The sequence below is a fragment of the Pristis pectinata genome, chromosome 23 (genome assembly GCF_009764475.1).
Source record: "Pristis pectinata isolate sPriPec2 chromosome 23, sPriPec2.1.pri, whole genome shotgun sequence".
NCBI classification, from domain to species: domain Eukaryota; kingdom Metazoa; phylum Chordata; class Chondrichthyes; order Rhinopristiformes; family Pristidae; genus Pristis; species Pristis pectinata.
Window position 1 is genome coordinate 14,406,154 of NC_067427.1, and position 114,445 is coordinate 14,520,598.

The 114,445-nt window shown below is 38.7% G+C and overlaps 2 protein-coding genes across 5 annotated transcripts; both read right to left on the bottom strand.

The window, feature by feature from the left end:
* Window positions 1-575: 575 nt before the first annotated feature.
* Window positions 576-10,730, bottom strand: LOC127581955 (uncharacterized). Its single transcript, XM_052036746.1, has 5 exons — window positions 10,641-10,730; window positions 9,932-10,042; window positions 5,909-6,442; window positions 4,737-4,919; window positions 576-2,559 (listed from the first exon to the last, which is right to left on the bottom strand). Exons 4-5 carry the CDS (start codon window positions 4,810-4,812, stop codon window positions 1,397-1,399), a joined length of 1,239 nt encoding a protein of 412 aa, XP_051892706.1. The 5' UTR covers window positions 4,813-4,919; window positions 5,909-6,442; window positions 9,932-10,042; window positions 10,641-10,730; the 3' UTR covers window positions 576-1,396.
* A 13,742-nt stretch (window positions 10,731-24,472) lies between these two features.
* Window positions 24,473-114,213, bottom strand: camsap1b (calmodulin regulated spectrin-associated protein 1b). Of its 4 annotated transcripts, none has more exons than XM_052036739.1 (18): window positions 113,569-114,128; window positions 85,792-86,054; window positions 76,025-76,186; window positions 68,828-68,908; window positions 58,942-58,974; window positions 54,034-54,175; window positions 52,965-53,104; window positions 51,364-51,460; window positions 50,915-51,059; window positions 50,506-50,597; window positions 48,106-48,190; window positions 42,148-44,734; window positions 33,892-34,028; window positions 31,828-32,036; window positions 31,059-31,176; window positions 30,685-30,800; window positions 30,464-30,582; window positions 24,473-28,519 (listed from the first exon to the last, which is right to left on the bottom strand). In XM_052036739.1, the coding sequence occupies exons 1-18, from the start codon at window positions 113,744-113,746 to the stop codon at window positions 28,217-28,219; spliced, it is 5,007 nt and encodes a 1,668-aa protein (XP_051892699.1). In that variant the 5' UTR covers window positions 113,747-114,128; the 3' UTR covers window positions 24,473-28,216. The 4 variants fall into 4 exon arrangements, with proteins under 4 accessions (XP_051892699.1, XP_051892698.1, XP_051892700.1 ...); XM_052036738.1 differs by having other exon boundaries at window positions 50,888-51,059; XM_052036740.1 differs by lacking the exon at window positions 58,942-58,974 and having other exon boundaries at window positions 50,888-51,059; window positions 113,569-114,213.
* Between the last annotated feature and the right edge of the window lie 232 nt (window positions 114,214-114,445).

A 114,445-nucleotide genomic window follows, 5' to 3' on the forward strand; every position in this document is an offset into this window, starting at 1 on the left:
GATTTATTGTAAAAACCCGCAGAAAAGTGAATCTTCTATCCTTAACCCGACTGGAAAATATTCAACTTCAGCTTCACAACAGTGTACGCCTCAACAACAGCTCTCTAAAATGGCCAGGTAAAAAAGTTCAATGACACCAGATCCCATAAGTGAATAAAAAAAAGTAATCATGAATCACTTACCATATGTTGAAAGGTGAGGAGCTAAAGACTGTATGTTCCAAACACTTTCAGACATTTTGAAAAATCAGCAGGACACATGCTGCATATTAAATCTCTGTTGATGAATGTTAACATACGGATGCAGTGTTGGCATATGTCTATTTTGCTTGTGACGCTAAGGAGTAGATAAACTGCCAAAGTTGCTGGGATTCTTCTTCTAAAAAGCCAAACATTTATCTAAGAATTGATAGGAGCCATTTAAATTCAAAGCATGTTGAAGATTTCAGATTAGTTTTTGACATTTTGAAGTAATAAGTTTATGCTGCCAGAATAAAGCAGCAAATTTGAGGGAATCATCCCAATGTTTTGAAGTTACTTTGTTATAACACCCGAGGTGGCCATTTAGGCAATCTTATGGTGGTTCTAACAGAGCAATCCTACTGACCCAATCCCTCCATTATTTCCCTATAACCCTGCAGCTTATTCTCTCTCATGCAACCATCAACTCCGTTTGATCCTTTTGCCACTTACCTGCACTAGAGGTAATTTACAGAAATCTAATTAACCTATCAGCACATTGTTGGGAATGTGGGAGAAAACCCAAGTATCCAGTGGAAATCCAATGTGCTCTGGTCAAGCGTCACATGTTTGACTGAAACAAACAAGATCCTGAAGATCTTGACAGGGTGGATGTGGGGAGAATTTCCACCTGTGGGAGAACCTAGGTCTGGGGGGTCATTGTTTGAGTATTATGGGTAACCCATTTAAGGCAAACAGGAGGCAATTCTTTTCCTCTTAGAAGGTCAAGAGTCTTTGCAACTCTCTTCCTCAGAGGACAGTGGAAACAGAGTCTTTAAATATTTTGAAGGCATTGGGTGATGCTCGATGAGCAGGAGGTGAATAGTTACCATGGGTATGCAAGAATGCAGAAATGAGGTTAAATCAGATCAGCCATGCTTTTATTAACTGGCAGAGCAGGCTTAAGAGGCTGAATGGTCTAATCCTGCTCCTAATGTGTACACTTACATATTCATATGTACATCCTCCATAAATTTTAGAACATTCAAAATACTGCAGCCCTATCCTAACTCATACCATCCCGAGGGACTATCAGGATAATTCAAGATTAGTCATTGTATGATTGGACACAAATATGGACAACGTCTCATCTCAAGAACTACGAGGCTCAAGTCAGAGTTTGCAACCTCAGGCTACTAGCCAGGGTCTGAAAAGTATCAAACTTGATGTGTTATTTTGAATCGGTGACTTTGTTTCCAACGCTCTCTGGTACGGCGTCCTTGATTTTCCACAATTTCATGCAAAAGGTTAACATATCCATAGTCACTGCCCCAAGGAAGGTCACCTTTGGTTGGTGAGCTTGTATTAACAGCTGTTTCATTGTTTGGTGTGACTGGACCACGTCTCGAGCCTGAAAGGATTACAGCCTCGGAGCTGATCTGGCCTCTTTTCACTCTTTTAGTTGTTGATAAATCCCCCCTTATCAATGACGTAGGGTTGCCTACTCCAGAAGAGCACTTCATACTATTCTCATCGTTCTTTAGTCTTGATTCCCTTCTTCTGTCATCCACAACTCTTGTTTCAACTTGTGCAATATTTCCTTGACTTCCATTTTGCTCAGGCATTTCACTTTCCTTGCCACGTTGTCTTTCAGTCACACTATTCATTAAACTGATGCTTGAATCATACAACTCGCCAGAAACTTCTTTGTTTAATTTTTCTCTTGCCAGTGAATTTCTCACTACATCATGCCTACTACTCACCACTGTAGTAGTTATAGCCAGGTTATCATCTGGATTCACATTATTGTCAGTAGCCATTTTGGGCAATGGTATGATCGTTCCAACAGGTTTGCCATTTCCGTTCCTATTCCATTTTGTTACATCAGACCCTGCCTGGTTCTGGAAGGATGACATAGCCAATGCTTTTGAATTGCTCACTGTTCCATAATCAAGAACTCCTGTTGACTGATTTTCAAAGACCACTGAGGATGGACCGTCGTCACATGTTGCCTTTTCCTGTTTACTTGTGACGCCCTTGTTTTTTACACTCTCCCAGTCCTCAGTAAACAACTGAGATGTTGATGCATATATATTTGATATCTCTTGACTACAGTAAGTTAATTCAGGCAGATCCTTGGGAGGAATTTCATTTACCTGTTGAACCCCTGCTATTACTGATGCTGTGTGTTTATTGTTCACATCCACTCCTGACACTGAATTGACTGCCTGCACTTCTGTATTAGATTTTTCTTTAGGAGCCTCCTTTTGGGGGTCATTCTCATGTTTATTGCTTGTTTGCCTTCCTGGTATTATCTGCTTCTTTTCATGTTTCCTTTTCAACAGCAGAAGAACTAATAGAAGGAGAACGAAGAGCAGCCCTGTGAAGAAGCATATAATAGGGGCAAAGTGAGAATGCATGAGACTTAAAGGTCCTTCCGTCACTTTCCAGGGTAAAAGGAGTCCCAGTACCCGAAAGGAAAATTTGCAAAGAATAAACAAAGTTTTTCAGGCTTATCTTTCTCCTCTAGCACATGGGTGTAAAACAGATGGAACAAGGGAAACATCTTTCCTTTTTCTGTTATCATTGATGTCATTTGGGTAAGGTGAATGCAGCAAAGAGGCTGGGATACGTGTATGCTGCACACCTCTGCCCATCCCTCACACTCACTGTCCTGAACAATCCAATAGCCCCAATAGGAGAGTCTGGAACATTTGATTTTCACTCTCACTTTCAACTAAAAATCTTATGAGTGCTTGAAATTGGAGATGGAAACATTGCAGGCTTCGTTGTCAGTAACACTTATACCACAGATGAGTTTCTCATGTAGAAAGTGAGAGGAATCAAAAGTTGTCATTCAGGGTAAGAACAAGTACTGCCAGGTGGATGAGCGTGTTGGTGGAGGGGAGCTGGTTGGATCTTTGTTCCAGAAAGAAGTGGAGGGCCCCAAGACCTTTGTGATGGGGAAGGCTCGGGAGTCCCTATCTGTTTTGTATTGTATTAGGTCTGAAAATACTCAGGACCAATCCTAGGTGATGAAAATTTCTCTGATTTTTTTTTTAGCCTTCCTGAAGCTGCTGATGTATGTCCAGCTTTATCATGCCCTACCAAAGTGAGCATTCTACATTGTGGGCCAGTGAAGGTCACCAACCTGAGCTTGTCCACATCCTTCATCTGCTCAGTGCCAACTTTCAAGAGGGTTCAACAAACGATGGTCAGGAGTTTTTTTATTCTAGGATCTAGGCATCACTGGCAAGGCCAGCATTGGTTGCCCATCCCTAAATGCTCTCGAGAAGATGATGGTGTGCCTCTTTCTTGAACCATGACAGTCTTTCTAGTGAAGATGCTCGCACTGTGGTGTTGGGTATGGAGTTCTGGGATATAGACCCAGCAAAAATGAAGGCACAGCTAATGTACAACTTGGAGGGTAACATGCAGGTGGTGGTAAGCTCATGTGCCTTCAGCCCTTGTCCTTCGTGGTCGTAAAGGTCACAGGTTTCAAAGGTGCAGTCAGAGTAGACGGGGCAAGTAACTGTCGTGCATTTTGTAGATGGTACACACTATAGCCACTATGCATAATGGGTGGACAAAATGAGTGTTTAGTGTGATTGGTGCCCTTGAGGTATGCTGCTGTGTCCTGGAAGATGTCAATTTTCTTGCCAGTTGTTGGTGTGATACTCATCGATGCCAGTGGAAAGTATTCCATCACACTCATGACTTGTGCCTTGTGAATGGTGGAAAGAGCTTAAGGCATCAGGTGGTAAGTCACTCACCAGAGGGTACTCAGCTTCGGCCCTGCTCTTGTATCCAAGGTATTTATGTGGCCGAGCTAGATGAGCTTCTGGTCCATTGTGACTCACAGGATAAGAATGGGAAATCTGGCGTGGTAATGCCATTTAGGTTAGACTCCCTCTTGTCGGACATTGTCATTGGTGGCACGTCTGTGGTACAGATGTTACTTACAACTTATTAGCCCATGCCTAAATGTTATCCAGGTCTGCTGCATGCAGCCAAGGGCTGCTTCATTTGCTGTAGAGTTGCACATGAAATTGAGCATTGTGCAATTATCAGTGAACATCCCCAATTCTGACCTTCTGATGGAAGGTCATTGATGAAGCAGCTGAAGATGGTTGGGCCCAGGATACTGCCCTAAAGGACGCATGTAATGATGTCCTGGGCAGGGATGACTGACCTCCAACAACCGTAAACTTCTTCCTTTGTATATGGTACAAATCCAACCACTAGAGTTTTCCCTTCATGCCATTGATTTCAGTAAAAATACAGTGAATTATTCCTCATTTCCTCCTGCAGGAACATTGACACCAATTGTAACCATATCACTGTTGCACTGGTTCAAATCAGATACCAATGCACCAACTGGATAGTGAGCTGGTACCTCCATTCCTGTCAGGTTGTGTAATATCACAAGGACATTGATAATACCGATGGAAAATTCATTCTGCTGTGATCAAGTTTACCCTTCGCTGATAACCAAATAAGTTTAAAGGAAATGTTACTAAAAGCCTATGCGTATGATAAAAATTTGTCAAAACATACCTAGCAGCCCAAGTAATTTTGGGAGCAGTCTCTCAGAAGCTACATGTTGATTGGGCCAGGTTGTACTTGAACTCATCTCGCAGCCAAAATCAGATATATTCCAGACAGGAGTTCCTTGCAAATTGGGAGGATCACGGCAAGTAACAGAATACTCATCATCAAGAACAGATTTATTCACAAGACCTGGAAATATTAATTGTAGAATTATTCAGCTAGCTGTACCAAAACACTATAAAGTACATTAAAAGCAAAAATGGAAAACCCACCAGGCATTGACACAGACCTAGAATTAGGACAATGATACATACATCTTCCACAGATACTGCCCGACCTGCTGACTATTTTCAGTACCTACAATATTTTGCATTTGAATTTCCAACCCTTTCTGCTCAATATTTGGAAACAATTATATTTATACCTACATTCCTGTCAAGGATAATTTCTGCATTTATACAAACATTACTGAAGAAAGAGGAACAAGAAATAGCTAAATAGCCCCTCGACCTTTCTCCACAACTCAATGAGATCCTTTACCTCAAATCCATTTTCCTCACCAATCTCCATACTACTTGTTTCCCTCAGCATCCAACTACTTTATTAAACTGAACCCTGAATATGCTCAATACTTGGCAAAAAACGATATATTAAAACACATTGTTAATTTGGTGCAATAGTAGTATAATAATTACACCACTCATCTAATTATTTAGAGAAAGGAATTACTGATCTACAAATCACAAGTTCAAATCCCACGCTGGCACCAGGGAGAATTTCAAAATCGTTAAGAAACCTGAAATAAAAATCAATCATTGTGATCATCAAAAAACGTGATCAAAATTACAAAACGATCCAACCAACATCCCTTAATGAAGGAAATCATTAATTCTTAACTGATCTGTATCTCAGATGCCAGACAGGGTAATATGACAGATTTTCTTCAATAAGCTAAACCGGAAATCGCCCAGTAAGACATTCAATTGTTCCAAGTTCTCTGTCGAGGTACAATAAGAATAAAGATAAAGAATAAAGATACATGGATAAAGTCACATTCAACTTCTACAGCTTTGCTAAATATTTCCAACACCTACAATATTTTGCACTTAAATTTCCAATACTGTCCAGTTAGCAGGCATCAGCAAGAATCAGAAAACCAGTCAATTTAAACAAATTACCTCCTAGGAAGATTGCAAAATCTGCAAGTTCACAGGAGCAGATCCAAGGATTGTCCTGGAGGCCAAGCTTCTGGGGATGAAGGTCTGCAAAAGTCTCTGTCCTCAGGAAAGTCAGTTTATTGTTGGAAAGATCAAGGATGGACAGCTTCAAGTTATTCCTGAAACTTTGGTCTGCTATAGTATTTATCGCATTTTGAGAAAGATTGAGTTCAGCCAGATTGGAAAAGTTGGATAGAGTGGCCACATCAATTGCACGAATTCTGTTCCTGACCAAAGAAAGTTTAACCAGGCTTGCAGGATTGGTGAACCAGGAGGCACTGATGGTAGATAATTTATTGCTGTTCAGAATCAGGACAACCAGTCCGAGGAAAGAATTGAAAGCTCCTTGTGCAATACTTGTAACACCACTGTTGGTGATTGTTAAGTTGGATACAGAAGCAAGTCTTGAACTGTTGAATACGGTGACATTGATGGACCCAATCCCACTCTCCACTTTGAACAAAAGGAGTTTTACATTTGGGGGATACCATGAAACTGAAAAACAAAAGGTTTTGAAAGTGACAAGTTTTTAACTGGTGTAAAACAGAAGCTAATATTCATGATATAGGCTTCAAAAAAGCCCCAAAGATTCTAAAACTACAATTAGCACACTGAACATTCATAAATCAATGGATTTTGTAGACAGAATATTCATTGGCAACATTGTGTCAAACAATGAGTGAGGCCAAATTGATGCTCAGAGCAATAGTCTACTGTTATGGATAAGTAATAACTGAGCAATTAACAATGGCTTTGCCAGTGATGCCCACATCTCATGAACAGAAACAAAAACATGCAAGGACCAGATGCAGAAGAGGGCCATTTGGCCTGCTCTGCCATTCAGTAAGATCGTGGCTGATCTCTTATCTCAATATCATTTTCCTGCCCTATCCCGATGTCCTTTGGTACCTTGAATTTCCAGAAACCCATTAATGTCTGAAATTTCACATTCCCTGGCATAGAAAATCCCAAATATTTACTAATCTCTGAGTGAAGAACTTCCTCCTCATTTCATTCCAAAATGGTCTACTCCTACTTTGAGACAACTACTCCCATGCAGCTCTCAGCCAGAGGAAGCATCCTCCCTGCATTTATCTTGCTCGGCCCTGTATAAATGCAAGTTCCAATGAGGTCACTAATCATTGTTCTAAACAAAAAAAGAGGGATTGTCTATTTATTCCCTTCATATATGACAGACCTGCCATTCCAGGAACTGGAACTGTATTTGTCTCCATAACAGAGTAAATTTACTTAGAAAGATCCTGTGGTATAAAGAACAAAATGAAATTTTGGACAGAGACTGCAGAGTCATCTCCGAATAAAAGTGGAGAAAATTCTCCAGAAAAATTCAGTGAATGGAATACAATTATATTTGAATTAGAGTCATACAGCACGGAAACAGGCCCTTCAGCCCATCAAGGCCAGGCCAACCTTATTTCAAAAATAAACATTATTCATAATAAAAAAATATATACAAAGGAAGAACACAGTGCAAAAGACAAAAGCTTAACATTCCTGATTGTTACATTCAGTAGTGTAAAGCTTTAGAGAAAAAAAAACACAATATAGCACCATTGCCACTAATGTGCTTCCCTGAGGTGATACCCCTTTTTGTTCGAGGGGCTTGTCCGCTCAACTCTGCCCCTCCATGTGCAGGGATGGAAGAACCCTAGGCTGTGGTCCTTCCCCACAGAGCCTTTGCATTGGCTGCACTGAGTTTCAGCACATCCTTCAGCACGTACTCCTGCAGTCTGGACTGTGCTGTTACAGACACCTCACTGTGCTGGAAGACCAACAAGTTCCAGGCAGCCCAAAGGACATCCTTCACCAAGTTGATGACCTTCCAGCAGCACTTGATATCTGTCTCGCTGTGTGTCCCCGGAAACAGCCCATAGATTAGAGAGCCCTCTGTCACGCAGCTGCTGGGGATGAACCAGGACACAGACCCTTGCATCCGTCTCCACATCCTCTTTGCAAATCCAGTCTGCAAAGAGGTGCGTGAACATTTCCCCCCCCACCCCACCCTGTAGTCTTCCCGAGGGCAGCATGCATTGGGGATGATGTGTCGTCTGTAGAGGAAAGCTCTGACTGTGAAGGCACATCTCACCACCAGCCAAGCAGGTGCTTGTTGGACAGATCTGGCGATGAGGCATTCTGCCATATGGTTTGGACTGTTTGCTCAGGGAACAAACCCACAGAATCCACAGTGTCCCTGTCCCAAAGTGTCTGCAGTATATTCCGCACTGACCACTGTTGGATGGACCTGTGGTTAAAGGTGTATGCTTGGAAGAACTCTTCCATAAAGGACAGGTAGTGTGACAACACCCAGCTGACTGGGACATTGCACGGTAGAGGGGCCAGGCCCATCTTTCGCAACACCGGGGACAAGTAGAACCTCACACACACTAACTGATACAGCCACACACGAAGGTGGTCATCAGGATGAGGGCAACAGTGGGTACACTTTTGCCCCCATTCTCAGGGGACTTGTGCAGCGTGACCTGTCGGATTCACTCTGTCTTGGAACCCAAGATAAACTGGAAGACATCCCGGGTGATTACCAAGGTAGAGGAGTGAGGAACAGGCCACACCCGTGCCAAGTACAGCAGCCCTAAGAGCACATCGCACTTGATGACCAAGTTTATCCCAGTTATCGACAGAGAATGCCATTTCCACAAACCCAATTTTTGTTCTACCTTCCCAATCCGCTCCAGCCCATTCTTGTTATATGCCTCAGCACCTCCAAACCTGATCCCCAGCACCTTCACGTAATCGGACCTGACGGTGAAGGGGATGTTGGATTGGTCGGGCCAGTTACCGAAGAGCATGGCCTCACTCTTCCCACGATGCCAACTCGAACTGGTCGCAGATGCTAATCAATCTGTGAACTGACCATGGGTCTGAGCAGAAGATGGTAGAGTACAGGGAGAGTTTGACTTGTGTGCTTCCACTGCCCGGCAATGTCACCCCTCTGATGCTCTCGTCCTTCCTGATGGATTCAGCAAAGATTTCTATGCAGCACATAAACAAGACAGGAGAGAGTGGACAACCCTGCCTGACTCCAGACTTGATGGGGAAACTATCCATCTCCCACCCATTGACTTGAACTGCACTACAGAGATCTGTGTAGAGCAGTTGGATCCTATTTCTGACTCCCTCCCCAAAACCCATTTTGGAGAGCACATCTAGCATGTATGTGTGTGATATCCTGTCGAAGGCCTTCTCCTGATCCAAGCTGACCAGGCAGGCATCCACCCCTCTGTCCTGCTCGTCAATGGTATCTCTGAGCAGAGCAAGGCTGTGAGAGATGTTCCTGCCAGGTACAGCACAGGTTTGGTTTGGGTGCATCACCTGTCCCAGAACAGACTTGACCCGGTTGGCAATGGCCTTGCACAGGATCTCATAGTCCCTATTCAATAGTGAAATGGTCTCCAATTCCTGATGTCCTCCTTCTCTCCCTTTTGCTTGGTGATGAGGGTAATGATGCCCTTCCTCATGGAGTCTGACATTCTGCCAGCACACCTACACTAATCCGATTTTATATTCCCACCAACTCCATCCCAAATCCTCCTATACAGCAAAAGCACAGTGACAAGTTAACCTACCAACCCACATTTTTTTTTAGGAATGTGGAAGGAAACCAGAGCACCAAAAGAAACCCACACAGTCAGAGGAAGAACCTCTGCAGAGACAGTACTGCATGGCAGGACTGAACGCAGGCCGTTGGAGCTATAAGACACAAGCTCCAATCGCTGTGTTTCTGTGCCACCCATTTTACGCATATAAAGTTAGTCTTGGTCACTTTTAGCAAGGTGGTCATCAGGATTGATTGACAGGGTCTCATCCATCAGTCTCCACACTGCCTAGGATTAGCATTGCTGTTTTATGAAGCCTTGTGCAAAATGTGATTGGACAGATTGAGAACTTACATTTATTTACTTACAGTAGTCTGCAAAAAAATAATTCGGTCATAAATATACTTACCAGGCGGTATTACGGTGCAGAAGTACTTATGGTTTTCTGCTTTTACGCATGGATCACTAACCTCACACGTTGAATACAACAGACTCCAAACATAAAGCACTGACAGCAACACTGGGGGGGAAAAGGCACAAAATCAACCAACAGCGGGCACGGAACACAATGGGGCAATGCGAGTTTGATGGGACGTGGGGAAGCGCTATTTTCTAGGTTTGCCCTCATTTCGCCTGGCGTTTCCCGTCACAAAACATTACAGTTATACAACTCACTCCACGAGTGTACATACTGGTGCCATCTACCTGAATGAATCTCTTGCAATTGACGGACGCGACCAACTCAGGGAATGGCCAAGTACCCCAGCACCATTGTACAGAATGGAGAAGGGCTGGGGGGAGGAAGAGACTTATGCCCCGGAATTTTTGTTCGGCTCTTTCTCATGACATAAGCACTCTCCCCTTTAACCCACATGCAGACTCGGTGACACGGAGCAGGTCCCTCACCGCCCGGCTCCGGGCTCGGTTAGCCGCATTGAGCTCCAACTCGGAGTCCAAACTTCTCAGACAAGTAGTTAGGTGTGGGTGCAGGCATTATAGAAGACGGATGTGATCAGATCCCACCTCCAACTTGGAACCCATCAGACCACTGTTAATTAATCCTGGTATAATTTTAAACAAATATATACTAAAATTTAATGTATAAACCAAACACTTACAGCTTATGTTTCGCTTTGAATCGCTGTCCGCGGGATCCGAACATCTGGAGAAAGTTGGGTTATGCTGTATTCACAGCTGGCGACTGAAACTCTCTGCAGACTGTGAAGAACGGGTAGTCTACCTCGTGGTTTCTGATGTTGGAAGACTTGTTACAAACACGTGCGTGTTACTTGGCCTCTATATGCGTGACCGTTACATGAGCGCCGGAGTGTGTCCATGAGCTGCAGGGGACCTGCAGGCCTGTATCACCTACCGCTAAAAACCCACACGCTGAGATGGGGGAAGATTGCCATGCCCTGTTACACTTTAAAAGGCGCTGGTGTTTATGCATGGCTTTGGTTGAGAAATCGGTTGCGATTGCCGCCCAAGGATGGTCTAATCTTGCAACTCATCAACATGAATTTATCACTCAAACTGAGAAAAATGTAACAGTTCTACAAAACATCTCTCTGCAATCAGAACACAAAAGGCAAATCTCAATCGAGTTGAGCAGTATTTATTGCCGCAATGGGGCTTCTTGGATATAGGTAACGGAATTGATGCGAAATAACTTAGAGGGACAGATTGACTTCAAACTCTACCAAACATCCAACAAGGGAATTGTTGCTATATAAGATATCTTTATTAGTCACACGTACATCGAAACACACAGTGAAATGCATCTTTTGCGTAGTGTTCTGGGGGCAGCCCACAAGTGTCGCCACGCTTCTGGCGCCACCATAGCATGCCCACAGCGTCCTAACCTGTACCTCTTTGGAATGTGGGAGGAAACCAGAGCACCCGGAGGAAACCCACGCAGACGTGGGGAGAACATACAAACCCCTGACAGACAGCAGCTGGAATTGAACCCAGGTCGCTGGCACTGTAATAGCGTTATGCTAACCGCTATACAATATCTTAATGAGATTACTGTTAGATCATAATGGTTCCCAAAATAAACAAAAAGTTTAAATAAAGCAAGGGGAAATAGACTAATAACCTGTTTGTTCTGATAAAAGTAGATATTTCATTAATTAATGACTGTAAAAAAAAATTCCAGCTATTGCTCCTAGTAGCACAATCTTTGTATCATCCATGAAACTGTGGTCAGTTCCATCAATGCTGATAGAGTGGTGACTAGAACTTTGATCCCTACTCCCGAACATTGATCCCTACTCACGAACATTTATCCCTACTCCCGAACATTACTATTAATAACAACTATTTGCCTATGAGAATGCAACCAATTACTAAGTCAATCCAAAATCTGCCTACCATGCCTACAAAGACTCTTATTAAATAGTCTATTGTTTGGCATTTAGTCAAAACTTTTAAAAGCATTGACAAGCCAACTAACTTCTTCAAAATGTTCACTCAGCACTCAATTGGCAGCACACTTGAATTTAAGTCAAAAAGATTGAAACCTCACTCCAGAAACCTGAGCACAAGATTCCACATTGGCCCTCCAGTTCAGTGTTGAGAGAATGGCCTCATCTCCCTTCAGTAGTGGACTTCATGGCACTTTCTTTAGGAGCAGGAGTGTTTTTCAGGCCAATATTTGTTCTTCAATCAATATCACTAAAGCCAGATTACCTGGCCATTATCACATTGACATCTGCAGAAATTTGCTGTAAGCAGAGTAGTTTCTGGGTATTCCATAATAGTGACTAGACTGAAACATTGCTGTAAAAATGCTTTAGAGCATCCCACGGTCAAGGTGCACACAATGTAAATGTAAGTCCTTTTATAATTCATCTACTCTTAACTTGTTTACAAATGTACCTCTATTGATTCCTTTGTGCGTGATTGAAGTTCACTGACAGGCCAATGTAATTGCCTGTTCTGATTTACTAAGAGCAGAAATCTTGGCATCGCAAATGCTCCTATCCAATGTTTGGGGCACGTTCCAAGATTGGAGCTCAAAATCTCATTCCTTGAGCGTTTTTGAGCAGTTTAGAAATTCCTTATTCTATCCAGGATCACGTCAGCATTCACGTCAACACTTTCAATATTATTATTAGCCCTTTGTTGTTTTACTGGTAGCTGTGCATCATTATCTCGAGTGAAAGTATAAATGAATTCTCAGCAACCTTCTGAATCCTAGTGCAGTTAATAAAGACAGGTTCATTACACCACAGCCCACCATTATCATACTTCTTGGTGAAAGCAGCTTTAGTCATAAATTCATACAGCACAGAAACACCAATTCTACTTTAATCCCATATATAACCTCCAGAGATCTGTTGTTTTCCTCCTGATTAAATATTTTTGGTTTGATATTAGTTTTACCATATCTTTTCAACTCTGGGGATATACACGGCTTCCTGTTGCATGGGTTAGTTTTGAAAGTTCTTCACCTCTCTCCCTTCTGTGATGGGATAATATTTTTGCAAGATTTGTTAATTATTGCCACTAGCTCTTTGTCACTGCTTCGTATCAGTCCAGTGAAATGTTGGTTTGGTTCAGTGGAAACACCTCACCTCTCAGGCAAAAGATCAATCCTGTATAACATAAAACTCATGAGAATTAATAGCATTCTCTGTGTGTTAACTGCACAGGGACCACTTGAGTGAAAGCACAAATCATTAATCTTATGTTGACCCCCTCTGCACTCCCATGGGTCATTTAGTTGACATACCATGCTGCTCTTTCTCTCAAGGTTGCTATGGTGACTTGTGATTGCAATTTCAACAAAACCCATGCAGCCATTTTAATGAACTTTTTCAGTCCCCCTGCTGAGCTGAGAGCCCCAATGTTAGGGAGTTTGGGACCATTTCTATGCAGTCATTTCTAAAAAAAAGAGAAAATTATCTAGTATATTTATACAGTCTTTAAAAATAGACAGTCCTGTGTTGAAATAACGGAAAATTCCGGTTAAATACACCGTTAACATTTGGGAGAGGATGTAATGTCTTTGACCTGAAATGTTAACACTGTTTTCACAGGTGCTGCCTGACCTACTGAGTGTTTCCATCATATTCTGCTTTAATTTCAGGTTTCTAGCATCTCTAGTTTTTGATTTACCTTCACAGAAGTCCTGATAGCTCTGTGGGCTGGGCCTTTTTATCAGTACATATCCCCAGTGATTCACCCTATCCCAATCATTTACCCTTTTTTTTAGAAACACCAGCAAATTCTCAGAATTTCCTTCTATTATTTCAGAATTTTTCTATTCATTTGTTCCTTTTAACTACTACCATCGGCACAATAGCGTAGCAGTTAGCATGATGCTATTACAGCGCCGGTGATCGGGGTTCAATTCCCATCAGTCTGTAAGGAGTTTGTACATTCTCCCGTGTCTGCGTGGGTTTCCTCTGGGTGCTCTGGTTTCCTCCCACATTCTAAAGATGTACGGGTAGGTTAATATGGGTTTAAAATGGGCGGCGCGGACTCATCGGGCCGGAAGGGCCTGTTACCACTCTGTAAATAAAATTTAGAAAAAAATTTAAATTTTTTTAAAAAAATCATTGTCAGTAAACACTATCTGGGGGGGGGGGGGCATGGAATGTCTGTGTTAATTTCTGAGACACAAGTGAAATACTCTACCCCTCCACCATCACTTACCTCAAGCCCAGTTACAAAATTAGATCCACTTAGTCCTCAACAACGGGAATTTCTGTGCTGTGGATCAAACGTCATTCAACCATCACAGCTGCCTCATCAGTGACCTTCCTTCCATCATGAGGTCAGAAGTGGGAACGATTCTGCGATGTTCAATTCCATTTGCAACTCCTCAGCTAATGAAGCACACCATGCCTGCATGCAACAAGACCTAGTCAAAATTGAGGCTTGGGCTTATGAGTGGTAACATTTGTGCCATAAAACTAGTGGGAATGACGTCTTAACAAGAGAGAATCTAACCACTTAACCCGACATTAAATGGCATTACCATCATCGAATCCCTCATCATCAAGTAGGTCACCATTTATCAGAAACTCAACTGGACCAGTCAAACAAATACCATGGCAACGACAGCAGAGCAGAGGTCGGATAAAAGCAATCTGCTGGAGGAACTCCAGTTCTTCTTCGTCACTTCATCTGATTGCTAAACCCTTTGGCTGGCGGTACTGAGGGAGTACCTTCACTATAGGGATTGCAGTGTTTCAAGGCAGCAGTTTACCAACACCTTCTCAAGGACAATTAGGAATGGGCAATAGATGTTGGCTTTTCCAGTGACACCCAAATCCCAAAAAATGAATATAAATGATAAATCACCAGAGACTGAAATGAATTCCCACCATTGCTATATTGTGGGTTCCCATCAACAGCAAGTTTAACTGGACCAGCCATGTAAATATTGTTGAAAAAAATACACATTAGAGGCTGCAATGAGTGACTGAACTTCCGACTTCCTTTAGATTACCTACAATGCAAAAAGTGCGTGATGAAATGCTCACTACTTTCCTTGTTTACAGAAGGCTAACCAGGACAAAGCAGGTATTTGATTGATCCTTATCTACCATTCCTAAGTATGCACTTCCTCTCCCATTGTCACACTATAGATGCAATATATGCCATCTTCAAAATGCAACATAGAAATTTCCTACCTTCTCCCGAACTAGGGGTCATTGTCTAAAATAAGGTTGCTCATTAAGACTAAGATGAGGTGAAATTTTCTCTTTCAAAGTGTATGGGGGTCTTTGGAACTCTCTTCCTCACAGGGCAGTAGAAGCAAAGTCTTTTGAATATTTTTAAAGCAAAGGTAGACAGGCAGCAATACATACTTGAGGTTACAAACAGCTCCTCCATGATTTAATTGAAGAATGGAACAGGCTGAAGTGGCCTAATCCTGCTCCTGATTGGAATGCTCGTCTGTGCTAAGGGAAAGGCCTGTGTGTGGAGAAAGCACCAAGAATCAGAAATGGATTGAAGGATAGCTACAAGAGAGGAAACAGGTGAAAGGAGTTATGAGCTTTCTGAGACAGGCAAAAAGTGGGCATTGAATACAGGCACTGCTGTTCACCATCTCCATATATTGATGATTTGGACTGCTGAATTGGAGATGCAGTTTTGAAGTGTGTATAATATTAAACTCTGGAGTATAGCACCAATTATAGGAAAACAGAACTAGGCATTAAAAGTGGATAGATGAATAGTAAATTAAATTCAACATACTGAAGTGTGAGGCCTCATAACTGTATCAGAATGAATTCATTTTATTCATAAGATATAAGAGCAGCAAAATGAAATGTCAGAAAAATGAAAAATACCTTGGAATCTTTTCTAAAACAAAAGAATAAAAAGAATAGTGATTATAATCTTAAACTTAAAAGCCTTGGTGGATCACTCTTGCTGCTCACTTTGCTTTCCGTTGGTCACAGACCTTCAGCAGATTCTCGATGGATATTTTTTTAATCCTTCAGCATCAACATTTGAATTCAATGCCCTCTACAGGGCATCTGTGGCATTTTCAAGCAGCTTAAATAAAGGATTGAAAAATCTCACATGGCAGGAAACATAAAACAAGAAATAAAAATTACATTTAAATCATTTTATTGGAAGCAAAATGGAGAGAGAGGTATGGATCAGATGAACCCAATACGTATAAGAATATGCCACTTAACCCCACCTCTCAGCTGTGCCTGCTCTCCCATTCAATAAGATTATGGCTGACCTTTAACCTCAGCTCAACTTTCCTGCACTAACTTTACATCCATTGATTCCCCTAATATCCAAAAATCTATCAATCTCTGTCAATAATAGAGCACCCATAGCCATCTGTGATAAAAAAACTTTGAAGATTTCCTCTCAACTCTATCCTGAATGATTTCCTGGTTCTAGACATTCTAGCCAGGGGCAACAAATTTCACAATAAAACATGTTTAGCCCCTTAAGAATGCTATATGTTTCAATGAGCTCATTGCTCATTCTTCAGTCCAGAGAGCACAGGCCCAGCCTGCTTGACCTGGAAAATTCACCATTCCTGGAATCAATTTGGTGAGACTTCTGCTGCACCCCCACCACAAGTATACCCTTCTTCAGATAGGGAAAATAGACTAAATCACAATATTCCAAATGCAATCACACCAGGGCCCTATGATGGGAGCAACAGTTTGCAGCTAATGGCTATGTTATTACACTTGATCCCTCATCTAAATTATTGATACATATTGTGCACAACTGAGGTCCCAGTACTGATCCCTGTAGCACTCACTAACCATAGCCTCCAACCAACCTGTTTATTTCTATTGTTCTCTATTCCTCAACCTACCACAGTACACTAGCATCAACACCATGCACTCTAATTTTGTGTGGCACTTTCTGAAGGGGTTCAGAAGGTACAGATACACATCATCTGGTTCACCCCTATTTATTCTGCTAGTTAGAACCTCAAACAATTTCAACAAATTCATCAAACATGATTTCCCTTTCAGCAATCCTTGCTGACTTTGCTCAAATCTATTATTTTCCAGCAACAATCTGCTGGAGAAACTCAGCAGGTCACGCAGCATCTTTGGGAGGAAAGGGATCTTCAGGTCGAAACCCTGCATCAGAATGAAATATTGACAATTTCTTCCCTCCAACATATGCTGCTTGATTCGCTGAGTTCCTCCAGCAGATTGTTTGTTGCTCCAGATTCCAGCATCTGCAGTCTCTTGTGTCTATTATTTCCCAGGTGCTCTGTTACTTCACCCTTAACAACAAATTCTAGCATTTTCCCCACACTACATATCACTGACCTGGAGTGGCTATAGTGGGTGTCCATCTCAGACAGTAGAAATGCCCAGAGAAACAAAGGACTGCAGATGCTGGAATCTAGATGAAAAAAAACAAGATGCTGGAGGCACCTGGCCTGCTGAGATGAAATGCCCAAGCTGGTCTTAAATGAAACTCTCAATTAAAATGCATTACTCAGTTGTTGCTGGATTCAGACAGCTGACATAGTTACCAAAATCACAGCGGTTGAATTTATCCTGGGGCAAGGTCTATTTTGACTTCCATTTGACATGGTTTCCTCAGTGGATGGAACTAAAATGCCCCAAACTTCTTGGATAGTTGACTACAGTCACTGAGCATTCTACATTCTTGAGGGGGGAAAAAAAAATTGGCAGAAAACAATCCACTGATTGATAAAACTGGCCTGCAGGGTTAAGTGCATCTGAGTGGTGATTGACTAAACTATAATGAACATTTTGGGAGGCAGGCAGGGAGAGAAGGAACTAAAGAAGAGGGAGAGAAAAGCTGGGTCAGTATCAGAGACATACTTAACAGACTAACACTAAAACCATGGAAAATAAGGGGGCAAAAGGGAACAATTTTGACACTAGAGTCAGAAATGGCTTCGGAGGACAGGAAAATTGCAAGTGTCACTCCAAAGGGAGGTAGGCAAAAGACAGGAAATTGTAGGCCAGTTAGCCTGACTTCAGTGGTTGGTAAGACGTTAGGGTCCATTATTAAGGATGAGGTTTCAGGATACTTGGAAGCTCATGAAAAAATAGGCCAAAGTCAGCATGGTTTCCTCAAGGGGAGATCTTGCCTGACAAATCTGTCGGAAGTCTTTGAGGAAGTAACAGGCAGGATAGACAAAGGAGAGTCAGTGGATGTTGTTTACTTGGATTTTCAGAAGGCCTTTGACAAGGTGCTGCACATGAGGCTGCTAAACAAGATAGGAGCCCATGGTATTACAGGAAAGGTACAAGCATGGATAGAAAATTGGCTGACTGGCAAAAGGCAAAGAGTGGGAGTACATGGGGCCTTTTCTGGTTGGCTGCTAGCGACTTAGTGGTGTTCCCCAGGGTTTGGTGTTGGGTCCGCTACTTGTCATGTTATATGTTAATGATCTGGATGACGGAATTGGTGGCTTTGTGGCCAAGTTTGCAGATGATACAAAAATAGGTGGAGGGGCAGGTAGTGTTGAGGAAGCAGGGAGTCTTTAGAAGGACTTGGGCAGGTTGGGAGAATGGGCAAAGAAATGGCAGATGGAATACAGCGTAGGTCATGCACATAGGTAGAAGGAATAAAAGAATAGACTATTTTCTAAACAGGGAGCAAATTCAGAAATCGGAGGTGCAAAGGGACTTGGGAGTCCTAGTGCAAGATTCCCTAAAGGTTAACTTGCAGGTTGAGTCGGTAGTAAATGTATAATATCTAAGGAAGGACATGCTGGCATTGGAGAGGATCCAGAGGAGGTTTACAAGAATGATCCCAGGAACGAAAGGGTTAATGTATGAGGACCGTTTGATGGCTCTGGGCCTGTACTTGCTGGAGTTTAGAAGGATGATCTTAGAGTAAGGTCCAGAAGCAGAGCACGATAGTCAATCAAGTCAAAAGCAATGCTAACTACAGAGAGAGACCGAAGCAAGAATATGTACAACCTGTACACTGTGATGGTCAGGGATGGTGCTCAAGATAATGAATTCAGTGTTAGAGAACAATGGGAGAATTAAAAATTGCGGCAAGGACATTTGTAGCAAAGTCTTGAATTTGATTATGTGGAAGGCCCAAATCTGGGGCAGCTAAATTTGAGAAGGAAATAGCAGGGTTAATAATGCATAACACTATGTTCTGTAGTTTCTAAGATTCTAAGGTAAGATCTTTTAGGAGATTGTAAGGTCAAAGGAAAAATCAAGTACAAAGGGAGATCAAGAGGAAGTACACGCAACCTAGAAGAGAATTTGCAGTCGACAGGCACAGCAGTCCCTGCACATACAGTGATGAAGAGGTCCTCCAAGGTTCTGAGGAACAAACTGTGACTATCATATGTTTTTTTTTGACTATTACTTCTTTGTACTGGGTGCAACTTAATAAATCTGCTATGCTCATAACCAATTTTCAACACCTAGTAGTTTATCATAGTTGCAAACAAGTCCCTTCAGCAAAAATTAGAAATTACATTTTGAAATGTAAATTATTTTTCTATACCTGTGAAAGTTGGTCCTTCAGTACTCTTAGATTATTGATTACAATTAGCAGAATCCTGCAAGTAGCTCATGTCCGATGAATCTGAACATTTTTTTTGAATTGGTGACTAAAGTAAAAATTGGAAATGTTTATTAATGTTCTTTTACAGACTTCCAGAAAATATTTGACACAATCGTAACAGACTACTAGCTAAAGTTAAAACTGATGGTAAATTATTGACCTTGCAATGAAATTGGTTGAAGGTAGGAAACCAAACCTAAATAATGTCAAATGGATTTAAATCTAGGAAATACAATGTCATTTGCAAACTGAAATCCATTTTGGACCAAAAAGAATAAAACAGGGAACTTTCTAGATGGTGATAACACAGAGCAGCGGAGGACCACAGAAAGACAGGCTCAACCTGCACGGAAGTAGGAAAATAATCTGATGGAATGCTGTCTTTTATATCAGAAGGACCTAGAGTAATAAGTAGAAAAACTTGTGCCAAAGCTACACACATTAGGGAGGATATACTTGCCTTTGAGGGTGTGCAGCAAATTGTAGGGAGAGGTTAACAAGTGCTGAATTTCTGGAATTGAAATATCATGGTGAAATTTCACTGAACATTTCAAATTGAAACCTATAGGACAGAGAGGAAAAACTATTTCGACTGGTTGGGGAAATCTAGGACTTAGGTATACAGTCTGAAGTTCAGAGCCAAATACTGGGATTATTCAAGCGGTCAAAGAGCATCAGGCTGAGGACCTTGCGCCAGAACTCTCTGTGGAGAGAGAAATTGAGTTAACCTTTCACGTTGAAGACCTTTCGTCAGAACTTCTCTTTCTCAGTTCTGACGAAAGGTCTTACACCTGATAGGTTTACTGTTTCTCTTTCCACAGATGCTGTCTGACCCACTTAGTGTTTCCAGCAATTTTTGTTTCAGATTTCCAGGCAGGTGTAAGGAGCTAGACCACAAATCATCTTCATGGTGGAAGTCTGGAGTATTGGAGGCTAAGGGACAACCTGAGAGATGTCGTTGAAATTATGAGGGGCAGATTGGGTAGATAGTCAGTCTTTTTCCCAGCGTGGAAATGTCAAAGGAGAGAGGGGAAGTTTAAAGATGTGCAAGGCATGTGTTTTGTTTTTACACAAAGGTGCCTACAATGCACTGCTAGCGTAGGTGGCAGAAGCAAATACTGCGGCAATGTTTAAGAAGCATTTAGAGAGACACATGAACAGGCAGGGAATAGAGGGATACAGACCATGTGCAGGCAGATGGTATTGGTTAGACTGGCATCATGGTCAGTAGAGACATGGTGAGCTGAAGGGCCTGTTTCTGTGCTGCCCTATGCTCTAACAGACATAAAGGGCTAAATAGTTTACTCCTGTTCTTTTGCACTCATGGAGAATTCAGCCAACTTAGTGTCATTTCAGGGATGAACTTTATTTACTGTATATCTGGCACCAAGTCACTAAAGCAATGTGAATACTGCTAAATTAATGTCAATTCAATCTAAACCAAGGTTTTACTATAAACTGGCATGAACTGCTTGGCTATCAGAAGTTGTTTCTGGAACCCAACACTGTGGAATAATTAGTAAAAAGCCCCATTCTTCATCTTATTATGGAAAGATTATTGGTAAAGATTTCCTGCAAAATGCCAGTAGTGAATGAAGTATTTATGAGCAGTAATCATAGTAGTAAAGTAGGAACTGTGGCAGTCATTTTGCATCCAGTACGTTCCCACTGACAGCAACATGACAGAAAAAAGGACAATAGAAATGTTGACTCAGAGATTAAAAAGTGGCCATGTAACTGGGTGTAACTCCTTTTCTTCAAGAGAATGGCTTGGAATCTTCTATCAAAGAAAGAAGAGCTTTGGTTTAACATCTCGTCCAAGACACCTCTAACAGTGCCTCATTCCCTAAGTGAACTTGAGTATCTCCTTAGATTTTTATACTCGAGTCATTGAAGTGGGACTTGAACCCAGAAGTTTCTGACTTGGGTGAGGGTTACCAAATAAACCACAACTGGCAATATAAATCCACATTATCCAAAGTGTGCCACAGAGTTAAGGGATAATCAAGTCTACATCCAGAAAATCTACAAACTGCAACAGATTATGGGGTGGATAGGTGGAAGTCAAGCTATAAATCTGAAAAATTTATACAGCAACAATCACACACACACACACAATATGGCGATCTTCCAAAAGTAGTGCAGAGAATCTAGAACTTACAGCAGCATGCAAACAAGAAAAATACTTCCCATTTTGCTTCTTACTTTTGAATGCTCTCATCTTCATCTGGGAGCAGCTATACCTTCCTTCTTTATAGAGCTTTTGTTCAGAACCAAGTACTTGACCTGCACAGAATCATCACTACTGCATCATGAATCAGTGATGAAGGCGGCATAAATTATCTTCCTGAACATTTACCCTAATCTAGCACCTACTGAAATCATGCCCAAATGCCGGATGGAGTCTAAAAACGCATCATCTCCCCAGATTTTATGTAACTTTTGCATCAGCTATATTTTGTGGTGAGTAATTGCAGATGTTTTTCTTCACTGATGCCATATTTTTCATTGTTCGTTGTAAACCAATCCTTTAATTAATGAAGTAACGTGTATTCAGTGACTCAAACATGTAAAAATGCTGCAACAAAAGTATATCAAATAAAAAGTGATGGGAATCAAAATATACAAATGACGTGATCAGTATAGTTCACTGCTCTTTATTAACTTTTCAGTGCTTTTCCAAAATAAATATGCTTAATGTGCTCAACATAAAAGTATGCAACATTTAGGTGATGATGATAAGCATGAATAACATTACAAAAAAAAAGTCATTGCTTAATGTTACCTGTGTAGTAATACTCAAATCTTTAAAAAATAACTTCTGGCGTTTTTGGATATTTACAATTCCAACCAGCTACCCATACATATTTACAAAACACTGTGACTTATCACAAACTTTCACTACGTCACACTTGTTTTAAAAACATGAGAACAAAATAAAAATAGACTGGAAGACAAACTTGCACATTAGCTCAAGACTCCACTGTCGACACTTAAGAAGTTACATTACCAAATGCAACAGTGCAACCCAATTTCCCTTAATGTTGCTCACTCCAATGTAAACTGTAATTTGAGCATGACTACAATGGACCCTGACAGCTTGTTGTTAAAGTACTCACTTTGAAAGCATCTCATTTTCAAAAGAACGTCAAAGATAATTGCACTTCTTTTAAATCAAGTAACTAAGTCCAAAAGCATTAAAATTCAAGGATATTATTTGTACAGTTAGCTCTAGTGAACATCATTTTCAAAACCATATTATGGATAGGTAAAAGTTTGCCTATTACTGGAAAAACCTCTAATGTCTAGTGTTTTTGCACAGTGGGTGACTAGCATAGAGGAATTCTACTCCTCTTATAGAAAGATATCAGACTAAACAATTGTGCAGCAAACAATTAATCATAATTTCTGAAATTATATCTTAATTTGCAGAGAATTAATATGGACATTTTTTCATTATAAAAAGAGACAAAAATACCTGAGCAAAATAGTAATTCACAATAGTGTTCTCACTCCCTTTTATCTGGATTGGTAGCTATTGAAAATTATTCTCAACTTCCAAAATAAAATTTAGTCAATTTAAGAGTCACAAGCAGCAAGAAGAGAAATAGCTAATGTGCCATCTAACTTGGTGAATAAATAGCATTCGGCCTGAAACATTTGGAACTTGATAAAGGAGTGCCTTTCTATATTTACTCATTTAAAAAAGGATAATGACCAAAATCAAAATTACTGTAAAATCTGCATTACGGTCCAGTGATAGAGGTTGTGATAATGCAATATGAGGAAACTCTCAGCAATTCATTAATGTTGTCTTAATCTCAACATGTAATTTGGAATGCACTCATATACATACCATCAGCAAGATGTACAATGTTTACTTACCTCAAGTTTTCTGGCATATTTTGCTAGTAAAAATATTATGACGGACAAAGCTGTGCAACAAGCTATCATGATGCAACTACATAATTTGACTGCGGGTCACTGAATGTACAAAGAATATCACTTACTAAAGATCCTGTGTATTCACATACTTGTTTTGCTTACATTTCTGTGGAATCAATAACATCAAAACTGGTCACACGGACAATATTTAAATCCTACTTATTGTCTGTAAAATTGGAGATGTAGACCCTGAAGTGAAGTTCTCCTTCCACTTACCATCCTGCTCACATTACCAACCACAGACAGCACCGAGGGTGATTAACCAGCATATACTGTATGGGAAATACATTTAACAAATTCTAAGTGTATTTGATGTTTAGCAGAAATATTTTGGATCAAATGTCTTTTCATCAGATATGACCATAACCCAAACTCTGAATATTCCACTCCTTATATATTTATTGCTTTTTTTAAAAGTGTCTTCTGTTCTTATTTAAGATTTGTAGCGTTTTCTGTGCTTTTGTGATTCTGTTATAGCTAGCAACTAACATTGTCATATAGAAAGCAGCAAAGAGTAAGTTGGTTTAAAGGATTCTGTCATAATATGTCAACACACTTACCACTTAAATGATCAGAACCCAATTGAATCCAAAGCAGAGACTTAAGCCCAGAAATTGCACTTAAACGAAAATTATTTTTTCCTTGCATGAATCACACAAAAAATTATGTGCATATTTTGAAATGTTTGCACCCACTACCAATGGAAAACTGTCCAGAGAATTGGACCGGGTACTTCCTTACCATTGATTCACACTAAGGCTGGCATCATTCCCCCTTCTTACTTCATGCACCTGATGATGTCATCAATGTGCATAGTAAATGTTTCTGAAACTCATCAACAGAAATTGAATCAAAGATCTTCTTGTTAATACACAGTAAAACAAGGTTACATCATACAGGAAGTCAAGAACTGTACACGAATTAAAGGATTACTGCTGTGACATTGATTTTTATTTTGACTGACTGCTCGAACATTGATTTTTTAAGTGTTGCCCTTTCGTGGACAGGCAGCATCAATAAAGATCTCAGCATAGGTGCACTAGATGGGCTCTTCTGCAGTGTTGGGCACACCATTACCTGACTATGTCAATTACCCTGTGCATTCTGGATTTCTCCTCCCTGTTTCATAACCTTCCCTTCTCTCCTATGACCCCTCACCACATACCTAATTCTCCCTTATCTCCATGCACCCTCTGTCTGCCACAGAAGTTGTACAATAACAGGGTTAACCTACTTCCCAAAGAAGAGCACAAAAATGAGATGGCACATGCACACTCAACCAGCAGGTGGCATCTGTGAATAAGCAAATCACAATAGGGGAAAATTCCGATAGTAATTTCTTAAAGTGTAGGTGTCCCAATATAACAATTCTTTTTGGTCACACCCAATTCAGTGTTGAAGCCATTTAGAGCACCAAAAGTGGGTGAGATCCAATTTCTATGCTTTAGTATTTTAGTTGACATTGCAGTCTCCAAATGGTTTTTCACTGCTGGTTATGCTAACATTTTCATAGATCATAATGTAAACAGTTGAAGCCCTTTCCCCTCTGTTCTGTCTAGGTATATAAGCATTTAAGTAATGTAACAATTGTAACACTAATTATTTTGGTTACAAGTTAACTAAATTGAAAATGGCAGCAACGAAGTTCCATGCCAACAATGGGAACTTTTAGTTTTAGTTGGCACAAAATTAGAAATGCAGATTCAGCTCAAAAAATGTAAATTATGATTGTGGGACTGAAGACAGCTACATTTCCACCTTCATCATTGTTCAGAGGTTTTCAAGATGGCAAAGTTTTGTGGAGAGGGAAATAAACAATTGATATAAAGGGTATTATCAAGAACATTTTCAGGATAATCATATCCAAAGTAAAATTAACATTTTGTCAGACCATAAAATTAATACAATCTTAATCCACCATTAACAAAAACTTTGACACAATTCACTTCACCTGGGGCTTTCTAGCCAGCATTTGCTCAATCTGAACTGAATACAAGTTCTCACAGTTGGAGTACATTTAATCAAAACTACCATTCAACACCCTGAAGCTGCCAGGTTCCAAAATATTTCAAAGCCAATTTTCCAAATATGCACAATGAATATCTACATCATACACATATGTGTGTATATATATTTTTTTTTAAAGAGCTTTTACAGAGTGTTAAATTCCCTCCTAAAGATCATATTCATGTGCTAAAAAAAGTTACCATACACAAGTTGAAGGAACTCATGTGGGTCCAACATATTTCATGAAACCAAATGCTTCACAGGCATTAGGACAACCTCTATTAATCTCATAAATGTTGCATAGGCATGATCTCTTTTAATACAGATATCAGATTTGTAAACAACTCAGTGTTGACCTATATTAAGACGACGCAATCCATTAAGAAAACTGCTTGGATGAAAAGCTTCAATTTCTCATACTTCTAATTATTTCCTTTTTGACCTTACTTGATAAGGACTAAACATTTCAAAGATTATCACAACACACTTACTTATCAAAATGCTCAGTCTCTGTATGATGCATTCACCATTAGAAATCAGAAAAATTAAATATTTGCTGATTATCTTACTAACCAGGCTGAACATATGTACTAAAATGCTTCTTATAAAACAACAGTGGATTGTAACTCTGCCCTAAAAATGAAATAAAGTGATTACTTGAAAATATATTCATCTGCAATTAAGATTTTTTCAAACCCTTACTGGTAATTACATTTTTGCATGCAAGATTTCCGTGGTGATCTCACCAATTTTAGCCAAAAATTTCTAAAAATGCATAACTCAGTTTGCAGTAAAGAAATACAGCTGACTTCTGCATTTCCACAAAGTTATTTTTTAAAAAAGTGACATGAGACAGCAAAGGCAAATTCATCCAACAATAATTTCTTCCTATAAACCAACTTAAAAAAACTCATAGGAACTATTTCAATAAACCACAAGTTCTTCTTTGTTAAAGAAATCGATCTGCTCATAAGATGAGATTGACTTCATTTCTCAGGTCAAGATAATGTCCCATTTTAAGTAGACCCACACATGCTTTCAACTGCTGTAAATGTTCATAACTGCAAACTCACTGCTCAAAACTGGAGTGCTTTATTTTGTTTTCTTAAAAAAAATCCTTCTGCTTAGGATGTTTACATGTTGGTAGTGTTTAGACCATATGAACATGCACAAGACAGCACTGTTAAAATTAAAAAGTGTCTTGTAAGCAGCTTTACCTTTATCTGAGTTTATTACAAGTGATTGCACAAAACTGCTATGTAATGGGAGAAAGAATCCAGCTTCAAGGACCATCATTATGATCACACATTCAAGAGCGATCAAATTATTTTACCACTGTACCGCTTAATATTAAGATTTTGTTTATTTTAAACAGAACACACACAGCTCCTGACAGGTTGTTAAAAACTCCAGAACAAGAAAAAAAAGTGTTTCATAAACATCTGGTGGGAGAATGCCCATTTTGCAGACATTAGCCAAGAATGGCAGAATAACTAGTTAAGAAATATAATAAATACTGCTACCCCAAAAGAAAAAAGGCTGTGTTCAACAGAATATACATTCTTACAAGAGCATGCTGCTCATACAGTATTGGAAAATAAGAGGATGGAAGGTTTTTAGAATGCACAATGCAATAAAAAGCATTAAGTTTTGACTGTGACCTCTCAGTGTGCCTCCATACAGCAATACTGTGCTCTGTGTGGTAATACTCTACTTCTACAACAATCTTCCTTACTGGACAAAGAACACCCAATCATTACTGCAGAACACAGACTTTCTCTAAAATGATGGCATGTATAAAATGTGCCAAATTCAAGTGTTTAATAAATCAGACATCCAAAGAGGCAATTCTCAGCATATGCCGTCATCCTGCCAGCCTGTGCAGATTTGTTCATATGCTTTGCATGATTGTTATTCCAAGAGTACTATGGCTGCTGATAAATCGGTCACACTGCTGTCTCAAAATGTACAGATCACAATCCATCACCGTTCACGGCAAGAGTACAAGGAGAAATGTAAGCAGCATCCGGGATTGAAAGTCAGTTGTTGTCAAGTTTCTTGGCAGTTATTAGATTGTTCCGATTGTTGCACATAGGCCCTGATAAACCAAAGTCAGGCCAGAACTATCTGAACCAGTATAGGAAGATGGCCTTCCATTTTCTTCCAATTTTAGGTCAGTGGCAGGTATGGTGTTAGAAAACCCTTCATTACAAGTTTACCACAAGCCAAATTCAGCTGTGACATTGCCCCAATCCCCATGGTGATGCCATTCCATAGAGGAGTTGAAGGAAAAGAAAAAGCAGAGGAATCTTTTCACAACCACAGTCCACAAATACTTTTAAGAATCCACTGGCTAGAAAACTTGCCACATGCAAAAAGACAGTTACAAGCCAGAGTAACCAGCATAGAAAACAAAGCCAGAATTCTGTCACGTACCGCCAAATGTTGGCACCTAGAGACCGACAATCCATCAGAAAAATACCCAACTACTTATGTTGTCCTTCATGGAATAGGTAACATTTCACTGTCTGTGCAAACATACAATAAAAGGTTCCAATCTGTCATCTGCAACAGAATGTGGAGAGATCTGTTCGTCTCCCAAAACTAAATAGCCACCAAATCAAATGGAAAAATTGCTGATTTCAACACAATCTACTATGGGGAAATGGGAGGAACATTAGATTGTTGGAGAACTTGAAGATGAACCAGCAAAAAACTCCTTTCATTTTCCTGTTGCTTGCTTCTTTGGCACTGCAGATCGCTTGGCTTGCCACAAATGGTTGTGAATTGTGATTGCGTCCACACTGACCGACATGGTCTTAGTAGGTATTAGGCTAAACAGCTTTCTGTCCGAGCTGTACTTGTAAAGCTTATCGATCATCTTCTTATTAATGTTTTTTGGCCCTGTGCCAGTTAACTTCTGGATCTCCTCAGAGTCTGGGGAATAGGCATAAAGTGCTCGGAACTGACAGCCCGCATCACGAAACAAGATGATGTAATGGTTAGCTTCGCATTTCTCAAGCTCCTAGGAAGATAAATGAGAAACAACGTTCTAAAAAGTTTTAAACTGTAAATTTAACAATTTTATTGGGTACAAACACAAAACTTGTGCCCCCTCTCTTCCAGATCTCAGATACTGAGAGCAGTAAATTGGCCTTCTACCTAAACTGGGACAAAGTCAGCATTTTGGCCACATTTCCCCAATATTTGTTGCATCTGGAAACCATTTATCAGTTCAGGTATTATGTGAATGGCATTGTAAAGTTGCAGGCACCCCCATTGTGAGGTCAGGAAATTAGCCAGTTGCACATCCAGCTTCATAAGCTGTGGGACAGATTGAGGCACAGATGTGGTGTACAAACAAAGTAGTCTTCTGAAACTTGGAGCAGCAATCACATCCCCACCTCTTGGTGTTCAACTGCCATAACATTTTTAGTTGAGAAAGAGAGAGCCATCAGTCAAAAATCTCCTGCATTATTTTCCGTTTATATTGATAGCCCGATCACAGTGATGTACCCAAAATACTTGATCGGGCTATCAATATAAATGGAAAATAATGCAGGAGATTTTTGACTGATGGCTCTCTCTTTCTCAACTAAAAATGTTATGGCAGTTGAACACCAAGAATACTTGACCCAGCTTCAAACACAACCAAGAGAGGAAGCCTCAGAATTTTCTCTGCTGTTGAGTAATAGCAACTTCAATTTAGCATCTCTTCCTGATAATGCAGTTAGTAAACTGGAGATTCAAATTTCCATTCTAGAAAAGCCCTATTTTAAAACTAAAATCAAATCATCATAAACTTATCTTTGAGGTCCTGCTAACATTTGTGTCTAATTCCATGCAATTTATTATGGCAAAGGGTGAGATGATGCCTTTGCGCACTCATGGAAAGGCCCTGATCGGTGTGGAAGAACAAAGACATTTAATGATGCAAATGGGTAATCCCTTGAAAGTGACCACAGGTGGATAAAGTCATAAAAAAAAGAGCTATCACAATTCTGGGAGTGAAATTAGGGACTTAGTGAATAGGTAAATAGATAATTTTAAAAAATGCTATGGTATGGGTTAGAAAACAGTTGTATGTCCTGCACTGGATGTTCTATCATAGAAAAGATGTTAACATCAGACAAGGCATACCACACACGAAGCCAGATGATGCCAGAAGATTCTCTTTCCAAGACAGCAAAAAGGCCAAGAATAGGTTTAATAGACTTTTGTTGTTAAATTATGCAAGGTTTTGATTGGGAAAATTCAGAAATATCATTCGCTCTGGTTGGAGATGGTTGGGATTAGTCATCAGAAATAAGAGATTTGTCAATTTTAAATCAGAGTCACAGACAAGCATTTAGAAGATAAGTCTTTTGGCAGAGGGTTGCTAAGAATGAGAATGCTTTACAAAAGGCAGATTTGCCAAAAATTAGTTCAGTCTTAGCAATAACAGTTGATAAATATTTGAATCAGAGCCTCAGAGCAGGTCACTAAAACTTTGGATTACTTCAGCAGAAATCCACCAAAGACAAAATGATCCTAATAGTCAACTGTGCAGTAATCTTCCATGTTCCCTACACTTAAACAAAAAAATAAATTTATTTCGATACCTGGTGCAAATCATATTCCTTCTTGACTCATGTACACCCTTATGTTATAGTAATTGTTAAGTAAATTATTTCCACATTGATAATGTACAGTTTTCTGTTGTCTAAGTTAAGATATTCAATTGGATTGGAGTACTTTTCAAAATCATATCTTAAATTATTTTAGTTATTACAGTTATAGAAATATTAAAATAATGAATTTTAAAGGCAACTGTATAACAGAGGGGGGTGCAGGGAAACAAACTACCTCTAAAAAATTTATTCATTCAGTGAGTTGAAGAATAGTTTGTGCTGTGAAGCTGCAATTTTTCAGCATACGATTACTTGATCAGAGTGTTTACCATATTTATATTCTTTTTTCTGTTACTGACCTCAAGTATTGAATTTTTCTGTGGCTCATTTACTTTTCCCGCAAGACAGCAATGAGAGATAGCATTATGAATTATTGGCTTGTTTGATTTTGAACTTGGTTCCTTGAATAACTTTGGACCTGGAAGACAACCACAAAATCGGTTAAAAGCAAAACATTGGCCTTTTGAACAATGCATAGGACAAACTTCAAACAAACACATCTTATGAGTTTTGACATCACCTGTGTACTCAGCCACAGATGCAATCGATGAGGCTGTGGATGCATTCTCCCAGTCTCGTTCTGTGTTCCTACTCTGATTTCGGCTCAGCACTGAGAAGGTCTCCATGGAGTCTGTCCTGAATATCCAGAAAACAAAATAACTCTCAACATTTAGCAATGAAGAGTTGCAATGCAAATAAACATATTGCATTGTTTGCACTGAACTACCTGTTTTTAATTGTATGTCATTTTTTAAGACAGTGAAGTACAACCAGTGGAAATAGGATGCAAACAATAAGATTTCCAATCTTTTGCAAATTATTGTAGTTATTTTTCTATGAGAATATAAGATGATTTAATCCATGTCCATTCTGGAATAACAGTGTTATGCTTACCTTTGTGAATAGCCACCACTACCACTGCCACCACCAGAATTCACACTTTCTGCTTCAGTAGTAGCAGCGGATGCCAGAGACAGACTGGATCCAGACTGAGCACTGCTCAGGTTATCAGCTGGATGAAAGAAAACAAAAAGCATAATTCACACATCATTACTATTTAAGCAAACCTGCTTTTATACCAAAAACTGATGACTTTGTAAAAGTTTCAGCATTCTGTAAGTCTTTTTGTGCTATATAATGCACAGTTCATGAAGTAAAACTGTAAGTAAATGAAATAAAATGGAAAACTGGTTATCACTTCAATTTCTGCTTTAAAAACTATTATTAGGGTATAGAAGATGTAAACTAATGTTTTAGTAACCTTCTAATCTTTTGAAGATCACTCCAGTACAACTAGCCAGGGACCCATTTCAAGCCATACACTATGGCTTGAATATCCATTGGTTATCTTCCTAACAGCTATACAGCACACCACGATTTTTTTCCTAGCTTTTCTGTTATACTTAAACATTTTTCTAATACTGCCAAATCTTGCTCCAAAATTTATGGATCTCTGTAGAATGAATGCCTTCTGGCAAGGAGACTCATAGCATTCGGGTGCAGTACAATTGGGAATCAAACAAGATGAGACATGCAGACTTATTCTTTAAACCTCAATATATAACCAAAACAGCTTTTCATTAATGCACTAGAAGTGATATCATTACATCATATTCAGTGACAAAACACGTAGCAGCTAAATTCATCCTTTATTGCAACTTACGGGTGGAAGGATACCGTGATGGTGGTTCACTGCAGGATTCTTCCCGATGGACTGATTTTGGACGTTGCTTCTTAACTTTAGGCTTCGGTTTACCAAGACCTTGCTCTTCCAGTATTTGCTGCTGTTTACGTCTTAGATATTCCTGTTTGATCAACTCTCTTCGTGCTTTCTCCTCCTCTTTGCGAATGCGATCCTCTTCAGCTTTACGCCTGCAAAGAAAGAAAACAATTATTTTGTGTAGGTGCCATCCCAGATATAAATTCAGCAGATTACAGAATGGATTGTGCACTTTTAGAATTTTTTTTTGGTATAAGTTGTGTGTGCAGTTCTGGTCACCAAACTACAGCAAGGATTTGGTACTGAGAAAATTCACCAGGATGTTGCCTAGATTGGAGGACTTCACTAATGGGGAGAGATTGGATAGGCTGGGTTTGTTTTACCTGGAGATTAGGAGACTGAGGGGGTGAATCACCTGATAGAGGTGTATAAGATTATAAGCACAGACAGGGCAGATAATCGGAATCTTTTTTCATAGTAGGGATATCAAAAGCAAGAAGTTTAAGATGAGTTTTTAAAGGGAATTTTTCTTTTTACACAGAGAATTGTTAATAGCTGTAACTCGCTGCCAGAGGTGGTGGTGGAGTGAAATACAGTAATTACATTTAAGAGGCAGACAGGTACTTAAATAGGCAAGGCCTAAAAGGATATGGAACTAGTGCAGGCAAATGGGATTAGTGTAAATAGGCAAAAAGATCAGCATGGACATGTGCTGTACAACTCTATGAATCTAAGTGTATAGCCTAGATTTTTAAATGGTTTAATTTGCGTAGAAGATGTAGCTGAGTTACATAGATGAATAGTCTCAAAAAGATTATATTTCAACATGCCTAAACAAAAAAGTCCATCACATAAATTTCCCTTTTATCACAGTTCTATGTTGCAGACTAAGTGGAATTCAAAACGGAACTCAAAATAACCTAAAGAAAATTAAATTCATAAGGCCAAACAGCAAAACATTAAAATTATTTTGTCAAGTTCTATTGTCACATATTTCATCAAATTACTTGAATAACACTCCCATGCATACAGTTCTTAGATAGCAAACTGTTCCAAGAGCTTCACAAGGGGATTGAAGAACAAGATCAGGAAGTGAAAACAAGTTAGATGAAGTCACTGTCAGGGAAGTGCAACTCTTGAGAGAGGGTAGCAAGGCCATGAGGAAAAATGAAAGTGTACAGGGCACAGTGGCATGCCAAGTCAGGGCCAACTATTAAGGAAGGGGGAGAAAGGGCACACTAGGCTTGATGTAATCTGCAACAGATCAAAAACCTTACTTTCATTCATTGTATTTTTCTCCTAGTCTTTGGATAGTGGGGAAATGTATGGGGATTAGCTTTAATACCATGAAGTGTATTGAGGATTTCTATTTGTATTTAAGAAATTTCCTTTGCATCTCCTAATCTTTGGATAATGTAAATACTATATGATAGTAAAGGCACATTTCTGACCTGGCACAGACTAATCTGTATTTTTGTATTTCTACCCATACACATAGAAAAAACCTCTTCAACATATAAACATTTTCTGGATTAATTCAGCAACAATTGATAATTGTTTTGAATGTCTCATTTCAATTTATTTCATGCATTCTCTGACAATCATCTTGTCTCTGCAGTCAAGTTGAAACACGAGGCACGGTATAGCGGTTAGCGCGACACTATTACAGCGCCAGTAATTGGGGTTCAATTCCCAGCGCTGTAAGGAGTTTGTACATTCTCTCCGTGTCTGTGTGGGTTTGCTCCGGGTGCTCCAGTTTCCTCCCACATTCCAAAGATGTATGGGTAGGTTAACACTGGTTTAAATGGGTGGTGTGGACTCGTTGGGTCAGAAGGGCCTGTTACCGTGCTGTATAAATAAAGTTTAAACTGCAACAGACTGCAAAAAAAAACCCAGCAATTTCTGAAAGGCTTTAGTTTCTAGTACACAGCAAAAAATCACTGGACCATGTCTAAAACTACATCCAAAACTCTTTTGCTATTTCTGTTTCAAAATTTATTGTCTCACCTTGCTTCATCACGTTTCTGTTCTATCTCAGCGTCTAGCTGCTGTCTTCGTAAACGAGCTTCTTCTGCTTTGCGCTGCTGCTTGAGGAGGAATGCAGCTCGCTTTTTTGCCAACTCATCTTCCGCTTTCTGATCATCCTGTCGTGGAATCAAAAAATAGCATGATGACTGGTTCAGCACTTGTTGGTCCTAATTTTAAAATAACTGAGACACAGTTGCAAAAAAAAAAACTTTCACCCAATCACAAATTTTCTTTTGCTATTAGATAAAATGGTTATTTTACAATGGCAACAGCATTATACCAGATAACAGAAATAGAACATTTTATTACTGAGCCTCAAAGGTATTTAAGTGGACTTATTTTTCAAGGCACAATATTTAATGCTATAATTAAACTTATTCAGGTTGTTTAGAATTTAATTGATTAGCAAAGGAAATTTGCAGGTTGGAATATGCTCAGGAAGGTTGAGCTGCAGTCAGTTCCCACCCATTTCAAAAGGGCAGAAATCATACCAGTGCCCAAGAAGAGCAGAGCGAGCTGCCTCAACGACTATCACACAGTAGCACTCACATCTGCTGTGATGAAGTGCTTTGAGAGGTTGGTCATGGCCAGAATTAACTCCTGCCTGAGCAAGGACCTGGACCCGCTGCAGTTTGCCTAATGCCACAACAGATCAACAGCAGATGCAATCTCACTGGCTCTTCAGTCGGCTTTGGAGCACCTAGACAGCAGCAATACATACAATCAGGCTGCTGTTTATCAATTACAGCTCGGTGTTCAACACCATCATCCCCTCAGTACTAATCAACAAGCTTCAAAATCTGGGCCTCTGTGCCTCCATCTGCAATTGGATCCTTGACTTCCTTATCGGGAGACCACAGTCAGTGCAGATCGTAATAACATCTCCTCCTCGCTGACAATCAACACAGGTGCACCTCAAGGGTACATGCTTAGCCCACTGCTCTACGCTCATCACTGTGGCTAGGCATAGCTCAAACACCATCTATAAATTTGCCGATGACATTACTATTGTTAGCAGAATCTTAGATGGCAACGAAGAGGCATACAGGAGTGAGACGGATCGGCTGGTTGAGTGGTCTCACAACAACAACCTTGCACTCAGCATCAGCAAGACCAAGGAATTGATTGTGGACTTCAGGAAGGGGAAGTCAGGAGAACACACACCAGTCCTCATTGAGGGGTCAGCTGTGGAAAGGGTGAGCAGCTTCAGGTTCCTGGGCGTCAACATCTCAGAGGATCTATCCTGGGCCCAACACATTGATGCAATCACGAAGGCAGACCAGTGGCTCTACTTTATTAGGATTTTCAGGAAATTTGGTATATCACCAAAGACTCTTGCAAATTTCTACAGACAGCATTCTGACTGGTTGCATCACTGCCTAGTAGGAAGACTCCAATGTGCAGGATTGAAACAGGCTGCAGAGGGTTGTAGACTCAGCCAGCTCCATCACCGGCACAACCCTCCCCACCATCAAGGACATTTTCAAGAGGCAGTGCCTCAAGAAGGCAGCATCTAAGGACCCTCACCATCGGGACATGCCCCCTTCTCATTGGGGAGGTGGTACAGGAGCCTGAAGACTCTCACTCAATGATTTAGGAACAGCTTCTTCCCCTCCGCCATCAGATTTCTGAACAGTCCATGAACACTTCCTATTCCTCTTTCGCACTATTTATTTATCCATCTATCTATCCATTTATTGTGATTTTTACATCTTGCACTGTACTGCTGCCACGAAACAACAAATTTCACGGCATATGTCAGTGATAATAAACCTGATTCTGAAATAACTTGCTTTCTTCCCATTTTTAAAATTATTATTTGATTATGAAAAAAATCATATTTCTAATACAACCAATTTTTTTCCTCCACCATTAAAGGAACAATAAATATTATAACTGTTGTATTACCCCATTTTTGACACTAGAGTGTGTTGGAGTTTAGTTTAAAAATTAAGCACATTCAAACAGAACTCGCTCCACTTCCACTTAGTGGCATTTGTGCAGAAACAAAACATTGTGTCACCCAAGATCAAGAAGATTGTGTGCGTTTTGCTTCAGGAAACAAAAATAATCTGCTCATGACATGTTCACCTCTACACTGGGAAAACTAAACACAGATTGCAAGTGCAGCTCTGTAGATTCCAGTTATTTGCTGTTTTAATTCTCTATCCCACCAGCTCAGACTTTGGTTTTTGCCTTCCACATTATTCTCAGAATCCCATCACAAGCTTGAGGAACACCCAGTCTTCTAACCAGGATTATTACAGCATGCTGTTGACATTACTGTTGTTGGACAAATCATAGATGCTGATGAGTCAGCGTACAAGAGATAGGACACCTAGTTGAGTGGTGCCACAACAACAACCCCTCGCTCAATGTCAACAAAACTAAAGAGCTGATTGTTGACTGCAGGAAGGGGAAGGAGGGGGAACACGCGCTAGTTTACATTGGGGGAATTGGCGGTGGAAAGAGTCAGCAGTTTTGAATTCTTGGGCGTTAACATATCAGATGGCCTGTCCTGGGCCCAACACATAGATGCAATCACAAGGAAGGCACACCAGTGTGCTTACCTTGTTAGGTTAAGGAGATTTGGCTTGTCACCAAACACTGTAACAAACTTCTACAGATGTGCTGTTGAAAATATCCTGACTGGTTGCATCATGGTCTGGTACGGCAATTTGAATGCACAGGAACGAAAGAAGCTGCAGCGAGTAGTGGACTCAGCCCAATACATCACAGGCACATCCCTCCCACCATCAGTAGTATCTACAGGAGGCGCTGCCTCAAGAAGGCAACATCCATCATCAAAGATCCTACCATTCAGGCCCTGCCATCTTCTCGCAGATACCATCAGGCAGGAGGTACAGAAACCTGAAGTCCCACACCACCAGGTTCAAGAACAGCTACTTCCCTTCAACCATTCAGTTCTTGTACCAACTGGCACAACCCTAATCACTACAGTATAAGCAACACTATGACCACTTTAGTGATCACTTTGCAATAAAATGGACTTTTTTTGTTCTGTTTCTGTTCTTTCTTGTAAAAATTGTGTATAATTTATGTTTAATTGATGTTTTTCTTGTGAATGCTGCTTCTTCTGATGCTATGTGCCTGTGATGCTGTTGCAAGTAAGTTTTTCATTGCATCTGTGCATACATGTACTTGTGCATATGACAATAAACCTGACTTTGAACTATAATTCAACAATTTCAGGTAATCAGCTATTCCAGCCCATTTCACAGTAGCAGCATTCAGTTTTAATTCCCTTCTTCTGGCAAGTTCAAAACTTTTTTGCATTCTCCGATTCACACTTCTTCCTGGCATACCTTTTGTTATTCCTTGGCCTTCATCACCATCCTTCAACCCAGCTCGATCACCACTTTTACATTCAATCTCTCCTGCCTGCCACTCTATCAAAGTCCTTCCCTTTTGCTTTCTCCCCTCCTTTCCTCTTTCTCTGCAATGTCTTGTTGCATCTCTTACTTTTCCCAGCTGAGATGAAAGGGCTTTGATCAGAAATGTTAACCATTTTTTCATCTAGAAATCCTGCCTGACCATCTGACTATTTCTAACATTTGTTTTATTTCAGATTTCCACCTTCTATGGCATTTTGCTTTGGACAAGAAAAATCAAATTGATTCCTGTTACTTAATCTTGTGAAATCTAGTAAATTTTCTTTCAAAGCCAAGATGCAATTTTTACACAGCTGATTAACTTCTAAACCCTTTAAATTAGCAAGGGGATTGACCAGCAGAGTGCACGCATCCTTTTTGGCCTGTTATAACCCCTCAAAAACTGCATTACACACATTGAGATCCGATCCAAAAAACATCCTGAGAGGTGATAATCAAAAAAGGTAGAATTACAACTACAGGCAACCTCCACTCCTAGAAAATGGTTTGTGTTGCAATTTTCCATAACGCAAAGCTACGTCATCTGCACATGTGTAGAGAAACTCGAATTGAAAGAACATACTTATTTACTATTTTTTCCATACATGTTCCATGAGAGTGAATTTTATTCCATATCTTATATTTTTGAGGGAGTGATTTGTGAATTCTTTAAGGATGAGTTTCAGTTCCCCAAACAGGCATATCGCAGAGGTCACCTGTACAGTGCAGCATGTTCAGAATCACATATTATAACACAAGGCAGTAATCTGACTCACTGAACTTGCACCAACTCCATAAAACAACATATAGTTGTATTTCCCAGCAATGAACCGATATCTCCTCAATTTTTCACCTTCAATTGCTTATCCAATTCCCTTTTGAAAGTTGTCACTGAATTGGTTTCTGCCAGTCCATTAGGCATTTCATTCCAAAGCATAACCACAAAATCCATCAATGTTTTCCTTTGTGTCTCATTTAATTCTCTTACCAATTACCCAAAAACTGTGTCGCCTAGCTATCTCATTTATGCTATCTAAATCCATCATGATTTCAAGCATTATCAAATCTCCTCAGCCTTCACTACATTCAGAAGGCAACCATAGCTTTTCTGATCCATCCCTCGGCAACTGTAGTCTCTCAGCAGTGAAACCATTTCAGTAAAAGATTTCTATAAATTTTCCTAATTATTCATACCCTTCCTAGAGTATAATCCCCACCATAGTCCAGGGATTAAACTAACATTTTAAATAATTTTAACAAAACTTTCTGGTATTTGAGTTCTATGCTTCTATTTGTAAAGTCAGCCCTGCCATCTTCAAATATCTGTTGACAACAGCCCCACATCTCCCTGTCCTAGCATTCTTTTTAAGATCGTACCATTTAGTCTGAACATCAGGCTGATTTCATTCAAGAATCACTAATTTATGAGATTTACACAATTACTTAATTAAGGTTTGAAGCAGTTTTCAGCAGTGTTATTTTGTCATCAGTATTTTAAAGCATCCCAAATAATCAATAATTTTAAATTTTCACAGCAAGTGAGACTGGAATGTGTTATTAGACAATGCCTCTTAGCATAATTACTTAATATGGTCTGAATGTATGAGAAGTATTTGGTCCGGCATAACAAAACAAAAAAGTTCCAAAACTCAGAATGAACTTCCCTGTTTTCATCCTATACTACCTATAATATTTCACCTATTCATAATAGGGCTTCTGAAATCATGTTAAAAGAGGCATGCAAAATTTCCAGATATCAAAAAAAACTGTAAAGCATTGATCCAACTAAAGCACATGTTATTTGAATATATGGACTTTCATTTATACACTTTTAATTCTAGTTGAACAATTAAAGTTTGATGATTCACAGTAAGGGATTATTGTACAAGTCAGTGCATTTGGTAAACCACACTTAATGGCTGTTCAATTCAGTAACAAAATCTATTGGCTGTTTGTAATTAAAAGGTGTACATGAGCAAGCCTTCGTATTAAAAGACCAAAGATCTTCTTATCAGGATTGCCGGACAGAGCAGCTCAATAATTGACTAATTAGAGTCATAGAATTTTACATCACAGAAACAGGCCTTTCGGCCAACTCATCCATGATGACCAAGCTACCTGTGCTAGTTCTATTTGCCTGCATTTGGCCAATATTCCTCCAATTTTTTCCGATGTACCTGTCCAAATGTTTTTTTAAAATGTTGTAATTGTTCCTCTCCCATTTCCTCTGGTAGCTTGTTCCATATTCCCATCACCCTCTGCATGAAAAAGTTGTCCTTCAGGTCCCCAATAAATCCTTCCCATCTTACCTTAAACCTATGCCCTCTAGTTTTAGATTCTACTACCCTAGGAAAAAGATTATGACCATCTATCTTATTTATGTCCATCATGATTTTAAAAACCTCTATAAGGTCACCCTCAGCCTCATTCACTTCGGGGGAAACAGTCCCAGCCTATCCGGTCTCTCCTTATAACTCAAGCCCTAGAGTCCCAGTAATATCCATGTGAATCTTTTCTGCACCCTCTCTAGCTCAATCATATCCTTCCTATAGTACGGTGACCAGAACTGCACACAATATTCCAAGTGCTGTCTCACCAACATCTTGCTGTGACATTCAAAATGACTTCCTAGTAGATCATTTAGGAAGACACTGAGCTAAAGAAGATGAGTAAGGGGAAACTAAATTAAACAAGTACATCTTAGTTAGGGTCAGAAGGATGAGAGCGAACTGGCAATGAAAAGTAACTTGGGAAGAGAATTTTATAATTTAGTCCTAATGTAGTGTTTCAACCCAAAATGTTGACTATCCCTTTGCCTCCAGATGCTGCCTAATTTCTGAGTTCCTCCAGCAGTTTGTTTTTTCGCTCTAGAATTTAGTACCTAGGTAGATAAAGGCAAAATTACCAAATGTGGGATGAAATGGGAGGGTAATATACAAGTTGTCTTAATTAGAAGATACCCTTTTTGGGGTAGGGGCCTTTTGAAATGGGATCCCATTCAGAACCATTGGTGTTCAGTCATTTAAACAGAAGTGTGTGCATGTGCGTTGATATACACAAGATGCTGAACTTGTCAGTTCACTCCACTGTTAAAGTTCTAGTCCTTGCTAAGACTCCCCTCCAGTTAAGGTAACCTGTCAGAACTTGTGTCAGGTTAGATGGCACAGGATCAGACACCACCATATCAGGAGGCAAGGCAGGGGCTGGGTGTAAATTACTTGACAAAAAAAAAAGTTGTAGTTTAAAAAATGTCTGATTATATTTATGGTTAATTTATTTTTAAATTAAATTTAATATTCAGAATAGTAATAGGTTTTAAAATGGCTTCACGGCAAAGTATAGGCATTTAATAAACAGTGGACGTAAATTCGGAGTTAGGTGATGGAGGGGAGATCAAATACAGTGCAGGAAGGATAGGGGTTAGCACTATTTGATGGAGATGCAATACTGGCAACAAAGTACTAAGTAAACAGGATTTTAGAGAATGGAAACTTTGAAACTAATCAGATGCACATTTTAAGGGTCAAGTCTGAGTGTGACAAATGCATAGATGACAAGTCTGGACAAGTCTGGGCAGGTGCCTAGGTGTCAGTAGGCAACGTGAGGTCAGAAACTCTGCACAGGATGAAATGGAACAGAGGTTTCAATATATTGGTTCATCCCTAAAAGAAATTCAGAGGGGAATGATATTCAACCCTTTGAGGCTGTTTCATCCTTCAAGTAAGCTATCATGAGATTCATTTAGGCACCTATGTCCTAATAAATTTATTTTGTTGGATAAATGGTCATGGAATGGGATACAGCCAGTTTCAAAGCATTGAAAATTATGGCAGGAATTGACAGCAAAGACTTCAATCTTGGAAGAAACCTGAGGCTCATCAAGCAGCACAATAGAGAGGCAGCAGAAGATTGTGAAAGATAAGGCAGAAGTGAATCTGGGTGGAAAAAAATGCATGTGAAAGTGAAATTCTAGTCACTTGATGAGAATGTCAAATGAAGAGGTCAAATTGGGAGCTGACCAGGTAGTAAAGAGGTCCTTCTATAGATTGGCAGGGCAAAAAGGGTTTGGATCCAAAGACAAAAATGGTGAGCAAAAATACAAGTCAGCTACAATCAAATCCGGTGGATTCAAGCAAGGTAGTCCCACAAAGCTAGACAGCAAAGATGTAGGTAAGTGATACTGTCATCCATATCAAAAAATGCAGGCATCGTGGAAAAACAAGTCACAGTATTGCAGCAGTACAAATATCCTTTGTAGCCTTACTGTGGGAAAACAGTAATTCAAAGATAATGAAATAGCAGACAATACATTGAAGTCCATCAAATCCGTGTCTGCTCAAGCGATAATATGCATTTACAGTAAACGTAATAATATAAAAATAACAACTCAGGGCAACTGAGAGCAAAGGGGGCATAACTCAAATAAGTAATCTACTTCAGTCAATTTTACTTTGAAGCACACTAAGTACTCTACTCAAAGTGTTTTAGACTACTCAAATTAAACAGTCTTCCACCATACTATCTAATTTATTTCTCACTGAATTAACACAATAATTAATGACATATGAAGCACCTCGACATCTGATGTGATGCATCACAATGTCTTATTTATTCATTGGGGTACACCAATAAAACCCTCAGATTTGCAAGTGATGAACATTTTTATAATTGTGCAAATGTATATGTGTGTGAGCTTGTAAGTGAAAAAGACATTCTTATTTCATATCATTCTACCAAGATGGCTTGGAAGAAAAACGATTAGAAAACATGATCCCAGTGATGTGTATTATTCAAAAACCAAATTTTCAAAAACTACCAAATTAAATGTTTGAATTTCACTAACCTTGAAAAAAAAGCCCAATCCAGACTTCTGATCTGATTCACAAATCACTTGACTGGTGGAAATGCCTTGGTTTTCACATACTTCACCTTCTGCAGGTGCCTTTAGTTCAGAGAGATCTACTTCAATAAGGTTTGCCTTGTTTTTGGATTGTTCCTCAATAGGAATATTCTCCTTCCCTGAGCTATCTGAAGAGTTAAGTGATGAGTGTTCAGGCTTCTTTGGGGTGCTAATTACTGCCTCAGTGTTGATTTGTTCATAGAAATAATTATAACTGTCTTTCTGAGATGCAGAGAGCACCAACGGTCCCTGGTTATTTTCCTCACATTGCTTGGGACCATCAGTATCCTTTGTCCTTTCAGAAGTTGGCTCAGCAGAGCCTTTAGAAGACCTGCCATCTGAAGACCCAGCAGTAACTATGGCAGGAACAGCAATATCTTCAGTGTCAGATTTAGATGGTTTACCACCTGGGAAAGGTCGCAAATGGGGTAGAGTTTCTACACTGTGTGTTGGTGTAATAATACGAAAAGACGCTTGCATTTTAGCATCCCGAGAGACTTTCAGCTCTGTTGGCCTCCCTGCACGGGGGCTTTTCAATGGCATGCTGCGTGGTTGCTTCCGCACAGTTTGTGATGGACTACCGCCTGTGGGTGACAGTGGTTCCACAATCTGCACTGCTTGCTTGATCTTTTGATCCTGCAGATTACGATTAATATTTGGTACAGATGCTGTCGGTACTTGGTCCTTCAGCTTCATCAGGAGTTCCTGCTGCTGTGAGAGTTTATGCATCTCAAACTGAAGGTTGCTCAAAGTTTCATTAAGTTTTTCAATTGAACGATTGTATTCATTTACATCAACATCTGACATACCATCCTCAAAACCACCATTAGAATTCACTTTGTTCTTATCAACATCAAGGGCAACTTGTGAGGATTCCTTAAACCAGCGTTGTCTAACAGCAGCAATGCTCTCTTGAATATCATCCTCAGTTATTTTCTCCTGTAAATCTCTTGCCTCTATTTCATCCAGCTGTTTTAAATAATCTTCTTTGGCTTCTTGGTTTGAAAAATCTTCATCTGCTCTTGGGGGTTGAGATACAAGGGCAACAGTTTCCTCACGACTTGGACATTCTGCTTCTTTCGTGAGGTGTTCAGGCTTGAGTGGTTGTGGAATCCCTTCACTCTTCCCCTTTTTAACAATATGCAAAAAAGCTGCTTTGCCCAGTTTTAGACGTTGTCTGGCAGAGAGAGCTTCCATTTTCTTTTTCTGAGCTTCAATTATCCTTCTTTTCTCCTCAAGCTGCATGTGAAGTTGAACAAGTTCAGAGGCCAGTATCTGAGCATTGTCTTTGACCTGTCTACCAGGACTCTGTTCTCGTTTCTGCCTCCATGTCATCAGGGGTAGAGGGCAACATTCTGACCCATCAGGTGTGGTCTTTTGAGAGCTACTTGCACTAGACTTTGCCTCAGTGCTGTTGAGTCTTTGTAATTTACGTTCTGCAAAACTGGTCATTCTAATACTGGCACTGGTCATGGACGTACTGCTAGCCTGAGAGATTGTACTCAAACAAGGGCTGGAACGTCCGCTGGCATCGTCTTTGTCCTCGTGTTCTTTTACCTTCATATCATGATGTAATTTTCGAGATTCCTCTTCTCCACTGTAACAGTTTCTTACACATTGGTCCTCCTCATCAACAACTAGATCTTGTACAGCCTCTTCCATATCCAGCACCTCTGAATCAGAGTCTTGGATATTCACAGTCCATGTTGTGTCACGTGGTTTACTGCTGTCTGTTGTGATTGCATTATTCACTGATATATCATCGAATCCTTCTTCAGCATCACCAGTATGAAGAAAGAAACCCCCAGACGCTTCTTGCGTTGAAGCTTCAACACTACTGCTCGCCAAAGGCCTAAAGTTACTCAAGGAGACTCCTGTTGCTTCAATGTGCCTTAAAGACTCTGTAGTGGTTGGATCAGTGACTACCGTGAAGTCAGAGCTGGTTATGGGAGTGAAAGTCCTGTTAATATCTGCTTCACCATTGGTATTCACCGCTTTTTTGCGTGTTGAAGGCAAATGTCCATCAGTTATTTTCTTTGCTGATGAAGATCTGTATTTACGTTCTCCATATTCTTCACGTTTATTAACAATGAAGAGATTTTCCTTGGCTGGTTTTAAAACAGCAGGCATTAAAGGTTCTAAGAAAAAACCACCAGTTTGACTTGCTGCTTCAAGGTCATTTTGTTTTTTTGGGGATTTTGACAGCAATAATTGATTTGGGGCTTTTGATGAAACACTTTGTAACTCAAGATTACAATTATTAACCATTCCTTGATCTGACTTAATTATTGCCATTAGTTCTTCATCATCCTCATCTTCAATGTCCACATTTCTTAGCAAACCTTTTCCATTGCTTTCTGCAGGTGGAGAAAATAACTGGGATTGATGCTTAGGGGTTACATTGACTATATTGGATGCAAGACTGTCTTTGCTAATAGACCTGGCCAGGCTGATACTATCACCAGAAGCAACATCTATATCGCTGTCAGTTGCATAGTGAAGGGCAAAAGGTGTTGGCTGAGACAAAGGTCTGGAAAAAAAAATAAAAAGAGTATCAGACACAAGACTTAAAGGGTGCACACAATACACACTTACTGATAAGACTGCACATGTATTCTGCAATTAAAACAGAAAATGGATGAGATACTTAGGAGACCAGGCAGCATCTATGAAGAGGGAAACAGAGTTAATGTTTCATCAGCTCAATGATCTTTCAAAAAATTTCTGAATCGGAAAATTGAGAAAACAATTGTGTTTTAAGTGACACAATTGATTTGGTCCTTTTTAAGAGAGGATGATCAATGCTTGTTAATCACAGTTGACTTATATGAAGGAGTGTAAATAAAGGGAAATAAATGAGGAGAGCAGAAAGAAATTGTGAGATAATACCATAGAGAATGTGTGGAGTACTCAGTAGAATTAGATACCATCTGTGGAGAGAGAGAAAACTGGAGTTAAAGTTGCAGGTGGATGATTTTAGGTCAAAACTGCCAGATATCTGAAATTGTTAAATTTTGAGTCTCAAGAGCTGCGAGTAGGAAAATGAAGTAGCAGTGCTTCCAGTTGCCTGTCACTTTAATTCTCTGTCCCACTCCCATTGCTGCTCTTGTTTGTCCTCCTTATATTGTCCTAAAAAAGCCCAGTTTTAGCTTAAGAAAACCAACTCACCTTCAGTCTATATATTTTTCAATTTTGTAATATCAATTATGAATTACAAATAAATATGAAATTCAACAACGAATAGTAGCTTTCAATAGTACATTTTTACTGGTTAAGAGCAATCGAAGTTTTTTTTACATCTTTAGTTCTGTGTGAAGGAGCAAATCTATAGGATGTGCTGTGTTGGAGAGGGAGCTAGTAGACAAAAATAAAAGTCTATTGTTAAACTGCACAAGGTGCATATTTTGGAAATAGAGTAGAAGTCCAATAACCTGGTATCCATGGGACTTTGTAGTGCTGGACTAACAGATTTTCCAGACTAGAGTCACAGAGGACTAGAGTCATTCAGCACAGGAAAGCCCTTTAGCCCAACTTTCCTCCCCGAGATAGTCTCATTTGCCTGTGTTTGGCCCATATCCTTGTCCAAATGTCTGTTAAATATTGTAAATGTGACTACTTGAAGTTAGTTTTAATATCCAAAACCACATATTTCACTGTTTTTACACATTACTCAGCAGCATAAAGGGATCAGGAAATACACGAGGACTACAGACCCCAGCTCCAGCTGCAAATCTCCCCAGCATTCCTGACCTCCGGTGCTCCAGACCCCAACCTCGGTTCAGGCTGCACACCTGGTCAACAGTCCAGACCCAGACCCAGCAGTGCCTTGACCTTGATTATGAAGATAAGCATTAGTAAGTGGCTTGTTTATTTTTATTTTACTTGGTGTTTAATTAATTTTCAATAGTTTAAGGTATATTTAAGTACAATTATTACAACTTAATTTAAAATATTTGTTATCTTTAGATAATTAAACTATTTTTTACATTTCTCTGATTAACATACAGCAAGTTTTTCTCTGTATGTCTGGGTAAATTAGAATAGAACCAACTGAGTGTAGCTCCACTAAGATGGATAACAATGGAGTGGATAGTGATTAGTCACGTCACTGGTCAAAAATCACATATGATCACAATTAAATAAAAGCATTTCAAGAATGTGGCAGGTGTGTACATCAGTTTGAAGGGATTCAGATGGGGATTTCTGAGAAAGACTGGAATATGTTCTGAATGCTACATTAACTTAAGGGCTTTGCAGAGGAAAGGGAGGTTGGTGATAGGCAGTTTGCAAGAATGGAAGGGTGTTTTGTTTTGTTAAGGTGAGTGGTGACAACAGATTTGAAGGAAAGATGATAGTTAATGCTATCAGCGATCATTAGGTCCAGGTGGGGAAATTAGTAGCCAATAGCTTGGAGATAGGGTCAAATGTGTAGGAAGTATGTCTCACAAACAAGAGAGTTAATTTGTAGTAGTATAGTATACAGGAGAGAAACTAGAATCTGATTTACATTCAAGGTAAGGGCAAGAGGAGATATTAACAATTTTGAGCAATGGAAGGAAGAGAAATGCAAAAAACAACCAACTGGATTGTCTCAACACCAGTGGCATGAAAACCCAGAAGTTTCTTACATTTATAGACGAGGGTGAAGAAATGAGGCACAATTAGAAATATAATGATAAAAATACCCTTGATAAAAAAAGTTGGGCAGATCAGTTACAAAACATCACAAGACAAAATATGGCAAAACAAAATATGGCAAGAGATATATTAGACTGCTATCCTATGGATGTATATTTCAAACGAAGCAAGCCCTATTTCAAAAACATGCATAAAATTGCTGTGTTACACTGCAGTTGCCTGTATCATGTTTCAGCCTGACCAACATTATTGCTATAGATTTGACAAATTTGTATTTATTTTGTGGGAATTTGCCATTATTGTAGGGAGTGCAACCTGTTCACTCAAAATTTGTTAAACTAAAGGGTTGAGAAGACAGCACTGCAGATCTTTATAAATTGGCAGTAACAATTAGCAGGCTGTCTAGTCACAGAGGCACCAAAGCCACGTCCACCCCTGTACCCTCTTCATTTGCACACATTTCCTTTTCCAGCAGGAATCACTGAACAGAAATCAGGAATGGAACAGCCTTCCGAACATAAGGCACTGAGACCAATTAGAGCATGCCTGCACCATCAAAACAACATTAACTGAATTAGCTGCTTTCAATATCGATGTGGCCCAACTACTCCTTTCATAAATCTGCTCAGCTCGAAAGAACGTGCAAAACAGAAGCAGGAGTCTGCTCAGCTACCACCAGTCCTACGCCATCAGGTTCAAGGACAGCTACTTCCTTTCAACCAACCAGCACAACCCTAATAACTACAGTTTAGCAACACTATGAACACTTTGATCACATTGCACTAAAATGGACTATCTTTTTGTTCTAATTGTGCTCCTTCTTGTAAAAATTGTGTATAATTTATGTTTAATTTATGCTTTTCTTGCAAATGCTGCTTATATCATGCTATATGCCTGTGATGCTGCTTCTGCAAGTAAGTTTTTCATTGCACCTGTGCATAGACTTACTTGTGCATGTGACAATAAACTTGACTTCAACTTTTAATCGGCTCCTTGAGCCTATTTAAGTTGAATCCATCCCCAGCCTGCAATATTTTATTGTTCTGGAAGAGCTAATTCAAGACAGAATGCAACAAAGATTGTGGACTAGGTGACAACCCTCACAGAAAAAAAATAAAATGTAGATTAATAATAATTCATATTTCTGTAATATTGTGGTCTTTAAATCATATTTTAATATCACAGATCTACCACTTGGTTAGATGTTCCATCCAAATAGACCAAGAAAACAAACAAATAGCATTAAGGTATTCCTCTATCTACCTTGGTTTTTTTTCTTGCCAAGCCAACACTGAGCCTCTTGGCTGCCCATCAACTCGAGTAAGGGAATTCGAACGATGTCGGGTATCTAAACAAGAATAAAATGAATGTTAACAATGCACATGAGAACCAAAGAACCAAACAGGGGCAGGGTTAGGTAGTCCAGCAATTTGAGCCTGCTCTTGAAATTAATAAGATCGTGGCTGATCTAACTTTGACCACAACTCCTCTTTCATGCCTGCTCCTCATAACCCTCACTCACCAGTCCAAAGTTCTGTCTACCTCAGCTTTGAACATATTCAATGACTCAGCTTCCATAGCTCTCTGGGGCAGAGTATTCCAAAGAACTCTTCAGATCAAGATGTCCTTTTGAAGAGAAACATCCTCTCAGCATTTATTCCGTCAAACCCTCTGAAAATATTGCATGTTTCGATGGAATCACCTCTCACTCTTCTAAACTCAAACAAATTTGCACCCAATCTCAATTTTTCTTTGTAAAACAATCCCTTCATGTCAGGAATACATGAAAGCACCATTCTATATGTACATATTCAACTGAAAGTCCCTACAGGGGGCAATTTTGTTTATTCTATCTAATTTGTAAGCAAAATACATTGGATCTTACATTTGAGAACAACACACAACACACAACACTTGTGCACACACAGACAGCCAATCTCCCACATCCAGTATGGATGCATACTCGAAGGGAAGATTTGTCGGAGAAAGCCAGAAAAAAAAAAGCACTATTTTTTTTAAGTACTGCTTGCTTTGAGTTTCAACATCTTTAGGATACAACTATTATGATCGTGCGATTGTTTAAAATCAATTTATATGTGTCAGATGCCACAATGTTGTATTTTGTAACTACAAAGGAAATAATGTTAATATGATTTAAACTTGGCAAATAGTACAAACAGGATTAGTCCTTTTCATTATAGATCATTTTAACTTAAAACTTTAAAAACTTTATTGATATAGCGCAGTAACAGTCCCTTCTGGCCCAACTAGCCCAAGCTGCCCAATTATACCCATGTTAAGCTACTAACCCGGGAGGAAACCAGAGCACCTGGAGGAAACCTACGCAGTCATAGGGAGAACATACAAACTCCTTAGAGTGACGGGAATTGAACCCCGATCGTTGGCACTGTAATAGCATTATGCTAACAGTTATGCTACCACACCGCCCACAAAGATTTAGTGTCACTATTTTGTTTTTTTTGTGATCTCATACTTTACTCAGGTCAATTAAAGATTTATTCATGACTAGGTTGGCTCACAAGTCAAGGGGGCGGCAGATTTGATCCCAATTCTGCTCACATCTCAATCAAGGTGAAAGCAGGGTTATTAGAACAGGCCTCATAGTTCCACACAGTTCCAAGATTTTTGGGGAGGGGGGAATGATAAAAACTGAAGCAGCCAGTGTTAATATTGCTATTCAGCATTTCCCAACGTTAATATGCTCAAGAGGACCAAATGGGTTGATGCTCATAGTGGAATAATTTTATCAAGGCTCATACATAATTAATTGCCACTACATTGTACCAGAGGGTGACTGTTCATTCTGGAGCATACCTGGCAAAGATCGACACATTCAGTTAACGAGAACAGTGGGTAAACACTGATGAAAAGTAAAATGAAAATAAAACCAGACACACGTTCATTTGACAATCTGGTTGTCTGCATCTATATAAAATGTCAAATTAAATCTGGTCATCAAAGTTAAGCAGCTGCTTCTTCATCTATAAGTGTGTCAGTTTTAAAATTGATCATGCTTTACTATGTCCCTCAAAATAATTTCAGGAAAGGAAACTATTAACTTTTGTGTTGGGAATACCTTTCTTTCATCTTTTGCTTAATCAAACCTAGGCCACAACTCCTCTTTTCTATCTGTTGCCCATAATCCTGACTCACTATAGCCCAAAAATCTGACTATCTCAGCTTTGAACATATTCAATGGTTCAGCTTCCACTGCTCTCAGGGGTAGAGAATTTCCCCCTTGAAAAGAAACATCACTACTCTAGCAGTATTAATAATCAAGAATCTTAAGAAATGATCAAAGCCACTGACATTTTACTTTCATGCACAAGAAAGTCTTAAAATCTCTTCAGATTATTTTTGCTTGTTTTTCAACTCCAAGTAGCTGTATAATAGGGAAAAGCAGGTAGATAGTTATCAGCTGGCATTTAAAGCAACTGCTTAAGGCAACTACAGAATTTGCTAGTTGATACCACATTAAATAATCCACTAGGTCACTAAGGCATTTCCATTAAATTATTAATGCTTTTCTTGTCGCCTCCACACCACTACCATCCCCAACCTTCAACAAAACTCACATTTCTAAGATTCTTTTAAATATTCACTAATACATTTTCCAGTTTGTATGCACTGCAACCGTCTTACCTGGACTGTCTTCACAAGGCAAAGGAGATTTATGTTGCCTCTGTCTTAAAGGCAATAGTGGGTGGGATGGACTGAAGGCAGGGCTTCCTTTGCTATTATAAAACAAAATGAGAAGCATCCTTAGCTTTACTCGATACAAGATATAAACAGCCTGATTTGATGAAAGATGACTTCGATCTTTATTTTTTCCCATACATTCTAACTATTAGTACTAACAAAGTTTTAATTTCAATGCCACATATAATGAAACTTTAAACACAAACACAACATTAAATTGTGCAGAAGCAGCCACCACTCATATGCTTTTAGATAACACTGTACCCGTGTTGGAAAACAGTTGTTCCAGGGCGTGCCAAGATTAAGAGGACAGAGACAGACTTACACAAACTCTTCAGGATGCAGGCAATACCTGGTTCCAATATCTTGGCTACTCTGTGGTGCAGCTGCTGTCACGTCACCTAAACCATTTGCTGGGCTGACCATAAAGCTGCGTTTCGTTGCATTGGAAATTGGAAGAGGTGGGCGCGAGTTCTTCTGTTGTAGGAGGGTTTTAGCTAAATGGAGAAAGCAGATATAACATTTGCATACTTGGGAATCTTTTTCCTTCGTAATTAGTTAAAGCCTAATTATAATGGAGACACTGTGATATTATGTAGCATGTTTAGATATTCAAGTGTTAATAATTTTTACACATTTTTATCCAGAACAAACAGTTGCAATATACATATGGCTTGACTAAAGTCTTGGTGGTCAAGTTATCAAACGACTCTAGAAAATGTTAATCTGAACAGTAACATCACAATAATGATTTAGATTCTTTTAAAACAAGCAAAGAATCCTTTTAAAATAATAACATACCATCTTTGATTTCTTGAACTTCCCTTGGCTGCACAAAGTCAGGTTTCACTACTTCAAACCACCAGAACAACTCAGCAATGAACACCATAACATTAGACTATAAAGAAAAAAGTCATGTTAAGCACACGTTTATTACAATAGGGACAAAGAGAACTTTAGGAGGGCTACAAGAACAAGGATAAGATGATGTACTCTGACTTAAATGGCTCACTCCTGACCCCTCACGTAGACAAAATAAGCTGCAATGCAGGAAGCTACACGACATTCAAAATGTTTGATCAGCAGCCTCTGCAGGACACAGTATCCAGGCCCTCCATTAAAGATGGCAGGGTAAAATCTCCAGTGTGTAGACAAAACCACCAACAAAGGTTGTGGTTGTCAGAGGTCAATCAACTCAGCTCCAAGACATTACATTCCTCACAATAATGTCTTAGGCTTGACCACCAACAATGCTTCGTCAATTATCATTCATTCATCAAAAAAATAGAAATGGGAACAGTTACTGAGCTCTACACTATGGACAACCCCCATGTTACAGAGGGGCTTGCGTTCCTGGAAAGCAGGGCATATTGCGATTTTCCATAACACAAAGCTGTGTCATCTGCACATGTATCAAGAAAGGCGAAGTGAAAAAACAAGTTTTGTGTTGATTTATTTTTTTCCTACATAAATTTCATGAGAATGAATTTTATTCCATTTCTCACATTTTTGGGTAGTGATTTGTGAATTCTGTAAGGGCGAATTTCCGTAACCCGAATGGCTGAAACGTGGGGGTCGCCTGCATTGTTCTCTTTGCAACAAAGAGACAGTTCATGGCCACATGCCCCAGAACCTGGAGATTTCATTTACACACAGGCTAATAAGTGGCAAATAAAATCCATGCTGCTCTGATGCAGGGTCTTGACCCAAAACATCGACTATCCCTTTGCCTCCGCAGATGATGCCCACTGAGTTACTCCAACAATTTGTTTTTTTCTGCATTGGAATATAATTTGGGGAAAAGTGAGGATATCCTCTTTGGTAGAAAGAATAGAAAAGTGATTATTATTTAAAGGGAGCGAGACTAAAGAATACAGAGGGATTGGGTCCTACTACATGAGAAATAAGTTATTGTTGAGGTGCAGCTTGTAATAGAACTTTATTACAGAGGGCTGGTGATATAAAATAGAGAAGCCTTGCTACAACTGCACAGAATTTTGTAATATAAAAGAATGGGTGATAATCTTATTGAAATACACTGGATGGGTGCCAGGAATAATCTGGAAATAGAGGCTACGATTTCAAAATAAGGGGTCACCCATTTAAGATGGTTATGAGGAGAAATTTCATTTCTCATTGGGTCATGAACTTACCCAAGAAGCTGAATGCTACCCACAGAAAAGCAGATCACTTCTTTTGCACATCATCTTACCCTAAACATTTACTCCCTCCATCATCAGTGTACTACAACTACAGTCTGTATCATCTCTGAGATAACTAAACACATTGATTTGCCTAGGAATAACAGATAGTATTTGCAGCTGCAAGTACCACCTCCAGATGTACAATCACTCTACTTAAGGAAGTGCCTTATTAAACAGGGATTCTCAACTAGGTCTTACCTTCAGCACTAAAGGACCATACAGCATATCTTCTAGAGTAAGATAGAAACTTCTGTTCAGGTAATGGTTTGAGAAGTCTATCAGGAGCTGAATATTGTACAAGCTGTCTGCAATTGAAGTCACTTCCTTCAAACAAATATCTAACAAAGAAAAGCAAATGACAAAAAGAATCCCATTAAAACTACTGTTGAATTAATCCAGTCTTTAAGGAATAAATACAGGCAAACTTCAAACACAACATTTTTGGATCATACTGTTTGCAGTTGTCAATAGTACCAACTGATTTTCCCCCCACATGATGTATTTTTCAGCAACAAGCCCCTGCTGAGAGCAAGCAATGCCACTCTTCTAAGCCATTTCATTTGAAACCAGGGCTCTGTTATTGGGCACATAGAATTTCAGATTCCTGTCTGGATAGTTCTGACATTCCCTCCCTCCCTCCCCACCCCACCAATATCCGTTCACTTCTGAAAAGTTCATTTTTATTATATGTTATTACAATGCTACCTACAATGGCAGTACATCTTACTAATGACCTTTTTTGGAAATGGGGAAAGGGGAATCTCCAGGACTAAGTCAATATTTTAGAGAGCTTTTTGTGTTGAACAGATAAAAGATGAATCAAGAGATTTACTTGCTCGAAGATCTGACAACCTGAAATAATTCCTCATTTTTATCTGCATTTCTTTCACTTGATGTTTTTCTACACTTTCTACACATGACATTTCTACAAAGGTATCAGTTGGAAATAGCTAATGCTATTCAAGAATTTAAGCTATTGTGAAAAAAATACTGTATATAAGGTATTGCTTAAACAAAATAAACACTGGAACTGGTGATCTGCAAAATAATCAGCATCAACATCACTTAATCTAGATAAATCATCAGTTCTGAACATGTATCATATTATACAGAGGATAAATACAAAACAAATTAAATATAATATTTACAAAAAGCAGGATGCTTTCAACATTTGATATAAGCTCATTATATGCAAAAGTAAATCTAATTTTACATCGTGGAACAACAGAGAAAGATCAATATGGTGCATAATTTTAGGCACAAACACCTTCCAATTTCATGAGCTCTGGGCAGTAATAGTGAATAACTGCCAGAAGTGAACAGCCATCACAGGCATCCCTCATTAGGTCCTCCATTAAAGGGAAAAATGGTAACTGCTTGTTCAAGGGGTGATCTCGGCGATAACGAACCTAAAACAAAAATAAAGATTTTTTTTAAGAAAGTCTTTGCTGTACTGTACAAGCCTGAAACTGTTGAAATTTGCATCTTGAAGTTTTCTACATTAACTGTAAAGATGTTGGCAAATGCTATTTTGTTAATGACTTCAACATCAAGGATATGAGTCATAGAGAGATATAGCACAGAAACAGGCCTTTCAATCCACTGTGTCCCAGCTAACCGTCAATCATCCTTTTACATTAATCCTACATTAATCCCTTTCTTTTTTATTCTCCCCACATTCACATTAACTCCTCCAGATTCTATCACTCACCTACACATCAGGAGCAATTTAGTGGCCTATTAACCTACCAACCTGCATGAAACCAGAATGCTGGGGAATCTTGCATAGTTACAGGGAGAATATACAAACTCCACACAGACAGCACCTGGAATCAGGATTGAACCCAGGTCTCTGTCGCTGTGAGGCAGCAGTTCTACCATGACACTAGAGTGCTCAGTTAGCTGAGATCTTTTCCTCAGTTTGGTTCCCACAAAATATATTAGACCAGTTTATTTGCTGATATATTTTTAAATTAGAAGTATACTTTGCAAACATCTCTTTTCCTGAAGTTGCAGAATTTGTTAGTGTCAATCTTATTTGCAACTTTAATAAATTTCATGAACAGTTCTTTCTACAGAATAAAATTAATGTATATATGAAACTGGGACTAGCAAATCAAGCCTTATTGCAGAAGCTAAATTGGGTCCTTGTTATTTCCAGGCCTGATGTAATCAAGCTTTCAAATACACGCTAACCATTTTACACTTGGCACTTCCTTAAAATCCCTTTTTAAAAACATCATGAAATGCTTGGACCTTCAACCACAAAGAATGCCTAGGTGTGGCTGGTACACTGCATGGTAGGAAATAGCACAATTCTTTCAATAGCCTCAGATTAAAAGAGACTTGGGATTCAAGCCTCACTAAATTGTGGGCAAATTACCTAGGCTGATATTTCAGTGCTTAACTGAGGCAGACATACAAAGGCTCTCTGACATTAAAGGGCAAGAGATAGCTTGTCATATATTCTTCAAATTCCTGTCTGTCTGGAAATTTCTGAATCATTATTTATTTTTAAATCATTATATGCTCTTTAACCCAAAATAGATTGCTGTTATGATCAAATTTCATACTTTTTATTTAAATTTTATTTTAGCAATGCCATTTGCCTGAAGGGGCTGCAAAGAACTGCAAAGTTTACTGTCAATCTGATATGAACTTGGTCTAGTTCACTTAATGTGTTGCTTGAAGTATTAATTCATCTATCCTGGCTTCTTGGATCTCTGGATACTTATCAGTGCTAATCTGCTTTGCACCCATACTTCAAAGAAAAATACATGAGATTAAAAATTCAAGAGACCACTAAAGTTAACAATTCTATGTGTTTTTTTAATATAAAAGATTAACATGAGATTTAGCCTATAGTTGCATATAATCATATTTGAGACTATAATTAAGTACAGCAATCAGATGTGATTAACAATGCTGCTGGTGCCATTGTTGACTTGTTAGAATACATTAGAGTACATATATAAACTATATGAATCAAAGCTAGTCAACTGGATGTCAAACTCAGTAAACTGGCTCAAAAATTCTGTTTCAAATGACATATGTGGATGATTTTACTAAAACACATATGACTGCTTCTGAAAAAAATACATTCATGCAAACATATCGTTATAAATGCATAATGAGCTGTACAAGACTTTCTACCGATAAATAAATTAACTGATCACTTACATCTTTGTATTTTAAGGTTTATTTCAACGCCTCAGTTAAATGATAGAAGTGAATTTTAAAGTGCTATAACATTTGATATGCTTTCCCTAATTTGTCTTGCTTCTCTTTGATGTAAAACAATGGGTTATGAATGAAACCTACAACTATTATTTCAAACCCACTGTGACAAATTAGAGCTTCAATGACTGATAATAGGGAAACTCAACTGGATAAATGAATTTTGAATTAAAATATCTAATTGGGATTAATGAAATAACAGTTTAGAAATAACAGGACTATCCAGCTCCACAATTATTTTTCAGAAACTAAGCAAAGACACATTCATTCGACTGAATCAATGAAATGTGCATTCTGGTTATACATTTACCAGTACTCTACATTAATGAATGCAAAAAAACTGTAAACTTTAGCAAAATAAAGCCAGAGGCTTCATTTAAAAATATGAAGCACACTATACAACCCCAGCATATTCTGCTGGCTCCAAGATGCAGTGGGCTATGGCATGCATCAAAACAGACTAACACAAACAAGACAGGAAAGATGTTGAAAGATGCAAGGCATGCAGAAAATAGTATTCTTGTTTAATGACAGGAATTGTCAAAAATCCTCATGCTTACTCAGACTTAAAACATTTGGTTGATAAATTGAGAAGTGGCTCCTGGGTGCAATTTTAAAGTGGATTAACAATGGCTGGTGGCCAGAGGAGGTCAGAGGGTAGGTTAGGTAGAGAGGTGTGGACATTAACGTTGATTCTCCAACTTCAGGTATACGAATAACCGATCAATGTTAGTAAATGCAGTGTATTCACCAGATATACTCGTCATTTTTTGAACTTTGCATTAAATCAGCTCCATTATTTGAAAAATTCCATTCTAGCTACCCAGGAATCTGCAGCCAAAAACCACAGCAAACTGCAGGTAAATTACTTTTTTTAAAAAAACAACCTAACTGAACAAATTTTGGTAAAAGTCTGGACTGGTAGTGAAATTTGAAATAAATTTGAGGGTTCTTGACAGTCCCTAGGAGTTTCCTGCTGAAACAAAAATTTCATATCTGCAAAACTGATGAAAAGGACACGGCTGAATAAGCACGTGCATATCTGACAATGAAATGATCCGATTCAGTAGCATTCAGTGCCTGCAGTGAGAAAACATTCATGACAAAGAATCTACTGAATATTCTCATAAATTCCCAATGCCTCATTTGTAAATTCAATGTTCTCAGCTATTAGCTTGAAAATGTATATTAGAATAATAATTTTATAAACCATATTCAAAGCATTTAATATATTATTCTTAACCCTAAATTTTATAAGAGAAGAACATTGTATTTTTCAAATAATCACTTTTCAAAGCCCAGTGATGTTCTCTGGAGTCAGAGCATTTTCAGCAATAAACAACAAACCACCTTCCAGCCAAGGAAATAGATCTGAGGAATGCATCATGAAACCCACACTGAAATATTGGCTTGGATTCTATAATAGAAATAACGTTGAGGCTGATGGTGTTCATTGTAAATCATTCAGCAACTTCCAGTGGCCACATGAATGCAGGAAAACATGGAAATGCAAAAAGTGATGTGCAAGATGCCTTGCTCTTCCAAAAGCAGAAAATAATGTTATCTTGTTATCTGAATCACCACTCAAACACAGTGAATGGCATGAAGTTGCTACACCTATCTGAACTCAAGAAATGCCAGAGAAAGGAATTTTCCATTGTGTGCTAGCTGTGGAAAGGTTAGAAGCACTCTGACTTGACACATGGCTGTGGTTCAAGTCCCACTCCAGAGACCAGAGTCTAGATCTAGATCGACACTCCAGCACAATACTCAGGGACTGTTACATTGTTAGAAGTGGATATAGAACATATCTTGGCATTATTTCAAGAAGAGAAAGATTGTTATCTCTAATAATCAAATTAACTGGTCATTATTACATGGCTGCTTATGGGAAGATGTGGATAACTTCCTACATTATAACAGCAATTATACTTTTTAAAAAAGATACATCGTTGACTGTGCAGCATTTTGTAATGACCTGAAATGGAACTGAAAGGTATTACAAAACAAAAATGCAGGCCTTTCTTTCCTTCCAGCATAACTGTCCATTTTAATAGTATGATAAACCACTACTGTCAAACAACTTTTCTGGGGCTAAAAATCAGGTTTTACAAGTGCGCAATAACATCACTTCAGACAATATTCTTGTAGGTTTTCAAAAAAAATAATACAGTTGCCTTTCCTTCATTATTTCACAAATTGCAACTCCCTTGATATTTCCTCATGCAGAGTCAGGATCATGTATCTGAAGTGTGGAAGATGTGAAACAATTATCTACTGACTAAATTAAATCATGAAATCTGCTTTAAGGTAGGAAGTGCAGCAGCCTATTTGTGCACAACCACTTCCCACAAAGAATCATGCGGAAATGATCAGATAATTTGATCACCAGGAATAATGGCGTAGCCCCTCTTCGAAATAATACCATGAGATCATTTAACTCACCCGAGGATGCAGACAGAGCCTTGGACTAAGATGGCACTTCTAACAGTCCAGCACTCGCTCAGCATTGCATAGAGTGTCAGTCTAGTTAACAGCCAAAAGTGCTCCACTGTTTGCTAGCCACTCATAGCCACTCAGTTAAATCTGATTCATTTTGTTTCTTATACAACACAATGTTTCTAACTGATTAAAAACTCCAAATGAACTCCTTTGAAATCCCAATATTAGATAAAATTATATTTAATTTAAATCAGAGGTTCCTTTATTCAGCTTTTGATCTATGCCTACCAACAATTCAAAAGCATGTCCAGATTTTTTTAAAATCAAATGCTCGTACAAAACTCAAGCACAAGTTTCTATTGGTAGTTTTTATACAGAAATTGGATATAATGGCTCTCTAACAGATACCAGAAAATGTTTTATTGTTTATTGCTGCTGTTAAAAGAAGGAATGAAGTATGACTGAAATATAAATAGAAACTTAATGGCTCACTTACAGGCACCAGTTTCCAATACCATTTTGAAGGAGACTGCCCAAAAAGCAGGGAAAGGAGTTAGAATTCAAGCACCGCAAAGGCAAGGAGCAAAGCTTGTTAGAACATACACAAAGACCAATATAAACAATCCAAATGAGACAGCTAATCCCTATTGATTAGCAACCAACATCATCAACAGGTATGACCTAGTTTGCTGCATCAATAACTTAAGTTTTACAGAGAATATTTACAGTTATGACGTGGTGGTGTGGTAGAATGGCCGAGAAAGAAGAGGCAAAGTTTACAGATCCAGTTTGACTGTACATATATTATTGGTACATATTGTGTTAACTGTTTTAAATATAGACTAAATGCAAAATGCTTACAGCAACCAAATTAGAACTTAAATAAAATAATTTAAAACATGGAAAATGTCAAGAATAGCATTTGACACATATCCTGAACTCAACTTACATTAACATAGAAAAAATTGGTTTAACAAAATTTGCATAGTAATGTTTACTGGTAAATATTTCCCTTTTGATTACTGTTACCACATAATTCATATCCATTTGCTCCTTGTGCAAACCATGTTCAATTAGAATATTTAAATACTTATGCAGGTTCAACAAATAGAAAAAAATTCCCTGACTGACAGCACAATTATATTCATCCATGCTGTACCATTTTCATGTTAAGCAAACATACCACTGTTTACAATTATACCTAAACAATAAAGGCCACACAAAGTAGAAGGCAGCCAGAATCATTCCCTCCATTATCTATGTAATAAACTTCTAATCTCTTGTGTTATGTGGTGGAGCCATACTGAACAGAGTGCTAAGTGTCACTTCATGAGGATGAGTGGTAAAGTCAGTGGAAGTGCTGCAAACAATCAACTTAAGAAATTTTTCACCAGAAAAGTTTGCAACAGAAAGAGAATGTCAGGATATTCCCGTCTCCCTTCAATTTCACAGACTGGTCAATTCATGATTTTTCCATCTGTTGCTTGAACCATATATACATACACCAGAAGGTGCCAATGAAACAAATGCCATTTGATAATATACCTTTTCTTCTGATGTCAAAACATTGCTTTTTCACAAACACACACTTAGTGCTATCTATGACAAATGAAAGCAAAAAGCTTGACAAAAAATATATATAAAAAAAGGAAAAGAATATTGATGAATGGCAAGTACATTTTTGTCTAACAAAGCTGACCTGACTCAGGTGATGCTACAATTCACCTCCCCTTTGCTAGGATGTTGCAGAGAGGTGGAATTAAGTAGTTGCTCAAGAAAACAATTTGTTTAAAACAGATAAAATACATGAATGTGTACATCAGGCAGTGCACAAGAAAAAGAAACTAGGCTATAAAAATTCAAGACTGACAAAACCTACACAACTGAATTGTCATAACTTGCCACCTCTTTTACTGACTGTGACTGACCAATGCATTTCCAACATTTTCCTTAATCATTTTAGATTTCTAACTCTTTTTTTAGAAAAAGATATGACAGAGGCTCCAAAGCCCTACAAACCTGGTGCAATGCAACCTTTATAGATTCTGAGATGGCTAGTGGGGCCAATGTGGGAATTGCAGACTCTTCCACAGATGGGGCAGAATGTGGCAGGTGGGTAGTTTGTGACGTAGTGCACGTCTTCCTCTGCTTACTCAGGGCTTCCGTGTGCTCCCAATACACAGCTTTGAGATTCTGAATACCATCCAGAATTCTCCCTTACCATTTTAAGCAGTCACGGTCAGCGATTAACAGTAGTCAGTGGGGATGTTGCAATTCTTCAAGGAAGCTTTGTGGACATCCTTAAATCTTTTCTCAGTCTACCTGGTAATATCATCCTATGACAGAGCTCAGAATAGTGTATCTACTTCAGGAGTCTTGTGTTATGCATGCAAACTACGTTGCTAACCCAACAAAGTCAGCCAAGAGTAACTAGTGCCTCAGTACTGGGGATGTTGGCCTTGTAGAAGATGCCAATGTTTGTTTGCTCATCACTCCAGTGAATTTAGAGGACTCCACTGGTGGCATTTTTCCAGTGCCTCAAGATGCCTGCTGTAGGTAGTCCAGGTCTCAGAAGCATATAGGAGGCCAGGGATCTTTGCCACCCTTTAGATCACGAGTTTTGTACCAGGTCTGGTCAAAATTCAAATACTCTTTCCCTCAATCAACCAAGGACTGTGCTGGAGCATTTAAAGCCTATGGTGAATTTCATCATCAACATCTACCTCTGCTGAAATATGGGAAGTGCTCCATGTTTTCCAGGATCTCATCATGAAACCTTATTGTCAGAAAGCATTGTAGTGCAGCGGAGAGAGATTTGTAGCGGATTTTGTTCTTGCGGATGCTGAATACAAGGTCCATCCTCTCATGTGCTTCAGTAAAAGAGTGGATAATCTTGAAGTTCAGCCTCTGAGTGTGAACAAAGGCATGCATCGTCTGCAGACTGCAGTTCCACGACCAAGATTTAGTTAACCTTGGTTTTTGAGAGTAGTTGCCAATAGGCTGAACAGTTTCCCAAAAACATTCCTAATGGCATTTCCCTGCAGAAAGTTGTCAGCCATAAAGTCATTTTTAGACCTTTACCACTAGGTGGAAGCATAATACCGGTTCACCCTACCAGCCACTCTAAATACTTGCTCATGCATTTTTGAATTTCTCTACAAGTTCCTCCATGTGGTTCAAATAATTCTGACATTTATGCACTTTACTGTTCTCTTTTCCACTCAAAAATAGTCATACAAGTATCAGGGCCACCTATTACAATATTTTTTTATTTCTCCAGACTTTTTGAACATTATAGTCAGCCCACTTGTACAGGTTGTACAATCTTTCTTTCCCCAGATCGTCTAAAAATTGATAACTTGTTTGTTCCATTGATAAAAAAAAATTGCTGCCGTCTTTTATTGTGTCCATTGTTGCTGGTGCTTATCGTCTGTCCTCCATCTGTGGCTTGAGCTCTCTCTCTTGTTCCATGCTGGATGGCAGCATCAGTCTGTTGTAACTTTATAGACTTTCTTTCCCTACATCAGTACATCTGGTCTTATTTGAGTTTACTGGCTTCTTTTCTTCACATTAAGATTTCAAATTTCTGTCTCTTAAACTTTTGCATTTAATTGTTCATTTCTTCAGCTTGTTAATTAAGCCTTCAGTCCCAGTGCACTATTGTGCATTATTAACCATTAAAAAGACTGAGCAATAATGGAGATATACAAAATATCCTTCAAATCCCTTCAATTAAAAAATAACCTCCTGCTATTGGTAGGTTATACATTTGGTCAATACTTTGACGACCATAATGAACCATTATTCTGTCCTGTCTAGCTGCTCCAAATGATACAAGGTGCACCTAATCTCAATGTTTTTGGTTTGTAACAGTTTCCAATGAGCACAACAGACAACCAATTATCAACTGAGGATTATACTGTTAAACCACAACTTGACACATCACTGTACATAACATCTGTACTGTACATTTTTAATCAACATTGCAAACCGAATAAATCCTTATTTATAAATCCCAATAAACCCAAGCTAGCTGAAATAGTTTTAAAGCTACTCCTTACAACCTCTTCCTGTTATATTTGGCTATAATTTTTCTCTTTGTATACTAAAGAAATATAATGTGCACATATCCAAAACTCTTCACTGTAATTTAGTTGTTTTTGTAATTTCCTGTAACTATATTTAAAACATACTTCTCATAGGCTTCCAAACCTTTGACTCTACCACACACTGAGTCAAACTCCTCCACCATCCGGTCCACTTATAGTTTCTCACTTTCCAGTACCAAGCTTCCAGTTTGCTCTTCACTTCAATGCCTTGCTCCCTTCTTTATCTGATCTCATGAAATTTGCATTCCATGCACCAATGGGCCACACAATCTTCTTAAACCATAAAGGTTTGCTTAACTGTTAAATTCAGATTCAGCTTCAGACTATACTGTCCAATTCTGATTTCCCTCATTTCATTTCCACTCTAATTAACGCCAATTTAATTTTCTTCCTCTGTTTAAATCTTACTTTTAAAAACCTCCATTACAACACTTACAGGTATAATTTGAAACCAACTTTTTAAAAAAGAGTCAAATGGACCAAACATCAGTGGGACGAAATTTAGATACTGGTGATCGTTGTGTCATGAGGTTTGGATGACAATTATGGAAACAATAATGGAGCAATCTATAGCAAAGATACTAAACAATTCCAGGGGAAGAAAATGGTTCTGGCCAGAAATAAATTGGGATCCAGGAGCATCAAACAAAATTGTAATTGAACAATTGACAGCCTTCAAAGAATAGGATGGTTCCAGAATAATCCAAATACATTCTTAGATGTAGGGCAGCAACCACAAGAGCTGTTTGGATGGTGAATGAGATACAAAATAAAATGAAGCAGATAAGGGGGATGTATAAGAAATATCAGGCTCATAGCATCAGACCAAACACAAAGTTCAGAGGGAATGTTAAAAAAAGAGACACAAGGATAAAGAGGGTAGGCAGCAGCTAACATAAAAAGGAATTAAATGAACTTTATAGGCATGCAGATAATTAGGGCAGATAAAGCCAAATAAGAACAGAGGCAGAGTGCATGGCAAGAGCATTAAATGAACATAGTAAAACTCCAATAATCCACTAGCCAATTATTTGGAAATTCCTATGTTTCAGCACCTAGCTCAATGGGTGCTGATTCTCATGCACCCTTGAAACTCACTGGGCCCCATTGCCTATTCACCCTTGAAAGTTAACTGGTTCTGTTTCCTGTACACCCTTGAAACATGCCAGGGTCTTCTTTCCCTTTAAACTTACTGGGTTCACTGGAAAAATTATCATTCTGCTGCATAACATCTTTAAAAAAGTGAATTAAAAGTGTGTTAGAGTAGCAATAGAAATAACATTGAATAGTCCAGAAAGTCTGCTAGTCCGGTACCAAAATCCCAAATGTACTGGATTAATGGAATTTTACTGTGCATTTCAAATATCTTAACCAAGGAAGATGGTACCAAAGCCACAGTTAACAGGGTAGTCAAGATACCAGATAGAAATTGACATAGGAACGGTACTAGAAAGGTCAGTAATATTTAAGGTAGGGAAATCTTTGGTTGGAGTGCTTCCAAGATTTCTGAGGGAAGCCAATGCCAAAATTGAGAAGTTACTGGCCATCATCTTCTACTCCTCCTTAGATATTGGAATGGTATTAAGGAGTTAGAGGATTGCAAATGGTACACCAATGTTCAAAAAAAGGATATAAAGATAAACGTCAATGGCAGAAAAGCTGATATAAAAATCAGAAATAAAAGTTAGTAGTCACTTGGCAAGCAAAGAATAATAAAGAAGACAGCACAGATCTGTTAAAGATAAACTGTGCTTAACTAAGTTTTTTTTAAAGAGGTAATGAACTTGCTGAGACCAATGTGGTTCTTGTTGTATGCAGTAGTGGTGATTGTTTTTCAGCCCGGAGAAACATATGCAATGAGAATCCCCAGGTGCTGGTACTAGAACAGAGGCTTCCCTTGATATATCTATTAACGACCAGGGACTGAGTGTGCATGAAACCATTTCAAATTTTGCAGACAGCACCAAACTGGTAAACAATGAGAATAGTGACTGACTGCAAAAGTATATTGACAGGCTGGTGGAAATGAGAAGGTCTAGTGCATTGTTGCATTAGTTTTTAAAGGAACAGATTGAGAAGGTGGTTGAAGATGACAAACAGGTCTTCTTTAAAAAAAAGTGTACAAAAGCAAGGAGATTATGTTGCATCTATATAAATAATGTAAATGAACCACAACAGAACTATTGGGCTCAGTTCTGATCATCTCAGTTGAAGGAGAGAATGCCAAAAAGAATTAGTACAATTGACCTGGGAGCTGGATTGGTCTCACAGCAGAGATGGGTAAGGCTTTCCAAAGTTGTGGTCTATTCAGAGTGAATAAAGAGCAACCATTCCTATTAGTGTAAAGGTTAAAATTCAAACTGACAGAAAAGCCAAAGATAACTGAGGGAAGGTTTTTTTTAAAAACAGTGAATAGACGTGATCTGAAAGAATGAGGGGAACAAATTCCAAAGTAATTTTCAGAAGGGAGATGAGGGCGAAAAAATCCAGTGGGGCTATTGGGAAAAAGCTATGGAGCAAACCAACCACATTGTACTTGAAGAGACCCAACATAGGCTTGATGGCCCAAAAGGACTCCTTCCACAGAGGATACAAGCTTTTTTTTTGAGAGAATCACACATCAAATTATCTCTGTCAATATTATTAGAAAATTGCTCAAATTTGGTATGTGAAAAAATAAAATGATTAGTACGAGATAACATCCTTGATAAAACACCTAAAACTGAAAAACAAGCAAAGGCGGCTTCATCTGTCTTCACCAGCCAGGGCACTGAGTATAGGAGTTGGGATGTTATGTTGCAGTTGAACAAGACATTGGTGAGGCCGCATTTGGAATACTGTGCTCAGTTTTGATCATACTGCTATAGGAAAATTGCCATTAAACTGGAAAGAGTGCAGAGGAGATTCACAAAAATATTGCTGAGTCTTGAGAGACTAAGTTATGGAGAGGCTGAGCAGGCTGGGACTTTTTCCTCTGGAGCGTAGGAGAGTGAGGAGTGATCTTATAGAGGTGTATAAAATCATGAAGGGCATAGATAGGGTCAATGTGTACTGACCCTATCTTTTTCCCAGGGCTGGGAAATCAAGAAGTAGAGGGTATAGGTTTGAGATGGGAGAGATTTAATAGGAAACTGAGGGGTGGAACCTGAGGGGCAGCTTTTTCCCTCAAAGGGTGGTCAGTGTATGGAATGACTTGCCAGAGGAAGTGGTTGAGGCAGGTACATCAACAACATTTAAAAGGTAGTTGGAGAGGTACATAGATAGGAAACATTGAGGGATATGAGCCAAACATGAGCAAATGGGACTAGCTTAGATAGGAATCTTGGTCTGCTTGGGCCAAAGGGCCCATTTCTGTGCTGTATGACTCTAAGCAGAACAAAAAGGCTTTACTAATTTACTGCTACTGAAGAGATAAAGTAGTATGAAGCATTCTTCCTTCAAATGTTATATAGCTACATTGTTAATGAATGGATAGATAGAGTGCATTAATTTCAGGTTCAACCTTCTGTATTGCTAGTATTTTCTGATATTCAATGTTATTAAATGCAACTCATATCCAAAAGAAATCCACAAAAATATTTAAAGTAATAAGCTTCATAAGCTTCAAGATGTATTGTGCCATGTAACATTGATTACAGTCATCTAATTGTTGGGTGTTTTGAAGTAACAATATAGCCAGGTGTTGACCCCAGTGAGGTATAGTCAGAACTTAAGCAGCTTCAGTCAAAGTTTTCAGTAAGTTCTCATCAAATGCTGAAAGCCTACATTTCTATCTAGAGCGAGACAGAACCATGGAAACAGGCCATTCAGCCCATCAAGTCCACATTGCCATTCGGTTCTTGAACCAACCCACACAACCCAAATCACTACAGTTTATCAACACTATGACCACTTTGATCACAGCACTAAAATGGACCTTTTTTGTTCTAATTCTATTCTTTTTTGTAACAATTTTGTAGAATTTATGTTTAATGTATGTTTTCCTTGTGAATGCTACTTATATGATGCTCCTGTAAATAACTTTTTCATTGCATCTGTGCATACATGTACTTGTGCACATGACAATAAACTCAACTTTGACTGAACAGTGGCCATCCATCTGTAGTAATCTCATCTTCCAGCTCTACGCTCATAGCCTTCTATGCCTAAGTGATTCAAATACTCATGTCGACACTCCTTAAAAGCTGTCATTAACTCTTCTTCCACCACTCCTTCTGGCAGTATACATCAGGTACTCACCACTCTCTGAGTGAGAAAGGTCCTCCTCAGATTTCCACTAAATCTCTTACCCTTTTCTCTAAATCTAGGTCCTCTAGTTTTATTTACCTCTGATATTGGGAAAAGCTACCTGCAGTCTACGCTATCTATATCCCTCAATTTTATATACCTCTTAACCTCCTCTGCTCCAGGCAAAAAAGACCTAACCTCACCAGTCTTTCCTCATAACTGAAGTGCTCCGTCCCAGGCAACATCCTGGTGAATCTCCTCTGCATCCTCTCCAGCGCCATCACATCCTGCCTAGATAGTGGTGACCAGAAATGCATGCAGTACTCCAGTTGAGGGCTGATCAATGATTTATAAAGTTGGAGCATAACCTCCCTGCTCTTAAATTCAATGCCCTGACTAATGAAAGCCAATATCCCATATGTCTTCTTAACCCTAATATCTACCTGTGTTGTTATCTCCAAGAATCTTTGGATTTGTACATCAAAGTCCCTCTGTTCCTCAATACACCCTAAAACCTTACCATTCATAGTGTACTCCCAAAATGCATCATCTCACTGTTATCTGGATTAAACTCCATCTACCATTTCTCAGCCCATTTCACTAACACATCAATATTACTGTTTTCTAAGACTACCCTCTACACCATGAACAACTGCACCAATCTTTGTGTCATCTGCTAATTTAATGACTATGTCTCCTACATCCACATCCAAATAATTCATGTCTATTACAAACAGCAAGGGTCCCAGCACCGACCCATGTGGAACACCACTAGGCACAGGCATCTAATCACAAAAACAACCCTCTGCTATTACCTTTCATCTCCTATTGCAAAGCCAATTTTGGATCCAATTTACCATCTTGCTCTAATTTCCATGGGCCCTTACCTTTTGGATCAGTCTCCCATGTGAGAACTTGTTAAAAGCCTTACTGAAGTCCGTGAAAACCACATCTACTGCACTGTCCCCAACAATACACTTTGTTACCCCTTCAAAATATTCAATCAAGTTGGTCAAACAGGATCTGCCCTTGACAAAAGTATGCTGGTGATCTCTGATTAGTCACTGCTTTCCTAAGAGATCATTAATCCTAATTTTTGAACAGAAGTAGAACCATCATAGATTGTTCCTCAAAATGTTGAGTAATTATTCAGTTTAGTCTTCTGGGATGAAGCAGACCTTTAAATCACACTCCCAAAGTCATTCATAGCTATCATAGATTAAATTTCATCACTGGCTTTACAAGAGACCATTAAAATTTGTTCAGAATTAATATCAGGAGACAAACCAAATCAGTTTCTGTAAGAATAATAACTCAGCTTTGATGAAAGAATAGGTAATCTTCCACTGAGTAAACATAAATCACCAATCATCCGCCGTAGACCATAATTAGGAGCAGGATTAGGCCATTCACCCCATCAAGTCTGCTCCACTAAAGAAGATCAAAAGCACAATTTGTAATAAGGCATCCTTGAGCTCATAACTATTATCCAAAGGTCTAAGTCCTACAGGAGAATAGAGTGCACTTGCTCATTTAAAATATTCACTATTAACCTTTAAGTCACAAGTGTACCTTTACAGACAAGTGGTGGGAAATCTGACTTACTCACATCTCTTGAAACAACCCTTATTCAAAAACTGAGATGTTGACACAAACAGCACATAGTTAATCTGCCCAATACCAAGTTAAAAGAACTACAGAGTTTTAGTATCAAAGGAAATTAACAGTAACTATTAAAAAAAAACTGCTGTTATCAAACCTGCTAATTGTTGAGGTTCAGGGATAAAGTAACTATTTGTTGAAGAATTCCCAACAAACCTTGCAATTGAAAATGAATTACACCTTTGATGAGAGTACATCTAAGTATATTGCTTTTATGAAATAGTAAATATTACATAAAGAATGAAACATGATGATGACTCATTGCTTGACAAACATTTCCTTATATAATCTGTGATGAACAAATTAGAGGAGAAATGCACAACATAACAATAATCAGTCAATATATAATGACCTAGAAGAACTTGATATGCTCATCAAATTTACCTTTTGGTGACTTGGACTTTCTACAACTTGTTGCTTAAGCTTAAATTCCTTTTCTGTAATCTCTCGCATTTTTAAATTCACCTGAAACGGCAAAAGACAGCAAAGATGTTTTAATCTTGAAGTGGGAACAGATGCACGTTGATCGAAGCACCAGGGGATAAATGGTCAGCGAAAAAATAAACAGTTCCTAATATACAAATTCAGAGTCGAATCAAGGAATTGAAAATTTTTCTTTTCAAAACAAAAAGCCTTTAATTCCAGCATGAAATAATAAGCGAGTGTTGCATATAAATATACAAAAGTAAATATTTGAACTTTAATCAGAAAAAAAACCGCAGCCTAATTATAGTTCATTCTGAAAAGCTACTACATGTCAAAACTGAAAGATTATCTAGTTAAACTGTGCTGGATAATCATGAAATATTGCATCTGAATAAAACTATTGAAGGCTAAGCAATGGCTCGTAAAATTTGTTACACACTTAGATATTTTTAGATAATGTAAATGGTGATCACATTAGACATAGCTCTCAGTGAGTTGCCAATATACTACTATTTTCCAGCATTGTTTTATCTATAAATGCAATATTTCTTCTGTTTTTCAATTTTTTGAGTGCCCATCTCCACCACTCATTTATTTCTCTTGCAGCACGTCTCTCCTTCCCTATCTTTACCTCTAATTGCTGCAAGGCTGCTACATGAAAGCATTTGAGTTCATGAGTACAGGACTGCAAGGCACTTTTGTTTTACAACTTATCGTACTCAGGGAGGAAAAATGTGGTACAAACTGGGTTTCAGATCTCGGTGATGAAAAGTTCTATCAAGTACTACAAAACAGGTACCAAGAGCTCAAAGTTGCCTGACAGTAAGGCCAGAAAGAACTTTGCAAGAAAGAAAAAGACTGTTTTGGCCAGGATCATGAATCAGAGAATAGTTACAGCACAGGAAAGCTATTTGGCTCATTGTGTCCACACCAGCTTCTACCAGAATAACTCACTAGTTCCATCCACTGGCACCAACTCTGTAGCCTTACAAATGTCTCCTCACAACAGTAATCCAATTTCGTCTTGAAGTCAACAATGCAACCACCAAATCTGCAGGCAGTCCATTCCAAATTTCAACCACATGCTGCGTAGGAAGGCACAAAATCAGAACACTGGAAGAACTCAGCAGATCAAGCAGCATCTGTGGAGGCAAAAGTTTTAAGTTGACTTTTTGGGTCAAGACCCTGCAAGAATCTGATGCAGGGTTTCAACGTGAAACGTTGACTTGTATCCTTTGCCTCGATAGATGCTGCTCGACTCGCTGTTTTTGTTCCAGATTCCAGCATCTGCAGTCTTTTTTGTTTGCATAAAAAGATTATTCTTTGTCTCACTTTTACTTCTCCTTTGCTTTATTTTATACTTGTGACCTCTAGCCCTCAACCCCTTAATTAAAGGGAACAGTTTCTAACTATCCACTTCGTCCAGATCCCTCATTATTGTATATACTTTATCAAATTTTCTCTCAGCCTTCTCTTCCCTGAAGAAAAGTGATGTGTGGAACCAGGAATGTAGAAGCAAATCACTAAACAAGACTTCAAAATTGTAAAATACATGATAGTTCTAGGGAGAATGAGAGACAAGGATGTGTGGAAATGTTGGAATAGCTGAACAGGAAGTTGTCAACTGGTCTAACACCATTGGAGTGGAAAGGAGGAAATGGAAAAAGGAACAAAGTGCAAAGGACAGGAGCAAAGAAACATTGATTGGAAGGAGTTCAACACACATGACTATGCCACAAATATCAAAAAAGACACCAAATGAGAGCTGAAAAATAATGCTCAGTGTCGCAATTGAAAGAAAAATGGGACCAAAAAACATGGCTAAAAGGACTGCAAAATTGCTCTTACACAAATGCAGGCCAGAAGTGCTGGGGAAGGCAACTTCGTAATTTCATTGCAGCAGAATTGTGAAATTGAGGAGAATATTTTGTTTTCCATTATTTTAACACCAACTCACTTGCAGTTCACTCAAGCACCAACTCACTACAATAAGCAGCACAAAAAAAATAACTCTATAGTTTAAAATTGTGCTCTAAAGATTCTCCATTTCCATTGGTCTTTCAGATAAAAGTGGGGGATACAGGTAGAACTCCAAAAAGGTAGCACTCTCTTTTCTTTTGCAGATATTTAAAATGATATTCCTATCTTTGATAATAAAGCTGTAAGAGCTCCAACTGACATCTGTTTAGTGAGACCACCGTCAGTCAATGAAAAGGGGGATTAAAGTAGAACCACCAGCAAGGTGAGATTGCTGGAAATAAGACAAATGAAAACCAATTGCTATGATATTCAAAAGGAGAAAGGATAAAAAGACTATCCTTAATTTTGATTCAATCACAACACTCATTGCATGCACTTTGTAAGAATCCAATAAATTGCAGTAATTCAATAAAACCAACATCCTCAATTTATAGTTTCATGTTTAACATTACAGCAACTTCAATATTAATGGCAATACCTTAAATAATAAGAGATAGGATATAATACTTTCTAATTGTTTTGTTTGTTCCTAGTTTACGAAGCATCAGATCATGGAATTGAGGTTCATATAATATTCAACCACAACAAAACAAACAGCATGAATAGCTGACAACAAAGCTAAACGCTTATTAAATGCATTTGATATAGTTACAAATAAACATCAAACAACCAGAGTTTTCAGCAAATAAAAACATTCACCAGTTATTGCCCTAGAACAAGGTTTCACTAACTCAACATCAAGAAAGATATAAAGAATCTGGAAATGAATATTACAAAATATTGTACTTTTCTGCACTGCATGTATTCTTTATCAATTTTGTGAGAAAGCACAAATATTATTACACACAACCCTGGCAGACAACTAGATCAATTAATTGACCAAAATCAACAGTTCCATTTCACAAAAGGTATTGCAATCAGAGAAGCAACTGTGTATGACTTAATGAGGAATATAAATGACTTTCAGAATGAAGTATTTCATGTTGTATCTCCTGAATCATTCAAGCATTTTTTTTTAAAATCACAACATTTTTATACAGTCAGCTAACAAATTGGCCTTTAGCCAATCTAAATTGCTGGCTGAAAGCTTATTGGACTTGTGGTCTTGTTATTATTTGTTGTTACTATTGGTTGCTAAGCAAAGCAATAGGTGGCTATTCTACGTTGCTAAGTAAATGTGTGAGTAACTATATCTTTACATAACCCTGCTGCACAAGAATAACAACAAATTAAACCGTGACAAAATGCCAACTTCTAATATAGAAATTTAATGAAATTCAGATCATTTTTCTCATGAATTTAACATAGAAATATTGACACTGCCACTAGTACCTCCATAGTTCCCTCATCTTGGTGGGCAGATCTACAGTAAGTGTTATTGGTGTGGTATGATAATTTGATCATAATTTTTTCCTTTCTTTCTATTGTTTGGTGAGAGTTCATAGTGCATTTTGCATTTCCACTATTCTCTTGTTTTTAATTCAGATTGATGGCACCTGACCTTTTTTGTTACACTTTTAGATAAATGGACAGACTTTTATTTTCTGGATATGTTTATGGCTTCAGGATGCTGCAAGTAGCCAACATTGAAGTGTAATTATTATTGTAAAAAATACAAACAGCAGGAATCCCAAACAGTTTAAGAAAAGTGGATAAATATTGCATTAGAGGAACAGAAAACAAAAAAAACTGGGGAAAAAATTACCATTGAAATAACAACAAGGTTTGAGCCCTTTCTTTGAACTGATGGGCAGACAGTGGCACAGCTGGCAGGGCTGCTGCCTCACAGCTCTAGATAATCCAGGTTTGATACCGAACTCTAGTGCTGTCTGTGTGGAGTTTGCAAGTTCTCCCTGTAATTGTGTGAGTTTCCCCCGGGTGCTCCAGTTTTCTCTCACATCCCAAAAACATGCGGGGGGGAGGGGGAGGTGGTAGATTAATCAGCTGCTGTAAATTGTCCCTAGTGTGTAGGGGTAGAATTTGGGGGTGGGAGTCAATGGGAATGCAGGGAGAATAAAAATGGGATTAGTGTAGGATTAGCGTGAATGGCTGATTCATGGTCAGCATGGACTCAGTGGGCCAAAGGGTTTATTCCTATGGACCCTCTCTGACTCTATCAGGTAGGACACCTGGTTGAGTGGTGCCGCAAGAACAACCTCTCGCTCAGCAAAACTAAAGAGCTAATTGTTGACTTCAGGAAAGGGAAGAAGGGAAGGAGGGTGAACATGCACCAGTCTATATTGGGGGGGGGGGGGGGTCAGTGGGGAAAAAAAAATATCGGTGGTGGAGAGGGTCAGCAGCTTTAAATTCCTGGGCATTAACATATCAGATGACCTGTCCTGGGCCCATCAGATAGACGCAATCATAAGGAAAGCGCACCTGCGTCTTTACTTTCTTAGGAGGTTAAGAAGGTTCAGCTTGTCACCATACACTCCAACATGCTTCTACAGATGTGCTGTTGAAAGTATCCTGACTGTTTGCATCATGATCTGGTACAGCAATCCGAATGCACAAGAATGCAAGAAGCTGCAGAGAGTAGTGGACTCTGCCCAATACATCACGGGCACATCCCTCCCACCATTAGTATCTACAGGAGGCGGTGCCTCAAGAAGACAACACCCATCAAAAATCCCCACCATCTGGGCCATACCATCTTTTCGCAGTTACCATCAGGCAGGAGGTACAGAAGCCTGATGTCCCACACCACCAGGTTCAAGAACAACTACTTCCCTTCAACCAGTCAGTTCTTGAGCCAACCAGCAAAACCCTAATCACCATCACAGTTTAGCAGCACAATGACCATTCTGATCACTTTGCACTAAAATGGATATTTTTTTGTTCTAATTGTGTTTTTTTTCTTGTAAAAACTGTGCATGTTTAATTTATGTTTTTCATGTGAATGCTGCTTATATGATGCTATGTTCCTGTGATGCTGCTACAAGTAAGTTTTTCATTGCACCTGAGCACACATGTACTTGTGCATAGACAATAAACTCAACTTTGACAGTATACGGACACAGAACTTATACAAGAACAAGGAGGGAAAATGCACAAGAAAAGCAGCATGAAGTGTGATGAGAAAGGTACTTCCATGGCAATGGAAGATAGTTAAATTGCAGGAATACTACTCTGTAACAGCTAAATAAAAACATGAGTTAAAAGATGTGTTTGTGTATTAACAGAAATAACATTCATAATCCAGAAAAATCTGCCAGTATGGCACCAAAGTCCCAAGTATGCCAATTTAACAGCTTTACTGAAATATGAAACAATGGAAGGCAGATAGAGAGAAATTAAAAGAGTTATAAGGCATTAAAAGAACTCCAAATATGTGGACTATTTGGGAGATAGAGAATGCTATAGATATAAATGGAAACATGAAAAAAATGTTAGATCATAGCAGATTCCAGTTTCATAATCGCTGTTCTTCTCTGTCAGCCATCTTCTCATGCAATAAATAATGTAGATCCATCAACAATGAATAATGGGAAAAGCTAGTAACTAAATTAAAGAAGTTGAACTTCGAGATTGGTTTCTTTCCAGTTACAATCCAAACTTCCTGCTAATTACTACTATAATGACTATCAATGGCAACATTTGAAAACCAAATTAATAAAAAAGTGTGTAACTAGAAGTTTGATATGGGAAGTTGTTTTTCCAGTTCACGGAATCCTATATCCAAACCAGGTTGGTTCAACTGGAATGAATAATTAAGACTGTAGAAAGGGACAACTGGACAAGGAGCCTTGAGATAAGATGCCATACCAACAACCCTTCTCCCAAAAAGAGATGAGAGAAAAGATCAAGTACCATAAGAAATTATTTGAGGAACAGAAAACGTCACAGAAGCAAACAATAAAATAATTGGATTAAAAGAGATAAAGAAAAGCATATCAAGTTGTCAATCCAGTGCTACATAACTAGCATTAATAATAAAGCATACGGACCGTGAGGTAATAATTAGAAGAAATAGATGTAATACAGATGACAGCAACATGGCTGCACATGCAGCACAATTGACAATTATATATTTGAGGGTAAAATTTATTTCGAAGTAACAAAAAAGGGAAAAAATTGACAGCAGTCAGAAAGGACAACATTAAAAAAAGGAAACAGAATTTACATCTATAGAAATAAAGGGAAGAAAGTGATAGATCAACCTTCTCTAATGTACTATACACTTTTGAAAAAGACATGGAAAGGGAAATAATTAGTCAACATACAAAATGAATAAGAATGTGTAATAACCATGGGGAATTTTTAACCATCCCTAAATAAATAAAAAGTGGAAGTAAAAAAAGGGGAGGATTGTTTTTTAAGATTACATGCATATTTATATACCAATAAGTAAAAAGTTCAAATGGACGTTATACTGGTGCAGATAGATGAATCATTATAATGTGATCACTGCTGCTAAGTACAAGAAATAAGATAATGAGTTAGATATAGAACAAAGTAGATTGGAAAAAAATCCAGAGAGAATGAAGACAAGGTTAAGGAAGATAAACTGGATAAAAACACTGACAGCAAAAATGTAAGAATGACTGTTAGAATGATTGTTAGATAAGCATATGGAGGAATTTAAAATAGAGGGATATGTGGGAGGAAGGGGTTAGATAGTCTTAGGCGCGGTTTAAAGGTTGGCACAACATGGTGGGCCAAAGGGCCTGTATTGTGCTGTATTGTTCTATAGTTCTATGGACTGTAACCAAAAGTATAGACAAAGAAAGAGTTCAGAAGAAATATATCCCACTAAAAAATAAGAGAGACTAACCACAAAAAAAATTACCAAGTCAACTTTGTTGAATTATTTGAATATTTAACAGAAAAGAGTGACAAGGAAGATGCAATGGACTCAATATTAATGATTGCTCAGGAACTATTTGATAGCGTTCCGCATTAGAAGCTCACGTGACAAAAGCCAGGGTCTATGGAGTCAGCTGCTTGCAGCAGCATAGACAGAAAAATAGTACTTTAAAGAAAATAGAGGGTAGAAAATTAGAAATTTCTTGGACTGGAAGGAAAATGAAAATAGATTATACACATATAATGTAAGCAATACTTAAATTCACATTCTATCAGAGGAAAATGTACTGCCACTGAGTCAAGGCTCTGTTGGCCAGTACAGAACACGGAGATAAAAATAAAATAAAGCAGCTCAGATCTTACATTTACCTTATTTATCCAGAACACCATGGCATCTTCCAGATCATATGGTAATTCCTTTGAGGCACTAAACGTGGAAAAACGCTTTACAGATGCCACTACCTTTTCAATGCTGATCATCTCCACTGTGTAGGCCATCATCAGCGCATCAATCAAAGCCATGTGGGCACTCTGTAATGTCAGAAATAGTACATTAGTATATGGTTACAGATTTAGAAAACCATTTGGTTTTGAGTCGCTAATAAAGCTGTAACCTCTGCAAACAGAAATGGAATAACCTGTCCTTTAAATTAATGTACACTACTTTAAATTTTAAAACACAGCTTCCGAACCTTGAAAAGACTGTTGCTCTAATTCAGCACATTCTGCTGGACAAGGCCAGTATCAGTATTGCCAGTTTTCATTATTTGGACTTCTGAACTTTACCAAGTTGTATTGTTCACAACATTATTGATAGACAATGAATTCTTTACAACAATAGCTACATAAATTGCAAGAAAAAGTAGCTTGAAATATGCAATATAGAGACAAAAATATTAAAAATATACAATAGCTCCTCACATGTAGAGGAAAGACAAATTACTGAATTTGAGATCTTCCATTTAAATATTAAGAGGATTGTGAGGACAGAAATAATAGAAGCACCATCCTGGATTTTTTTTTAAGAAGATTTGCTATATTACTGCCCATTTGTTGTCTCACTGAACTTTAATATCAACCAAGTTTCCTGTTTTATTTTAAACAGATTGCTCAACTCTCAAATGCAGTGTCTGTTATTTGTTTCCCCCCTCTTCACTGTTAATCTCCATGACATTAACTTGCTTTTCTCCTCACAAATACTATAAACCTGTGTATTTTCAGCATTTTCTGCTTTTGTTTTGAATTTGCAAAAATTTTTTCTTATTAGTTTAAAATGCAAAACAAAACGGATGAAATAACTGAAAAAATTCAGCAAGCCAAGGATTGAGAAACAGTGTTTACCTTTCGAGCTATGATCTTTCAACAGATCTGGGAAGAATTAGAGATAATGTTTAACATTCCAGAGAAGCAGTAAGGGATGCAGAAAAGAGATCTGTGATAGGGTGGTAATTAGGAAAGAATGCATTGCACAAATGTTGGCAATTCCTGCTAAAAGAGGTGGTAAAGATGTGCCTGGAGGATGTGCAAGTAAGACAGAATTAATGAATTCTGGAACATCATAAGAGGAGAGAGGAAAACATTTTGGAAATATGGGAATCCAAAACTGAAATGGGTTTTACCTCAAATTGTTGAATTCAAATCAAGTCTTCACGTTTGTGCTGAGATTTGTTGGAACATTTTAGGAGGCCAAAAACAGAGGTCAGACTGAGAGCCAGATGGAAGATTAAAGTGATAGGTAACTCAAAGCTATGCATCACCCTTACTAACTTAAAGGTTTTTTTGCAAAGGGCTTCCCCAATGTAAAGGGGATCGCATCATTGGCTCTAAACGCAGTGTAATAAAGTTGATGCAGTAGAATTAAGTGTGCTTGGGTCCCTGATCAGCAGGAGGACATTAAAGATTTGTGTGATGTACTTCTCTGCATCCAACCTTGGATGACACCGTGAATCTGTGAAAAAAAATACATTGAGCAAAATCATAGAAGTTTCAGATTTAGCTCATAACAATGTGAAAGTATCATCACAAGAAACATTTTGCATAAAATGTGATGAACTGAATGGCAGGTGAGAAAGTAAATCAGTTAACTTACCTCATTCATTACAAATTACAGGTATGTGCCAAATTTAATGCACCAAAACTCTGCATTAGCTTTTTCCAATATTAACACACCCAAAGGAAACGCCGATCAACTGAAATATGTGAAAGGCTTATTCACTATTCTCTATTTCCAACTCATTTTATTGATGAACTGCAAGGAAACTGTTAACAGCATCAATATAAGCTTTTCATAATTGTGCAAATGTTGCAGAGCGTCCTGAATTAGGCTATTTACAGCAAATGCTGGGTATTATCACTGAGGTTGGAAAGAGGCCCACTCTGTACAAAAAAATTTCTTTAATCCACGATTCATAAATCATCATCTCAGATTGGAGTAAACAGCTTCTCCTTTAGCCTAATACCTTCAAAATAACATGCAGATGGACACACATATAGAAAAAGCATTCATATTTTGTTGCTAATGGGCTGAATCTTGCTGCTAAAGGTCACCATTTACATAACTACCACCATTTAGTCACATAAATGCAAACAAGTTAAAAACAGCAACACCTGCAGCCAAATGTGGAACCCCTGAATCCACTGAGACACTTCATCTCACAAATCTGTCAGTATGCTGTAATTGTATTTATATGGAGTATAACAACAGAACACAAACTTGGAGATTTCCAAGAACATACACTGGAGAATTTTCACACAGATCCTGTGCAGATTAGCTCTGACCCAGAATCCACAAACCCATTCATTTCAATGAAGTTTTTATAGTTGTGAGGAAGAAAGGCAAGAATCAGGTAAATTAATCATTTGCAATATCTGCGGCATTCAGGAGTATTCCTAAGTCCTGACTGCAAAGATGCCAAAGCCGGGTTCTGTCATCTATCAAAAAATTTCCCAAGCAGTTTTGTAAATGGAGGTTGTTCTGGTCTGCTCACATGACCTGACAATAATGTGGGAAAATTCCGGCACAATGCAGGCCTACAGCAATCAAAATGGGGATGCTCTCCGCAAGGAAGCTTGGCCTTCCAGACCCAAACCAGGTGCCGAGCAATAGGGAATCTGGTGGAGGGTGGAGACTGGAGGCAGCTGGCTCCCTCAGCAAAAGCTCCTATTATTTTCAGGGCCAGGACAAACATTTGTGGCATGCAACTGGCTTGAAAAAAAGGAATAATGGAATACTAGTAAAAAAAAGTGTCATGAAATATCAAGAAGATTAGAACTTCACTGAGATTTTAGAAGAATGTTAACTAGGACATACTGATACATATGACCTTTGGAAAGCTATCAGGGATGCCAAGAGGCAATACCAACTCAAAAGAGAGTCCCTGACCAGCAGCCAGTTATGGCAGGGCTTACATGCCATAACAGGCTATAAGACAAAGTCAGGCTGCACAGCTAACAACAGCGCATCCCTTCCTGATGAACTTAACGCATTCTATGCACATTTTGAACAAAAGGGAAGTGGATTGTCACCATCCACCCTGACAGCCACCAACACAGCTGAACCTGTGATCACAGTGGAGGATGTAAGGTCAGTCTTCCAGAAAGTGAACACGACGAAAGCACCTGGCCCAGATGGTGCCCCGGGCCGCAGGCTCAGATCTTGTGCTGATCAGCTGGCAGAAGTATTTGCGGACATATTCAATCTCTCCCTGCTTCAATCTCAGGTTCCCTCCTATTTTAAGAAGACCACTATCATGCCGGTACCAAAGAAAAGCAAGGTAACATGTCTCAATGACTACCGACCAGTGGCTCTGACATCCGCCATCATGAAGTGCTTTGAGGTTGGTCATGGCACGCATCAACTCCAGCCTACCAGACAACCTGGACTTACTGCAATTCGCCTATCAGCAAAACAGGTCTACAGCAGATGCCATCTCCCTGGCCCTACACTCAGCTCTGAAGCATCTGGACAGTAAAGACATTAGACTATTGTTTATAGACTACAGCTCTGCCTTCAATACAATAATTCCAAGCAAGCTTGTCACCAAACTCTGAGACCTAAGACTCAACACCTCCCTCTGTCACGTGATCCTTGACTTTCTAACAAACAGACCGCAATCAATGAGGATAGGCAGCAATACCTCCGACACGATTATTCTCAACACTGGTGCCCCACAAGGCTGTGTCCTCAGCCCTCTACTCTACTCCCTATACACTCATGACTGTGTGGCCAGATTCTGCTCTAACTCCATCTACAAGTTTGCAGATGATACCACTGCTGTAGGCCGTATCTCAAACAGCGATGAGTCAGAGTACAGGAAGGAGATAGAGAGCTTAGTGAAATGGTGTCGTGACAACAACCTTTCCCTCAATGTCAACAAAAGAGCTGGTCATTGACTTCAGGAAAGGGGGCGGTGTACATGCACCTGTCTACATCAATGGTGCTGAGGTTGAGAGGGTTGAGAGCTTCAAGTTCCTGGGAGTGAACATCACCAACAGCCTGTCCTGGTCAAATCACGTAGATGCCACGGCCAAGAAAGCTCAACAGCGCCTCTACTTCCTCAGGAGGCCAAAGAAATTTGGTTTGTCCCCTTTGACTCTCACCAGCTTTTACCGACGCACCATAGAAAGCATCCGATCTGGATGTATCACGGCTTGGCACGGCAACTGCCCTGCCCAGGACCACAAGAAGCTGCAGAGAGTTGTGGACACAGCCCAGCACATCACGGACACCAGCCTCCCCTCCTTGGACTCTGTCTTTACCTCTCGTTGTCTTGGTGTAGCAGCCAGCATAATCAAAGACCCCACCCACCCAGGACATTCTCTCTTCTCTCTCCTCTTCCATCGGGTAGAAGATACAGGAGCCTGAGGGCATGTACCACCAGACTTAAGGACAGCTTCTACCCCATGTGATAAGACTATTGAACGGTTCCTTTATACAATAAGATGGACTATGACCTCACAATCTCTTGTTGTGACCTTGCACCTTATTGCACTGCACTTTCTCTGTAGCTGTGACACTTTACTCTGTACTGTTATTGTTTTTACCTGTACTACATCAATGCACTCTGTACTAACTCAATGTAATCGCACTGTGTAATGAATTGACCTGTACGATTGGTTTGTAAGACAAGCTTTTCACTGTACCTCGGTACAAGTGACAATAATAAACCAATACCAATAGAAGTAAAGAATGTAAACCATAACAAATAGAAAATAATTCTAACAGATCTTCTGTGAAACTAGTTACTATTTAAATTCAAGAATTCCTGTAAACTGACTAAGCTGGTTTAGCGTATTAGCATTCTTGTAACATACAGTGTTACGGATTAGGTTGCTATTTGGTGAATGTCCCTTTAAGACATAGTACAGTAGTGTGTGTGTGCGTGTGTGTGTGCATGTGGCGTCATTACGCCAACAGCAAGATAACAACGTGCTGACATTTATGGTTCAGTCCGAAAAGAGAGAAGGCGAGAGACACAGACTGCTGGTCTTTGTATCGATAGATGAAAAACAATAACAGTGTCTGTCACTACAATCCACCTATGGATTTGTGGAGTAATCCAGTGGAGTCCACTTTGTCGTTAACCTGCAGAGGGAAACAGGTATTTCTGTGGATGGACATGTCTCGAATGCCTTTCGGGGTGGCAGATACTTCGGAACAAAGCAGTGATCATCAGTGACTGAGGTGTCGTATGGGTTCCATCGTGGAACATTCGGATTTTGTAATTTCCCTCTATTCTCTCTCTACATTTTCTCTTCAGTCACTGGTGGTTTTGCAAAAGCCTTTGCTCACGTTTCACCTTATGACTTGCTGAACTGAACTTTGAGAACTATTCCTGAACTTGGAGTGTGGGAATTTGCCGCACACACACACTGAGTTTAGCTTTGGCGTTAATGTTTAATATCTAACCTTTTTACTTTTCTTATTATTGTAAGTAGTTATTAATAAAATAGTTCCTAACACTTATACATGACTCGGTGTGTTTCTTTTGTTGCTGGTACGTAACAACAGTAAATTATGTTATAATCTGGCACACTCAAAACTTTGGTGGCACCACAGCACAGATACTGGGGCCCTGGTGAGTGGGAAAGGGAACATGGGGACAGGGCCCCCAGTGAGTGGAATGGGAGCACGGCAAACATTACATGGGGAGCCAAATGCCAATCCATTGGGATTTCCAAACAGTCAGATGGCGATTATCAGAATTTTATACTCACTGGTGTTTAGAAGAACATGAGATGATTTTATTGAAACACATCAGTGAGACCACACCTGGAGAAGTGCATGCAGCTTTGGTCTTCTTACTCAAGAAAAGATATACTTATCATAGCAGGGGTGCAATGAAGGTTTGCCAGACTGATTCCTGGAATGGCAGGATCACCCTGTCAGGTGAAACTGGGTCAACTGGACCAGTATGTACTAGAATTTAGAGGAATGAAAGGAGATTTCGGTGAACTGTATGAAGTTCTGCCAGGGTCTGTTGGGGTGAAGAGCATATATATTATTTTGGACAAGACATAAGAATTTCCCTGATAATCTCTAATAATGTATTTCTTGTGCCACGGGGATTGTGCTGTAAAAATTCATATTCTGGATGCAGAGAGGATGTTTCCCTCGGCTCGGGTTCTAGAACCAAGGATCACAATCCCAGGAAGTCGAGTAAGACATTTAGGACTGAGGTAAGAAACCTTTTCACTCAAAAAGTAGTGGTAGGGAAATTATTGGAAAAAATTCTAAGGGGCAAGATTGATCTAAAAGTAACAGTTGAAATTTGACAGGGATAGTCAGCGCAAATTTGCTGGTGGGAGATCCTGTCTGAAAATTTAATTGAGTTTTTTTTTTACAGAGGTAACTAAATACATTGATGAGGGCAGTGCAACTGATGTGGTTTAAATGGACTTCAGTAAGGCCTCTGACAAGGTCCCATGTGGAAAGCTGGTCTAAAAAGTTAGAACCCAAGGTCCAAGGCAAATTGGCAAAATTGGATCTACAATTGGCTTGGTAATAGGAGACAGAGGCAGATGGTGAAGGATTACTTTTGTGATTGGTAGCCTGTGACCAGCACTGAACCACAAAGACTGGAACTGGGACCCTTGCTGTTTGTTATACATGTTAATTACTAAGATGTCAATATAGAAGGTATGATTGGTAAGTTTGCAGATGACACAAAAATTGGTGGTGTTGTTGATAGTGAGCAGTCTTAGGCCAAAAAATGATATTGATCAGCTTGTAAATTGAGCAGAGCAACGGCAATGGAATTAATCCTGATAATTGTGAGCTAATGCGTTTTTGGGATGTTGCCTGGGAAGGAATGTTTCAGGTCCAAGGAGAGATTGGATAGGCTGGGCTTGTTTTCCTTGAAGCAGAGGAGACTGTGGGCAACCCCGGAAGGAGTATACAAAATTACAAGAGGGTATATAGTAAGAAACTTTTCTCTACGTCAGAGGTGTCAAAGATCAGAGGGCATAGATTTAAGGTGAGAAATGAGGTCCAGAGGAGATCCAAGGAAGAATTTTTTCACCCAGAGGGTGGATGCAATCTGGAATGCACTACCTAAGAAGGTAAAGGAGGCAGGTATTCTCACAATATTTAAACAGCATCTGGATGAGCACTTGAACTGACAAAGCATAGTAGGCTATAGGCCCAAGTGCTGGTAAATGGGATTAGTATAGATAGCACTTGATTGTCACATAAACACGATGAGGCAAAGGGTCTGTTTCTATGCTGTATGACTCTACTGTATTGTATTGGTGTGAAAACTGAGACAGATGTTAGGACCCATTCAGGAACCTTGTTATAATCTCATTGTAGTCCCCTGTAGCAGATGAGCGGTAAAAGTAAAATGGTCCCATTCATGATTTAAATTGCTGAGCGGCAAGTGCTTTTACCTGATATTTGATTACAATGAACGATAACTGACAATGAGAATGAGCAAAGACTAACCAGGATGTTTCAGGATTAGGTGTGGAATCAGTTTTGAGAAATTTGAGGTTCTTTTTCTGGAGCAACAATGTTTACTGAGACAGTGTTAAATTTAATGATTTATTCTTCTATGCTTGCTAATCAGTTGTGCTGTGGCACAGTCAAGTCCGACACAATTAGTACTTTAGATTCTTGCAACAGTAGAACTGAGTTACGAATGGAATATGTATTTGTAGAAGGGAAGAAATCATTTCACTCTCATCTGTAAGTGCTAAAAGATGATAAAGTAAAACATTGCTGGCTCTATCAAACCAGGAGACAAAATATTTGAAGATTTGGTTAAATTAGTTGCACAGCATTAGTGCCTAGCCTCTAGTCCTACATTTCAACAGTTTGTTTAACAGCTGGAATCTGCTGTAGACTTTGTGGCAGACAGCAGATGGATTGCAAAACACTGTAGGAATGATGCAAGATAGATGATTTTGCAGAATCGTCCAGTTGGTGTAATCCATATGTGCAGACTCAAAGGAGGCTGATCAATAAGAAACCAAATTTCATGCAGGCATTTGGGGCAGGCACTTGCGGACTGCCCACAGAACACTACGCAAAAGGTGCTTTTTACTATGTGTTTCAATGTACATGTGACTAATAAAGATTTCTTATCTTATCAATGGAAATAATGGTCAAACACACACAGTATTTCCAATATGATCTAGTGAAGGCATATAAGATAAGTTGAGGACTAAGCACTTCTGGAAGATAGAAGAGTAAACTGAAGGGAAAAATACTAACACTTTGGTAGCATACTGTATGAATTGTGTTCAGACACAGTTTGTTTGACATAACTGTGCTATGAAGAGTCAACAGTTCATTTGAAAGTAAAGCAAAGCCATGGCAAATTTAAGCAAAAAAAGTGTAAAGTCTATGGAAAATAATAGTAAGTATAAGTAATCTAGATGAAGAAGATATGACCTAGATGGATGGTATAAACTGTTCACTATCTGAATCCAACTGAACCTTTCCATATGTCAGAACACATTGAGTGTCAATGACCTTGCTGCCACAGAATTGATGAGCGAGCAGATATTTGAATTACAGAGGCAAGACAGTACAGGGAAGTGTTATCCACCTTCCTTTAGATCTACCCTGAGGAATCAAGATGATGGGCATATGTTCAGATAGAGTGAAAAGAGGTGAAAATGAAAAAATCCTGTGTTTCTGAGCAAGGATTCAAATTAATAGGCTGGAAATGGCTATTGAAGATGAGGCTAGATTGAGAAGTAAACAAAACCATGAAGAAACTGTTGTTCTGGCCATGCTTGATGAACTGGGGGGCACTTAGGACCTGAGGCATATTTAGGATCAATTTGGGAACCCATCTTGCAATCCTATTATTAATGGTTTTTAGCGAAGGAGAGGCAGAAATAAAAATATTTTAAGCAGCTGAATCATGATTGCTTTTTTTCTGATTATATTGAACAATGTCAGAATAATATAAGGAATCACACTGGTACATTGGATAAGTAAAACTTCAATACCTCAACATTTGAACACGTACAGAGTGAATCAATCACAATCCCACACAAAGATCAATGGCACTCACATCAGTTGTTAGTCTTTCACCGTCAAAACTATTTCAACAAATTTAATGATCAAAATCAAAAAAAAAAGCATTAGAGAAACAAAGGACTGCAGATGATGGAATCTAGATGAAGAACGCTATGATGCTGGAGGAACTCAGCAGGCCAGACAGCACCCGTGGAGAAAAGCAGGCAGTCAATATTTCGGGTCAGGACCCTTCTTCAGGACTGATTTTCTCCACGGATGCTGCCTGGCCTGCTGGGTTCCTCCAGCATCATAGTGTTTTTCATCAAACAAAAGCATTAGATAGGTGCTAAAATTCTGAAGCAGGGTACACAATGAGAAAGAAGAAAATGATATTACTTATCTTGTGCTTGTACTATCTGTGAAGACACCTTATAAATGGCTCAATTTATCAGACATGGCAAGGTTTTACATTGGTACACGTAAACATTAGAGAGGACAGCTTCGGTGCAAACCACGGAAGGGTGCTTTGTGCTGTACAATTTTGTTTTGCCTCGCACTCCAGATGGCAAGCTCACCACGAAATGATAAATAAATCTGCCCTGGAATACCAGAAAGTCACCAGAAAAAGGAATTAAAATAAATCTCAATTAGAATTTCTCTCACTCACCATTTTGACTGGAGACTGCGTGAGGTCCGATTCCGAAACTGGCATATCATCACTCTCCATGACGTAAATGCCTTTGCGCGACAATGCTTGAATGACAGGTTGGTGACCCTGCAACGCAGCCACCTGATCCCCCTTTAAAATTAGGCTGCACACACGACAATAGAGTTCACTGGACAGCAGTAGCTTGATGACAGGTGGTTTAATGTGTTCCTGTTCATATTGGTCTGTGTAGAAAGCATCCCTTAAATCCTCAGGAATATTATCTGCAATAAACCACAGAAGGAATTGGGAGAATATATAAATTTACATCTACAAAATCATATTTACAGTTACCTATAAATTGAGTTTGACAATTCTCTCCTGTAAGGAATGAACTGACTGCCTCACCAGTAGAAAAGTCACATCTCTAAGGCTCAATGAATACTGAAATTTGTAAAACAGTGCATTAAGTATAATCACCTTAGAGCAAAAAGTCTTAAAGAACAGTTTTTAAATGTTGTAACTGTATCTGCCTCCACCAGCTTCTCTGGCAGCTCGTTCCAGCTATTCGCCACACGATGTGAAAATCTTAACCCTCAGATCTCCTTTAAATTTTTCTCTTCTCACCTTAAACCTGTGCTCTCTAATTCTGGACTCCACTGTCATGAGAAAAAGACCATCTATCCTATATATGCCCCTCATAATTTTATAGACCTCTACAAGGTTACCCTTTAGCCTTCTACAATCTAGAGAATAAACTGAGCCTATCCAATCTCTCCTTATAACTACAGCCCTGCATTAGCGGCAACATCCTGGTGATTCTTTTCTATATTCTCTCTTTTGCTATCACATCCATCCTGTAATCTGGCAACCAGAACTATACACAATACCATAACATTATAAAAGGCTCCGTATAATATAAATGGTTATATAACTAAAAGACACTGGTGAAGGATTGCAACATTTACATCTCTGCATTTTAAAGCCATTACTGAATTTAACAGACCCAAAGAAATCTCTTCCAGGTGATAGATAGTGACATTGTTTTTGAAGTCTTAATTTAACTAACAACTTTCATGTAACAAAACATTTCAAGGTACTTAAATAACAGTATCAGGCACCAGAGCACAAGTAGGAAAAAAGTACAGTGTGCAGCCAAATACCGATTGTAAACTCTGAGCAGTATAAAAACAGCAATGGATCAGAAAGCATAAGCTGGGATTCAGGACAAGACAACAGAGAAAGAGAACTTTGTAGTTTATACATTGGGGTAACAGAAGTTAACAGTTTTCAAAAACCTCAAGCAGTAGTAATGCAGAATTTAATATGAAAAAGCATACATAAACAGGGATTTGCATTAGTTGTAGATAGAGAAACAAGCTAGTAAGTTGTTAATAAACCAGGCTTTGGTATGCAGTTAGGTTTGAGATAGGGATAAAGTCGGAGATATTCTCAGTGGAACTGTAGTGTTTAGCTTAATGTAGGACATAAAACAACGTTAACTGATTCAAGTTCCACTTGTCTGTGCAGTAAGAAAGAGGAATGGGAACAGTAACTGAGATGTAACATTGTGAACAAGATGGTTTCAGTTTCAAAGAAGATTCTAACATATCAAGACAGTTACACAATTACATACGTGTACAGAAACATACTTTGCTGTCAAAAGGTAGGATGTGAATGAAAATACTAGGGAAAATAATAATGGTAATCTAAGATGTGGTTTAAATTAATTGCTTAATTTTACTTTAATAACCCAAGCAATGCTTACGTAGCCAACGTTTAAAATAAAATTAATGAACCAACAGTTACTTAGATTTGTTTACATTTAAGCACCGCATTCATTTCCTTCTAACATATGAATTCTTCTGCAGCATCCAGTGACATTCCAATTACAACCAATATCTCAAATCAATCTAGTTAGGATAAGCCTCCAGGGATTTCTTCATTTAGAACTCCTTTTCTGGAACTTGCATCTCACTTACATCAGCACAAATATAGACCATCCAGTCCAGCAACCCCATGCCAAAATTTATGCTCCTCTAGAGAAAAGACTTGAGGTCATTATATAGCATCTTTCATGACCTCAGGTTCTCCCAAATTACTTTACATCTAACAAAAATTCTTGAAGAGTAATCATTGCTGTAATGTAGGAAATTACAGTAGCTCTTGCAAAAGAACAACAAAGGCCAGTTAATATGCTTTTGCAACTTGAATGGGGAATAAAGATGGGTCAGATAGTCAGTGATATCAATCCTGCTCTTCAAAGAAAAAGCAAGACAGGATTTTCAACATCCACCTGACATTTAACATCACACCCAAAAGATGGCATCACCAACAGTGCAGCAACTCCTCATCACCGGATAAAGTGTCAGTCTAGACTTTTGCACTTCATCTCTAGAGAGGAATTTCAACCAACAATCTTCTGATCTACAGGTAAGATTATTACCATCTGAGGCACAGCTGACACAAAAGCTGCTAGGCTATATCTGGAGAAAGTAATATGTAGCCTTTCAAATACTGAAAGTAAGTCCCAGTTATAGAGTACACTCATTTTGTGCTTCTCTTGAATTTTGAAATTCATTTCAATATTTTATTTTTCTTGCTCCTCTTATTGCCCTCTTACAAGTATGAAAATATGTCTGTTATACTTTATCCTTATAATTATTATAAGAACTTTGTTAGCAGAAAAACAGCTCATTCAGCTCAAGTGGCACATAATATCATTTATTCCGTGATCTCTAAATTGCTCTTACCCATTTATATACAGTTCTTCAAAAGATAATTGTAATATAATACAGACAATATGAATTCATGCACATTTTAAAGTGCAGATGAATGGTTCACACACAACTGTACCACCGCAAGCATAACACCAAGAATATAAGTGGATTTAGCATAAACATCATTATTCTTGCCTCTAACCAATATAAAGAGCAGAAGTCAGATTCAAAAGCAATTCTAGGTTCTAGAAATATGCAATATATATGACTGTTCAACCCATCTTGCTTTTGCTAGCATGTTAAAAGCTCTGTGATAATGAAATTCTCAACTTCCCTCGAATTCTTTTACCAATTAGCAACAAATGTCACCCGAGCAGTTGAAGACAGAGGACAATCTGCGTCTTCAACTGTCAATGGTTAGAGCTTCCCCCTATCTGCTCCAGCAAAATTAATCATTTGTCTTTGACTCAGTTCTTAACAACAAAATAAGTTGGTTAAGGTCAACAGCAAAAATAGGAAGCATCTTGCAATTTTTCATTATGCAGAACTTGAAAAATATCACTTGCAGAAAAGTCTGTTTCTAGCTGTGGAAAACTTCCATCATATTGAAAATTGAAAGCTAAATGAATTTGAAGACCAAATATATCTATAAAAGATTATATTGTAATGTAATTCTGTATGTTGGTGACAAAGCAAGTGGATAAGAGCTATACAAGGTACAAAGAAATCTTTGGTTTTATATCTTGAGAAACTGAATATAGAAGGAAGGTGTGATGTTGAACTGATACAAGTACATAATTAGTATTTAGCTGGAAAACATTAAACCTTGCTTTAGATTCCATTCAAGAAAGGATTGGAAAAGTAAGTCCAGGATAGATTCATAGATGAAGGTTACAATTATGAAGCAGCTTGGGGCTTTTCCCATTAAAGCAGAAAAGGAGTGACCTGATGAAGAAATTCAAGTGGTCCTACATTACAGGAGGGTTGTGGTCCTAGAAAACGGGCCATGTGCAATTTTCCACAACTCGAAGCCGCGTATATGTGCATGTGTCAAGAAACACGAGTTGAAAAAAATAAATTTTGTATTTATATCCCCCCCAACATAAATTCTGTGAGAACGAATTTTATTCTGCACCTCAAATTTTTGGGAAGTGATTTGTGAATTTTGTAAGAGTGAATTTCCATAACTCAAATAAGATTTCTTTATTAGTCACATGTACATCAAAACACACAGTGAAATGCACCTTTTGCGTAGAATGTTCTAGGGGCAGCCCGCAAGTGTCGCCACGCTTCCGGCGCCAATATAGCATGTCCACAACTTCCTAACCCATACATCTTTGGGATGTGGGAGGAAACTGGAGCACCCGGAGGAAACCCATGCAGAGACGGGGAGAATGTACAAACTCCTTGCAGACAGTGGCGGGAATTGACTAAAGCGGGGGTCACCTGTAATGAGTGTTTATGCAGAATTTATAAGACTTACAATCATGAAATTTGCATCAAATCAAAATAAAATTCAAATCTTGGTCATGCATAAACAGTGTGTAGACAATTGAAATCTTGGTAACTTCAAAAAGCTAAATATTAATTTTATTTCATGTTACTAAGGACCAGACTTGAAGGGGATTATTGATCCAGATAAAGTTAACACACAGTATTGAAGTGTCAGTCGCCAAAATATTGTGGGTTAATAACTTTGCTGAAAAACATCAATTCAACCCTCACACTATATGGCTCATCAAAATCAAAATAAAGGGATCCTGTTCTGGTTGGCTGCCAGTTACCAGTGGTGTTCCGCAAGGGTCGGTGTTGGGGCCGCTTCTTTTTACATTGTACATCGATGATTTAGATTATGGAGTAAATGGTTTTGTGGCTAAGTTTACAGATGACACCAAGATAGGTGGAGGAGTAGGGAGTATTGAAGAAACAGGAAGGTTACAGAGAGACTTAGATAGTTTAGGAGCATGGGCAAAGAAATGGCAGATGAGATTCAATGTTGAGAAATGTGTGGTTGTACACTTTGGTAGAAGAAATAAACAAACAGATTATCATCTAGATGGGGAGAAAATTCAAAGTACAGAAGTGCAAAAGGACTTAGGGGTCCTCGTACAGGATACCCTAAAGGTTAACCACCAGGTTGGATCAGTGGTAAAGAAAAGCAAATGCTAAATTGGCATTCATTTCGAGAGATATAACATATAAAAGTAAGGAAGTGTTGATGAGGCTCTATGGGGCACTAGTGAGACCTCATTTGGAATACTGTGTGCAATTTTGGGCCCCTTACCTTAGGAAGGATGTACTGATGTTGGAGAGGGTTCAGAGAAGATTTACGAGGATGATTCCCAGAATGAAAGGGCTTACATATGATGACTGTTTGTCGGCTCTTGGACTGTACTTGCTGGAGTACAGAAGAATGAGAGAGGACCTCATAGAAACATTTCGAATGTTGAAAGGACTGGACAGAGTAGATGTGGCTAGTCTTGGTGGGCGAGTCCAGGACTAGAGGGCACAGTCTTAGATTTATGGGGTACCCGTTTAAGCAGAAATTAGGAGAAATTTCTTTAGCCAGAGGGTCATGGATTTATGGAATTCTTTGCCACATACAGCTGTGGAGGCCCAATCATTGGGGGTGTTTAAGAAGGGGATTGATAGGTATCTAATTAGTCAAGGTATCAAGAGATATGGGGAAAAGGCCAGAAATTGGGGCTAGATAGGAATAGTTTAGTTTAGCTCATGGAGCAGACTTGATGGGCCAAATGGCCTACTTCTGCTCCTTTGTCTTGTGATCTTGTGAAATCTCAGAAAGAATGCCCGATATCATTGGAAAACAGTAATAACAATTATTTGTCTCCTACTTCGAAAAAATCTTTTTAACAATTGGCTATTTTGAGAAGTAACTGATGACATTCTTTCTAAAAACAAGCTATTTTAGGAAACTCAAAAACCGTTGTTACAATCACGTAAGAATTATTGGACAGGCGCAATGGAATGTAGCACAAAAGGTTGCCCTTGGCTTTCAGCACAGCATTCACTGGTACCAGGAGTTGTATGAAGAAAAGCAGTGAAATTATGAGACCCTCCTGACACACTCCTTGCACTGTCAAATTTATCCACATTGAACCTGTAGCTGTACCTGTACCTGTAACATCGTCATGCCTCATCACCCAATTCAACTGCCTGTCTCTGCCTCCTCCACCACCACCGAAAACATAGACTGTCTGTCCAATCTCACACCATCTTCTTTTGCAGCAACTTTGCTTGTGTCCTCTCTTTGCCTTCTAAAGGTAATGTTTTATTTCAATAAAGTAAGCATTTTGATCTGTTTTTTTAAGCTTCAGCTTACTAAAAATTTTATCATTACCAAACAGATTTCTTTCTCATTGGAAAGAATGGAAAGCTATGTCCCTCTTAACAAATTTTTGTTTGGAAATGCAACTCCCTCATTAACCTGGGGAGATCGAAACAAACTTGTTGAGTTTAACAATCTAAACTGATGTGGCCATTCATTGAAGGCCAATATGCCACCCACACCTAGAAACAGATGTGTGGACATAAAACAGTAAAGCTCTGAGTTACACTGCTTGATTTACCAATCTGCCAATAACATCCATCTCAACTTGTATTTAAAGAATGCCCATTTGGGTCAATTTTAGAAACCATACTGGCACATGAGACCATAATTTAGCAGAATTAACCATTGCTAGCAGAAAGCAGTAAAGGATATGGTGCAAAATAAAATTTCAACCTATAACTTCTATTTTGATGACATCTAAATTTTTCAATCTTGCTCAATTCTGAAATTATACAATTTACTTCATTGTCAGATGGAGGATTATCATAAAGTATTTTTGATTTCAAAAATTAACTCTGCTTCTCTTTCCACAGAAACTGCCTAAACTATTGATGACTTCCAGGATTTTCTATTTTGTTTCAGATTTCCAGCATCTGCAGTTTATATTTGATTTTTTAAATAAAATTTACATTTCTAAAGCATGTTTGACTATTTTTTATTGTCTAAGCCTCCAAGGGTTTTGCTGGGCACTGCAAACAAGTTATCAAAATTGTATTTCTAAATATGCCCATTTTTGGCATTAATCTTATTTAGTTTTGCTATTCTCCTTTCATCCACCTACACTAGAGGTAATTTTCAGTGGCCAATTAACCTCCCAACCATAAAAAGAAAGTGCATACTGTACATCATTGTGCAGTCACTAATAAACTTCCTCATTTGAAAAATTCCATAACGCCTCTGATTCAAGCTTCTCCCCATGTAAAAGTAAATAAAAATAACACATTTTGACAAGGACACAAGGAATGATTCCCCCGCCCTTTGGAATACTGCATGGGACTGTTTATATTCACCTGAGAAGCCAGAAAAGGCTAGGGTTTAATACTTTATCCAAATGCAGTAAAATAAGATATCTTTATTAGTCACATGTATATGGAAACACACAGTGAAATATACCTTTTACGCAGTGTTCTGGGGGCAGCCCGCAAGTCTCACCACGCTTCTGGTGCCAATATAGCACATCCACAACCTCCTAACCCATACATCTTTGGAATGTGGGAGGAAACCAGAGCACCCAGAGGAAACCCACACAGACATGGGGAGAACGTACAAACTCCTTACAGGCAGTGGAATTGAACCCAGGTCACTGGTGCTGTAATAGCGTTATGCTAACCACTACGACAATACTGCACCTCTGACAGTGCAGTACTCACTCAATACTACACTGAATGATCAGCCTAGATTTTTCTGCTCAAGTCTCTGGAGCGGAACCTGAACCCACTACCTGCTAACTCAGGGAAATAAAGGTCTGCAGATGCTGGAATCTAGATGAAAAACACGCTTGCTTTTATCCACGGATGTTGCCTGGTCTGCTGAGTTCCTCCAGCATCATCGTATTCTGGTAAAAATATGGTAGACTAGCATCTCAGATGAAATATTCATGCAGATAAAAATTATACTGCTCACACTTTAATTATGAGTAGTATACTGCAATTTAAATTTGTATGCTCCTTATAAATTATTTTTAAAAGGGGAATATTAAAATTATGATTTTTATTTCAATAAAGGTTCCTGGAAGAGCATTCTGCCATAATTTCAAAAAATCTCCTACTATTTTATGATTTAATTCTTATGATTATTTAAAATTTGTCATTACTTATCAATCGCTGGGGCAAAAAAAAAGTATGACCATACTGCACATATGAGGTGTTCTCTTAATCTTCCTAGTTTAAATTAAATCCCCTCAATTTTTCTGGTCTGTTTTTCATAATACAATGGACCTTCTTCAATATCTTTGTATCTTTTCTTCGATAGGATGCCCAAAATTATACACTATTCCAAAGGTAGACCAATTCTTCCAACCTTTCAGATCAGTTTCTACTCTTTGAAAGCCTTAACCACACCTTGACATTCCCACTTATGTTTATTTAAAGTTCCCAATGTGTCATACTGTTTTAACATTATTGGTTAAAGAAACAAAAAGTGGTGTAAAGATCATGAAAGCAAATATAATATGTATTAACTTTGTATTAAAATAGTGAAAGGTCAAGGAGGAAAATATAATGGTCAATCGTCAAAAATAATGCTAAATGTTAAGAATGTCCTGAAAGAGCATCTCAGTTGCAGAATGCAAAAGTAAGGCATTAATTTAGGTACTATATTGGAAGGACACAGGTAGCCTCGGACAGAACAAGTACATTAATTCTACCAGGAACATGCATACAAAGTATGGTTCTTGAAACATGCAAGGACAGAACATTGATTAAGAGATAGAGGAGGATTTGAAATATTCAAAGCGAACTCAAGCTCAAGCAAACAATACTTGTGACCAGAATTCTAGACAATTAATAAGAGCACCATTCAAACGGCAAGGCAGTCTGCTGGAAATCCAATAAGAAAACAGAAAATGTAGTAAATACTGAGAAGTATTATGTGTGAAGGGAAAAACAGAATTACCATTTCATCAGAATTAGGAAAAGCATATCAACTGATTCAAGGACTTTTTGGAAAAATTCCATATTATTACTACTCATTCTGCAAACAAAATGCTTTCTGTTTATATTAAGATTATAAATCTTATACTAAGATTACATCTGAAAAAAAAACAAATATCCTAACTGTAATCTTGCCATGGTTGATAATAGGTTTACCATTACTCCTGGTTTTTTTTTTATATAAATAAATATATATATCTATATATACACACACACACACTATCCCTCTGAATTAAAAGGAAATTTAATTTGAAATTTTCAGATTCTTTATTACTTGGTCTGCTGACATTATTATTATTATTGGCAGATCAAGTAATAAAGAATCTGAAAATTTCAAACTAAATTTCTACCTCTACAGTTTGTTTTTTTCTTACTGGGATGTCCAATGCATCTCAGGCAGGAGCTCATTATTCAATTTAGGTAAGCACCAGTATGCTTCATTAACCTTTCATTATAATCATTCATAAAAACAAAACTGTTAACCTCATCATCCGCAAGACTAATACCGTCCCCTTGACACCACACTATAACTGGCATCTTTTTCCTTTTTTCCAACAACCTTTCACACCCTCAAGCTGAATTCATTCATCTCACAACTCTTGAAGCTCAGAGATAAATCAGGTCTCACTTGTGTGACTAGACACTAAGGCTGTTCAAATGAAAGGCCATTGAAATTGCAAAATTTCCAAGTGTCTCAAGTCAACCTTAATGAAATACATTCATTACTTTCTTGCATTCATTAAAATGGGCTCCTGAGCAAACAAAAAATGTTAAAAAAATCACAATGACAAGTAAAGGTAATGCCCAAAACAGACAGAAGTGGACAAATTAGCACAACCCCCCAAGGAATGTCCATGTATTCAAATTACTTCACACAATGTCCAGAGATAGATTTTCTCTTTGTAATTTTTGATTTACACTAACTCTGTTGACTCCTGATGTATTTTTGTAAAACAAGGCAACTAAATGAGCTATGCATTAATTTTAAATTATTTTTGCAATTCTACAAACCAACAGTTTTATTAGCAACTAAAGAACCCCATCTAATTCCTCTCATAATATTAATTTTAGTGCCCCATGTGATTTTTGGTATTAAGTTTATGAAAATGAGTAGGAAAAGATAACTGGTCTGGCAAGTTTCACTTTCATGTGGCCCAAATCATCACAACTATAAATTTGCCTGTAGCAAACTTGCATTCTCTTTGGAAAGGCAAATAAGCAGAAGTCAAAGCAAAGTAATTCCAATAGTACTTCTTTAATGTATCTGTTTAACCATACCAACAGTTCTGAGTGGTCATATTTAATGCCCATGGTGATGTTGCTATGAAAATGGCATTGAAAATCAACCTTGTAGCATAAACTAGAATAGCCTGTGAGTAGCAGATACAAAAGATGTGGCAATACTAGTGGATGTACCAGAAACTAACTAATAATTACTAGCAAGTTAAAAGCTGATTGAGGGAGGTTTTTGGTAACTGGTGACCAAAAGAAAATGGCTTAAAACTGCATTTTTGTGCTAAAAACCCATACAAGTCACTAATGCTCCACAGAAAGGTAACCAGTTAACCTGGTTTAGCCAACATACAACCAGAGCCCTACACTACATCACCCTAGGGACGGCCATTAAATGCTACCTTGTCAAGAACAAAAAGCAGTTGAAGGAAAGAGTTACGACTGAATAAATGAATGAAGAATGGTTGAGGAAACATCAGAGCATGGTGAGTGAGTAAATGTTATTAAATTTACTCATGGATAGAGCAAATGATAAACTGTTTCCAGTTTGAAATTTGTATGTGCTGTTATGAAAATATTGGGGATGGATTGAGGCTGAAAAATGTTGAACACAAAGGTCCTCCAATCTATTTAATGGCACAAAGATAAATTTTCCTGGAAGGTATTTTTAATGCCAATTAATGCTAATTGCAACTATTATCTCTGAATTGGTAGGAATTAACTTTTAAAACATTGCTTTCAAATCTTAATGATCAAAAACAGATTTCACTAATGGAAAGCATCATTTTTCCATCATTTAACTTCTCCTATGTTCCATCTGAATGCAGATATCATACAGCCTCAATTTAACATGTCTCATTATACTGGAGAGTCAGAGAGAGACAGCCCTTCAAGTCCACACCGACCATCAACTGCCCATTTAAACTAAACCTACATTAATCCCATTGTAGTGGTTGCTACCGCGGAATAAAACAAGACTCTACTCGGAGGATTGCCAAACAGAACTGGTTTATTTTCCCGCCTTGTGCGGGCCCTTTAAGGGAGAAAAACTCCCGCCCAAAAAAACCGGCAATGACGTAAGTCCTACGTCATCAGGACTTTCCCGCGCGCGGGTTCTCCCCGTCGCTCGGAAAGACGAGGCCCGCCGCCATCTTGGGCCTCGTCGCTCCGACGCCGCGCGACCCGACTGCCGAGCCGGTTCGCCCGACTAGACGGTGAGTCGCCACACCATTTTTGTATTATCCCCACATTCTCATCAACTCCTCCCAGATTCTATCACTCACCTACACACTAGGGGCAATTTACAATTAACCCAACAAACTGCACATCTTTTGGATGTGGGAGAAAACTGGAGTACTGGGGGGAAATCCAAACAGTTACAAGGAAAACATGCAAACTCCACGCAGACAGAAGTCAGCTTTAAACCCAGGTCTCAAGCACTGTAAGGCAGCAGCTCCTCTAGCTGTGCAACGTGCCTCCTCAAATCTGCAGTTTCAGATGTACCATAAGCATTACCATGTCCCCAGGATGTTGTGCATTTTTATTCCTGGATCATAGGGAGGCAATAATATTCCTAGCAAAATAGAACATGGCTTTGTTTGGGAAAGTCTTTACCAACAGCAGTACTGAGGAGGGAGCTACAATTTTGGATTTTTTTTCCACGATACTCTGTACGAGGTTACAAAATAAATTCAGGAAACCTCTTTCACATGCAGGTGTAATGGATTAGGATTTATTTTCTCTTTTTACAGAACTTGGCAAATTTGATTAATTTAGCAACACACAATCGTATTTGCTTCATTAACCTATTGTGCGCTTAAACCAAAGTTCTTACATAGAACAGTACAGCACAATGTCTGTGCCAACCAAAACTCATATTTACAAAATTCATTTCCTTCATATACATGCAACTAAAGTGGCATTTCAAATGTATAATTTGGTTTGGGCAACAACTCTCAAAGAGAAACATTTACACCTTGGTATTTTGAACTTGGAAACTAAATGGAAACAAAAGGGAAATTAAAATACATAATTTTATTAAGACTTACTATAACAATGTTATTTTGCACAAAGGAAATAGCCTTCGTTTAAAAAATATTTTAACATTACACAAACTAGAGATACAAGTATTTTACTTATTAAGATGCTTTTATTTGGATTTATAATTATATTAAAGATTAAAAATAGTGCTACTGAATAAATCCTACCAGCATGTCACAAGTTTTATACATCTACATTCTTATTACTTAATTATCAAGTTAAATTTAACAACTGGTCAGCTTTCCTCACAGCTTTAAAACATTCCAATTTATTCTGGAAGCTTCCAAAGGAGGTGGTACCCAAGGATATACTTTATTCTATTTTGGCTCAATGGTAATTACATAGTAAACTGAATCTTTTATGGAAATACACACATCATTATAAAGAGTCATACAAGACCATGCTTTTATTTTTGGTCATTTTCAAAGCAGTCTTTCAAGTCACAAGTAATTTTGTTTCAGCACTAAAACAGTAAACAAGAAATAATTGCTGTTATTTTTCTCTACATCACTTTAATTCTATTTAATAGGCTGTTTGCAGCTTCAATTGTTTATTTTACACATCACAGTATAAATGCGAGAAACATTTATTGCACATTTATAAAATGAAAAAACAAGTTAACTTTAAGTTGCAGAAAGGATGGGAGGAGGGGTGGATAGAATAAAAAGGATCTCTCTGATTGGGTGATGCCAAAATTGCCCAGGTGATCCCCAATGCTTAAAGTCTTGATGAAATGAGGAAAGTTAGAGAGGAGAAAAACAAAGGAACATATTAAAGCTGTGAAATGGAAGTCAGAGTTGTTGACAAAACATAAAACCAAAAGGAGAATGCTGGAAATGCCCAGCAGATTGGTTAGGTGAGTTCTGCTAACAAGGTTAACCACCTATAATATTAACTAAGTTTTTCTTTCTCCATATACTCTGCCTTATCTGATGGGCATTTTTACCATTCTAAGTAGCAGATGAAGAACATCAACTCTGTTTCTCTTTTCACAGATGCTGACTGACCCAATGTTTCCACTGTTTTATTTCAGATTTCCTGCATGCGTCATTTGTTGATTTTCAATTATACAACATAATTCTTTTAAAAAAGAGTTGTTTAAGGGAGACAGAACCAGAAGGGTAGTAAACTGGATTCAAATATGTATGAGATGAATCACGGAATAGAAATTAAGTGATATTTTCTCAGAAGCATTTAAAATGTTCAGTTTCATTCTGAGACTGATCCTATTCATTGTGCATACCAGTGATATGCCTGTGGGATAAGAAGGAGTGGCACCTAATTTGGCAAAGGAAAACTACAAAAGGAGGGGAAGAGATTCTCAGGATTAAGGTGACATTACAAGAGTAAACTGATAAATTGGTAAAATGGGTTTAAAAAATTGACAGATGGAATGCAATTAATGCAAATTGGTACATATTAATACAAGTAATAATTTGCATGATGGTAAGCCGGGTAATGTGAAATCTTAAGGATTTCTGTAGGGAATGAGCAAGTCTGTCAATTTCTCCAGGCATTTAAATTAATCTAAATCTCTCCGCCTCTTCTTCCTTAAGAATGCCTTTTCAAAGTTGCCCGTGAAGAGGCTATTGGTCAACATGCCATATTTCCCTGCCTAGTATCAAATTTCATTTTTGCTAATGCCTGTGAAGACCTTGGGATGCTTCACTACAGTTAAAGACACCAGTGTATAACAATTACAAGTTGTAGTTGATGATGATGATAATAATAATGATGAAGAAAAAGCCATAACATAACCTATGTACTGAGATATAAATAGAATTTACCATGCAATGGTGAATTTATCCAAAATCTTAACAAAACTATAGTTGGGAGCTCTATGTTAGAGCTCCAGCTTATAGTTAGAATGTTAAAATCAATATAATTAGTACTACACAGATTCAAAAGGATACAACTTAGCACAAGGCAAAATTTTAAAAATTGGTCCATTTTTCTTCATAGCAGACTGGATGACCTGACGATAATAATTGATTTTTGAAGCAATCAGAGTAACCAGAAATAGTTTCCAGTTGTGGAAGATCAACAATGAGGGGACATAAATATTTTACATATGCATCAGAGTGAAAGAAAACTTAAATGGAAAAATATAAACAGTTCAAAATTCTATAATTCACTACCAGAATTAGTAACTCAAGCAAAGATGTATCAATATTTAAAAACAGGATAGATTATTAACTCTTCGTTTCAGTTAATAAAGTAGATGTTGTAACATGTGTGGCACTAAATTAATGCTACTGATTATTGCTGTTTAATCACTACGCGCAACCTGGCCAATTAAACACAAATTAGAACATCAAAACAGACTGTGTCATTCTACATGAAAAGCTGAAAGTTTCATTTAAAAGTGACTAATATTGGTCTGAAAATGGCCTTTCAGACACATGCAAAGCAGTTTAGACAACCTTGCTTCTATTTTATCCACTGTCTTTTGGGAACACCTACACTCCACGAAACCACCATTCCATACAGGCACATCTAAAGTGGTAGCAATTTTATGAAGGAATACAAATGGAACATATATCCTATTGCAACTTAATACACTGCATAAAACTAAAATGAGCAGTTTTGTAGAATTGTATTATTTAATTTGCTTTTTTTTTATTGAAATTTACACAATATACGAGCAGTTGTAATTTTGATACCAATGTTATTTTCACAGGGAAACTTCCAAGAATATTTTCAACACTCTTTCAGTAAAAACCCATATACATGACAAAAAAATTACACATTGATTACGAATCTTACACTCATTTCGTTACAAAGTATTTCCAAGCAAACTAAAACAACTTAAAGTGGCACGACTTAGGGCAGCACGGTAGTGTAGCGGTTAGTGTGACGCTATTACAGAGCCAGCGATTGGGGTTCAATTCCCGTCGCTGTCTGTAAGGAGTTTGTACGTTCTCCCCGTGTCTGCGTGGGTTTCCTCCGGGTGCTCCGGTTTCCTCCCACATTCCAAAGACATACAGGTAGGTTAACATGGGTTTAAATGGGCAGTGCGGACTCATTGGGCCGGAAGGGCCTGTTACCATGCTGTAAATAAAGGTTTAAAGGTTCACAACAGAATACAAGGTAGCAAGTGCCAATGCCACATCCCAAAAATATGCACAGAATAAAAGCTGATTCACAATAATGTGGCATAATAATATTTAACAATACAAGTCTTAAAGGCAGTAAGTTACAGTTCTTGTGTTCACATATAAATAAGTCTTCCAACATGAAGTTATTGTTCTAGAATTAACTGCTAAAATTAGTTCTTCATTTCCTGGTGTTACCAGAACACTGGTAACATTAGCTTTCCAAATTAATACATACACATATTAAAATATAATTATATGCAAATAAAGTAATAAGCTTCAACAATTTTAAGCATGTTTACACTTTACAGGGTTGCCTGCTGAGCTCTTTTTGTATAGAAGTTCTTGTCCACAGAGGAGATACTGACCCAAAATCACTTGAGTTTAGAAGAATAAGCAGTCATCTCATTGAAATAGCCACAATTTTGAGAAGCACCAGAGCTGGTTTCAAGAGGTTGCTTCACATAACAGGCAGGATGCAAGGTCCACTTAGGACAGAACAGAGATCAAATTTCATAATGCAGAAGGTTGTTAATTTTTAGAATTCTCCATTTCCGAATGCTCCATCACTGATGATACTCAAGGCTGAGGGAGATTTTCAGATGCTAATGGAATCAAAGGATATGGGTTGGGGAAGCCGAGGGGGCACGTACAGTGGCAGTGCAGTAATCAAGTTACCAGTGATCCAGGACTAATGACCATTTGGGAATGCAGAGACATGTCAGAGATAGCCAACAGGCTCTGTCAAAGACAGATCTTTTCTGACCAATCTGCCTGAATTTTTTGAGGTAATAATGTGTACTGATGAGTGTAGTATAGTAGATGTGGCTTACATGGACTTCAGTAAGGCCTCTGACAAGGTCCCACATGGAGACTGGTCCAAAAGGATAGGGCCCATAGGATCCAGGGCAAGTTGGGAAATTGGATCCAAAATTGATTTGGCAATAGGAGACAAAACATGATGACAGAGGGTTGTTGTTTTATTTTGTGATTGGATGCCTGTGACAAGTGGTGTTCCAAATGGATCGGAGCTGGGACCCTTGCTGTTGGCAATATACATGAATCATTTGGATGTGGATACAAGAGGCATGATTAGCAAGTTTGCAGATGGCACAAAGTTTGGAGGAGTTTTTGAGTGTGTGGAAGGTAGTTTTAGGCTACAGGGTGATAACAATGCGTTAGTGAAATGAGCTGAGTTTAATCCAGATAAATGAGAGGTACATTTGGGAGTACTAATAAGGCCAAGACAGAGAATTGAGGAACAGAGAGACCTTGGTGTACAAGTCCAAAGATCCTTGAAGGTGGCAGTGCAGGTGGATAACATGGTTAAGGCGGCATATGGGTTATTGGCCTTCATTAGTCAGGGCACTGAGTACAAAGAGCAAGGAGGTTATGCTCTAACATTATAAAACATTGGTCATACCTCAGTCTGGACTAGAGTGCAGTTCTGGTCACCGTACTATAGGAAGGATGTGATAGTGCTGGAGAGGGTACAGAGGAGATTCACCAGTTTGCCTGGCATGGAGCATTTCAGTTATCAAGAGAGACTGGAGAGGCTAGGTCTGTTTTCCCTGGAGTGGAGGAGTTCAAGAGCAGACATGAATAAGGTATACAAGATTATAAGGGGTATAGGTAGGGTAAACTGCAGGAAAATTTTCCCCACATCAGAAGTGAATAAAACTAGAGGACACAGAGTTAGGGTAAGGGGTAAGAGATTTAGAGGGGATCTGTGAAGGACCTTTCTCACGCAGAGAGTGCATTTCCTGAGAAAGTGGTGGAAGCTGAATCACTGACATCATTTAAGAAGCGTCTCAATGAGCACTTGAACCGCCTAGACATGGAAAGGGACCAAGTGCTGAAAGATAGAATTAATACGGATAGGTGCGCACTGGTCAGCATGGACACGGTGAGTCAAACTGTCTGTTTCCATACTGTATGACTAACAGTCCAGTGACCAGAATTAAGATGTCCCATGGCAACAGTTGAATTTACATTCAAGTAACCTGGAACTTAAAGTCATTGGGTTTACTCATGATTCACTTGACATCAGACCACTAGTTAGTTGCAGTTGACTCTTAAATGTCACTCTCACTGGCTTTTTACACCACTTGAGATGTACCATGATCACTACTTTAAAAGAATAAAACTGCAGCAACCTAGACACTGAATTCAGACACATCATTGCAAGATTGACTGAGCTGGGAGCAAAGTCCTCCTCACAAACATCTGGGGACTGATATCAGAATTGGGGAAGTTGTCCCACTCTCTAGTCAAGCAACATCTTGTCATACTTACAGAAGACAATTCCATCACAACCTCTGGATACATCCAGTCCTATCAAGAAGATAGATCACTGGCAGAAAAGGATACATTTACTCCAGACCCCATAATGTCTTAAGGAAATCTCCTTCTGACTACTACCTATTGATTGCCATCTACTACCCTCTCTCAGCTGATGTATCAATGCTCCTCCAAATTGAACAATACTTGAAGGTAGCAAAGGCACAAAATATGCTCAGGGTGAGGAACATAAATTTCCATCAACAAGTGGCTTGGTAGCATCAGCACTAATTGAGCTGGCCAAGTCCTCAAGAACCCAGCTGCCAAATTAGGTCTGCAACAAGGAACAAGTGAACCAACATGAAGGATAAACCTACTTCACCTCATCCCCACCAATTTACCTGTAGCAGATGCATCTGTCCAATAGTAGAAGTGTTGTGTCATTACAAACTGTGCTACATGGGAGACTCAGAACAGATGTGGCAGGAGAAAACTGGACATCCATGAAGGTGACCATGAGCAACAACAAAGACGTACACAATTGTTATGTCTCCCCAGCATTTCTTCCACACTACTGTTACAATCAAACAAGGAGGTCCAGCCTGGTTCAATAGGTGCAAGAAGAGCATGCTTGGAGCAGGACGAAGAGCACCTAAAAACTAAGTGCTAACTGTGTGATTTTGCAACAGAAGACGACAAGCATGCTGAACAATAAAATAAGTTGCCAAAACACAGAGATAAGATTCCATAACCAAAGGATCAAATCAAAACCCTACAGACCTGCCTCATCTAGTCATGAATGGTGGTGCGCAATTAAACAGCCAACAAAAGGTGGCTCCAGGAACATTCCCATCATTTATAATCATGCAGACCAGTACATGAGTGCAAAGACAAGGCTGAAGCAATTGCAAGCATGTTCAGCCAGATGGGGCAAGTGGATGATCCACCTCAGCTTCCTTCCAAAATCCACAATCAAAGAAGGCAGTCAACAGTCAACTCAGTTCACTCCATGTGACATCAAGAAACAAATGAGTGCTAGATACAAAGGCTAAGGGACTAGAAAACATCCAGCAATCATCCTGAAAACCAGTGCTCCAGAACTAGCCAGACCTCTAGCCAAACTGTTTCAGTACAATTACAACACTGGCATCTACCTGACAATGCACAAAATTACACAGGTATGCTCTGTTCACAAAAAGCAGGATCTATCCAATCCAGCTAATTACCACCCTTTTAATCATTAAAGAGAGGAAGGTAGGAAGGTGTCATCACAGCGCTCACCGGTGCCAAGTTTATGTTTCATCAACACCACTCAGCTCCAGACTTCATCATACTCCTGGTCCAAACTTCATCATACTCCTGGTCCAAACATAGACCAGAGCTGAATTTAGAGGCAAGGAAAGAGTAGCAACTGTGAACATTGTCAGCATTTGGTAGAGTGCAGCATCAAGGGGCCCTGGTCAAACACAATTCAATGGACATTCGGGAGATGCCCCTTCAATATTTGGAGTCATATCTTGCACAAAGCAAGATGGTTGTGATTGTCAGGTCAATTCTCCCTGCCCCAGTATATCACTGCAGGAGTCCCTCAAGGCAGTGCTCTGAGCTCAACCATCTTCAGCAACTCCATGAATTATGTTCCTTCCATCGGAGAGTGGTTGTTAACTGATGATTGTACAATATTCAGTTCCACGTATAACTCCTCAGCAGATGAAGCAGCCCATGCCTATACACAAGACCAAGACAACATTCAGGCATGGACTGCTAAGTGCCAAAAAACCCTTGAGTAACAAAAATGCTGAGCAACAACCATCTCCAATAAGGAACAGTCTAATGTCTGCTCTTCCATTCAATAATAGTTCCTGCTTTTTTTCTTAAATTCATTTTCAGGATCTGGGCATCACTGGTAATGTTAACACGCCTCCTTAACATTCAATAACACTACCATCACTGAGTCCTTCATCTCTAACATCCTGAGAGTCACCACCGACCAAAAGTTAAACTATACCTACCACATAAATACAGGAAATCAGAAGTGACTCATCTCCTGACACCTCAATGATTTTCTACCATATACAAACCACAAATCAGGAGTTTGAGGGAATACTCTCCATGTTACTCTAAGTACAGCTTCAGCAACTTTCAAAAAGCTTGATACCATGCAGGATAAAGCAGCCCATTTGATTTGTACTTCATCCACCACCCTAAACTATCAGTGCCACACTGCAGTGTGTACCATCTATAACAATGCAGTGCAGTTAATTGGCCAGGCTACTCCAACAGCACCTGCCAAACCCAGGACTTCTACCAAGAAGGAAAAAGGCTTCAAAACACCACCATCTGTACATTTGTCTCCAAGAAACAGATCACACCAGCTGGAAAACATATTGCTGTTCCTTCACCGTCACTGAGTCTAAGTCCTGGAACTCCTTCCCCAACAGTACTGAGGAAATAATTCATCAGAAGGACTGCAGCAGTTCAAGATAGTGGCTCAACATCATCTTCTCGAGGTGAATCACTGATGGGCAATACATGCTGGCCTTATAATGACGCCCATCCCAAAAAATGAATTTCAAAAGGCTATTATTATTGAACAGTAGGTGTGAGGGTTGTAACAATTTATTCCTGTTTCTATTTTTTGTTATTTTTATAAAATTTATTTCCTAAATGCCCGTTTCTCTCTGCTGATTGCCTTACCCAAAAAAATGCACGAGTAGTTGATGGCAGAGACTTTGACCAAAGGCATTGATACACAAAAATGGCACCATGCAATAATTTAGAGTCAATAGACAAATTGTTTCTTTTTTACTTAGTCTACACATTTAATTCAAAGTTAAAATTACAAATTTAATGGTAAAGTTCAAAGGTTGGAGCTATTAAGTAAATCAAAATAAAGTGAAATACACACTTGGCACACAAGAGGTTATGCCCATAGCTAGATTGTATTGTTTAGTTACCCTATTACAGGAATTACAGTTCAAACTAGAAATGTACAAGATTGTTATCAAGACTAGAGAATTTTAGCTATGAAGAAAGGTTAGATAAAATAGGGTTGTTTTCTTTGGAACAAAGCTGACATTTAATTAAGATGCATAAAATAATAAGGGACCTGAAGGCAGACAGGAAAGAATTACTCCCTTCAATAGAAAGATCAATAATCACCAGATGTAGATTTAAAGTAAATGAAGAAAGAGCAGAGGGGAATTGAAGACAAAATTTCACCCAAAAAAAATGCCAATAATTTGGAACCAACTTTCTCTTGGAATGGCTGAGGCAGAAATTGTCACATTTAAAAGTATCAGTATCCCTCATATTACAAAGTCCCATATAATGAAAAATCATTTTAGTGAAATTGGTTCTAGAGCCATCTTCCCACTCCCCACCCCTACTACAAATCATTTCCCCACATCCTGGTAACAAATATTTTTGTCTTTATATAATTGTCTTCTATAATAGAGTTCTGTATAACAGTGTTATAGGCATGCAACTCCTTTGTAATACAAGGTGTTAAAGTATTGTGATGTATTCCCCAATGGCAGAGCTGTTTCGGGTTTTCTAGATTTTATTTTTGCTGTGCAGTACTGAAAAGGGAAGGACTAGAACAATATGTACTTTCAGTCAGCTGCAAAGAATGGAAATCAACACAACATATTTGCAGAAGCATCACCATGGTAATACTGGTCCACTTGGTGAGATGGCAATCAGTTGGAGTGGATAATCTCTGATTGGAACATTTTCTCTTTTGGTGCAATCCTTCAGTATATACCAGTGGAACTTAAAAAAACACTTATGGATCATGCACCATATTGGATATTACACAACATGCCAGAGATTGTTTCAGAATTATTGTATTACATTGCTGGCACAGTGGCACAGCACACAGTGCTATTGACTCACAGCTCTAGTGACCCAATTGGATCCAGTGCTGTCTATGTGGAGTTTGCACATTCTCTCTGTGACGGTGGGATTGCCTAGATGCTCAGGTTTCCTCCCATCCAAATAATGTTTCTGTTGATAATTTAATGGGCTACCGTATATTATCCATAGTTTAGGTGGTAAGCAGGAGATTGGTTGAGCAGGTTGGGACGTTGTTCACTAGAGAGTAGGAGAATGAAGGATAATCTTATAGAGATGTATTAAATCATGAGGATCATAGATATAGTCAATGTGCAGTCTTTTTCAAGGAATGGTTGATAACAATATGATCTGGTTTATAAGATAAAGATAGCATTTAATGAATGTAACAAAGATATGGTGTATAACTGGAAATGAAATCTTGCACACAGTATATTTTATTGGGTTAATGGTGGCTCGGTCTTTAACTTTACACTGCTAGTAATAATATGCATTTGGAGTGTTGTAACCTACCAGTTACAAAACAAAAGAACGAAAATGAAACACACTGAACTGTTCCTTTATAGCCAGCATGAACGTGATGGGTCACACAAGCTCCTATAAATTACATAGATTCTCTGTTATCCATTCTCCCAGATAGTGTGAAAATATTTCAGAGGGGGAAAAAAAAGATATTGGCAAGACTGCTAACGCAAAGTTTCTATGGGCTTGACAAATCTCTGGGGGGTGTTTTAAGACTAGAAAATGGACAGAGGTAGGCAAGACACAAGAGGAGGAAAATCAATCATGAAAACCCCTCAAGAGATCAGAAGTGTTCCTTTGAAAGAGAACTGGGGCAACAAGCATCACAGACCATCCATATCTTTACCTACTTCTTTCATGGCCTCGTGAACATTAATGAGGACCTCAAATATTAATGAGACCCAGTCATCAAAAGTATTAAAAGTGGACTGACCCTGTTATCTGCCTGCACTCAGGCACAATGTCAGATTGATTATAGCACTAGTGGTATACTTAAGTATGTGATTAATGTTCTTAACCATGTTTATGATATTTCCAGTCTGCCATGTTATTGTCCTCTTACTCAGCTTATATCCCCTCGAAGGCAGTTTACATCCTCATCACTCTCATACAATATCCACTGTAAAGCAGTTTTCCTGTTGCATCTTTGTGCCTTAAAATGAATGTACATTTGTTGCAGGGAATTAGTTTATTATCACGTACTGAGATACACTGAAAAACCTTATTTTGCATGCCATCCACACAGATCATTTCAGAACACAAGTACATCGAGATGGTACAAGGGAAAAGTTATAACAGAAGGCAGAATATAGCATTACAGTTACAGAGAAAGTGCAGTGCAGGAAGACAAATAAGGTGCAAGGGCTATGATAAGGTAGATTGTGAGGTCAAGAGTTCATCTTTATTGTACAAGAGGTCCGTTCAATAGTCTTATGACAGCGGGATAGAAGCTGTCCTTGAGCCTGATGGTGAGTTTTCAAGCTTTTGTATGGAAGGGAACAGAAGAGAGGATGTCCAGGGTCGGAGATGTCTTTGATAATGTTAGCTGCTTTTCCAAGGCAATGAGAAGTATAGACAGTCCATGGAGGGGAGGCTGGTTTACGTGACGGACTGAGCTGTATCCACAACCCTCTACAATTTCTAGCAGTTTGGGCAGAGCAGTTGCCATACCAAGCTGTGATGCATCTGGATAAGATGCTTTCTATGTGCATCTATAGAAGTTGGTTAGGATCAATAGGAATATGCCACATTTCCTTACCCTTTGAGGAAGTAGAGGCACTGGTGTGCTTTCCTGGCCATGGTGTCTACATGGTTGGACCAAGACAAGCTATTGGTGATATGTACACCTAGTAACCTGAAGCTCTCAACCATCTCCACCTCAGCACCATTGACACAGACAAGGATGTGTGCTCTGCCCTGATTCCTTAAGTCAATGAGCAGCTCGTTGACATTGAGGAAAAGGTTGTTGCCCTGACACCATGCCCCTAGGCTCTCTATCTCCTTTTTGTACTCTATCTTGTCATCATTTGAGATTCAGCCCACCACGGTGGTGTCATCTGCAAACCTGCAGATGGTGTTAGAGCAGAACCTGGCCACAAAGTCCTGAGCATATGGGAGTAAAGTATGGGGCTGAGGACACAGGCTTGCAGGGCACCAGTATTGGTGATAATCGTGGCGGAGGCATTGCTGCCTATCTTTACTGATTGCAGTCTATTAACCACAAGGTCAAGAATTCAGTTGCAAAGTTGCTGAGTCCTAGGTCTAGGAGTTTGGAGATGAGTTTGTTTGGAACTATGGCAGTGAAGGCAGAGCTGTAGTCAATAAATAGAGGAGTCTCACATCGGTGTCTTTGTTATCCAGATGCTCCAGAGATATTTTTTCTTTAAATGCCAGCCACTGCCTCTTAATCCACCAGTCAACCTGCTCCTGACAATAGTTTATTTAGATTGAAACCCCCAGTTTCAAACAGAAATATATTACTTTCAAAATGAACGCAAAATTTTGTCATGATTACTTTTCCCCCAGAAGCCACCAAGCTATTATAACATTTATAACTATTATACTAATACCATCACTTAACAACTGCACTACCCCACCTTCTTTTCTTGTGTCATTAATTAATCTACCTTATTGCGAAAGCAGTTTGCAGTTAGATATGGTGCCTTTTAACATTCTTCTATACTGTGAACCCAATTGTTGCTTGCTGTTGTTTGTACTGCCCATTTATTCTGATTACTACATTTCTAACTTTCACTTCCAGCTGTTTCCCTCTCTCCTCACTCCCTCTTAGGTTTCCATTCCCCAGCTAACTCCCCCCACCAACCCCATCCCCAAAAGTGCCAAGAAACGCATCTGCAATCATACTGATCTGGTCATGTTCAGGTGTAACCCAGTTAACTTGTACAGGCTCCATCTGACTGAGACACAGCTTCTAAGTCTCAAATCTCTGAAGCTCTTCCTCCTGCATCATCTTTCCAGCCACACATTCATTTGCTCTATCCTCCTACTTCTGCACTTGTTACATGTAGCACTGGAGCAATCCTTTTAGCTTCCACTTTAAAATATATTTATTAGCTCCCTGAAATCTGGAATCCAATCCTTCTTTGACCTATGTCTTTTGTACCAATGTGAACCATAACTGGATCTTCACCACCTCTCTTCTGTATGCTCTGCACCCATTCATTAACAACCTCGACTCTGGCACCAAGGAGGCATCAAACCATACTGGAGTCACGTTTATAGTCTCAGATTCCAAAGAAACCAAGAACCACATTAATTTTTTCAAGAAATTGAGATCTACTACAGCAGATTAGTTGTGTTCAGGTTTATCATTCTCAAATGAAGGTGCATAAAAACAGTATAGGAGACCCTGCATTACAGCCATTTGGGGAACAGAAATTCACCCTCTCAGAATTCACAAATCACTACCCAAAACTTTGATACACAAAATAAAATTTGCTCTCATGTAATTTATATGAAAAAAGCAAACCATTTTTTCTTCAACTCACATTCCTTGACACATGGGCAGATGACACAGCTTTGTGTTATGGAAAATTGTGATGTGGACCATTTTCAAGGAACACAACCCCACCCCACCCACCCCCACAACACAGGGGATGCCTATACATATATCGGCAGCCCTCCAGTGTTGCTACCATCTTTCGTGTCAGTTACACAATTAAGCTTGAGGTTGCAATATTAAATGGTGGCATCATCACTATTCTCTCAGTCATGATGTGTGGTCGCTATTAAGGAATAAAAGACAAGCATAATCAGTGATATTTATTTTCTTATATTCCATTTTCTACACATTTTAAATTATAGTTGGTAACTTGTTTCATATCCCAAACACCCAGTAAAGCAAAACAACTATTTCTAATATATCTGATAGCAATTAATAAAAAGAGGCACCAGCTTAAAAACAGGTTTTATTTATACTGCAATTCCTCCTTTCATACACATTTTACACAGTGATCAGAAGAACTAACACTGTTTGAGAGCTAAACTTAAAATACAAGTCACCTGCACCAAGTTTGTTTCACAGATCTTTCAAAGGCAATCACCACCAAGTATTCCCCAAAATATGTCAGTCTATTCTGGAATTCTCCAAGTAAAACATGTTGCAACAAAATAACTCCAAGCATTAAAAATTACTAGTGATCTTTTCATTGAGAAAAATGTCAATATCATGACTTCATTTTTTGTTCAGAGATCCAGAAAACTAATAGAAGATTTTTTTAAAACCTATTCATTTTTTTACGTGAAAATTAACGAGGGAATGGGATTGTTCTATGAGCCGCCACAGACTTCAGGGGCTGAAAGACCTCCTCTATCATAAGAAAGAAAAGCATCACCACCAATTAACAAGCCCATAAAAAATGCAAGGAAAGCAATGAAGCTAATTTAAAGAGGAAGAGAAGTCAAAAGTAGAGGTTAAGCTCAACTTGAAATACAACGATGATTAGAGCATACACATATCATGCAATTTCTTTTATAAAACATCATTCTTAAGATGTGGGCATCACTGGTAATTGCCCATCACTAGTTAACTACTTTTGCATCATATATATGCTTGCTGAGAGCATTTAAAAAAGGTCATCCCCAATGCTGTGGATCTGAAGTCACATGGAGATCAGTCAAGGCAAAGACAGCATGTATCCTTCCCTAAAGGACAACAAATGTCATAAGGTTGTTGCAAGAGCTCTTCGTTTAATTTATTTAGTCAAATGAATGGATTTAAATTCATGTCCCCAGATCAATTGACTAGGCCTCTGATTAATAGCTCAGTAATATAGTCTCTATGCTACCACAACCCGTTAGAATAAAAATGATAGAGGCATTAAGGAAGGTGCAAAAAAAAATTTGCAAGTAATACCAGAAAGCAAGGTATCTAGACTATCAAGAGACTTAAACTATCTGAAGCCATGTTCCATTGGTAGAGGGATAATGTTTTTATATTATGAAGTGCTCCAGTAGGGTAGGTGTAGTCTAAAACTCAAAATCAATACTGACACCAATAAATCAACAGAATTCAGAAGAAATTTTTAACCCAAGGAGCAGATAGACCACAAAACTTGCTAACACATGGAATATTTGATCTAAAACTATATTGTCTTATCTTAATTCACATCAAACACATTCACCCATAAACCTTCTCACTGAAGTACACCAGCTGGGGAATAACTTGATATTAAAATGCACTGCTTTCAAATTGTTCCAAGATCATACCTCACCCTTTGTAAACTTATTCCAATATTGCAACCCTCAGATCTCTGCAGACATCCAATTCTAGCCTCTTGCTCACCTCCAATTTTGATTTCTCCACTACTGTTCGGAACCCCTTCAGTAGCCTAAGAACTAGGGTCAGGAACTCCTATCCCCATGCCAAAGATTTCTGCTGCTCTACCTTTTTTCCTTCCCAGAAGACACTCATCAAAATCAACCTCACTGACCAACTAATGCTGCACTTGGCCCAATATCAAATTTTGTTTGAAATGTGCCAGACAGCATTTTGGGAAGTCTTAATGTTAAATGCATGATATAAATGCTAGCTTTGAGAATTACATTGACACAATTAAAGAAATGGGGAAGCTGGAGAAGTGCAAAAGAAAAATGAACAGATGGATACATTGGGTGGGTTGGATAAAGACAGGTGGAGGGACATTTCTGTGGAATGTAAGCATGCCAGTTTGGCAAATGTCCTTTTTTATTATGCAAATTCTATGTAATTAACTATAGTGCAAACAATCTACGGCTTGCAAATCCATGATCATTAGATTTCTACCCTCATTCCTCAATTCCATAAAAATAAAATCAATACAAGGGTTACGAATGCATGTTCTCTAATGAGAAAATCAGACCAGTTGTCATCACGTTAGTTATACTTTCCCTACTGGCTAGTGTCTCACAGCATCTAAATATTTCACATTTTTCATACATTCCTCATGTCCAAATCAAAGGAGGCACGGAGAGTGGTTTTGGAATGTTTTTTCTTACCTTCGAATTAAAAGTCAAATTGTAAAGTATTTTCCTTTCAAGATGAAATCAGAACCAGAACTCCACTACAATAGATTTTTAAGTTCTAGTCAAAGCTAAACAATACAAATACGTGTTTCAGGAACTCAAAAATGAAAAGTTTCTCTTCAATCAAAAATCTAAACACAATTCATACGGATACCACAAGCTCCCAAACTAATCCCCAAATTTTACTGTCGCAATGAACAAATCTGAAAAAGATCCATTCATACTTCCTGCTACTTTGCAATGAACCGTTTACAGTGCGCTTCAATTTTTTTTGCCCAAGATGACATTCCAATTTAATAATTTATTTTAGCCTTCCAGGGGCAAATTTGAACAAAGACATTAGCAAATATGTTAATTATTCGTACCTTAACAGCCCACGAACTTGCTTTCTCTTCCTACATAAATAAATCATTGGTAGGTGATGAACGCTTGCTACAGTAATTCTGATCGGACAAAATTATTTAAGCGCTCCCCCTAAAATGGATATAATTGCATTCATCAAAAAAAAAGCGCAGATTTCGTGTTACCTATTCCGTATGCTTTGGAAAAGATCCAGGCCAGATTAGCGGCTATTTTAGCCCTGGAGGAATCGTACAGCTCCAGCGGTACAACCTCAGCGCAGTCAGAGTCGGGCAGCTCCAGCATCTTCCTGCTGCTGCGACCGCTGCCATCTCCAGATGCACCGCCGAAATCCACATCCACCATCGCCAAACAGATAAAAATAATAATAAGAGCGAAATCCCCCAAATATTAAATAAATATCCAGTATATTTTTTCTCCTCCTCCGTTGCTCAGCAGAACCGCCGCATTAATTCACCTCAATGACCGGCTTCCTAAGGACGCGGCCTATAACGTGACACTCCAATGAATGGGAGTTTATTTTTAAAAATAAAACAAAATAAAATGGCAGGCTGTGCCCGGGAAGGTCCAGCCGACCGTGTCATAAAATGCGAGTCATGGTGGCTCAGCCGGTGCCGTCGACGCTGGCTGTAGGCGTCCTTTGTGTGCGCTCTCGGCCGCCCACCTCGCCTCCGGTCCCCCCTCGCGTTCGCACTGACAGGCGACACCGCCGCGGCCGTTGGAGGCGCGGCGCTCCCCTCCCCTCAACCGCGCCCCCCACTGCGCACGTGCAGAGCAGCGGCGCGCACTCGTGCACGCGCGCTCCAACCGTCGCCGCCGCTCAACCCACACTGCGCGTGCGCCGGGCGAAGGGCGTGCCCGCGCTCCCACTGACCGGGTGACGGCGCGACCCGCCAGGGGTTTGCGCGCACGCCACGCGTCACCAAGGAAACGTTCTGCCAATGGGTGCAGTGGAGGGAGATTCGAATCGGATCATCTGCTGGTTTTAACTCTCTAAGCTTTCCTTATGCATAAGTTTCAATTGTAATTATTGCTAAAACTGTA

Coding starts and splice junctions, on each gene's coding strand:
- LOC127581955 (XM_052036746.1), bottom strand. CDS start 4,812: ATGAGTTCAAGTACAACCTGGCCCAATCAACATGTAGCTTCTGAGAGA. Junction 2,560..4,736: donor AAAATTACTTGGGCTGCTAG/GTATGTTTTGAC, acceptor GCTTCTTCACAG/GGCTGCTCTTCGTTCTCCTT.
- camsap1b (XM_052036738.1), bottom strand. CDS start 113,746: ATGGTGGATGTGGATTTCGGCGGTGCATCTGGAGATGGCAGCGGTCGC. Junction 48,191..50,505: donor GCCTTGTGAAGACAGTCCAG/GTAAGACGGTTG, acceptor ATTCTTGTTTAG/ATACCCGACATCGTTCGAAT. Junction 31,177..31,827: donor ATCACGGTATCCTTCCACCC/GTAAGTTGCAAT, acceptor TCTTTCATCCAG/CTGATAACCTGAGCAGTGCT.